A 144179-nucleotide genomic window follows, 5' to 3' on the forward strand; every position below is an offset into this window, starting at 1 on the left:
AATAATACAGGTGATGGGATTGCTTGAGACACTGACTGCATTTGTGACCATGATATGGTCATGTGAGTGTTGTACGTGCATGTATGACCGTGTGGGCCTGCATGTGTGTATGTGTACGCTCATGTGTCTGTGTTATCAGAAGCAGATGTTAGGCACATAGATTAGGTCTAGCTGGGTGTGTAATCCTTGTGTTACTGAGAACAGCATGGATTTATAATCACCCACACTGCTACCCCTCAATACGCAGAAACTGGGGAATGGTAATCTCTTATACTTTTCCCACTTCTCTGCTCATCTCACGCCTTTCTTACATGATCTTTCCTTTATTCCCCTCCTCCTTTATGTAACATCCATTCATCCTTCTGTCCATCCCTTCCCATCCCTGGTGTGTCCAGCCAGATCTGTAGGAATGTCATTGTGAAAAAAAGCATGTGGGGGTAGAAAGAGATTTTAAGTGGCTTAGCCGGATGGTTCAATAAAAAACCAGCAGAGCTAAAGGGACTAGCAGGTCCTCATCAGTTTCCTCTGATGCATAATAAATAAACACAACAGTCACTTTGTTTACTGCTCTCTCTCTCTCTCTGTCCGTCTGCCTCTCTTTTCGCTCACGCACTCTCGTATTTGCCTTTGGCTTGACCCCCTTGCCTGTCACTAGGACAACCAGCATGCTTGGAATACGTTAAACAAGCGGGATGGTCATCAAAAGAGTGTGCCAGAGAGAGTATGTAAATTATTGGGACATATTGCATAATCCCTCTGAATAGTTTAATTAGCTGTGGAACTGTATGAATAAATTGCTTGTGGTTTTTCCAATCCTTCTGACCGGACAGCAGGACTATTTCTACCTGTGGTGTGCTGTTTGCATTTTTGTTGTTGATCCTGTGTCTACTACACGTACGGCTGGAAGCAGAGGCAATCTTATGTAAGGTTTTGTCCGAAAGGATATATGTCTTGTGGGTAATGACTCTTCTTTTTCTCCCTCCAGTAGACTAGAAGACCCAAAAGGAAGGCAGGATCACCACAAAAAATAATAATGAATGAATGGGTGGATTCAGTGAAAGCTGACATGCCACCTGTACATTTTAGGCTTCCTGCTGTTATCACTTGAGACATCTTTAGCATATTATGCTACCTGATAAAATCTCATTTTCTGTTTTGCCTTGTTGTGACAGGCAGGGGTAACAGGAAATACAGATGCAGGCGTTGTGATCACATTGGGGAGCAAAAAAAGCTGATTATTTTTAGGATGTAAAGTCTGTAATATGAGATTTAGAATGTCTCCTGCAGTTACACATTTCATCAAGTTTTATGTTCATTTTACACAAAACATTAGGATTTATTTTTACTGGGCTGAGGATTCATCTACCTCAGGTTTTGCCTTGTACCTGTTTGAGTCTTTTGTGGTTTATGGTTCCTGCAGGGAGAGAGAATAGAACTGGAACAAGCCAGCAAACATTTGACTATGAGCTATTTCCATCTATTGCACTGACACAAACTGGCATGCACTGAAAGATATATGAAGTGTTTAACTCAAAAAAGGTATCCACTGTTCAAAAGATGTACCACTTACTCTGATAAAAATGATTGCAGCAGCTTCTTGCTTTCTTAAAATGTACACTTTGCAAATAGTCATTTAAAAGGAAGTAATGGTCGTTAAATGTGTATAAATCATTTTAAGGTAAATTTTTCTCTCCAAAAGCTAAGATATTCAGGCATGCATGTTACCAATGAATCCTGACAGTGCATGCATACACAATACCTATGTATAATATGTTTTTGAGTGGGAGATTGGTTATTATTGTGTCAAACAACTCTGCTTTCACCCCACTGCTCAAAGAAACACAGTATTTTGGGAGCAGGCATGTTGAGCAGCGTGCCGAGACAAACGTTATGCATCTGACAAACACATGCACACACGTACAGTACATCTTCGCCCCTTAAAGGTGCAGTAAGTGATGCTACGCAAAGATTGTTGATATTTGAACTCAACAGCGAAAAAAATACCCCCCCTTCAGAATCTCCGCCCCCTAGATTCATTCATTGCCATAGCGACCAGTGAAACACTTCTGCTAGTATCTCTGCTGACAAAACGAAATATGGCAGAATCAATGTTAGCACACAATAGCAGCAAACTGCTACTGTTGTAAAGCCAACAAGTTAGGAGCAGCCATCACAAACAATAGCAAACAGTGTTTTGAATAGTGTTTTGTGGCTCTAGCGCACCTTTCTGTTTGTTTTACTTTTACAGGGCCTGAATGTTATGAGCAGGGCCTGGGTGTAGGAACACCGGAGCTAGGTGACCGTGAGGAGATATTCGCTGAATTTAAACCTTTTTTTAATGGATTAACATTGCTTACTATACCTTTAATTGGCCAAGATGTGTTGTGTGTGTGACAGGGAAAATGAACCACAAACATGATCAGGGGAATGTCTGGTTGCCATAGGAATGTATTTGGCCAGACAGTCAGCCTGGTGGGGTTTATATAAGGAGGGTTGGATGAAAACAAAGACAAAGTTTGTTTCTCAACTCCACAGGGGCATAGAAGGAAAATGACCATAAAACCACAACGGTTCCTCTGTGTGTTTCCTTGTTAGTTACACACAGTGAGTGCGGAGTGTACGCTGACAATACCCTCCCTTAAACCTTTGTCACCTATCAAGTATTTATGACTTTTGAGGATGTAGATAAAGCAATTAAGAAATGTCACCTTACTCACAGGTAGCATTACTTGTAAAATTCAGAAATTAAAGTTGCTTTAATTTGGATGATGTGCAGAGGTGCATATTCTATTAATCAAATATAATGATTGTGTTGAGAGACAGCAAAGGTGTTGTCTGATTACAGACAGGTGCTTTTATGGATGCATAGTCTACATCATTTGATCATAGCACTGGGTCAGTATAGAAATGAAACTCACAGGAACGAGTGCCAGACAATAAGCCACATGCATCTATTCAAGTCAACAACAAAAAAACACTTCCCGAGGTAAACAAAAGCACATAATGAGAAGATTACGCTGAAATCGGCTCAACTGTTGACATGTACAACCAAAACAATCTTAGCCGTGATCATAACACCCATGTCATATAATTTCAAATGATTTAAAAATAAAATGTATTGTTTGACTTATCATACAGTTTATGAATTTAACATTCCAGAAGACATGTTTATGCCTTCATGTCTTCACAGCACATCGATGACTTTAAGCTCCGCTAAATGAATCTACCAGATTGTAGTTGAGAAGGAAAGAAAAAAAACATATAAGAGACGTGACAAGACTGACTTGATAGGATTACAAATGTTATGGGGATTATTCATCTCATGTAGTCTGAGATATAGCTCACCTGCTCCAGCACGCCAGGTACATATTCACCCCTGAGACAGATGTCGTTTTCTTTCCAATTAAGTTTGAATCTGCTTGATTGGAGAATATTGTTTAAGTCCTTGAACATCCACACTGGTACATGAACATTGTGCTTCAGCACATCGGCCCCCGACATTACTGAAAATCCAGCACACTTGAAAGGTACTTTGCGAGATGACTCAATGGACGGTAATAAAGTATTAAAAAGGCTTTTCACTTGTTAGCACTTGCAGCATTGAGATTTTAAGGTTCAAATTTTCAGACTTTGGAAGTGGCTTGTTCTGTGTTGCTTTTGTACATTCTCACAGTATTCCTGTGGGTTTCCTTACAGTGCTCAGGTTTCCTTCCGCAGTCCACAGATATGAAGGCCAGATGAACTAGATACTGTAAAGTGCCCACAAGTGTGAATGTTTTATCTTGTGTTTGTCTGACCTGTCCCGGATGTTGCCCAATGCAAGCGGAGATACGCTTCAGCAACCCACTTACAGAGTAATCATGAACAGGAATGGATAATGAGGATGAATGGATGGGTAGACACCATAATGTCAGACATGAATACATTAGATGACACTAGGCCTGATTATGACCATGTTAAAACCTGTCAATTGGTATTTGTTACTATTGGTGTTGGTTGTTACAGTACTTCCAAAGAGTCAATCTGTATAGTTGCTTTCAGTATTAACATTCTCTACAGTTATTCTGAAAAATAACATTCTTGCAATAACAAATCAATCCATTTACTCTTATTGGCAAGCAGACATTTTTTACTTGCACAAAAGCAGTTCAAAACTTAACATACATTTTAATAGTATTTTCTGTTAGAATTCTTAGGATTCCATTTGACAGTGTGCCCTTGAATTTTTAAGTGCAGTATTTCTTCACAATGTTACATCATCATTAAGAGCACATTCTGTCTGATGTGGATGATTTGCATTTACACCTGGTAATATCTACTCTGTCCTTCAAGAGTCCAAAACAGTTTGCTATGCATATTGTTTGCTGTTTACATCCTTGCGCAAGATGTAATGTTTTTCCTCTCCATCACAAAGAGCGTTTTGTCAACAAAAAAAATTCTCCTTTTCAAATCAAACACAAGGAGCCATTTTTATCAGAATATATATCTTAAGTGTGAGGTGAAGGCAGGTTAGTGCAGCTGTGTCTGTGACATTTAGTCTGGCTGATTTACACTCCACAACTGTCCTGAACTGTAGTTGTGAATACATTAGTCTAGCATAGCCAGAACATACTCCAGCGGTGGAGCATGGTCTGGCTACACCGCTCATCATTCTGGGATAGGGGGGAAAAATACTCTGGCTGGTTTGCATTTAAACTTTAAACTAATTACAGTTGTCTTGGTGACGCTAAGCTCCAGATGCAGCAACGCGGCCCTTGCAAAATAGATGGCCGAAATAGCAGAAGGGGAGGAGTGTTTACCATGTGTAGATGTCTTGGGTACTTTACGGATGCATTTCCACATAATTCTCTAACCCTTTCAGCACATAAATCCTGAAAATTCGTATAACATGTTAATACTGGGTGTTAAGTGGGATTATTTTCTATCTGCTGCTTAAAGTTCAGCTTTGGTAATATATACAGTAAAAGGTACATAATGTACATCAGAATCTGTGTGCATAAATTAATCTGTATATTTCCACACACTGTCTTTCATAACTGCATAGCAGGTATTGTGAGTTAAACTGATAGGTCAAAACTATTGTTGAGCTGCATGAGTAAAACTGTAGCATTACCTAAAGTGCTGTATTTAATCATAGCAATATATGCCCCTGAGGCTATATCTGGGATGTGAGCGAATAGTTATCTTCAAAACCACCCCGAGCACTTGCCAATAAAATTAAGAAATGCATTAAGCATTACATGGATGAGCTAACAAAATGATTGTGTGTGTGTATCTGTACGTGTACCATTCAACAGAACAAAGGATAAAATAAACAATATCATATGTACATACAGTGGTATCATCTAAAAACAGACAGACTACTTCCTTTCATATTTTGATGTTGATAAATGGTGTGCTCCAGTGGTTTTATAAATAATAAATCTAACAGCATTGATTCACAGCCAATCTCAGCTAACTCTCATGCAGCACAGGTGAAGGTGTCTAGAGAACACATATATTTCCTCTTATTCCTCCAGCTTATAAATGAGCCAGGGGATTAGTGGTGGATAAGTGTTTGCTTACAGCAGGACGATAATATGGGATAATAAAAGTATATATGGTAATATTCTCCTTTAATTATTTTTAGGTGTTGGCCCAACATTGTAATCATATTAATGTCAAGTGTTATCAGAGAAGGTCACTGCCTCTCTTTAATTTATAAAGGAATATTAAATTGATTGTCTTGTGTGCTCATTTAAGTTCATTCCAGTCTGTTGAGGGTTCAGATTGGGTAGAGGCTCTGTTTGTTCGTGTAGCTCTCCTGGCTCTAAGGGACACCAGGTTCAGTAGTCTCTCTAGTTCATCCCCAGAACCTGCCAGACTGCTAGAGCCAAGCCCTCTGCGATCCTCCTGTGATCCCCTCCACTCCCCTGTCTGTAAGTCCCATGCCCTGAGGGGGGGTAAAAGTTGAGCCGGGTGCAGGTTGATGCCTGCGGGGCTTTCCGGGTATCCTTCGTAGGCTAGTCGGGTTGGGGGAAGAGTGTCATAAAGGCTCTCTGTGTCTTCATTTTGCTCTGGGTCATGGCGGAACTCTCGGTATTCCTCATAAACAGGCGAGGAGCTGTCTTCACTGCTGCCATGGCCATGCAACTGCTGCTGGTCTCTGTGGTCCTGGCTCACCCCCATGTCTCTGCTCCTGTTGCCTGTGTCCTTACCTTCCCCTTCACGCATTCTCTTTTCTCCTCTGTCCAGGATACGTTTCCTCTCCCACTCACCCGATTGATTCCTCTCCCACTGGAAGGTCCTCCTCCCGATCTCCGGTCCCCGCTCTCGGCTTCTGGCACCGCCGTAGCCCATCGCTTTGGAGTCCAGCTGGAGAGACCGTGTGCTGCCTCCTCGTCTGATGTTTTGCTGGGTGTCACTGAGGTCAGAATGGGATCCCACCTGTGGTGGACGCAGACGTGATGGTGACAACCAGCTCGAAGTCTGACTGGAAGACTCCAAGCGGTATGCTGAAAAAGAAAAGGATGAATACAGAAAGATTTTTTTGTAAATAGTTTGGAATAATAATTGCAGTAAGAAATAGTATGTTTTTAATGGAACAACAAGTAGAGAGATGACTTACTTAAGAGAGTTAAGAAAAGGATTTTAGTTAACATACTGTGTTAGGAGCCTTAGGCTTTATTCCCTGGACAAAGTAGCGCTGCCAAATCACTGGAAATATGTAGTTCTCTTTTGAATGTGTGTGGTACGTTACAAACAGCCTTAAGCAAGTAAGCAAGGATCAGATTATCTATCTAATAGGATCAGCCGGCAAAAGGTACCACATCAATAAATCACTTAACTTCTAAAAAACAGTATCATTACAATCTTATCTACAGGAGGTAAGTGAGGTAACACCAGTGAATATGCTTTCAGTTACTGGAGGGATTGGCCGCAATTACTCAAATCACTGGAAATTCCATCTCTGCCCTTATAAAGCCAAATAGCTAATTCTAGGTGTAAAAAGAAAACACAAGGTGCCAAAATCTGGAATTGACTGCCTCCTAATAAACAAACTCCTTTAACTAAAAGAAAAACAAATGCCAACGCTCCTAACATTAATTAATAGCTTAGGCATACACTCTGGCTTGTTGTGTTCCTCCTTTTTAGCTTTTCCTTTGCTCTCATCTACTCCCTTGATCTCTTTTTATTTTCATAGAAATGTGTTGCTTGTTATGTGCGTGAGAGTGTGTGTGTGCATGTGTGAGTGTGCGCTGCATGTTTGAGAGGAAGTATGTGTTTGTTTGTGTCTCTGATGCAGCGGGAGGCTCATGAACAGCTCTGTTTCTTGTTGTGTCACTATGGAGCTTACTGCCTGTTCTGTGGGACTGCGTATTTGTATATGTTGTGTAATTGCTCCACTTCTTATTGAGAATTTATTAATGTGCAAATTAAACCAGTCAACAACATTCTTTTTTTTTTTTTTTTTTTTCTACAGGGTTCATATTGTTAAATGAACTGACACAGAACTTCCCACTAATCTACTACTTTCGAGAAATAGGTTGCATAAATCCTGATTAATGAGCTGTGAGTGAAAAAATAGTGAAACAAAATAACAGAGGAGCCACGGGAGTCATCCTCTGTGTGGGATGGAGAGTAAGTGGTGCCAGCTCCTGGTATATAATGCATGACAGGCGTGGACAGAGATATTTGGGAGTTCTGCATGTCATGCTGCTAGAAAATCCCTATTTCTGGTAAATAGTTTGGAATAATAATTGCAGTGAGAAATAGTAGTAATAGTTTTTAATGGAAGTAGAGAGACAACTTACATAAGAGAGTTAAGAAAAGGATTTTAGTTAACATACTGTGTTAGGAGCATGAGGCTTTATTCCCTGGATTCCCTATCTCTGTTTGAAATATGTTCATAAGAAAGGTTAAAGGGGGAAAACAACTTTTTTTTCTTACAATCCACAATGTACTCTTTGATGAACTCTACACAAATCTCATTTTTGCTCTGCAGGTGGCGATTTGCTGTCAGTGAAGCGAAAAAACTAAAGAAATATCTATTGGGACAAGAAGCCTTTGATGATGAAACTGAATGCAGAAAGACACGGTGAATTATGACACGGAAGAAAACACAACTGGATAATGAAAGACGAAGGCTGGCAGAGATCCATTTAGCATATCGTAGATACATTTAAACAGACAGATACACATGCCGACAAAATGCATAACAAGTAATATGCACATACATAAACATGCACACTGTTTAGTTTATTAGTTTATTTGTCAGGGACTATGCACAGTTCAAGCCCTGTACCAGAGTTATCTATACAGCTAATTTACATCTGTGGTCCCTGTAATTGCTAATTGCACACACAAACACATGTTATCTCATGCAAGTGGGATTAATGATATGTCAAATGGACAATAACAGACATGAATTCTGTTCACCTTATTATAAATCAGATTTTATTTTCTCTTAATATAGTGGTATTTTTTATGAAGTTGTTTCTGCAGTTTGCCTTGTATGGTCACTTTTCTTGACATGAGCGCAAAGAACTGAATCCAGTATAAAATCCATTTACCCAAGCTAAATAATCTCAAATCCATTATCAAACCCACAAGACATAAATAAACAATTCAATTGTGATCTTTATCGGCTTTTGTTGGTTAAAAAAGTAGAAACAATCCAGTTTTCGGTGGAAGCCATAATGTAATTACCAATATTGTTAATCAATCACAACCGGTAGTTACAATCTGTAGCTGACACGAGCAGCATAAATTGAAATGTTAATTATGTATATCTGACACATTGAAACAAGAGGTGTAGCCAATTTACTTCAGTAAAAATCTTCCACACACGTCTTAATCTGAATAAAGGTCCTGATTCTAAACTATTAAGCTAGCAAGGTCCTAATATTTATATGATATTTATAAATGTTGTATGGAAGATGGGAAAAGACTGATGTTTTGCTACCTGTTAAACCATTCACAATCATGTTTGAAATTGGGAAGTGTAAAGACCCTAACTGATCCTGGATTTATTGAAGTCAATGCTGATATTAATATTTAATATCTGACAATATCCATTGTCTAACATAAAAACCAAAACATAAACAGACATTCTTGAAAAGGATCCATTAATATTTGGTTATTTAACCAAAAGGAAACAGGGAACCTTATAAAGTCTGGGTAGCAGAAATTTTGCATAAACAGAAATGGGACTGTATTGGCTCTGATTAAAAAAAAAAAAAAAAAAAAAAAAAAAAAAAAAAAAAAAAAAAAAAAAAAAAAAGTATTCAGAGTAAATAAATAAATAACAAAAGGTTGGGGTTTGGGATCACAGCTTGGGAAATAAAGCCAAAGGGACAGAAGATTATTAAGGTTTTTTTTCATTTGCTTTGCATCTCACTCACCAGGGCTGTTCCGCTGCTGTTGTTTGTCCAAGTTTGACACTACAAAGGAAGAGAGAAATCTAAAGTCAGAGAAAGACTGAGACAAACAACACAGAAACCAAAGGGGGAAAATTGAAACACACAGAGATCCAGTGTCAGAAACTGAGACAGATATTGGAAATCTAAGCAGCATGTTTTATTCTGAATAGAAAGGACAACAACAGAGGCTTGGCTGAATTCAGTACATTATATCTTAGAGCTACACCACTGAACAAACACTTTGGCATCAGAAGATAGACACAAACGAGATAGAGGAGTTAACAGAAGATATACTTTCATACCTTCACTTTCAATATTATCAACAGCATCATTGACTAGACGTATGACTGTCACTATGGAGGCTAGGCAGAATACAGAAAGAGAGAAGAAGAACAACAAGAAGAACAGAAACAATGTCAGTGCACTTGTGAATAGGGTAAGGTTTCATGTGCTGGGTGTGACTGAGCTGAAATGGAGGATGTGCATGAGCAGGTGTGTGCATGTATTGGGAACAGAGGAGACTTGTTTGTCTTGCCAACACGTTTGTATGCATGTGGTGTGTGTGTGTGTGTCCTATATAGGGATGCACCAAATCCAGGATTCTGGTTCGGATTCGGACAAATATTGGGCTTTTTGATGGGGTTCGGTTTCTGCCGAATCTTAGAATTTGTTTCCACCAAACCGAACCCTAGGCTTGCACTAAGTGCGCTATGCTGGTCGACGTAATGACGCCGCTGTTGATTACGGGAAGGAATTTACGTAGGTGGACCGTTGCAGCAGCCTGGGAGAGGCACTGTCTGGTTAACACAAGTTTTTAGTTGTGACTGTCCTTCTATCCCGTACCTGAAGTTGCTGCATTTTGGCTGCTGTCTGTAGATTCCTTCATGCGCAGCTCGCATTCTTTCGGATGTTTCATACGCAGGTGTTTTGGCAGCGGCAATGTTGTGTGTTGTTGGGGTCCACGGGACAGGTCGGCATTACGGTGTTGGGGCGTGCGGCTCGGCTTGGGTTGCCTTCTTTTGGCTGGGGGTGCTGCCGGGCGGCGCCTTTTCTGCTCGCGAGGTCCATTTTTACTTTCTCACAGACTGCTGCAACGGTCCACCTACGTAAATTCCTTCCCGTAATCAACAGCGGCGTCATTGTTGTTGTTTATCTTATCTTGTTAGCTAACGTTAGCTTTCTAATTTCACCCACCCAACATGCCTTCATCATACACTGGTTAGCGAAAATTTGCCAAACAAAATCATAGCGATAGCGATGTGCTTTCCTACGATGTGAAAAGAGCGTGTGAATTAAACATTAAGTTGTTAGATTTAACTATTTTAGAGGCTGTGGACGTTGTTTACTTCATTAATGTGTTTACTGCGTTAATGGACTGAGGATGGGAGTAGGATTCGGTATTCGGTATTCGGTTTCGGATTCGGATTCGGCAGAATCTTAACCAGTGGATTCGGTATTTGGCCGAACCCCAAAAAATCTGGATTTGGTGCATCCCTAGTCCTATAAGAGGGTGGGAGTGACATGAGGTAGTAGCAGCAACTGTAGTAGTAAAAGACAGGAAACAGAGCAATCACATGGGTTCCTTATCTGAAAAACACACACCCACACCCATGCACACACATGATCAGAGGGTGTTCGGTTTCCTAACTTTAAACCAAGGAAAGATCAATGCTATTGATTTAACTTGGAAAAAGACACTATAGAATTGAAGACTCAATGGAGACCTGTGCATTAACTGTAAATGCATTTGCACATATGGATTTGGTTGCAATAAGGTACCTTGCATGAAACATTTCCACCGGTCTATTTTCAGCTTGCTTTTCATTGTCAGATTCAGTGAGTTGTATCTACAGCTGTGGTTGGACTTTGTTTGAATGTGCTTCAAAAATGTGAATCAATGTCTACTTGAAGACTGACTTTTTCTTTCTTTTGAATAACTTTTAGAGGCCTTACAGTATGTGGATTGATATAGTGTGTTGGGTTGTATAGCATTAAGAGTCTTACCATTATCATCAAAGGACTCAGACGTGTAGGAACTGAGGGAGTGTTCATCAGAGGTGGAGTCTGAGAGACATGTCACCTCATTAACCTGCTCTGGCATGTCTAATGTACAAACACACAAAAAAACACAGGTACGTATTTATTTCCAAACCCCTTTCAGAAGCATTTACTTAATAACCAATAACCCCAAAAAATATAACATATATTAATTCAACATTTTAAGTATATCTTAATACAATACTAAAATGCCTATATGTACATTGTAAAGAGTTATTGAATGTTGTAATCATTCCTTCAGTCCATCCTGGCCGTGAAGAGATCCCTTCCTGGCGTGACTCTACTATGCAGTCTTAGTTAGCCAAATCAGGTGGCTAGGCACTTGATTTGGAATGTACTTTTGCACAAAGCGAGAACTGTGGATTTTCCCATCTCTTACACTGAAGGGATAACTTACAGTTTTTTTTTTAAACTTTCCCACAACTAGCAAAACCTTACACTCAAGGAGCAAAACACTGGCCTAGATTAGCACAACTGTAAGAACATTGTCAGCTTCACACTTTTTGCAAAACATCACACAGTGATTTGCAAAACCCTAAACACACTTGTATGCATTTGGCACAGAAATTTATCATGATGTCATTTCCAAGCCTTTCAAATGAACACACCCATGAACCAATTGGTTAAACACAGCCACCAGATACGCAAACACATGATTGCTTAATTGTAGACACACCAATTAGGTTTAAGCACCATATAAAATGCAGCAGGTAAGTTCACTTTATTTGTTCATTTTATATTTTCACATTTTCTCTGTTTAGTTCATTTTGAGTACTCTAATCACTGAGAAGTAGAATTGCTAAAAGTGTTTTAGGTTACCAACAGCAGTGTGTAACTGGTTCAAACATAATTAAGTCAAATTTCATATGGTAACAAAATATGTTTTTTTATAAATTAGTGTATAGTTTTTGCAAGAGTGTTTCATTTTGCAAAGGGTCTGAGGTGTTCTGCTAACTGGGTGTGTGGTTGTGCTAATTGTGTGTAGTGTTTTGAAAGAGTTTTTAAAATTGTGCTTAAGCAATTGAAAAAAACTGTAACAGCCAGGATGAATAGGATACATGATTACAACAACTCTTTCAATGTACATATGGACATTTGAGTATTGTATTAGTATATACTATAGAATATCTACACCAATCCTTCAGAATCACACACAACAAACTAATGCCACCTAAAGAAATTTAAGTTGCAATATACTCAAAAAATGTATTCAAGCATGTGCTCAAAGGCTGCCTAACAGCATTTTCAACAAATTCCAGTACACCCACTGTGTCTCCAGGTCTGCTCCTTTACAGTTTTTTCCAACTGCTTACACACATTTTCAAAAATATGTCTCCTTTTTTCCAAAACTCATGTAATGTTACAGTAAAACAGAAAATATTGATTGGGCAAAACATTAAGTTTGTAGGAATAGCACAGTGTTGTATACAGTAGCACGAAACAAGAAAACAAAAGTACAAACATATGTAAACCAAAGGTATCATTTTTACAATAAAGAATGTGTGCGTGTGTGTGTGTGTTTTTGTGCGTGCTTGTGTGTCGGGGCAGGAGGGGGGGAATTGTATGCACTTTGTGCAAAACAAAGTCTGATTGATTTGTAATGCTGAAATAGTCATTAGATAGTTGCATGCAGTATGGACGTCACTGTAAAGCTACTCAAGATGGGCTTCTCTTATGGTCAATCCGTGGTTGATCACATGATGAATAAGTGTGGCCCTGATCTCATCAGAGATGGCTCTCCTTCTTTCTCTCCTTCCCTCCTCCTCCTCCTCCTCCTTGTTGTTGTCCCCTGTCTCTCCCTCCTACTCCCCTTGCTCTCTGTCTATTGTTGGCATCCATTGTTCAAAACAGGTAAGCTGACCTTTGACCTATGTATAGGCCTATACTAAAGCAGTGATTGGTTAGTGTTAAGTTATGACATAATGTGTTTGCAAATGTGAGGAGTGTGTGTGCGCCCTGGTAAATAAGTGAAGCATTTTGATTGGTTGTGTTTAGAAAAGGAAAGAAAGTCACTTTTTTGTGATTTTTGTGTCTTAGGTAGAGAATTGTGTGTAGTGTTTTGAAAGAAGTGTTTTATGCAATTGAAAACTGAGTGAAAGGCTGAGAAATAACTTATGGTTTTGGAGATTTGCTGTGTAGTTTTGCACGTTGAGTGAGAGGTTTCAAAAATCGTGTGACATGAAAAGATTTTGTGTGTAAGCAGTTGGAAAAATCTGTAATGCCGTCTGCACCAGATGGAGATGTCATTGAGGACCACAGTGTTACTTGTTCTAGTGTATTTCGGCATATCAGATGTGAAACACAAACTTCTCTAAACAGCAGGGACATTGGAAAAGTACAATCACATTTAAAATCTTTAAAAAGTTGGTCTGGCGAGCCTACTGACATGGCAGTAATCAAAGCTACAGTTACATTTTTCACAAACCTTACATTTTGAATGTGCAAACAAGTCAGATTCAATTTCATTTGCAGAAAGCTGCCAGCCTCAGGGTCTCCAGTTACCCTTAACCTGCATGACTTTAGAGGCAACATTTCAAATAAATAGATGCTTACAAGTCAGCGTGATTCCTGACATAGATTTCCAAAAACAATGCCAGAGGGGCAGAGCAGGTGCCACAATGGCTTCAGATAAAGGCATGTTGCTGCATGTTGTCTGTTAAGCCAAGAGACAGGTGCAAAGTTCTACCAGGTGCTCTAAGCAGCAATAAAACGCCTGGTTTCACATAGTGTTCAAATTGGGAAAGAAATACAGAAGACCGTAAATCGCTGGTATGGGCTTTAAAAAAAAATCTTTTTTGGAATAAAAGTAACTTAAATAGGTTGTATGTTGGACAGTGGAACAAAAGAGAAAACAGTTTGCAGACGTTTCACTGCCTCCTCTGCTGAATCTCAATACACTTAAAGTACTGACCTTGATTGGCATTGAATGCTTGGGATTCTTAGTCTTCATCAAATATTTCCTCATCTTAATCATAACTTTGGTAATTAAAGACTATATGTGAGTTATTGTACAGCTGCTTGTATTAAGATGCATTGAGACATTTGGCATATTTTGTTAAATGTAAAAAAAAAAAAAAGCCTTGCAGAAAAACATGTTTTTCTTCTGTAAACTAATAAAAAGGTACTGAAACAAACCATCCTTTTGTTATCAGTCCTAAAACTCAGGCATCACATCTAAAAAATTTAAAACCACAGCTGTTTGCATATTCTGTGCAGATATTCACCCGGGTGAACATGCATGATCTAGAACTGGTGTTGTTTCCAGCTCTTTCGTAAACAACTTTTTCTGTTCTTTGATTTATGATGTACTTTGGTAGCATGTATTGTTTTACAGTTTTTTAATTAATTGTTTACACACTAAAATTAAAACTTTCCCACAATTAGCAGAACCTTACACTCAAGGAGCAAAACACTAGCCTAGATCTGCACAACTGTAAGCACATTGTCATCTTCACACTTTTTGCAAAACATCACACCGAGTGATTTGCAAAACACAAAACACACTTATGTATGCATTTGACACAGACATTTATCATGATGTCATTTCCTTGCAATTTCAAAGCAAAGGCTTTCAAATGAACACACCCATGAACCAATTGGTTAAACACAGCCACCAGGTACGCAAACACATGACTGCTTAATTGTAGACACACCAATCAGGTTTAAGCACCATATAAAATGCAGCAGGTAAGTTCACCTGCCCTCAACCAAAATGGAAGGAGTCAGAAGAAGAAGACTGAGAGTGAGAGGGGGAATCCACAGAGGAGGAGAAGGAGGTAGAGGAAGAGGCCCAGACAGAGGTGGAGGCCGAGGTGGAGGTAGAGGAAGAGGGAGAGGGAGAGGAAGACCTGAAGCTGGAGAATATGCTCAAAGAAGAAGAGGACCAAATTTATCAAATGAAAGTTGCGCAACACTAGTGGGAGGCTGGACTAAGAGTTTAGCCAAATCTTAGTAGATATACAGTAGCATCGGTCATGAGGACATTTCGACAAGGAAACAGGTAAAAGAAAATCTGTCTACAGTTACAGTAATCAGCTGCTCATTGTATGCACCATATCAGCACTTTTGATACCCCTCCCTGTGACATTTTAGGATTGAGGGTCAAGAACGACAAGGAGGAAGGGGGGCCCATATTCACGCGAGGGTTTACGATCTTCGGCCCCAGGCTCAGGTACCCCTCATTCAGGCCATGGAGGACGCCTGTAACCAAGTCGACGCCGCAGCTGTGCAAGGATGGATTCAACATTCAAGACGGTTGTCTTGCCAATGAGGATGTTTGCCTGTGATGTTGATGAAATTCTCTGGCCAGATCCAGCTAGGCGAAGAGATAATGTCTAGTATTTTAGTGTTATGCACACTACTGTAGTAGCATGAAAACTGTTGTTGATTCTCCATGTTGACATGTTGACTGATTTGGGTATATGGAGAGAAATAAATTATATTTTCCTCAGTCTGCAACATTGGTCTTGTGTAGTGTTTGGTGAACTTAGTGTAAATTTGCACTTTCTCTGTGTAGTTCATTTACAGTACTCTAATCACTGAAAAGTAGAATTGCTAAAAGTGTTTTAGGTTAGCAACAGCAGTGTGTAACTGGTTCAAACATAATTAAGTCAAATGAAACGTGTGTGTTTCATATGGTAACAAAATATGTTTTTTTTAAATTAGTGTATAGTTTTTGCAAGTGTTTCATTTTGCAAAGGTGTGCTGAGGTGGTGTGCTAATTGGGTGTGTGGTTGTGCTAATTGTGTGTAGTGTTTTGAAAAAGATGGTCCCTGTTTTCAAAATTGTGCTTAAGCAATTGAAAAAAACTATATGAAGTTTGTGATTCGTGGCTTGCTTCTCATAACACAGCCTTTCTTTGTCCCCCTTGTCTGTCACATCTTCGTAAAATGTCTGGACAGTCTGCAAGCAAGCAAGCAGTCAGTTCTTGGCCCATCTTATGACCGAAACTCTGTCCATGAGGGCCAGGATGTCTGGATATCAACTTTAGCTTTCTTAGCCCAAGCTAGGTGGTCATGGTCCAATTCACATGGAAGAAGTAAAATCCTCCTGTGGGAATGTGAGCAGTAAGGTAGTACCATCAATCAAACTAAATAAGAAAGGCAGCGCCACAACCACTGGTCTAATTCGGTATGCAGCTGAGGGGACACTCTTCAGAATACAGAACCACCTTTTGAATACAGGACATGTCTCACTTCAACCAATGCAATTTGGTTTTAGAAAGCATTACTCAACTGAGACTGCCAATTGTAATCTCATAGAACAAATTAAGTCAAACCGCTCTCACTCCCAACTCGTCAAATAGTGACGCTTGGTCAGTGGCTCTCAATGTGAGATACCAACGCACAAGGCACCCCTTACCACCTGTATGGGACATACCTATGGATGTATTATAGTAACGCATCGGGCACAGCCCCCAAGGAACAGCGCTTAGCCACTCGCGATATTGAATGAAAAAGATTTTCCCCATAGGCCACCATTGTAAAAGAGACGCCAGTAAAAGAAATATTCAAAGTGAACTTTTTATAATTCTTTCTTTCTTTTCCATTCATTTTTTTCCTCATCATTTGATATTGTGCCATTGACTACCCTGCATTGTGCCAATCTTGGCAGCCTTGCTTATGGTTACAGACCCGACCATTGCTCTAATCCTACCACTAACACTCAGCCAAACCATGTACTCATCCTGGCCTAAAACTTTTTAAATCCCATGAACTTTTCCAATTGTAAAAGGCATCAGGAGTCATTTTCTGGCATTCACCCTGTAATTCATCTGATGCTTTGAAAAGGTAAAACTTCACTTCAGCACTGTTAAGTTAATTTGAATAAACTCTTATTGTGATATTAACCAATGAATAGGCTCCTTTCACCTTTTGATTATTTTTTCAAATCTTTCCATTCAGACCAGTTTACATTAGTTTTAATTGGAAATACTTATTGCCACTAATACAAAGCCAAACATAGGTCTAATCCTTACCTTTAACAAGTCTGAACTCTTTCAGCAAACAAAACAGCTTCACAAATTGCTTTCTGTAATTTGTCCTGTAAGTGATACAGTAATAGTTGTAGCATTTGAACTGGAAAATCTCAAATAAAGGGGGTTTACTCCATCTGCATTATAAGAGGAACTGGTGTTATGATATGTCTGTGAGGCCTTAGTTGTCAAAGTCATTCAATCATGAACCTTTAATTAAAACTAAAAAAGTGTTGCAAAACATGAATATCAATATGCTTATTCTGAGACATGCTTTTTTGAGAGCACAATTACCAAAAGCTGAGCAATATGGGATCTTTATTTGTCAGTTATTCCATTATTCATGAAATTTTATGGCAGTGGCTGTGGGTCAGAGGTAGAGAGTGTTGGCCCTCAACTACAAGATTAGTGGTTCGATCCCAGCCTCCTCTGGCCACATGTCAAAGTGTCCTTGAACAAGACACTGTACCCCAAGTTGCTCTCCGAACAATATGTGGCTGTCCACTGCTTCTAATGCTTAGGATGGGTTAAATGCAGAGATTGAATTTGAACTGTACTAATGCATAATAAAGTTTCTGCATCTTTATTCATGATCAGCAGATAGTGACAGAAAAACTACCAATATGATTTCCTTACATGAACTAGCTACAAAACAGAAACGCCAACAATGTAGCTCTGCTAAAACTTACACGTTTTCCTTATATAAACTTGTTTGTGGTTGTGGTGGTGCAAATAAATAAACTGTTTCCAATTGATTAATTAAACTGGCAGTTAACGCTGGAGTTATCAACCCAATAATGAAAATATTAGTTCGCTATAAGCATTTCAATTAACGGACTGTGATGTAACTGTGACCCCTAATGGCACATGCTTTTCTTTTAATATACATACACTCAACAGGGGAGAAAAACAATACAATAACCAATTTCCATTTCCCCAGGAAGGAATCAATAATTAACAGGCAGGAAGTTCCCACCACAGACTATATTATTCAAACAACAGGTTGGACAGAGAATCGAAATGTGTGACGTCTACCTCAGCGCAGAGATGCAATGTGGTGGAACAAACTATGAACTGTGCTCTTGCTGTTGACAGCGTTGCCAGCTGAATATCAGACTGAAATTATCTGACAGCTACTTGTCACTGCTCACCCTCAGTTGTTGTCCTCTTAGTTGACAAAGGTACACTTGAAACAAGTTGACTTTCTTTGAGTGGCAGTGTTCCAACTACTTTGATTAACCTTTTTGAGAAAAAGTAGGACATGAACATAGGACATCAGTTCTGGCTGATTACCCTGACCATTCAAACAGAAGTGCACAGTGGATCTAAGAGAGGTAACCTGATACAAGAGGACACTATTGCCAATTTCAGCAGTAAAACAGAAAAGTAAGTCATATTATCATAAATAAAAATATTACTTTTCACCACTCTTACTTACTCTGGGCCATGGTCTTTGATATGTGTGATCAAAAGGGCATAGATCACTGTGAAATAATCTCTCTCAGTATGGGTGTAACATAATGAATTCATGCCCTGTGTACTTGGCGCCTTTTTGATCAGAGGTCAGAAACTGTGTGTGTGCATGTGCATGCACAAGGTTTGCAATCTTACCCTGTAAACTGTTATCTCTCTGTGTTCTCTCGAACTCAAAAGCTCTCTGGCCCCATTCCTCCTCTCTCTCATTTCTCACTCTCTCCAGCCCTTCCTCCCTCGTTTCCTCTCCCTCCCAGGACACTTTGTGGGCTGGACTGTGCTCTGAACGGCAAGCCGATGCAGAAGGGAGATTGGGTGCCACGCTGCACACTGCGATGCCCCTCCTATTGGCCACACCACGGACATTAGACATCTCTGAGAGGAAGCTGCTCAACTGTAGAGACGGAAGAAAACAGCAATGCACAAAAAGGGATAAGTCTAGTAACATTTTGTATTGTCAATACATCTATTGAAAAGTCAATCCTACATACATCATTCTTCTCCCTTAAATTTTCACAAACCTGGGTTCAATTCCCACTGCAATACATCAGCCAATGTGTCCCTGTGCAAGACACTTAACCCCTAGTTGCTCCAGCGGCGTACGACCTCTGACATATATAGCGACTGTATGTCGCTTTTTGGATAAAAAGCATCAGCTAAATGACATGTAATGTAATGCATACGTTTTTATTTGTAGAAGAATGAGACCGAACCAGTGAAAAATGGTGCAGTCTATGCATTGTTTTCTGCCAAGGTTGGGTCCTTGTAGCAGATGCCTTTTTTTATACTACCACTAAGGGGCACAAAGGTTAAGCATTTTCAAATTATTGTCATGGTGACTTAAAACAAAAACTATTTTTCCCCCAATCTTGTAAGGTTACTATTTATAGCAAACCGTACCTTCTAATTTACTATATTTGTTTTCCATTATTACTTAAATGTCATTGTCCTGTATTGCCGTCTATATCAAAACTCTTTCATCACTCTTACTTCCTGCCATGGAAGCATAGTTCAACTCAGTGAACCCTTTCTCAGGCACACCATGATTATTTGTCCCATGGCTGTTAGAATAATAATAAGGGTAATAGAGGTACTACCAGTAACATTATGAGTCTCAAACAATAAAAAGAATACAACTGAATTAAAGAAGCACAACATCATCAAAACAAGGAGCTGTGTGTATTTCCACTGACTGTGGCACAGAGTTGTTTCCCCTCTACTCCTCTGGATGGAAACAAACTGTTGTTGGTTTTGTGGTTCTATTCTGCGTGAATTCGTGAGATCTCGTGGGTCCTCGTGACTTCAGCTGTCAGTCATGGCCGCAGCCGTTCCGCAACAAATCCGGACCTGGTGGGTATTGACGGACGGCAGAGCACGGAGCCGTTCCGCAGCCGGTGGAAATTAGGAGTCAGGTCATTTTATGATACAGAAATAATTAGAACTAGAACCGCAAGCAGTTATGACGGGGTCCAAGCCTCCTGGAGCAAGTCACCCCCAATGCAAGTCACCCCCGATGACCCCGGGAGTGCGTGAAAGCGGAACCCAAAGCCTGACGGCAACAGTAAATATCAATCGAGAGGTGTGAGCCGCAAGGTCTACAGTCAGTGTTGGTCATCTTACTTTAAAAAAGTAATTAGTTACAGTTACAAATTACTTCTCCCAAAAAGTAATTGAGTTAGTAACTCATTTACCACATTGCAAAAGTAATTAGTTACTCAGCAAAGTAACTGTGACGTTATTTTTTATGTTCTATAACGCTATTACGTTCTATAACATCTTTAACGTCAAAGATGTTTATATTAACTGATTGAAGAATGAAAACACTATATACAGTATTTTAGAACATTTTGTATTTATTTGAATGCAATAGATTGCAGCCTGCCATATGATATACATAGAAATAAAAACGTATAAAAAATAAATATTGAAAAATCGAGCGTTGCTTGTTTTAACAAGCAACACTAGCTGCATTTGGGCTTGGGATTGGGTTAGCAGCAGCAACAAGCGTCGTGTTAGCATGTGTTGATTTGAGGTGCTTCATAAGATTCGAGTTGCTTGAGGCAGACGTCTTTTTTCCTGGGCATAGCGTGCATGTTACATAAAAATTCATGCCTTTAATTTCAATGAGCGAGAAGTAGTGCCGGTACTTCCAGTTCAAGAACGCTACCTTTGAATTTCCCTGGCTCGTCACCATTGTTTAGTGCTAGTCATAGCGTGCAGTGAGACAGCGTGAGCAGGGCATCCGCCCACCCAGCCAATCATCATCGCATTTGCAACGGTGTCATCATCCCGACACCTGTTCTCTCCAGGCAGCTGGTTTTCAGCAGAAATGGGCGTGGCCTATATCATCAGATTCAGCCTAATTCAAGGAACACTGTGATGTAAAGATTTCTAATGTGCAATGTGAGAGTTAAAGGCAATAAACCATTATAGCACCACCTAGTGGTCCACATGTGTAATTTTTGGTAGGTGAAATCCACGACCCATTGTACATCTACCCTGTAAATTTAAAGTTGTTCACATTAGTGTAAGTGGTGAATCTAAACGTGGGTCCCATAAGCCATGCCCACTTTGCCCAATCAGTACCCCACTGTAGGGGTAGCCTCAGTAGTGGCCCTCCAAATTTCGTAAAAATTGGATGAGCCGTTCATGAGATATAATCTTTTTGTACTTGTAGCGCCCCCTAGTGGCCAATTTAAAAAAAATGTGTGGGGCACCTCCAGAGGGTCATGACAAAGAAGAATCTAAAGTTTTGCGTTGATGGCGTTTATTTTGGCCAAGATATTGCAAAGTTAGTGTTTTCATAGTTAGATATATATATACACATATATACACATATACATATATATATATATATATATATATATATATATATATATATATATATATATATATATATATATATATATATATATATAATATGTGCAATTTTTATCGTATAAAAATTATTTTGATTTTGATAATATATATATATAGACATAATATGTGCAATTTTTATCGTATAAAAATTATTTTGATAATATTTTGTCATGTTGGTCTGGAGATGCTACGTGCTAAGTTTTGTGCACATCGGTCACACGGTCTAGGAAGAGATCGAAAAAGTAGGTTTTTGATAAATCGAGATTTTCATGCATAGAAGTCAAGGCGGAAATGGGCGTGGCATAGATCAGGCGATTCAGCTGGATCCAGGGAACGCGTGAATATATGGTTTTTGAATGTCTGGTGTACAGTGTGGGAGTTATAGGGCCAAACATGTTTTTTTTCCACTATAGCGCCACCTTGTGGTGGAAGTGGGTCAATTTTTGCGCCTGAGGTCCTTGCGGAGTTTTGGACCAGTCCTGAAAATAGTACCCCCTCTCCCCTCCCACACCATGTACAGGCTGTAGCGGGAGTTTTAGGTGGAGAAGAAAAATGGAAAATAATGATGATGGAAAATAATCCTTAGAAAAACAATAGGGTTCCACAGCCCTGCTGTGTGAACAGTGTGGCTTTGCTACCGCGGTTCCTACAGCCCACAGGCTTGGATCCCTAATTACTAATAAACGCCTATGCACGCTTTTACATACCTGACTGCCCTCACTGGAAGTGGTCTTGTCACCATCTACACTCCTCATGCCCTGGTTGCTGAGTCCTCCTGGTAGAAGGGAGTGGGTAGTCGGACGCACCATGACCTGGGTAGGGCCCCCAGTGCTGCCTCCCACTTCATCATAGGGGCTCGTGGTCCCTGGTGATCCGGACACACGCACAGCTTTAAACTCAATCCCTTCTGCCCCCATGCCAGTCTTGTGCAGCATGTAGCTGGTTTCTGTGGAAATAGCCGACACACCCATCACAGCCTGAGTCCCTGGGCCCGGGTCTGAGTCTTTCCTAAATTTGATTTTCTTCCTGAAGGCGATGAAAAGTATGAGGAGGATAATGATGACAAAGGCAAGGACCCCAATGCCAATAATCTCTCCTGGGCCAACGTAAGACAGGGGCTCCGCCTGGGTAGCAAAGAGAAATAAAAACATGGATGGAACTGTAATGTATCACTGTCTGTTGGAATCAAAGCAACTGTAATTTAGGGGATTTTCATGTTTAGAATTCACTTCCATGTAGATAAAGAACAATCAAATATTTCCAACTTGCTGAGAAAACCTGCTGGCATGATTAAAACCTTTCTAAAAAGAAAATGTGTCAAGGTAAAAATCTGGCTTTTTCCCTTCAGTCTGTAAAGTTAGTGCTGATTTTTTAAATGATCGTGACAGCTATATGATAACTGTAGTTAATATGCATGTTTGATGGTAGAGTGCACAGATACAGTGCAGTTGACCTTCCTTCTTAGGAAGGAGATTGATGTTAACACATCACGTGCTGAAAAGATTACCAGTCTTAGAAATGTTTAATAACCAAAATCCTTAATGACATTTTGTTGGTGTAAAATTAAGATTTTGTATCATGTGATGTTGGATCAAATTTAATTTAACTCACTACTGCAAAGGATTACATGCGTCACATTTCTGGTCTTGTATTTTGGAGGAAATGATTAATTCCACAGATTTGTGTTTTAATAGGATATGTGATTCGTAAGCTTCAGGAACAAATGCTTTATTGCCAGCAGTAGATATCTTTAAATGTCCTTAAAAAACAACAAACAAAGCCAACGAATCAATCGTTGTGAAAGCAGCCTAATAGGTTTTGTCGACTGTGGTTACTTCTCTGTTAATTACAGTCTTTTAGGGAATAATGAGCACCTTCTCCCAATGTGTAACATTATTGGGCTTACAGTCTCAATATAAGGTATTTTCTGCATGAGAGCGTGACAACTTCAAATGGAAACTGTGAAATCCCCATTACCACACTTCCAGGCATCTACTGCGGAGACAAACATACCAAGCTGGTGAACAAACAAAGTCTGCTGCACACTAACATTCTCAACTGCTTCACTGAATATGCCAATAAGAAGCAAGCTAAATGCGCAATTATACTAAAGTATATTCTATAAGATTTACTCCTACATAAATTCAGTGTTGCTCATATTATACCTGTGTGTCGTCCCCTGGATCACCAGGTGTCTGATCATCACAAAACTGACCCTCGTACCCTTCTGAACAGTTACAGTAGAACGACCCAAACGTGTTGACACACTCTCCTTTCTCTCCGCACTCATCCTGGTCACACTCATTGATATCCTCATCACATCTGCAGAGACACAGGCATATAAATAGGTAGTTGTGAAGATATTTTGTATTAAAGTGAAAGAGAAGAATTAAAGATGATAGTGTGACAGTGAATTAAAAAGAGAGAAAGAAAGTACTTTGGAGATCATCTCAAGGGATTATGTTCACAGATTCCCTATTATCATTCAAGCTCTTAGATAGATAAAGACGTAAATTACAAATGAAAATTAGACGTAATTTTACTCCACACTTTCTTACTGATGTGACAAAAATAGAAAAATATGAATTTTTCTTTTCAATTACCTTTTCTTGATGAGATTTTCAAAACACATACAGAGTTGGTCTCATATAAGAATAAAACACATTTCTGAGTTTTGCAGGAAGCTTCCTTGTATGACTACTGAAGTTTTGCTTTAAATGATAATAGTCATTACGTTTACTTAACAAGGCCTGGATATATTGGCCAGTGATATCCACTCATTATTACTGTATAGTAAACCCTAACAATTTATTATACTTTATTTTATAGTTAATTGTTGATGCAAATATTTCAGTGGGCTACTATCATTCAGTAATCTGCAGAAAAAAACTATTTCATAGCCCGTTACACTCAACAGCTGTTTGCTTGTGGCCGAATACAGTATTTGCTTCAGCTATGGTTTCAATCGCCACCGTCGCACCAAATGCTTGCTCTTGGGGGGGGAATTGTTGGGTCTTTCTAAATTATAGAGTGTGGTCTAGACCTACTCTATCTGTAAAGTGTTGTGATTTGACACTATAAATAAAATAAAATTGAATTGAATTGAATCAGTGTTAATCTGATAACAATCTGCTGCCTGAAGAAAACATCTTAATTGTTATCTTCCTTATTATTCAGCTAAATTTAATTTAACTTAATCAAAAGCATTTTTACATCTTTGTCAAAATCATAAAAAGCAGAACCATTTTCTCCATTGAGGGGAAACTGCTCTCTGGTGGTGGCTCCGTTGAACAACCATATGAACAGAAAGGTTATTTCAAAGGCAATGACTGAGCTGTAATTACGAAGGCAGTTAGAGAATGATTATAGGCTTTTCTACTAAAATTATACTGAATTAAATCAGAAACACTAATTTATCTCACACAATAACAACTAAAACAACACAGTGGGTAAAGGGTTGCTAATGTGGGCTAATGCGTGTGTGTGAGTCCCTCAAATATTATTTCATGTTTGAATGTATATGAGAGAAGAGATGTAGATGTTAATGTGACTAAATTATTACTAACCTTACTGTCATTGAGGACATACTGTGTAAACAGGGCACACAACACATCAACACTGTTTTCACAATCAGTAATTAAGGCTTAAAAGTGTGTGAGTGTGATTGCAGGCTAGCTATCTTACATAAGTCCCCTGAGTCCTCTAGGACAGCCACAGAGGAATGCACTGCCTACAGGCTTACAGTCCCCACCGTTCTGGCATGGGTTTGGCATGCAGGATGTCAATTCAATTTCACAGCGCCCCCCAGTGAAGCCAGCACTGCAACTGCACAAGAAGCCTGTTGGAGAGAAATTCAAAATGTGTCAAATAATAATGTGTATAATCATATATATTAACCATAATATCAGATTTTGTTAATACCATGTCATTTTTGTAAGTAACTGACTGAATATTTAGCTTAAAAAAAAAAAACATTTATATTACAAGTTGATGGTCACTACTTCACAAACAAACCATCAAATTAAAATTTAGCAAAAATTAAAATGCTGAAATTGGCACTCAAGCCATACAAAGTACGTGAATCTGTTTCATATGGCAACAGTTATTAATGTCATTTATTTATACAACAAGACAACTAACACCCACACACATTCACATTGTCAACTACACAGACCTCCAGAGGGCAGGCTGCTGCAGATGGCTCCGTTGAGGCAGGGCTGACTGATGCATGGATCTGGATAAAGCACGCAGCCCAACTTCACCTCGCTCAGCCCTGCTATCTCAGCATAACGGCTCCTCTTATTCTGTAGTGGCAGCTCGTTACCGTTCAGCATTAGTGAGCCGAGACATCCCTGGAAGCCATCCTGGGCTCTTGGCGGGGCCCAGGCTTCACGGTCCTCGAGCCCTGGCCATCCCTGGCTTCTCCCTGGCCCCGGGCTTGGCCTCTCACCCTGCCCACTCGGTGGCCTCACTTGGGCCCCAAAGAAAAAGGACGAATCTGGGGCCAGAGGCCAAAGGCGAACAGGGGCTCGGGCTGCTCGCCGGCGCTCCACATAGCTATCATCCAATGACAGGAGGGTGTAGTTCCAAGTCAGCTCCAAGGCAACGGCATGCCAAAGGCCATCGTTTATTGGTCTGCCAGAGATACCCATAATGCCAAGGGTGTTGTCACAGTCCAACTGGAACCAGAGTCGACCCCCTTCAATCTATGGCAGGAAAGGTAACATAAATACAGCACACCCTTTGCTGGGCACATATGGCATTGAGAAACAATGTAGCATTAGCATGTTAATGTCTTTACCTTGAGCATGGTGCAGGGATTAACACGCGTGAACATAATGACTCCTCTTCTCTGAAGCGTTCGGATCCTCAAGCTGAGCCTCATTTCTCCACTCTGGCCACTCTCTGTCACTCTGTACTTAATATAGCTGTTTCCAGAGAAACTCAGAGAGGTTTGGCCTACACATACACAAAACATAGAGATACAGGACTAAAATTAGAGGGGAAAGGCTTCAATTTAGCATAATCAAATCCTTGCAACGTGGCAATCTACTTGTCTACATGGATCAGATACACAGGTCCAAACGTCAAGCATAAGGAAGGATCAAATCATACCTGCACACTCGTCTAGTCTCTCAGGCTGACACTGACACACAGACGGTGCTGTAGGACCAGAACGTACACACTGCATGTCTGCTGGACAGGACTGACCTTCACAAAGCTCCAAAGGAGTGGGGCATGTCCCTCCTGTTTGAAAATTGGCAAATACAGAAATATTGGAAAAATATACATTCAGGATGTTAGAATATTAAAAAAATACTTTAACATATGTAAGTTAAGATAAGATAAGATAGACTTTATTAATCTAACACTGGGGAAATTCATGTGCTACAGCAGCTCAAAAGAAAACATTTACACACATCAGAATAACACAAATACACATTAAGTAGACATAGGAGAAGAAATATACTGTATCTTTGTATGCATAGCATCTGACCAATACCAGTAATGGACTTTGACAAGCAGCTGTGACAGTTACAGAGGACACTAACAAAGTGAGCTGGGCTTAGTTAGATTTCAAGAGTGCAGTGCTCACCAGGGCAGGTGCAGGTCTCTGTTGGGCTGAACCTTGGTGATACCAAGCTGACCCTCTCTGTGCTGTAAGTGACAGGCGAGTCCCCCTCCATCTCCAGTGTCTTTTCACACACCCTGTTCCCACAATCCAGCTCCCCAGAACAAGCGCTGCTCACCACCACTGCCCCAGCCAAGACACCTCGAATCTTGCCCCGCACTGCTGCTTCCTCCAGCTTTGCAGACAACTCCTGCTTGGAGTAGATCCCACCCATCCGCCCACTTCCAGATGTCTCTGGCATCTCTATGGCCAGAAGCAAGTCCACGTCAGATGTCCCCATCACTCGCTGTACACTGATGATGTGGAGGGGATCCTGTTGTCCTGGTGACCATTTCCAACCGGCTAGTCCCCGCAACATTAGTTTGATTTGGCTTAGGTAGCGACCAAGCAAGTCCTCCGGGGACATGGAGGTAAAACGTAAGGTCAGGGCACTACTCAGCAGCACATCTGTCACCTGTTCGACCTGGATTGACACATCGGCTATCACAGCGAAACGTCCGTCACTCACTGTGGCATTCACCTGGTATCTGAGAGAGAACAAGGACATGTGTTTTGTTTTGACAAAAATAAGTTTTTTTTACATATGAACCAGGTTTTAGCCTAGAGAGTGAGTTGTGTGTTTGTGTGGTGTGTACCTGCCAGGTTCCAGGCCTGGCAGAGCCACAATGCTGCCATCCTGTCTGTTTATAATAAACATGCTCTTGGGCTGAGGCTTCTGGGTAAATGACAGCACGTCGTTGGGGTCACGGTCGGTTGCATAGATCTGACCAATCAGACCGCCCTGGAAGGTATCTGTTACCATGACAATGAAGATTTCCAGGGGGGAGACGGCGGGCTTATACTGACTGTTCCCGATGACTCTCATAAATATCCAGGAGGACGAGGTCAGACTTGGCTTACCGGAGTCACTTGCCTAAGAGACCAAAACAAAGTTACAGTAAGATATTAAATAACTCAGATGAAAAGACACAGAGGTAAAGTTCTGCTGAAATATTATGGACTGCTTTAAACTAATTATTGCTAGTTGCATTTGGGTACAATGTCTTACTGGGGAAGATGGTTATAAGAAGGTCATATGGTAAGATTGTGTTTACACTCAAAACAATAAATATGGGTAGCCATGTATCTGGAACTGAAACAAAAACCTATTGTCAATATTAAAGCACAGCCACTCCTACCCCCACCCCCACCACCACACCATGCTAACACAGTGTATTTATTAGTCAACTTTTCCTGCATAAATAGTGTTTAAATAAAAACACCCGTTGCTAACCTGGATTTCAAGTGTGAACTCTCTGGGGGCTTCAGGGCCAAACACACGGTTGGACTTTAGAGTTCCAGTCTGATCCAGGGAAAAGAAATTCCCCTCATTTCCTGACACTATGCGAAACTCAAAGGGAGGGCCATTTCTCGCGGAGTCTTTATCGCTGATTGACAGCTTTAGCAGGGTGGTGCCAGCCGCTTGGTTTAGCTGGAAGTATGGAGAGAGAGACAGGAGATGAGGTGACCCAAGCACAAAAACACATTAATATAAGCAAACACACACAGACTGTTACCTGTATGACGGCGGTGGAGTTGGGAGGAGTGAAGACGGGAGGGTTGTCGTTAACGTCGGATATGTCGATGTTAAGGGTAACAGTGGAGGACATGGCAGGAGAGCCACTGTCGAACGCCTGTACTGACAGAGAGTACCGGGATACCTAGATGGTGCAGGAGGGGATGAGAGTGCCATAGCATCTGTATGTATCAGGCAATATGACAGCACTGTTGTGCTTGCATAATATGAGACTTCATTTGGTGTTGACCTTGAATGGACTTGGTATTTCCTGTGCTCATAAACCAGAAAATTACAATTGATTGTTTATGAGATATTGTACTTAAAGATGCATCCTCACTAGTTCTCTGTCGAGCCGCTTATTGACTTTGAGCAGTCCTGTTACAGGGTCAATCCAGAAGTGGTTGCTACGGTCGCCTTTCAGGATGGAGTAGGTGATTCGCCCATTCACCTGGCTGTCCAAGTCTTCTGCCAACACCTAGAAAACCCCACACATACACACATGGAGTGAAGCTAAGCTAAGTTAATGAAAAAAAAACATAAATGTTTAGAAAGACCAATATAAAGTGGAGAACAAATTAAATGTTACCCTTGTAATTGTCTGCCCAACAGACGCATCCTCGCTGACCAGAACATTGTAGATATCCTGACTAAAGGCTGGAGCGTTGTCGTTGACATCCATGAGTTCAATGGTTACCATGGTAGCTGTGCTGAGAGGAGGGTTCCCGCTGTCCCAGGCCTCAACGGTGAGATAGTAGTCCTTACACACCTCAAAGTCCAAATCATCAGCCACAGAAATAGAGCCTAAAACATACACATAGTACAGCATATAGGATTCCATATAAGACATTTTTCTGCTGAGTTTTAGTTCTGAAACATTCTGAAAGTAACCAGGACATTCAAGGACCTCTGCTCACCCAGGTATCTGTCTATGGTGAACTTTCTTAACTCGTTGCCCGACCGGATGTTGTAGGTGATTTCTGCATTCGGTCCAATGTCAATGCTCGACGCCAACACTCGCAGCACCTCGGTTCCCACGGCTACATCCTCAGGGATAGTAACAGCGTAGTCCCTCCTCTGGAAGACTGGAGCATTGTCATTCACATCCAGCACCAAAATGGTCAAATCAACCTGAGGGAGACATCAACTCATTTCTCTGCATTGCTCCCGGGCCTCAGAGTTCAGTTTCAGCACCACAGACATGGACATAAATTGGAGCAAATATAGTAAAGGCTCTACATGATAAGGGACTGAGGCAAAATTCAACTGAAGTCTGTGTCCACCAAAGCCCCAAAGAGAATTTCTTGGCCGCTATATAAATGTTAGATAAATGCTGTTTTTGCTCTACTGATTTGTTTGTTTTTTGGAGCAAAGTTAAAAAATGTTCTTTTGTGTGGGATGGGGTTTGGTCAGGCCCTGCAGGTTACTTATTTACCAAAAAAGTCAGGGAGATGCCATTTATGGTCATACACAGGCTCCAAATCACACCGGTGAAACGCAATACCGCAATACTCATTGCTCTCGAAATTTTGTAATAAATGTAAGATTTTTGAAGGTACATATTTCCACTGTATATTTGAATGCCCCTTTATTAATGACTTCTGGGTCAAAATATATAAGGAAATTTATGTTATATTAAAAACAAAACTAGCTCTAACTCCCGCCAGCTGTATTCTGGGGTTAGATCCTTAAGCACTGGGTCTCGGCTCCTCCTAACTAAAGCTGCTGCAGGTGCTTCTCTTTAATGCAAGGAGATGCATTCTTCTTCTGTGGATCTCGGACTCTGTTCTCACGATTTCACAATGTACTCGGAGCGTGTTCGAACTTCTCCCATTAGACGCTATTAGCTTCTGACTCAGAGACATGCCTTTTCGCTTTTTCGAAATCTGGCACCCCTTCTTGGACTATATTGGGGAGGATGGTGCACGGACTCTTCGGAGTGGTTTCTATGGTCTAGCATGGTCCGAGATCTCAAAGTAAATTTCCAGATAACACACAATGGCTTCAGTAACCCATTTGACCGATTATGTTGAGTATGCCTCATGTGTTTTTGTTGTTTTTGTTTAGTTTTTTGTTGTTGTCTCAGTTGTTTTTAAGGGGTTGCGGGTGGGCTAAAAGGAGGGCTTTACTCTTTACTCCGTGGCTGTCTTACTTTATGTTGTATGTGCCCCTTGGAAGTTCAATAAAGATATTTAAAAAACAAAACAAAGCTAGGATGTTACAGAAACAAACTGTTAACCTCATTATTAGCTTATTATGGAGTGTATTCCTCTGAATATCAATACATTTAGAATGTTTCTTCAACAAACAGAAAGAACAAAACTAAAACTAAAAACATCTTCAAAGATTTGAGAAGTTCATGGTGGCTGAAGGTCGGTAAAAATGATATCATTAGTTTAGTTTCTAGTAAATACCCTAAGAGGTAGTTTTCAATGTTTCAGTATAATAATGCTTTAATGTAATTTAATAACCCTAACCCTACTTTTTTCTTCTTCTTTTTTTACTTCTAATTATTCAAATATGTTGCTCGCCCTGTTAATATATGGTATAGTTTTGTTTTGGTTTTGTGTAATTTCTGTTGTTTGTTTTTGGCCCGTGTCTTTAAAATGATGTCTGTGTTGTGGTTCCTGTAAATCAGAGACACATCATATAATTCACGCTAACCTGTCAGATCATATTTCATCATAACGTGTGTGCAAGAACAGGCACACCAACTTTTTTTTTTTTTTTTACTTAGTTAGAAACTAAAAAAGTTAGAAATACCTATGATGGTATTATAATGTGTTGCTCTATTCAATAGAAACAGCCTAGAAATAGGTAGAATGGGTGGATGGAAAAGTGCACAGATGGATACCGGGACCAGCTGCTTTCCAACTACCTTCATCAATCTCTTTATCAGACCTTCACCATATTAGTCCTACTGGTCTTTCCTGGCATACACACCAGCAGTATATGGTACCGAGTCATATTATAGAAGAGACAAACTCAATTTTAGTTCCACTTACTGCAAGTGGGATGCCACAGTGTTGCTACTTTTAATCTTATTATACTACATACTACATACTACAGCTCCTGGTATCACGACTACTACCTACTACTATTATACTCTTACTACTATACTACCCCTGCTATTGCTGCTATTACAGCTAAGTACTGCCACTTGTATTAGCAGTGGTAATGATACCTGCTACAATATAGTCAAAAATGGACACATCTGACCTCACTTTTGCCTGGAATTTATTTTCAGTTATGGCTTGTTCGGGCTGCCCTCAAAGGACCTAAGAGAAGTAAAGCCTATGTGTGAGAGAGCGAACACTGTTTCACTTCTTTTCCTCCTCTTTTCTGCACTGCCTCTGTGTCTGCAACTGTCACCTTCCCCGTCTTTCCCATCCTACCTAATGCATAATTTTATGACGCTGTATCTTGATTAAATCTAGAAGGTTCTTTATCTGATGTCTTCAATAAACAGTTTTTATTTATTTGCTTTTTTTTATTCATGTGTATGGACAGAAATACAGATTGCACATCACTAGATGGATGAATCCATGGCTGGCTAATGCACCACTTAATATGTAGGGTATCAATTCTAATTGCATTATTGTGGTAAATGGTTTCACAACAAAATCATATCTATTTGTGTTTTTAGAAATTGGTGTAAATCATCTTAATTGCCATGCTTATATCAGCTAAAATATAAATGTTAGAGACTGTTGTGAATTTCAATTTTCTTTTTCAGCAAGAAATTTTTTCACAATAAATGCCATTTTTGAGGGGGGTTGTGAATATCTTTTGGAATAATACTCCCTGTAGTTAGGTTTAGTGGATACTGGATAACATGGCAAAAACACTGAGATTGGATGTGTCAGATGGATCACCAACCTGTGAGGACAGCGCCCCCTGTTGTCCATCTTGGTCAGTGGCCTGGATTCGGACACGATAAGAGTCACGGCTCTCTCTGTCCAGAGATTTCTCCAAAATTACCATTCCAGATATCGGGTCAATGGAAAATAATCCGTTGACTGAATCCACCAGAGAATAGACTACCGTACGGTTAAAACCTGGAGACAATAGAAGACAAATTCATGCACAACCAAGAATTATTATCCATGTCAAAATGTTCTTCTTCCTGTTCTTGGTGTTCTGTTCTTTGTTTTATTATTCATTTTGTACATTGTGTGATAATGTGTTTCTCATAATTAGGAATGTTTCTTATGGACAAGTCAGCTGTGTGAATGCTCAGTGACATATTGGCTTGAACTTGCATTTAGTTTAAGTTAGGAAACTTTCTATGCTCATTATCATCCTCGCTTGACATGTTACACATCCAGCTTATAACATCATATTAGCTTACCTTCATCAGGATCACTGGCTTGCAGCCGGGTAAGCAAAGCCTTGGGGGCAGCATTCTCATACACATTAGCCAGGTAATGGCTAGAGGAGAAAGAGGGGGCATTGTCATTCACATCCAACACTTTAAGAGAAATGTCAGAGCGGCAGAAAAGCCCTCCTCCATCAGTTGCCTGGGCAATGAGTTTGTAGCTGGGCGTCATTTCTCGGTCCATGACTGTGGCCGTACGCAGCTCTCCTTAGGACACAAATGTAGAGGGGTATAAAGCTGTAGAAAGGACGTATAATCTGTGATGTATATATAATTTTGATCATACAAAAACCTAAATGAAAATAAAAATTGAATGTACCAGTGTTTGCATCCATGTAGAAATCTTCAACCCCGATGCCAAACAGTGAATATTGGATCTCAGCGCTGGAGCCTGAGTCAGCATCTGTTGCGCCCACTGTCAGAATGCCCTTGTTAGTTGGAATGTCCTCAGGAAAAGAGGCACTATACACCGCCTGGCATAACACACACACACACACACACACACACACACACACACACACACACACACACACACACACACACACACACACACACACACACACACACACACACACACACACACACACACACACACACACACACACATATATACAAGCACAAAGTGAAACTACACTGTCTGAAAAACAACAACAACAACATCTGTCCAACACATCAAAAAACACATTAAACTGTTGGGCGCTGCATCCATTATCCCTGGTATTTAGAACAAGCACAACAACGTTAAGTGCCCTTTTCTAACCCTGCCTTCACTCCTGCCATTGACTGCCTCTAGAAATGAACTTTGTGACCTCACTGCAGTATATCCCACCCTGCTGCTTTTGCTCGGTAATTAAAGGTTACCCTGTGATTAGTCTATATCCTTCGCGTTCCACTTCCGGGATCCGCTGGATGCATGTATTTTCCGTTTCCTTCGGCTACCGCCCATGACGATTCTTATTGGTTTAAAGAAATACCATTAAACCAGAGCACGTTTTCCTCCCATCCCCGAATGCTGTGTGGAGTAGCCAGACTCTTCTTCAACGCACTTTGGAGGGTCTGGCAAAGCGAGACTATCCTGTGATTGACTTAATCATATTAAGAGTAATTGGAAAGAAATAATTTGTTGATTAACTGATTAGTCGATTGACAGAAAAGTAATCTGCAACTATTATGATAATCAATCAAGAAAAAAAATAACAGATTAATTGATGATGAAAATAATCAATCATTTTTAGTTGCATCCCTAAAACTATTCAAATAATGGTTATCAAACAATTACCACTGCAATTGCTGATAACAATGCCTAAAATTAGCAAAAGTGACATGGTTAGTCCTAGAACTATTGAAACTACTACAGTATAGCTACTACTACTACAACTATGATTACCACTATGACTATGATCAATCATGCCTAACACTGTGGCTAGTAGCAGAAGTGGTAGTAGTACATGTACTTTTACTGCCATTACTGCTAGTATCACTTCTACAACTGACTGCTACGACTAAGAACAGGGAGACAGGGAGGAATGATTTCAAAGAGAATAAGTAAACTTTTAGAGGGAAAAGGAACATTTCTCAACTAATTATGTGAAATAGCAAAATACCATAAATGAAAAGGGATATTTCCAGAAGACTGCACAGCCCAATTATCTTCCCTTTTTACAGTGACTTTCCTATTTTAGAATAGAACAGTGATTGGCAGCACATTAACACTCTTTTTTGGATGAGTCTTAAAGTTGCAAGGTAGAAATTACCACAATGAGCTAAAGTTGATTGTTCTTTATCACTGATTCATGTCATTTGTCAATTTATTTCACTAATATTTACTATACATTGACTGTATTATCATGATGTATTGAAAAGGGATGTTTTATTTCTATTTTTAGACAAAACACTAATGTGGCTAGTCTACCATGAATCCCTAAAAAGCAAAATAATACTTCACCATCCTACAATCCACAGTCTGTTCTATGTTTGTTGGTTTGCTTTGCATATTGTTATTTCCCCCATCTCCTCCCCCATCTCCTCTCATTTGTCTGTATCCCTGACCTGGTTGCAGATGGGACTGTTGTCGTTGGCATCCATGACAGTAACTTCCACTGTAGTGCGAGCAACATATAGGCCATCGCTGGCAGTGATGTTGAGCAGATACCAGTCCTGCTGCTCACGGTCCAGCAGACCACTCACGTAAACCTTCCACTCTCCCTGCACAAGAGCCAGACCGAACACGCCCCGCGGGTTTCCACCTGGAGATTATACAAATAAGGATTAAAATGCTGACACCTCACAGCAAAGAAAGAGGTGAAAATGCATTCTAACAGACTTGTGAACAAACTGGAAATCTCATTTATTCACAAGATGCATCAGCTCCACACACACACACACACACACACACACACACACACACACACACACATTTGGCATATTCAATAAACATCTATCATTACCAGGCTGGTGGTGTAGCAGCTATGGCCTAATTTGACGCTTCCATTAGGCCAATCAGTATTTTTAAATGCCAGAGCATGAGGCCAAACTATATCATCCTTGGTTATTATCAGACACGTTATGTGAATGGAAAACATTAAGCTTAGTGTCAAGGTGAGATTTTTACTGGAGAGTCCTTAAAATGTGTTTTATTATTATAAAAAAGGAGTGACATAAAGTAATGTTTGAGTCTTAAAAGACAACTTCTTATATTGGAAACTAACTTTACACACTTTGCAAGAATCATTCAAGCAGAAGTTCGTAGGCTGGTTGGCTCTATTCTAAAATAAATAATATAAATTGTACTTTGTAACTCAGCATTTTTCTTTCACCTATATTGAGAAATAAAAATGCAAACATACAGGGTTTCTCTGCCTTGCTTGAAATGTTATGCTGTGTAATGCATACCTTGTAATATTAAAATACAAAGAAAATACAAAAAAAATAAAAGGTTAGTTGTTTGCAATATTAAAGTTGAAATACATTTTAAATTGGACCTTTAATAATATCAATCCCATTAGGCCGAAGAATAATTGTCATACTGTACAACACAAACTCATTTCACTGAATGAGGTACAATTACTGCAGCAGAATGTGTTGAACTACATAATGTTTGTATTCTCCTTAATTTCCTTACCAGTTATGTAAAAGTTGACGAGACGGTTCTGATCTGTGCCATCTTGATCTTTGGTTTTTAGAGCAGCTACCACCTCACCGAGGGGATCACTCTCCTTTACTGCACCCCTGTACAGCTCCCTCTCAAACCGCGGCGGGTTGTCGTTAACGTCTGACACAGTGATGGTTACCACTGTGGTGGAGGAGAGAGACTGTAACTCCCCCAGATCAGAGGCCACTACTTCAAAGCTGTAGCTGGAGCAGGCCTCATGGTCCATCTGACCCACTGTGGTGATCCAGCCTGTTTTACTGTCAATAGCAAAGGCAGAACCCGTAGTGATGGGGCTGCTGAAAGAGCGAGGGTCTTTTGTCAAGTCCAAGTTGTAGTTGAGCAGAGGTCCAAGGCTGTAGGTTACCTGCAATTTAAAAAAAAAGATCCATGCAGTAGTTTTTTTAAAGCATCTGCAACACTCAGAACTGAAGAGCAAAACACAAAAACAACGAAATACTTAGTGTCAAACTTGGCGCTCACACACCTGTCCATTTGAGCCAAAGTCTGGATCAAGTGCACGCACTTGGATCACTCTTGTCCCTATTGGCATCCCCTCCATCACTGTGGCTACATAGGTGTTAGTCTCAAACACTGGCTTGTTGTCATTCACATCTAGGACCTGAAAAATGACACATTAGCCCAACAAAGTCTGAATTATATTTTATATTGAAAAATAATGCAACAGAAATTTAATCATTCTCAGAATTTTTTGAATGAATTTTGAATTTAAATTGCATTAATTTTCTTTGTTACATTATGTTTGTATAATTTCCAAACTGTACTTCAAATTTTGAATTATCTTCAACAAAGAAGTCCATCTATTCGTTGAAATTGTTAGCATTTACACTTTACTTTGAGATTGTACTTGCTCTTGTGTTTTGAAAAAAATTAAATACATTTAGTTTTTGACTAACTGCAATACCTGTTTTGACACACATTATTTTCTGGCTTTTTTGAGAACTTTGGTACACTCTTTGGTAGTTTCATTGCATGTTACTTTATTGCACTCAGAGGCCGAAACAAATCAGATTCAATTCAATTCAAATAAATATGAAAAAAAAATGGAAAACAAAAGACTAACAGGCTCTATGTTGAACTGTATCACCAACCTTAACCTCCAGGTCCACAGTGGAGACAGATTCGATCAGGTCTCTTCTTGTTGTAGCCGCAACCTTAAAGCGGAAGATGCTGATGTGTTCATAGTCTAGCGGCTTGATCAGACGGATCAGACCTGTTTCCCTCTCCACCAGGAATGTCCCTCCCTGGTTGCTGTCTAGCGTCTCTCCTCCGACTGTTGTGAAGAACCCCGTCTGTCCGGGGACCATGTACACAGACCCCAGGGCTGTTCCTACTGCTGTGTCCTCTGGGATAGTGAAGGAGTACTGAGGCTGACTGAAGGAGGGAACAAATGCATCTGGTGGGACAACATGGATGAAGGCCGACACTAGCGAGTGTTTGGCCGGATAACCGCCGTCCGTGGCTTTGACAAAGAAGGAAAGCACAGTCCCCTGGAGGTGGTTGACAGTGCTTTTAGTCATCATCCAACCGCTGTCTGGCTCAACCTAGGTACCAGCAAAATCACAATGCTATGTAAATCAACTCCTGAAACAATAATTCCAGTATTAGAGCTTTCTTTATTTGCTCTTAGGATTTTATTTGATGAATTGTATTTGTCAATTTTATTTCTACAAATCAGAGCATAGTAAACAATGTTATTTGAGCTTAATCTTGGTATCTAATATGTTTATGCTACTACTTTTTTCATTCATTCATATTATATTAGCCTTTTATAGTACAGCTTTTTGTGTCATTTACATTCATAGTTGTTATTTGCTCGTGGTTTACAATTGTGTCTCCCTTTAGAACAGCCTAACTTGAATGTGGCATCAGTCTTAATGTAACATAATTTTGATTTGATGAGTAAAAATGTATAATTACAGTTACAGATGGCTGTTAATCCAATGAAATGGGGGGCTGGTGTCAGTTGAGAACATCTCTTAAATTGTGAGTTTTAACATGGTTTACGCTCATTAAATACATTTGTTTGAGGTTTCTTGAGGGAACTGAGCAGATGTGTGCAACTCTATTAAAACTAAGCATACTGTACAGCTATAAAGTGCAAATATGTTTTTTTATAAAGTACAGCAGTATAAAGTATAAAATTAAAGAGCAAATATACTGACCTCCAGCACATCAACCAGTGAAAGGCGTGCCTCGCTGTAAAGGGAGTAGGTGACCCTCCCATTAGACCCAGCATCAGAGTCAGTGGCTTGGATCTGTGTCACTAGGGAACCTTTGGCAACATTTGCTTTAATGCTCATACGGTATTCCACAGCTCTGAACCGGGGGGCGTTGTCATTCTCATCAGAAAGAACCACTCGAACTGTGCAAAACGATGCACGGCCTGGGAAAAAAATAAAAATAAAAAATAAATGTCTGTATATGGTGTTATTAAATGTATGTAGTTTTAATACAGACATAATTTGCCTTATTATACTGTTTCATTCACTGTAAATCTGTTCTGAATGATACAATTGAATGCATCTGTAATGTGAATATGCTTAAATATTCATTAATTCTCAGTGTGGGATCATATTATACAAAATCTATGATCTTACAGGTGGCACCTACAGTGCATTTACCAACAACAGTGACCACTCATGCATTAATGTTAGCTAAATGCTTGGCCTGCGAGATGTAGAGGTAAGACTTTTTTGTCTTATATTGTCTGATTTGAAGATTTTGTCAGTCTGGTCAGTGTCGAAATAATACAGTACCTCCACCATCCAGTGCCATAATGGTCAGCACCATGTCCTTGTTAAGAGGATTTTCTCTATCTAATTTCTGAGCAGTGGATATGAATCCATCTGCATCAATGGTGAACTGAGTTTTCCCCAGGTCATTGATGAAGGAGTAGCTGATCTGGCCAAACAGCCCGGAGTCCTCATCTGTAGCACGAACCTTCAGGTCCATAAAGAGATGCAGAAAATAATGTCAGATTGGCCATTGCAAGGTTCTACAACATCATCCATGAAGGATGTTTCCTATTAAAATGATGATGGACATATTACTAAGGCAAACTTACTTGAATGACCTTTGACCCTGGAGGGGCATTTTCTTGGACTTCAGCCAGGTAGAACCTCTGGCTGAACACTGGGCTGTACCGGTTAGCTCCCAGGACACGTACAATCACCTGAGGGTCACCATCACCATCATCATCATCATCATCATCATCCTCATCCTCATCCTCATCATCCTCATCCTCATCCTCATGTCTGCTGACATCTTGCTAATGCCATGACATTAATCATCACTGGCTGATTTGTCAAACACAATCACATCAACATGGCATGCACACCAGCAGTAAGAGCATCAAGCTTGTGATCAAATGGTGATTGACGGAGCTGCAAACACTCACAAACTGCAAAAACTACTGTGGAGGTACGCAGTGTTTACATCATGTCAGAAGAACATGAAAAATCAAAAGAATTGGGTGACATGTTATCATTTCAACATTTCATGTAGACTATCAGAGATATGGGATATCAAAGCCTACTTGTAATTACCACTGCGAGAGATGTGGAAAAAAAAATTCCCAGTTGGCAGCTCATCTTCACAGTAAATCTGATATGACAGAAACACACATTAACCTCCAACTGCAGAGCTGCTCAGCAGCCAGGGGTAGAAAACAGCAGTCGTACTGGACAGCTTTAAATGTTTGCAATAGATTTGAAGCGAGGGGTTGCCCTCAGCTTTCTGCGCATGAACACTGCAAAGGTTAAAAAAGAGCAAATTGGTTGATAGAACGGAATTGTAAGTTGTCTCACCTGAGCATTGTTGGTGAAGACTCCATCTGACACAGACACATTGAGTTGATACGAGAGTTTCATGCCTTGTCTCCTCTTGTTAGACAGACTGAGCACCCCTGTATCTGGCTCCATCATAAAAGTCATTTTCTCATTCCCAGACAGAATACTGTATCTGAAAGCAAATTAAAAAAACCAAGCACAATGGTGTTTACGTTGTACAACATTATTTTGCTCAGAAGATGCTGGCAACACAATGTACCTACTTTTGTTGCTTGTGATTGTGAAAAAAAGTGGAGTGAAAATAACTCTGACCGAAACACAAAAACAAGATTGCCTATAAGAAATGTGCTTTTCTAAACATAATGAACTGAACAACTTGATAAAACATCTTTTACCTCAGCCTCTGAGCATCACAGATGTCAGCATCCGACGCCTGGACACAAGTCACAAAGTGCCCTGGGGGAGCCAGCTCGCTGACAAAGGCCTCATACAGTGCTTGGCTGAAATTAGGTGGGTTGTCGTTTGTGTCAGTAACAATCACAGTGACACTAACATCACTGCTGAGGGCAGGGTCTCCACTGTCCATCGCTCTGACAATGAAGTTGTAGCGTTGGATGAGCTCATAGTCGAGCAGGCGTGCCATGAATATCAATCCGCTGTTACTGTCAATGTGGAAGAAGTCGGTGCTGTTGTAAATGTCAGATAGGATCTGGTAACTCACCACGGCGTTCTTCTCCGAATCTTGGTCCTGGGCAAACACCTACAGGTAGAGTAACATTAAACTTTGCACTGCCTTATGCATTATTCAAGATATGGTCTGATTTGTTTACCCTGGCATACTCTATAGCTACTGTAGCATGTACACTGAGGCCAAATGAAAAAAGTAAATAAAGTTGTGGGTTTCACTGTGATACTGCATCTAAAACCACATCAAAACAGTTTTGAGCATAAGCCAATATCATTTTGTACAAGTGCGTTGAAAACTAAAGCACATTCATACTGTACGCTCAACCATTGTCAGGTTAGAAAAAACATGATTGAGTGAAAAGAATTTCAATTGTGTGATATTCATGTTGAGGTAGAAGATGCAAAACACTTGTACTCTTGGTTTGATCAACTGTTTTGAATTGCAGTAACAACATAAAATTGCTTTCATAAATAATTTTTACTCCCTTTACTGCAAACAAAAAGCTCATGTAGGTACAAAAAATTGTATATTTTGAGTTCAAGGCAAAGACATAATCAGTGCTATTGAGTGATGATAAGCCAGAGGCACACAATATGCATTTACAATGCATGACCTATGTAGTGAACAATATTGGGACACCTCTCAGCAAGCCCAAGTGTACTTTAAGGCATGATAAACATTCATGTGATCAAATATTCTTAGACTGCCCTCCTGATTCTTGATGAATTCAATAATATAGTCAAATAAGGTCATGAAAGCTATTTTGAGGACTTAAAACCTTAAAACATTGTTACAGAAACCAATTATTTCAATAATGTTGATGTCTTAGAATTGTCTTGTGCAAACAACAGCGCTGGTCTATTATCCACTAAAGGTCAAGAGCTTCCACTGGGAAATTTCTAGGGAAATATCACACTATCCTCTCATGAATAAATGATTTGGCATCTAGTATTCATCCACAGTACTGCTGAAATGAGTCTTAAATGTAAACAAGTATTGAGTAAGAACACACACTGGACTTACTCAATAAACAAAGACACACACCTGTAGCACGGTCGTTCCGATCATGGAGTTCTCTGCAAGCACAGAGGAGTATGAGGTGTTCTGAAACAGTGGCGGGTTATCATTCACATCCTGGACGACAATGTCTACATCGACCTCAGACTTTGCCCCAGTCAGTATATCTGTAGCCTTCACCGTTAACCGGTAGTATTGCGTGGTCTCGTAGTCTAACTGGTAAATCACACTGATGATTCCTGTGTCAAAGCCAATGTCAAACTGGAGGGAAGGGTCTCCATCAGTGAGGGTGAAGATGACACTCTGGCCTTCAGGACTGGTGGCATTGATACACAAGACAGAGGTGGAGACGGCCACATCTTCTCTGACGGTGACACCATAGAAAGGCTTGTCAAACACCGGCATGGCTTTATTTACTACAGTAACAGGCAACTCCACCTCACTAGACAGAGAGGGGGCGCCACCGTCAGTGGCCACAAGGACCACCTTGTACTCTGCGTTGGATAAGTCTGCCTCAAAGGCCCTCTTTAAGGTCAGCTCTCCTGTCACAGGGTTCACCTGCATGGAATATATAAATACTTATAACATAGGGAGTACATACAAATGTACAAAACCATAGATTTTCAAATAAATAGCCCCCCCATATATAAGTAAGAAAACTTTTTAAGAGCAAAAAATTGTCAAATCACCTGAATGTTTCTGTGCTGCTCCTTAAGGCTGTAGGTCACTTCCCCATTCAGACCGTAGTCTTTGTCGATAGCTGAGACCCTGAAAATAGCAGATCCTGGCTCTGCTTCCACCTGCACTGCAGCGTAGTAGGGGAGATTCACAAACTCTGGAGCATTGTCGTTCACATCCTCCACCTACAGAATGAAAGGTTATCTTAAGAAAATCCAATGGAGTCAGTGTAAAGAAAGTTAAAAAAGAGACACCCACCTGAACTTGTACAGTCACCCTGGCCACCCTCAGTATCTCGTCTTCCCTGCTGACCTCCACCACCAGCTCGTAACTCTCCTTCTCCTCTCGGTCAAAAGGCACACCAGTGGTGAGCACCACCCCGCAGGTCGGCCGGATTGTGAAGCGTCCACTGGGGTTCAGCAGAGTGTACTTCAGCGGTTCATTGAGGCGGTGGCCGACTGTGTTGACAACAGTCACTATAGTGACATTCGGTTTGTTCTCTGGGATAGAGGCGGAGTAGACCGGGGAGGTGAAGAGAAGGCCACTGTCAAGAGCTTCTCGGACAAGCACTGTGACCGTCGCCATGCTGGAGAAACGGCCATCCCATACCTTAAAAACAAAAAAATACTGAAGGGTAAGAGAGCCTTGTTGGGCCCTCAGCGCTGAGTGGGAAAGCATTCTCACATTAGGCCAATGGAGAGAATGTAATGATGTGGTTTTAATGTGTATTCAATAAGACATGCATTGTCCTTTTTCTTTCTCAGCAAAAGTAACAAAACAACCCTGGGGCATGGAGAACTAGAGATCACCCATCTGTCTGGGCAGAAGACCCTGCATCAACTAGCTGAAGTATTCTACATCAGGATACTGAATTACTACAGAATGGGCATTTCTGCAGCTGCCCCTGTGCTTTGACCTCCCTGTGGAAATCATTATATATGTAAGCCAGTCGATAGCCAACTGCATGCTGTTTATCTAAGCTAGTGACAGGATACATAACATTTTTACTATTGTTTCATGTCCACTGAACACTTGTGGCCAATCACTTACCTTCACATTAAAGCGGTAACGGTCTTTACTGAGGTTCTGATTGATGACAGTCACAACTCCGGTGTAGCGCTCCACAGAGAAGTACTCCACATTGCTGTCAACCAGAGAGTAAACCAGCTGAGGGGTGATGGATTTGCCAGGGTTCAGGGTGAGGTCAGAAGTCATATCGGGGTCAAAAGCCTCAACCCTGAGGACCTCGACTCCCATGTAGGTTGGCAGGAGGAGTACTGTCTCGTAGGTGTCCTGTGACAACTTTGGAGGGGAATCATTGATGTTGATCACCTAAAACACCATATACACAGTGAAAATAATGTCCACAAATGAAATACAGGGATTAAGTGAGTTAAGAATTGTTTATGAGGCAGTGACAGTTGATTTACTTACCCTTATAACTACCTCTGCAGGGCTGTCAGCACTCCGAGGAGGCTGACCACTGTCTCTAACATTAACCCGGAAAAGGAACTCGGGGAAGGTCTCATAGTCCAGACTGGCAATTGTTCTACAATTTAAAATTACAGCAATTTATAAGCAGGTGACTTGTATCCTCAATAGTGCTGAACCTGGTGGGGTTTCTACATGTCACCTACCGAATCGATCCAGTCCCAGAGTCCACGCTGAAAAACATACGAGCGGTATCGTCTATAATCTGGAACAGCAACAGGGCGTTGTGATTGCGGTCCTTATCAGTCGCCTGAATGACCAAAGGGTTACCATCCTCTCCCACGACCACACTGTTGACTGGAGCAGCCTCACTGATTGCGCCCACATACCTGTTGAGGTGAAAAGAGGACACTGCTGTAAAAGAGGAAAGCTATACAATCCAATCACTCCAGACAATGATGTTGTCAAGACTCAACACGGCTCAGCAAACAGCAGAGGAGCATGTCAATGCAAAAGCTCTTATCTTTTGACAAACACTGATACCTGATTTGTTGGAAGACTGGTGGGCTATCATTGACGTCCCCCACCTGGACAATGACAGTGGTGCTGGCCTCCACTCCTGCCATGCTCAGTGCATGCACCACTAGAAAGTAGGATGTTGTTTGCTGCCAAAACAAAGAAATGCAATAACTAAAAATGGCATTATAACACTCCATGTGCACTCCTTCTAAAACGATGATGTCAACACTGATAATTGGCTGATAAATGCATACATCTTCTAGTTCAAACATAGGCATTAACAAACCTCAAAGTCAAGTAGTCTGCGTGTGATGATTACACCAGTATGATGGTTGATAAAGAAGCAGTGCTCATCGTTGCCCCTGGTTATATCATAAATGAGTGCTGAGCGGCTGAGGGCACTAACGGTTGTGACATGTGTTCCAATAGTACTGTTCTCCATTATCTGTAAATACAAACACATTGGTGATAACAATTTAAGCACTTTGGTGAGTTATGTGCACAATTTAAGATTTACCATCCATCCCTCCCTACCATCTTCCAGCCTTTCTCTTAATTCCATCTATCTCTCCCTTCCTACACCTCCCCCCCATGCACCCATCCTTTTAGTCAGCCATTTCTCTCTTTACCTCAGCCTGGTACTCATTCTGAGAGAATTTGGGTTGGGAGAAGTCGGAAAGTATCAAGGAGATGCGAGCTGAAGCTGTGGCCAATAATGGAGGAAATCCACTGTCTGCGACACGCACAGTGAGGGTGTAAAAGCCCACAGAGGTGAGGTCCAGGTCCCTGGCAATGAAAATAAGGCCTGTGGCATTATCAATGCCAAACACACCACCGGTGTTCCCTGAAAGTAGCAGAAAGGTTACAGACAGCATTACTAGTAAATACTAAAAATAGAATTTTAATCCCAATTTGTTCTACTAAAACAAAGCATTACAAATCCAATCACAGTTTAAACCACTGTTCAAAATAGAAGAAAAGACAGACATAACAATCAGATAGCATCACACCTGCTTCTATAGTATAAGTGAGTTGCCCGTTAATCCCATTGTCTTTATCTAAGGCTGTAACTTGTAGTACAGAAGTGTCTACAGGAGATGACTCATAGGCCACAGCATCATATACGGTGCTGGTGAAGTAGGGGATGTTATCATTGGAGTCCTCCACCGCCACCAGGATACGAGCCAGGTCACGATTAAATGGAAACTCCTGATCCTTGACCTAGAGTGAAATGAGAGATGAATATGTATAGCGTTGTATGAGGTGATTAAAGAACAAAATCAACTAAAATCAAGTAAGTCAGGCACAGATGCATAGAGGAGCATCATTTGGAAGACAGAACAGGTACACACATACAATAACACACACACACACACACACACACACACACACACACACACACAGCATGGCAACAGCTGACCAAGCACACACAGAAACACATTCATCTATTTCTTCCATATGTCTCTTCTTACCATAATAGTGAGGATGTGTTGTGTTCTGGCCTCGTAGTCCAATCTGTCTGCAATGTAGACAACCCCCGTACCGGGATTGACCCTGAACAGTCTCATACTGACTGGGTCTACACTGCCATAGATGGAGAAGCTCAAACGGGCTCGCTCGTCCATGTCCGACGCTCTAACTCGCAGTAGCTCCATGTCAACTGGTATGTCCTCTGAGACACTGACATCATAGGCTGGTTGTGAGAAGACTGGAGGGTTGTCGTTGCTGTCTTGTATTCGGATGAAAACCTGAGAGACAGAGAGACAGACGGAGAGTTTAAAAAGTCACAGAGGTAGATACAGATTGAGGATATTATCCTTAAAAATGAAAGCCCTGGTGTAGATTTAGTGACTGAACATGTTTGATACAGTTATAGAGTATTTGTTACATCTTGAATTGTTCATTTGCAAGGTGGAGATAGAGTACCAGGAGTATTTACACTAAATCTCTGTACTCAAGGCAATTATAGTTGTGGTATTTTGTTCAAGCCGGACCAGGTGTTTTCAAAGAGGGACCTTTATTTGCACAGGCTAATCCCATTAATCCACTGATATCAAGGATTTTCCTTACAAGGCAGACCTAGTAGGCCAGCCAAGACAGCAGGTGCATAGGAAATCCCAAACAGAGCAACAAAAAGCACATTTCACAGTCAGCGAGAGATAATTTCTGGTAGTGCAAGCGTAGGAAGGAGGAAAGCTGAGAGTAAACAGCTCCCCAAGGAAGAGGTGACAATAATTTAATTTGATGTGGTTCTGAAGTGTGTAAGAGACAGTGCCAGTGCATAACAAATCACAAGTGTGCGTACCTGTGCTGTGGCAAAGTTGGTCCCATCTGTCACCTGTATAGTCATGTTGTACACCGATTGCACCTCTGCATCCAGGGGCTTGGCCACAACTAGAGTTCCCACCCCCACTTGAAGGTCAAACTGCATGTCAAAGCTTCCTGGAATCACGCACAAACACACACACGCACAGCTCACACAAAGTTTCAGTCATTTATTATTCACGTTGCGTGCTAAACTCAGGTGCTCTAAGTTATTACTGTGTAATTGTTTTGGCCAGGTGCCTGCATCTGGAGCTGGAGGGTCTGTGAAATAAAATGAACTGAAACGCAATGCAATGTAACACTGAACCACTTCGTAGCCAGAGAGCTGTTAACAGCCACACAAACATCTCTCTTATCACTCCAAAACACAACCCATCTCAGGGATCAAAAAACTGCAGCCGGGTCTTTTCCACAGGCGGTGAGTGTACAGTTTAGAGGCTTAATGTTTGATTAGAGCCAGAGAGAGGATTGATACGTGTTAGGTATTCAGTACCATCCTTCGTCTCACTCCGGCTTCTCTCCCGAGATATCTGGGGGCTTGAGCTCTCCTCAGCATATGAATACTGATTGGGCATTTTTCACAGAACAACTGATGCGTGTTGAGTCGTAGCAAACCACAGGGATTCGCTTTTTTTCCAGGTTGAGAAGTTGGTCAATATTACACTACGATTTCACAGCATTAAGAAAAACAGAAATCACAGTCTGTAGTGTCTAAATAAAGAGAAGTATCTTGTTTCATTCCTGTATGTTAGAGGTGCTTCTAGGGGGGTCTTCAGAGTTAGTTGTAGTATTTTTGGTAGCGTCTTTTACAAACAGACAGCTGAACAGGTAGTTATACTGTATATATATATATATGTACACTATGTCTGCAAAATAAATTGTACAGGTAGTAGTCAATACATTAGGACTTAGTTTTGAAACATGTATGGACATAACTCACCTAGTTTTCCTCTTGAATAAAAGTATAATATATTAATAAATACAATATTAATATAATATCAGCCTTAATTGCTGTCAGCATATAAGCCATAACTAATTTTTTTTGAGTGGGTCCCTGTATTGTTTGTATGACATATTCCACCAACACAAGAGCCCATTTAAATGCTATAACACACATGAACATCACACGTCACACTATACAGACATACTGAAATTAATCTCTGGGAGAAGTGAGAGAATGTTTGCAATAATATCAGTGAAACAGAGTAGAATACTTTTTCCCCCCTATTGTAACAAAATTTGTTGGGTTTGTCTGTAACAGCAGAAATAACACCAGGGGGACTCATTTTGAAGGGCCTTAACATCACAACATACTCTGGTATTATTTACAATAGATTTCCATTTTGTGAAGTCTCTCTGAGGTAGCAACACTACAATTAGACCCCATTCCCATTTACTCTCCAAAGTAGCAGCATAGCAGCTGAACTAATGAACTCGTCCTGCCTGGGCAAACATAACAAACTAGTGCTGTTTGTGTGGAGTACTTTTTTTTCTCAAAATCAGATCAGGCTATACAGTCTTTGGCTAAACAAGGTCCTAGTACTGTTTGCTGTATTTCTGAATTTCTCCAGACCTGGGGCATTTGACGAAGTTGTGTTGCAAAATTAAGTTTGACCATACCTGTGTCAAGTGAGCAGTTTCTTCCACATGCATTCTGAGGAATGTAGAACGTTTCTCTGGCGAGCCTTCCGCCTTAACGGTAAGAGAGAGAGAAAGAAAGAAAGAAAGAAAGAAAGAAAGAAAGAACAGATTATGAATATTTAGGGAGTCAAGGATATTCTTGTGATCAAAGGTCTGCATCATCCACAGTATACACAGCACTCTGCAAAGCCAACTGCTATTAAGTAATGTGAGTGGACTTTTTTATCAGAATACTTCAGCACAGTATGGCAATTGTGATTAATTCAGGGATGATATTCAAGTCCAGCTCTTGAAGTTTGAGTGAAAAGATAATCACCATGCTTTTACTTTTTGAAAAGAAAAAAAAGTAAAATATTAATGAGCCTTTCCTGCACAATTACTCTGATATCAACAGTAAGAGGGGAACAGGAAAAAAAACATCAATTTTCTGTATCTTTGATGAGTGTGAATAAAAACAGAATAATAAACTAATCAACTAATTATCAAATAATTTACATATTAACATCCTAGTAACAGAACTGGGTCTCTACAGATATTTTTTTATTTTTTATTTTGTGTTCAGTAGCAATAAAAATCTTTCAAAATCCTTATCATGATACTCCGCCATGCAGATGGATATTCAATTTAAAACCCTTTAATCATCCCTCAAGGGGCAATTAGAGGTAAACTGACCAGTGTTCATAAACCGGATGGCTTCTGGAATAAAACCACATTTCCTTTATTAATATATAAATTATAATCAATTTAAATATGACAAATGTCAAGAATCATTGAGTTCGTTGTTGATAGTGTGGCCTGGCTGTAAACCCTGAACGAATGTATTTGAATTAACTTGACAGCACAAGAACATTTTGAATATTGATTATTTTCTGGTCTGTTAGTTTATCATCGCACATTCATTTGCTTACCGATGATATTGAACCAGACAGGTGTGCTCGACTGGCTGACAGCGACTACTCCCACCGGCTGAGATACAGCAGCTGTCTCCGAAATAGAGAAATTGTAGTACCTCTGGGTGAATAGTAGGGGTACAGGTGAGGGGACAGGTTTGCGAATCCACTCTACATGGAGTTTGACAGTAGACCATAATGGGGGATCACCGCTGTCCTCCGCTTTTATCTAAGAGAGGGAACAATATTGAGAAAAGCAGATATCCAGCTGACACATGCAGGAGCCAATGAATCATGCATTTGGGAAACATTTAAGCAAAATGCTGAAACAATGATAAACCAGACGGAAAAACAGAAGATTTCAAAGGCTAAATAAATAAGTGGATTCTCTGTAAGATGATAAGTACAGTATGTTAGTATGTATGTATTCAGAGCAAGCAAACATCGAGAATGTATTAGAATTCTGGTCAAGGATTGTCAAAACTATATGAATGGGCTCTATACTCATCTTCAGACACGGCACTTACATTTACTTACACCGACCTCAGCGACAACCTCCCATCCATAAATAATATTTTTGCTAACCTCAAAATTGATTTCAGCAATTACAGTTTAATGGGATGGCTGTCCCATGCCTGACTTCAAATAGCTTGCTCTGCTTTTCACACATTAAATTGGAAAAGCATAAGGAACCCAGTATATATGACGTAATTGTAAAATATGGCGTTATAAGTGGTGCTCATTTAAGACCTGAGCCTGTGAGCCAAATACATTATTTAAACTAATATTTGCTTAGAGAGCAATGTTACCCTGAGAATAGAGAAACAAGATTGAAAGAGAGAAAATGGGTGTGTTTGTTGTCACACTCATGTCACACATGAGCTCTTTTTCACTTAAAAACTGAGCACAGGCTCAAAGGGTACATGGGCGTGACCGACTAATCAGTGAACCAGGCACATGAGAAGAATACGTTGTCTGCAGCATATAAAAATGGGTAGAGTAGGATGAATACATAGCATGATCATTTGTTACACAAATAAAGCCACAAAAATGGCAATTTGTGCTTGTGTTTAAGGGGTGCCATTTCATGCCAGAGTATCATAAACTCTGTGCCAACTGATGTACATAAACACAACTTCAGCTGTGCCACTCCACCCACCTTGGCACTTTTGAGCTCATTGCCCATTGAAATACCAAAAACCAACAAGCTCAAATTACTGGGATTTTGCCCAATGAAAAATTAACCATGTGACTGTGTTTGCCTCTGCCAACTTTGCAACTGCATGAAAGCAGAGCCCTATAAACTAATGGAACCCCAACTGGCTATGAATTTAGTTGTAACAAGACAGGAATTGACAAAGCAGCACTCCCAAAGTGCATGTGTGGAGCACTGTGCCTGGAAGAGGCAACAGTCTTATATCTAGTAAGACAATCTGTAGTCTGTAATTCAAACTCTAGATTTATTGTCATGTCTGCCATGTTGCTAATGAGTGCTGCTTTTTACTAGCCTAATTTAGACTAAACAGTACTTAAATAAGAACTCAATTATAAAAACAAAACTATATACTATACATAACTACTGGTATATGAAACTCACAGTGGGCACCCAGATAGCTCAGTTGGTAGAGCGGGCGGCCATGTGTAGAGGTTTACACCTCGATGCAGCGGACCCAGATTCAATTCCAACCTGCAGCCCTTTGCTGCATGTCATTCCCCCTCTCTCTCCCCTTTCACTTCTTCAGCTGTCCTATCATTAAATGCCTAAAATGCCCAAAAAAAGAAACTCACAGTGAGGATATCATAGCTTCCCGCTGTCACCATCTTCTTTGATGACACCATGGCAGTCCTGGGGTCAATACTGAACTTTTCATCCTCATTACCATCAACAATGCTGTAGGAAATGTTTCCATTGGCTCCAAGGTCACGGTCATAAGCGAAGACACGGTAAACCTGTTCGCCACGTTTGTTGCGGTCTCGTTCGGTCAAGCTGATGCGGTAGGTGACCTCCGGAAAGGTGGGTGGGTTGTCGTTCTCATCCTCGATGTGAACTATGACCCACACAGTAGACTGGCGGGTGGTCACTGGGCCGTCTACAACTGTTACCTGAGGAAAACATATAAGTGTACGAGCATGCATACAAAAAGAAAAACACATATCAGGTCGTCATAGAGATGCATCATTATCTCTTGAACATGTTTTGTCATACAGTATGCGTGGGATTTGCATACATTAATTAACATTCAAAATCTTTGCTCCCACTGTGTGGCTGTCACTGTGGAGTGCAGGACCACGTGTGGCTGACCTCATGGGAAATCTCTTTGTATTATTGATCCCCTCGAGGCAGAGGCACAGGTCTGATAACTGATCAATTGGATCAGATTAGGGTGAACACCACTGCTGCCAGCTTGACTGCTCACTAGACTATTAATTACAAACAGGCAGCAAAGACTGGCAGGCGGAGCAGTGGGTGGCATGCATGGACTGGCATTCCTATTGAAATCTCAGGACAGGACAGGACAGGATGATGTAACAACAAAGACTTCTCTGCCCCCAATTTTAAACTCCTTTGTGATTGCTCAAGTATATGATGCTGTTAGATGCCAGCGTCCTTCTACAACTTTTGCTGTTTTCATTTTGTAGTGTTTTGTCATAAGCGGGGTTGTTATTACATTCTAGAGCTGAACAAAGTGGCTCAAAGACTTATTGAGTCTAGACAAGTCAATTGGCAATACAGAAACAAAACACCAAGCGGCAATACTGTGGGTCAACTGTGGGTTATTTAATTCCATTTTGCAGAAGGGCAAAGTGCTTGTAGATTCAACAGCATTTAATAAGTTGCAAGAAAAGTCTGGGGAAGTAGAAGTTTGTTGGTGTCTCTGAGGTTGAGAATCTCTGATTATCAGGTTCATCTGCATGCAGAGCAGTAGGAGCAACAGAAATGGTAATCACGGAGCTATCTGTATGCCCAGTTTCTGCGCTTATCAAATGCTGGGCAGAGCAACTCCTCTCCTCCCTATCCCCATCCTGAGTAGAGAAGATAACCAATGATGAATGATTATATTTAGAAATTCCTAAACCCGGGGCCCAAAACTACAGCCATTCATCACATGTTATGGAGCCTTGAGGGACTGCCAGGGTTGTCCTCCACCCAGTCTCTGTTAATAGTGGGCTGTGGCAGGTGGCAGGGCCAGATACATAATAATACTATAAACCAATCCACACTGTTCAGGTTAGTCTGTACCTCTAAGAAGTGCTCTGCCTGTTGTTCTCTGTCCAGTTTCCTTGCAGTTGTTGTGATCAGCCCTAAAAGTCATAAAAGAGCAACTTTAGATTACACAAACACAGATGGATGATAAAGATACGAGATTAGAGTTGGTGCCTCTTCATAAAAAGCTCATCATTTGTCTTCACAAGTTTACAATCACATTAAAATTTTTAAAGCCAAAATAATTTCCAATTAGAACATCTTCCACTTAAAAATGATGCATGTGTACACTCAAATACACACAGGAAAACTATAGCCTGCAGCCAAGGCAGGGATAACGGCATTTGGCGCATTTTCATTTGGCACTGTATAGCTGAGGGCCATTCAGTTGGCCAACATGCCACCAGTACAGAGGGAAACGAGTGAGGTTATTGATAATTGCTTTGATCGAACTAGATTATTCCGATGATGGTTAGATGGTTTGACAAACGCTAGCTGGCTGCATTGCAGATCACGGACAATGACAGCTCCATTTTTACCTCTGACATTTTTTTTCTCCACACACACGCACACACACACACACACACACACACACACACACACACACACACACACACACACACACACACACACACACACACACACACACACACACACACACACACACACACACACACACACACACACACACACACACACACACACACACACACACACACACACACACACACACATCGAAAGTTCCCCAGACATTATTTGGGCTAGCAGGGAAACAGAGATTAAAAATTCAGGCATTAATCCACAAGAAGATTCAGCCATATTATATGACAGTTTTACAATATTGTAAGCTGACTTTTGGTTTCAAAAATAAATACATTGTGTGCCCTTCCTTGTATGCTATTCCACATCTCATGAGAGCTTCCAAACACAGAAAAGTGGGCGCATTTGTTACAACCTGGATCTATTTTATCCTAACCCACAAATACAAATACACAGAAAAAAAAGCATTGATAAAAGCTAAAATACTATCATTCTGGTTTGTTTTGTTTTTTTTACAAAATAAAAGATACATCTGTCTTTTGCAGCATTCTTATTTTCATTTAGTGTTTGCACAAGGATGAATGAAGGAAGAGCAGCACATGCAAATAAAGACATCCAGACACACACATCGGTACATGCACAAATATCCACATACATACATATATATTCAGTGTGGATTTTTATGTGGAATGATTACATTGAATGTGCTTGAATGGTGACAATATGTTTGTTTCAGTGTAATGAAGCATTGCAGTGAAGTAGGATTATTTTGGATGCATAAAATACCCATGCAGTCAATGCATAGACTAAAACCATGGTGTGCACATCGCACACACTCACAAACTCTCGGTCTTGCACACATGCACAGTGTCACCTTGAGCTTGCTATGCAGGCTAACTTCAATTAAGCAAATTAGGAGTAAATCTAGAGCAGCGGTCACAAGCTGTAGGAGAGAAACTGGAGGGGGGGGCTTGTTCAGCAGAACACAGCGCGAGTAACAACTATGATAAAATTCAATGAGCTACAGCGTGTGGCACATCTGCAGATATAATATATAAAATATATATTAAATAATTTTGAAATCCCCACCCACACACAATATTTATGTAATGTCCAGTCGGTTTTAAATCTCAAGTCTCCTCCCTTATTCCTATAAAATATTGTCCGAAGCAAATAAAGTATTGTTCACAAAACAATGCTGTCAGTAACATCAATTTATAGCCTACTTTTTAGCCATATACGGGGAATAACTGTCATACATTTTCTAACTGGAGCAACAATAAAAATATGAGATTTCAAAACTCATACTTTTCTTTATTGTTGATCATGAATATTGACTCAAACATGCATTTGTTAATATCCTGGTACAACAAAACCAATACAATCCAATAGAGGATTGCACAAAAGGTCACACAGCCACCATGAATCCATGACGGCACTCACAAACATGCATGCTTTTAAAAGAAGCACTCTTTCTAACACCCTGTGTCAACGCTTATTTGTTCTGTTTTCATCCCCAAAGGAGGTAGGCTTCACGCACACAGACAGCACTGGAAGCTGTAACAGCACACAGCTCATTCATAGTTTGGCTTCAATACATTTTGGGAATTGTTGCAGTACCTCAACCCCATCAAATTGACACTTTCAGAGTAAACTTGAAAAATGTATTACTTTGAACCACCCCAAACCTAGTTTTGAAAAACAATTTGAAACTTCAAGGTTTTTTTTTACAGCACTTCATGAAAACAAATCAATCAGCTGGGTTTTGTTTATTCATCTATCCAATGAAATCACTCTGGTACATGGAACGTTTTTGACTGGATAAACAGTGAGCAGTGATTCATATTGAATGCATCTCTAACTAATGCATGTCTCATTACTGGGACTGTCATGCACATTATTGTGAAAATTATGGCAATTATGTTTTCAAATGACTGATTGTGCCTCTCCAAAACTGCAGAATATAGTATATCCACCCAAGCAAAAATCTATCCATAATTGTCATAGGTTAATTATTGGGCTTCAATAAGATGGTGGAAGTCAACCAGAAGTGTGGCCTCTGAGAGAAAAGACTGCATGAAACATTAAAAACCAACTGCTCAGTATGGCAGGGAACGTTCATTTATCACAATGTAAACAAGATAGTCATCGATATGAGTTCCCTTGCATGAAATTAATGAGTAACAGATAACAAAATACTGTGGGTCTTTGACAGAGGCAGACAGCAGGGCTCAGATGGCTAAAAACTCTCCCCTGTGACACACAAACATAGCGCAGATACAACCACACATATACACACATATCTCATACACACAAATTATCTTTATACAACTGTTAGGTGTATGTTGTGGCTCACACAAAGACAGGACCACATGCGGATGCACACCCTCATGCGAGTTTCATAATGCATGAGGTGGCATCATCGTCATCGACTCATTGTAATAGAGCTGCCCTCTCTAACACACTGCTGTAACCAATTAATCAGTTGATTGATTTGCCCCACACACCCTATCACTCTCTCTCTCTCACACACACACACACACACACACACAAATCATACACAGCAGTTGGATGTGTAAATAGTACTTGTAATCGGCTGAAAAACAAAATCAACTCAATCACATCTGGTGGATGCAGCAACACAGGGACAGTAACTCCTCATTACAGCTAAGAGATATATGACCTGGATCATATATTACTCTCAAGGATTCTAAAGAGTAAGTGTTGGCTACAGTTTACATATTGATGAATGTGTGAGGACCAGTGTGTCTCTATTGGGATCGATAACTAGCCTTTTCACCCTGGATGAGTACAGTCCGCTTCCCTACATATTGTCAATATTATACATCCATGATGCTGTAATGTACAAAAGCATATTCATAGAGGAAGAGAAATGGAAATACCCACTTTGATTTACAGAGCAAACTTGCAACAGCACACCATTAGGGAATTCCTCTTACGGTAAGCTTGATGACTGACATGCTGCAAGTTACATAGAGGCTATGCGTTTTTGATTACTAAATTGACATTTCTTTGAATCAGAATACAGGTCTCTGTAACAGCTGCCTTTTGTTATTTACTGAAACAATCCTAACTTAATCTAGGGCAGAGACCGCAAAGACTTAGTTTTTACTTGAGATTTGAATAAAACATATCACCTCTCCAATAATTATTTAATGGAAGCTTCAAGTAAATCTTGTACTGAGACTGCATGGGGACCTCCCTAGACTTCAAATTTGGCAGCCCAAACTGAAACATGTATGAATTTATTTGCTTTAATAATGTTTGTTATCCATACAGATATAATTTTAATAAATCAGAATTACTGAAAAATTAAAGATTTCTTAAATATTTTTATAGTACACAAAGACTGTAAAAGGTATGGGATCAGCACAGGCCCTGAAAGGGTTTCTGTCTTTTACACAGGGTCTTAAAGATTCAGTTCATTCAGTTTTTAAATTATGTTCAGGCGTTATGTTGTGGGATGATAATCAGCTCGCAGGCTGCAGTTGTAACTCATTTTTTGTGAGCCTGTTGAAATGCATGAGCAATTCAAGAGTGTAAATGTCTAAAAAATGATTTTGCAAACACATCAAATTCACAGATGCGTAGAAAAGATATGAGGTTCCAAAAACATTTTGAGAACGTTTAAAAAATGTAAAGGGTAACTCCACCAATAAGTGCACTTCAAAGTCTGCTTATAGGTCTTGGAGAGTACTTCTGTATGTGAAATGTTTCAAACTGTCCATCTTAAGTCGGACAATGTTTAAGCAGGGTAACGCTTAATTGGTGGAGTACTTAAAAATACACTCACAGTTTCTGATCCCATCTTTACAGCCCAATCCAACTCGACAAAAATAGAACTACTCATTATTACGTAAATCAGAAGGCAGATTTTACCAACCAATTAGACAACTTGCAAAAAACAGACAGGTATTTCTACATGTGCACATTAAAGTTAAATTGGTCAGGACAGGAACAGCGTGCAAAATGTAACTTCCTGCACAAAAGTGTTTTAAACACTCACAGACTTTAATTTCTCATGCAGGCTCAAAAGAGGTAATATACAACCGCAGGCTGTCTGAGCATTATTTCACAAGCTCAGACTTTTTAATACCCTGTCTTGATCCTATGGCAGAGGGCTTATGATGAACCCATATGATGCCCATGATTCATTTTAAATCCAATATAATACTCCTGAAAACTTAGCAAACTTCAGCTTTGGTTTTCCCTTCCACTTTTTATAACTAAGCGTGTTTTTAATTAATGTTATTATATCTCACACAATGCATAGAAATATGCAGTTTGGCCCTCTTTCAGACAACAAAAGTAATGGGAAAAAAAAATTGCTTTGATTAATGTAAACTTCTTTGTGACTAGAATATATTAACCCACACACTAGCTTAATAAAAACACTACACTTATTTCCTCAAGTACATTGCAAACAGCTTTCAACCCTTAAGAAGACTGCAAGCAATATTCAGTTCAAGAGTGTAGTGAAGAATGTCTGGGCTCATTAGTGTCCTAGATGTTTGACTGTGTGGGCACAAAAATCCTTTTAATTTGTTGTGTGGGAACCAAAACCTTTTATAAGATGAGTGTGGAGTAGGAGGTGCATGATGAAATCAAATGTCAGTCATTTCAGAGGCATGTAAACATATAAACACAAAAGAGTGTTGTAATTATTTGTTGTTTATAAGGATATATTACTAATGATGCCGTCTACCACATTATACCATCTACCACATTATACTGTCAATTATATTAACAAGATATGTTATTCATTCAAAAGAGTCTCACCTGTTTTGGTGTTGATGGAGAAGAAATTCTGCGGGTTGCCAGCAGTGATGCGGTAACTCAGACGACTGGGAGTTGCAGTGAGGTCAGGGTCCTGCGCCTGGATACGGATGACTGACACATCCTTTGGAGAGTTCTCTATGACGACTGGATGGTAGATAGGATCCGAGGTGAGGGGAGCATTGTCATTGACATCTTCTACCTGAGAGAGAAAGAGGGCAGAGGAAAAAGAAGAGGAAGAGAGAGAGACAAACTGTCTTTTTTATCTGAGTTGGATCTCAATTGACCATAGATGTGTTGATAAAACATAACCTTTGAAATCAGCATGTATGGTAATACTGCGTTTGGTATCTTTGTTAATCAACAGCTCATGAAATGCAGCATGGACTTGGTCTGGGTTGATCCGTTATCAATCACAAAATGGAAATGTATTTACCAGAAAAAAATGTCATGGATGTCACACTTTAAATGCACTGCAAATTAATTTCACTTCTTACAGCATAGATCTAGAATATTTATGGCAAACAGAGCGTTGATTGAGTGTATGCTGCAAGGCACAGAGAGTCAAGATGGTTCAGCTGGTGAATGAGGAGCACCTTCACCTGATTAATCTGCCTATCTTTGTCTGTGATGAATAGGCTGGGAGTAAAACACCCGGTCATACAACACCTGAATATCCCGATGCCGGAAAAGGCAGTTTGTGTTTTTTTATACACTGCTGAACTCTTCCCGAAAGAGTGAGCAGTGTTGGAGCAGTGATGTGTGTATTTGAGTGTTTAGACAGTGGATTACTTAGTGCCAAATAAAATAGAAGCTGAAGCAGAGAATTCCCTCCGGTGTGTATCTCTTGGTCACAGATGGAGACTTGCTATACTTATCCCCTGCACTGAGCACTATTAGCATTTTAGGGAGAAGCACATGGATTGTTGTTTAGCTTCATACTGTTACTTTGGAGGCAACCCTCCAGTAAAGTAAATATGCAGTAAAAGCGTCAAAACTAGCCTGCAGTTACATGTTTATAGGCTGTAAGACATTGTCAATACAGATACAGACAAAGAAAGCACCCTTTAAAACAATGTAATAATTTCGGGGTAGGAAGATGTCAGAAGTTATATGTTGTATTAGTGCTTAATGTATAACCTAATATAATAAATATAAAGCAGAGAGGACATAAAACTGAACCATTTGGGTCAAACATATGGATGAATGAATGTGGCATTAAGCATGGAATACTCCACCCAAACTATATTTTTAAATATCATACAATTCCCCACTGTAGACTTTAAAATGCATGCGTTATGAGTGTGATGACTGAGAAGCTGGTGTGATGGTCAATAATAATTCAATGTAGATTAACTGTTTTTATTTGACCAAATTCCCAGCTTGCAATTTGCAGTTACAAAAAATAAATATAAGGTCCCCCTGATGAGTTTTTAATTAAAAACAGCACCAAAGTGAAGTAGTAGTTTGGTCTTGTTTATGCTTATCTCTCAGTGAAAAAACCCTCTGTATAAAGCCTATTATGCATGCATGGTACAATGTGAATATATGCAGCAGAATGTGGGTACCTGAATGAAGACTTCAATAGAGGCTGACAGGGGTGTAACACCTTTGTCTGTGGCATAGACTGTAAGCCAGTAAGAGTCTTTGGTCTCACAATCCAGGATACCAGCAGTGTAAATCACCCCTGTTGAAGCAGAGAAAGATTAATGCAGTTGTTACTTGGGCTTGAGAATACATATCAATTAGGTGTGTGTGTGTGTGTGTGTGTGTGTGTGTGTGTGTGTGTGTGTGTGTGTGTGTGTGTGTGTGTGTGTGTGTGTGTGTGTGTGTGTGTGTGTGTGTGTGTGTGTGTGTGTGTGTGTGTGTGTGTGTGAAGGGACAGTGTGGGTGTCATCCACAGAATACATCCCTCTCATGCGGAAAGTCTTTGAGTAAAAACTTTCCGTAGGCAAAGACACACATTTTAGAGAAAATGTTGTGTCCTAGTTTCAGTGACATTCACAGGCATTAGCGGCGCCGCTGTAGTCACCTTCAATGTTTCAGCTTCTCTACAGCTAATCACAGCTGACCAAACTGCTCCCAGCTGCAATTTGCGTAGTGCTAAACGTACCCTGAACTGCCCTACACCAATAAACACACACACACACAGACACTCAGACACTCACGCACATTGACTGCCGTGTGTTTAGTGGCCCTAAGGAAGACGAGTAGCTGACAGCTTTGGTGACCTCTTGAGGGACAAAGAGAACACTCAAAATGGATGACACATGGGTGCCTCTTTTTTTGTAAAATCAGTCATGCAGGACTGTCCATGTAAACACATACTCACACTCTAGGTTTTAGGGTTCACTCGTGCCATTTTTATACATTGCCGAGAGCACTGAAGCACAATGGTGTCACACACAGTTTATTTAAAGGTCCCATGACATGAAAATTTCACTTTATGAGGTTTTTTAACATTAATATGCGTTCCCCCAGCCTGCCTATGGTCCCCCAGTGGCTAGAAATGGCAATTTGTGTAAACCGAGCCCTGGGTATCCTGCTCTGCCTTTGAGAAAATGAAAGCTCAGATGGGCCGATCTGGAATCTTGCTCCTTATGAGGTCATAAGGAGCAAGGTTACCTCCCCTTTCTCTGCTTTGCCCACCCAGAGAATTTGGCCTGCCCATTAGAAAGAGAGACATCGTGGCTTTCAAACGAGCAAAGTGGCAGTTGGTCAAGGCCACATCCCCAACATCCACCTTGCCCCCCCTCTCTCCTCCTCAATAGCTACAGACACAGAAATGGTACATCCTAAGGAAAGCTCATTGTGGGACTGGCTTTAGTGGCTGTAATTCTGCTCCAAGGCTAAATTCCGGGAAATAGACTTCAGATACAGTATTAGGGGACCACTAAGGTCTATATAAAAGCATCCAAAGAGCACCATGTTATGGGACCTTTAAACAAGGAAACCTAAAGTTTGAATCATAAACAAAACATTTATCTAATTGCATCATTTATATCGAGAGGATATAACACAAGTCAGCTAAGATTAAATACACTGAACTCTTCATAAGGGCAAAGCAAGCAGTTGATTCATTTCTGCTCAGTGCACACAAACTTTTAAAAGTCAGCATGAGTCTGTTACTTCCACTAACTTAAAGAAACTCAGTAAGAGCTAAGATGTGCATTGATGCTTGCAGAGTCTTTGCATGTGTCTGGGCTTCAGTTCACAAGCAATTATCCCCAACAAGATGCTAGGCAGAGCTGAGACAGTGAGAGAGTGTGTATTTAATTTGGCTCATTTATGCTTGCTTGTTTACTACACTGCATTTTCACTTCTTATATTTCAAGACTGGATGATGGTGTTGATGATGTGAGTTTATGCGTCTTGCATGCAAATACTTAGAATGTGTTAGTAACACCATTACAATTAGGATTAGGATTAGCGGTAGTAGGAGTAGTTTTTGGTGTTGGTTTGGATGGCTTAAATTCATATTATTAAACATACACTGCCTTAGTTTTCAATGTAGCCACACTGTTGCAATGGCAACACATTTGTTGCATTACAGATGGACAAAGTAGTGAGGAAAGTAAACATAAGTGTCTGGGTATCTTTACTCTGCTCCACCTAAAAAGTGAGAGCATCAAGATAGATAAATAGACAACATATTTCCCGAGCCATGTAGTGCAAAGAGAAGACCTTCCTTTAATTTGACCAATATAAATGGTCTAGGGACACAGAGAGAGAGCCCAGACGGTTCAGCCCAGACTCCACACCCCTGGGATTAAACATGGTCAGTGGTATTCTTGCTTGATTCTGTTACTAACCTCGGTCAGCCTGTTAAAAGATTTTTTACAGGGTATCATCTAAACGATCATAAAAGTATGTTGTTCAGAGAACTTAAGCAAAGCACTATGTCAGTGATCCTTTCTGAATAGATTATTAAAATATAACAATGTTATTCTTACTCTCATTCTCATACATTAGATGTCTGTTGTTTTTTAACTTGGCCTTCCCACTCAGCCACAAACCTAGTCATAAAAGCATACAAATCAGACACTAGAGGTGTGACTGTGTGGCCTTTTTTGTCTTGTTGCAGCATCCTCAGCCGCATGGCAACCGTGTTACCTTATCACCAGAAGGTTTGGGCATACAGTATGTCAGATTATGACTAAGTAGCTGCCCCCAGAGCATGCACAATGCATAGTAAAAGTGTTTGCTGAAACCCATCTTTGTGCTGTCGTCCTTGACCATGTCCTTTTCAAACTGCATCTCATCTCTGTCAGATAACTCGACAGAGAGGGGCAAGGAAAACAGAGCTGGCTGTTTCAAAAGCTCTTTGAACTTGAAGACCGACAGGCACTATTCATTGAATTCAATATAAATCTGACATGACAGCGTCCATTCTCACCATAAATAACACACTTCAAAGAGTGAAAATAAAATTGAAGGGTCATGGCATATTTTCTAATCTAGAAGTTCCCAGTACACTTAGGTTTACATCCACCTGTCATGTCTATTCAACTTGTCCATTCTTGAGAAGCCGTTTCTGGGGTCCCACTATCTAATTAATGCCCCTGTATCAAATAATCAATCCCAAGATTGATAAGAAAATACTGTGTGTAATTCTCTGCATCTTGAGGCACAACTGAATTTTGATGACAACTTTTGATGTCTTATTTTCTGTGGCGGAAAATAAGACATCAAAAGTACAGCCTGACATTTTTTTCAAATGCAGGATAGATTACTTTTTAAAAGTGTGTTTGCTTGTAACTTATTAATGCTTTATCCTGACTGTGACAAATCCTGGCACTTGCATACCCACTAATAGAGGAGCAGTGGCTTCTGACAGCTGCCCAGTAAGAAATTGAAAAGCTTGCTTTCCCCCCAGCCAATGACAAGAATACCAAAAGCATCAAGTATCAAAGTACAGGAGTGCTAAGGATTTATGCCAGAGAATATCCTGTTTCTTTTCTGATAGCCCCTGTACATTCAACCCATATAAGAGTGAGACATATTCATCATTTAAAACTCAAAGGTGGGAAATTCATTAAGAGTAAAAAAGTATGACAGACAACAGGGGTGTCAGGGGCTACACAAGATACATCATAGAGACAATTTACAAACTACAGGAAGTGAGAATGAACAAATTAAGACAGGCTTGGACAAAATGGATTTCTCACACAATATCTAATTCTCTCTGTCCCTTTTGCTCATTCTCACTGTCTGCCTCACTCTATCTTCACATACATAGATGTGGCACTAAGAGCCATAGATTGACAAGCAGTCAGAGCTGAGCCACTCAACATGGCAGCTAAATGCAATGTGGGCATGACGCGCCTGACAACACTGACTTCTAGACGCTACAAGATAAAATGAAACACTGATGAGGGAAAACCTGGCATGCGCTTACGGTCTCTTCTCATCTCATACCAAAAGGGTCACTTTCTTATGATAAAATAACAGACGCCACAATTTAAAAAACAAATTTCCAGAAAGAACCTTTTATTTAAAGGCCTGGGAGGAAGAAAGCAGTATTTTCTTCTGACACTTTTTTATGTACTTCATACTCCCCTGCATCCTCTTCCTTCCTCTCTTCGCTTCACTTCCTCTGCCTTCTCCCTGCACTTTCTGCTCTAACAAGCACTCTGATTTCCCCTGGAAAACCTGCACTCAATAAACTTTCTCTAGCTGTGATGCGCCTTACTGAGGATTTAAAACTAAAGTAAACTAAGTACTATTACAGAAGACTGTCTGTGTACTGTAACACTGTTTTGTCATGAGTACAGTGTGTACACTATACATATGCAATTATGTATAGAGAGAGATAGAGTGAGGGCAGGAGACATTCTCTCCATTTGTCCATCTGTTTCTCTTGCCTTCTCTCTCAACTACAGTCAATTCTAATTAGCCTAGTTAAAGGTCAATAGCCTCCAGTGTAAGTCATGTACAGTAGGGACCAGTGCGACAAGAGGTGAAGAAAGACGCCAGAAGAGGAAAGCTGTCATCTGTTCCCTAAAAATAAGAGCTAAAATAAACTAAACTACTACTTATTTCTTTAGCCAGTCACTGGTTACTACACTGCCAAAAACTAGCAACCATTGACTTTACTAGTAGTTAAAAATGGTTCTGTATTTTACACAGCGTTTTAAACAGATACAGAAGCTCATTCAGTAAAGAGATGAAGGATGTCTCATATTTCTACTGAATGACTCAGAAGGTCTTTTGTTCTAGCAGTGGTCAGATTTTTTTATGAACACTTTTAGATGTGGTCTTTAGATGTAGCCCCTTTGTTTAGCAATTAATCGTGTCTCAAATCTCTCTTTATGATGTTATTTGTTTGTTGTGTACACCGAATGTAATGTCTATATTGTTTGTTGTTTGCTGTTTTTGATTTGGGTCAGTTTGTTGGTTTGTTTGTCTGTCAGCAGGATTATGGAAAAAACTACTGGCCAGGTTTTTATGAAAGTTGGTGAAAGGGTGTAGCATGGGCCTAGGAAGTCCCCATTAAACTTTGGAGTGGATCCTGAATCACGGTGTGGATACACAAATTATATTGGCCATGGCAGAGATCTGCCCTCTCTGAGTGCCCTTTTAGTTGTCTAGGAGTTGATTTGGTGGCAAATGCGTTTCTCTATTGGAGATTGATGAAGCTTCTTATCTAATCTTGCTGTACTACTATTATATAGTACAGCAAGATTAGATAAGAAGCTTTATCAACTAGTGCTCTAATTGTTTGCTAAAAAACTAATTTTGGTTCACATACTAATTTTACAATTTTCCCAAGTCATAATTTTTAAAATATTAACTAGCCAGTAACTGGCTAGTTAATATATGATCTGTCACTAAGAAGTTTCAATTCCCCAACTAATAGTTCAATTGCCATGGTTAATAGGATTGTACTATGACCTGTTCCTACTGTATGACTTGTTATAATTCTCCTGCTACTTGATTGTCAAATATAACGACTATCAATGTTGACTGTAAGAAACTAGGATTCACTAGGAAAAATCAAAATGTGGGTGGTATCAAATGCAATTAAAAAAACAGTGGTTACCGGACTGTTCATTATTTTAAAGCATACTCTCTAGTAACTCATTCATAAAAATAGGTGAAACTCAATTAGATATTTGGTAACTGATAACTTCTTAAGTATTATAAACATTACTGTTTAAATCATAACTAGTGTATTACATTGCTGTAAAGTGGCTTATCTAAATACATTTCAGTAGAAAGTGACTTCCACTTCAAGCTTTCACAATTCTCACAATTGGCATGCTTATTTGCAATACAGGACCTGTCAGTGGTAAGACATGGCATCACTACTCACTATAGAGTACCCTGGAGAATGAGAGATTTCCGGAGCTTGGTGTTTAAGTGTTTCAGCACCATGGAGAGAGACAGAGAGAGAGTTTAGGTTTAAAGGTTTCAACAGCATGGATAGAGAAACAAAGACTGCAACAAGCTTTGTTGAGAAAGCAAGAGTTCTCACTTACACCTACTTTTGTTCCCATGGAAATATCAAAAATGAGTCCTGTTTCTCAAATAGAAATATAGCAAACATTAAGATCTTATCTAGCTGTTCATGTTAATGTATTGCACAAACACCTTTTAAATTTGGTTAAATTCATCTCTGTTGAGGTGACTTGCATGGTCCGCACATTTGTTAGCAGTGTCCATTGGGCTTTTTTAAGACTTCAATAAAATATATTGTAAGACCTACCTTTGCAATCCTTAATCAAAGTTTTTCTAATAAGGTTCAGAATTAAGAGAGACATTTACTTAATGTCTCAATGTCCATATATATATATATATATATATATATATATGAGAGAGTGAGAGAGGGAGAGAGAGAGAGAGAGAGAGAGAGAGAGAGTGAGAGAGTTGGCCTTTCATTCTGTACATGCGCCAATATGAACTAATATGAACTGTCCTCTTTTCAAACTGGGTATTTGATTCATTTTATCCCTGGGTGAGTGAGTCACGGCCTCCTTTTTGGATCAACATGTTTTCAGCTGTGCTTTGACACTGTGGGACAGTTGAAGACGCTTTTTTTGGGTCAGGCCAACTTAAGTAAGTCACAGAGATTCCACTACTCTTGAAAAAGATGGTGGAGCTGTGCAGGACATTCTTGATCCATCCTATCCACACAGCACTGGATCAGTTGTACTGAGCAGCCTGAGGCGAAGCCAGTGTAGCTGCCATGCTGCCCTCATTACAGTAATGATCTCCCAGTACACAGCTTCCACGTGAGGCCCCGTCAACACACTCAATCGGACTGTACCTCACACACTCTCTCCCTCAAATACAAATGCACAATGCTATCAGGGGTCATGCTTTCTGTGTATTACCTGCAATGCAAAGCCACAATGTGACAAAGGGAAACATTAAATAGTTGAGCAACAACTACACACGTGAAAGTCCTCGGCAATAGCACAGAAATAGTAAATTTTCTTATAATATGCAATGATTTGCAACACGTTTGGATTTTGATATTCCATGCACGGCACTACAAGTTATTGGATTTCCACTTTACATAAGTAGGCATCAAAATTGATCATGTGCCGCACCTGTGTCTTCGTCAATGGTGAAAGTGCCTAGTCCGCTGCCTCCTCTGACAGAGTACCTCAACACACCATCTCGCCCCTTGTCGTTGTCCTTAGCGCTGACTGTCAGGACGCTTGTGCCTGCACGAGAGTTCTCCTTCACTGAGCCTCTCACAACAAAGTCAGGGAAGTAAGGTGCATACAAATTCTCATTGACATCCACCACCTGAAGAAATGTAAAGAGTCAAGAGATGTGTAGTATCAAACAGTTTGAATGTACAATATAACATTAGACCAATATACCAATATTGCCTTTAAAAGGTCCCATGGCATAGAAATTTCACTTTATGAGTTTTTTTAACATTAATGTGAGTTCCCCCAGCCTGCCTATGGTCCCCCAGTGGCTAGAAATGGCGATAGGTGTAAACCAAGCCCTGGGTATCCTGCTCTGCCTTTGAGAAAATGAAAGCTCAGATGGGCCAATCTGGAATCTCCTCCTTATGACATCATAAGGAGAAAGGTTACCTCCCCTTTCTCTGCTTTGCCTGCCCAGAGAATTTGGCCTGCCCATGAGAAAGAGAGAGACATCATGGCTTGAAAACAAGCGAAGCATGGCAGTCGGTCAAGGCCACACCCCCACACTCAACCTCCTCCTCAATAGCATTTAAAGCTACAGATACAGAAATGTCACATACTAAGGAAAGCTCATTGTGGGACTGGCTCTAGTGGCTGTAATTCTGCACCAAGGCTGAATTTCGGGAAAGAGACTTCAGATACAGTATTAGGGGACCACTAAGGCCTATATGAAAGCATCCAAAAAGCAGCATGTCATAGGACCTTTAATTAAATTATGGCTAGCAGATATTCATGACTTTCTGACAAGCAATCATTTTGGTAAATTAATTATTTACTTTGCTGGTGTACCCAAATGTTCCCTTCAACGGAATTAAATTGAATTGTGGGTCATTCTGCAACTTCTCCTTAAGCATACATTCTATATCATTATTGTGGGTTGGTTGGGATGAGGAGTTTTAGTGCACCATGATTTAAATGCTGTTATACAGGTATTTCTAGAGGAGAAATTAGGGGAGCATTAAAGAATAAGTGTAAATATGGGGATGTTGTATCAACAATTTAAAGCTTGAAATAAACCAACAGAACTATAAATGTCAGTGTTCAATTGATTAAACTGATTTTGATTTAGAATTTGTTCTGATACAAATGTGATTGTATGTGTTTATTACGCACCTCCACCTCCACAAATGTCATACTGCTGAGGCTAGGTACTCCTCTGTCCTCAGCAAGTAATGTCAGGTTGAAAAACGATTGTTTCTCAAAGTCCAGCTCCTTCCTAATCCTCAACACTCCGCTTCCAGCATTGATCTGCACAAAGCATTACAATCCCATACATCATAAAATGTCAATAAAAAGAGGATCAGAATATGCAACAGCATAGGCAACACAAATAGTGACATCACCTACCTCAAAAGTGCCGTTGAAGTCATTAATTAAGGAGTATCGGATCTGTCCACCGGGGCCCATGTCTGGGTCCTGAGCCTGCACCCAGGTAATCACGGCTCCTGGTGGGAGGTCCTCCAGCACACGAACACTATAGCTGCTAGGAATGAAAGCTGGGGCACAATCATTGACATCCTCCACTATTATAATAAGAGTAGTCACTGACGACCTTCGATTGCCTCTTTCAGCCTTGTCTCTCACTTCAATCTTCAAAGTGAACATTGGGATGGTTTCTCTGTCCAAGTGGCTAGAAACGAAAACACTTCCAGTTTCGCTGTCAATACCAAACTGAGGGACACTGGTCAGCATTATATAGGAGAGCTGTCCATTTTGACCCATGTCTCTGTCAAATGCAGTCATGGTAATAACTTCAATACCAATGGCTGAGTTTTCTGCAACAAGAGCAGAGAAGCTGTCCTGATAAAACTGGGGGTCATTGTCATTTGTGTCCTCAATGATCACAGTCAGTAGTCTCCAGTTGGACAACTGAGGAAAGCCCTGATCGTAGATGGTGATATTAAGGAAGTAACGATCCAATCGCTCCCTGTCAAGTGGCTGCAACACAGTTATCAACCCATTCTCCATGTTGATGTTGAAGCAGTTTTCTTTGTTACCATCAGATATGGAGAAGACTACACGGCCATTGAAGCCTGTGTCGCCATCTCGTGCTCTCACCTGAAATACACTGGCACCAGCAGCAAGGTCTTCTCTCACTAGAATACTTGTAGGTAAGGCCTCAAACTGTGGAGCCTGTTTGTTTATAGAGAAATTATCTGTATTTCTCTCAACTTGTCTCGGTCTAGCCATAGCAGATGCTTTTGATACCATTTTTTCAGCCAACAGCTGGGCTACCCTGGTCTCCTTGCAGTTGAACCCCCTTGGTGGCAGCCTACCCCTCACCACAGATACATTCACAAATGTAGGATCAGATAACAACTCACCATCTGTTGCAACTATTTTCAGGTTGAATATCCCACTTTTTAAATTAGCCATTCCTAACGATCTTCTTAATGACAAAGCCCCAGAGTCTGGATTTAAATTGAAATAGTCTAACTCATTCCCAGACAGTATCTTGTACCTCACCATTCCTAGCTCATCCATGTCCACAGCTGACAAGGTGACAATAGTCTGGCTGACAGGGAAATCACGGCTTATCATCCCCCTGCAAGAAACCATCTCAAAAAGAGGCTGGTTGTCATTGATATTTATCAGACGAATAGTGACATTAACTTCACTCTCCCTTCTGTATGGTGAACCCCAATCGGAGGCCCGCACTGCAAAAGTATAGATATCATCTGATGACTCAAAGTCTAGATCTCTTGTGATCCTCACCTCCCCTGTGTCCTGGTCTATTGTAAACGGAAGTGACTGTTCGCCACTTATTGTGTGGGTTACATACCCATTCTCATCTTTATCAGCATCCACAGCGGACACTACAAGAGCCACAGTGCCTACAGGTAAGCTCTCATTGATTGCAATATCATAGAATGGCCTGTTGAACACTGGATAGTTGTCATTAGCATCCTCTATGATGATTTGGACCCTTGCTTGCTGCTGACTGATAATATCAACTACCTCCATCTCCATGAAATCCTGTGATATCCTTGTCAGCTGCCTTGTGGTCATAATAACTCCAGTCAAAGGATTTATATCAAAGTACATTAGATCTGAGGGGCTGCTGAAGCTGTAATTGACACTCAGAGGAGCTGGGGAGATTTTCACCACCTCTACAATAGTGCCTGGGGGAGCTATTTCACTCAGCTTCACTACATAAATATCTTTCTGGAAATTGGCCAACACTGGGTCTGGCTTTCTAACCAACAACTGAACAACTTGAGTATTAGAAAACTTAGGAGGTATACCCCTGTCTTTAGCTTGAAAGGTTAAGTTGCAGCCATAGGGGAATGTATCCCAGTCGAACAATTCTGATGTTTTAACCCTATACTCATTCCCGACAGGTGATCGATCAATCACAAATTGTTCAATGGGGTCACCCTCAATGATGGACACCCACTCTATATCCCCAGCTATTCCCTCGTCTTTGTCCTCCACAGTCATTATCGCATAGACTGGGTCCTTGTCTGCCCATGATGGAACGACAGCAACTGCATTGAGAACAGGAGCAAATTCATTAACCCGCTCCACAGTAAGAACCAGCCTAGCAGTGCTGCTAATACCATTGTTCCCATAGAGTTTCATCCCTCTGTCAACCACCTGCACCTCTAGCTCAAATTGGTCTTGTTTGTCCATTCTGGGCTGACCTGTTAGGGTAATGACACCGCTGGTCGGATGAACAGCAAAAAGTTCAATTCTGTTCTTGAAGAAGTAGTAGAACTCCCCATTGGAGCCCACATCAGCATCTGTGGCTGTTACACGTCCTACACTGGCACCCAGAGGGGCACTCTCAGAAACAACAAACGAATAGGAGGTAGGGGAGAAGAGAGGTCGGAGATCATTGGTATCCAAAACCTTGATATAAATGGTGGCTAAGGACTCTAGGCCTCCATGGGCAGATGCCTTAACTGTCAATGTGTAATTGTCCTGTACTTCCCGATTTAATGTGGCACCACTGCCTCCATTAGTGCGTATACGAAGAAAACAAAAATCTCCCATTACAAACTCCTCAGCCTGGAAGATTCCTTCACTGTCTCCAGACACAATGGAATATTTTATGTTCAAAGAACGAGGTGGCCCAAGAACGATGCCCATTTTTACCTCACTTCTGGTATAAGTTCTTGCCGCAGAGTTCTCGAAGATGGAAGCATTATAGGCAGGCTGGGTGAAGAGCAGCAGGCCTTGACCTGCCCTAGGTTCTGTCAGGAATTGGGCATTGGTTGAGGGCAAACAGAGGAGGAGGTAGAAGCAAATAGAATGGAAAAGAAGAGAGAAGCTGGGTAGAGAAGGCATATTTCCCCACCGATTAGGCTTCATCACTATTCCATCCGTCACCCTATATTTGGAAAGAATAACAGATCTGGATTCAGTTGGAGAGTTGATAAAGACATGCACTCTGCATGCTAAAAAATGTATAGAGAACTGTGTGACAAAAGTTACAAAGACATTTCTGGGGTACTGCTTATCACTACAGGGATATGATAGCATATTCAATGTTGCGCTCAACAGTTTGCATTAAAACACTGAATATTGCACCAGAAACTTTCCGGCGGAAAGGCTCAGAAGCAGAGACTGACATATCTTTAAACAAACCACATCAAAGCAAAGCTCACTTAAAAAGACTCAGTGAAGAACATCATGTCACCAAATAAAACAACAGGGATCAGGAACAATCACTGGCATTATAATACAGAGTGCATAAAATACACAGTAGTTTGTTATTTTTCAGCCTGTAGGCCTACTTTTACTAAAGCAAGATTTTTAATGTAGGACTTTTACTTTTCTACACTGTGGTATTGCTACGTTTACTTAATAAAAAATCTGAGTAGGCTACTTCTTCCACCACTGGTTATCATCAGGTTAACTCCAATGCACAGCCAAAGTTTGAACTCATTAGTAGCCTAACTGCTAGAAAAAGGGAATGGAATATGAGGTGGCCTAATTAAAAAAAAGAATTCTGGCTACTCTTTTTCTTTTCATTACAACTGCTTTTAAGTAGGTCTACTGTATGAGACACCGTAGCCTACTAAATATAGTAACGCCAAATAGCATTTTATTGATCACAAATACAACTTGAACAGAAACTACACTTGTTTGTAAACTGATGAAATATTAAATTTGCTCGCTTATACTGTGTGTATGGAAAGTGTTTAGATCAGTAGCAGCACCAAATTGACTGTCGTGAATAGGCTGTCAGAATCCAACGACTCAAATTAACATTCCCCAGAGGGAGACTGTCCCGGCAGGTATCGGGGTGCATTTATCGTCTCCCATGTTGATGCAGATGCAATAGAGCTGTTGTCGACATACTTCACTCACACATCGCAGCGTGTCTTACCTTCACACGAAACAGCTGTCATCCGTGAAAGTAAATCCTTTCCCATCTCTCCGACAGTCATTAAAAAAGAAAGGCGAAACAGTCGCGCAAAAGTCGGTGTTGATGCGCGAAATCCAAAATTCATGTGCACATATCCCGACAGGCAGTTGTCTACTAGGCTGCAGCCATCCTCGTAAAACTAAAAGCTATTGCCCCAGTTCCATGCACCTGACTAATAGCCCTGATTACAGTGGGCTAGTTCGGCTTTATCTGCAATAGTTAACGCAAACACTGAAGTTAAGCAGTTAGGTGTGTTAGCTGGCTAAGGATAAGGTCCGAGATAAATGTGGTATGAAGAACATGTGGCTTAACGCAAGTTGGAAAGCAACCAGCATCAGTTGTCGCTGAGTGGGACCACGGTGCGCTCACAGGATGGAAGTGGCGGGTTGGGCAAGCTCCGATCTTTACCGAGTGTAGTCGGCAACATCCGGAAATGTAATGTGCAGCAGTCTCAGGCAACAACCTTATATACTGTCTATGGCAACAGCTACGGCTCTCACACATATGCTAGATCGGATCCGCTAGACGTGTCGATGTAGGATTAGGATTGGTTAGAGTAAGAATACCAGGGTAAGACAATCAGAGGCAGAATAAGGCGGGCCAAGAGGCAAGTCCTGTGACGTCGATACGTCTAGCGGATCTGATCTAGCATCTACCATCTCACTAACACACACACACACACACACAATCGAGCTCCTAAGTGGTTAGTTACAATTCTGGCCACCAGTTAAACTTGTTCCACTCGCCATCATGTCCGTTTTGTGTTATAATAAGGGATGTGGACAGCGATTTGATCCAGAAAATAACCCAGACGGTGAGTAACGTTATAGCTAGCTAGTATTTTAACTATTGCTGTGCCCCCTAACGTTACCAGTCTGTTAGCAAGCTAACCTCTGATCATCTGGAAATTTCTATAGCGAGCAGGCCTGCTTGGCCCATGTAGCTAGCTAACGTTAACTTGATATTACTGTAGCTGACTGGAGCCAACACAGTAAAAACTTATTTCATCAACACTGCTGTATCTTATAACTCAAGAACCTAATAACACGTGGGCCTGCTGTGAATCGTCAAGATGTTAGCATGTTAAGCTCCACGTTAGCCGGTTAAGTTAGAGACTGCAGAACATTGTACCGGGGACAGGACACAGTACGTCGGCTTGAAGTTTCAGAAACACGCCATTCAACGTTTTTACTACATGGAGACTCTCTACAGCACTTTTTTTTAATTAATGTTATCCCATAACCATGTCACCACAACTGCGAAAACGGCGAAATCACTTTTTCAACAACTCGATAGACAGACCGGGGTTAAACAGAGTTACCGGTCAACAGTGAGGTTCAGCTTTTCAAGGAAGTAACGTTATCTCTCTGTATGGAAATATCCATCACATTGCTTCTTTTCCAACAGCCTTTGAAGCTGTCTGCTACTTTGATATGGGTTGTCAAGCAACTTTAAGTTCCACGTGAAATAAATGCTAACACAAAAAAGACTGCAAAACTGTAATACTAAAATGCAGAAAACGGTGAGATAGGTAGGATGTACACTACCGGTCAAAAGTTTGGGGTAACTTCGAAATTTCCATTCCACTCCATTACAGACAGAATACCAGCTGAGATCAGTTGCATTGTTTTTTTTTTAATCAGGGCAGCAGTTTTCCGATTACATTATGTCCTTACATAATTGCAGAAGGGTTCTCGACTGTTGTAGAAAGAAGTGGCTGATCTTTAATGCAATATCTACATTGCCCATTATCAGCAACCATTCATCCAGTGTCCCAAAGGCACATTCTGTTTACTAATCTGATATATCCTGGTTAAAAAAAACAATGCAACTGATCTCAGATGGTATTCTGTCTATAATGGAGTGGAATGGAAATTTATAAGTGACCCCAAACTTTTGACCGGTAGTGTAGATATGCTAAAATAATCACCACAGCTTTCCAAACAGTGTTGTACGTAATTAGGAAATGTAAACCTACTCATGTAGGTAGAGTAGGTGTGTTATTGCAGACCTCATATTTATTTATTTATTTATATATATATATATATATATATATATATATATATATATATATATATATATATATATATATATATATATATATATATATATATATATATATATATATATATATATATATATATGTGTATGTGTATATATATATATACACATACATACATACATACATACATACATACATACAACACACACACACACATAAGATAGTCATTTTCCTTAGTACAGTACCAAGCAGGTTTATGCCTGAGGAAAGTCAAAGTATATTTTGAACCCACGCAGTCTGCTGCCATATCAATTTATGAAAGTGGGAGCAGTATCCCCAATAACCAGGGGCCTCATTTAGAAATCAGGACATTTGACACATATAGTTGTGATGTGTCTACAGTGCTTATTCATAATTGAAACCGTGGCCAAATCCATGTAACACAAGATTCCTCAGGAGACAGGCATTTTGAATGCCACTCATCATGAGCGAAACTAATTATTCCCATCTCATTGCCTTTTGTCATGTTTGAGGCCATGGTTGAGTTGGTGTTAACAGATTTGGCACTATATCATGCTAGACTATATAATCTCTGTTTTTATGTGAGAAACTATTAATTCCTTACATTGAGCTGACATAATTAACTTGTGCAGTACCCCAACAATACCACGAGATAACTCACTTATATGGTTGTGTAGGGAGAAGATCATTTCAGTGATAATTTACTTCTTGATCTTGAGTTTCCTTACTTAAGAGAAGGTTTGCTCATATAACAATTATTTAGTTGAAGCCACTGATCTAAATGTAATTGATATTTCCAGGTGGTATTGTCTTCAGCTCTCATGACAAAACCTCAATGAGTCCCTTATTTACTTTTATTAGAAATGTCCTCTGTCTTCAAATAATAGGCTACATTAAGTATCTGGTGATGATACACAATGATACAATTCCTATGTCAATAGATGCTTCTTTCCATAAAAATTAGTATTATCGTTATCTTTAGAGGTATCTAAGAGGTGTATCTAATCCTATAGTATAGAAGAGGCACAGCTCTGTCTGTAAGGAACATGCTTGATTTATGGCGTTGCCCAGCCACATTTTTTAATTGATTCCACAGTGATTTGTCTTTTAGGGCAGTTCCAAACAGAGAACATTAAAAAAAATCATGCTGTACTTTTCTGATAAGGCAAATATTTGTCAAAAGTTCTGATTGTATCTTAATATGTCATGAATCCACATACGTTTCAAATTGTATTCATATAAATTGGTCTTGTGTGGTTGTCTTGTATCGGTTTCAGATATTTTTTTTTGGACTGGTTTGGCTTGTATGTTGCTGATATTTAGCCTCAGTTTGAATAACTTCTTCTCTACAAAAAATGTTTTTGAATAAATAATTCCAATGCATTTCATAATGCCCAAGTAAATACCTTCTTTATGTATTTTGTGTGTTGCACTTTACAAGGAAAAATGCTAAACGTATTTATGTTTTATGTAAGAGGTAGTGGGAATTGTAGTTTATTTTTTATGCAGCCTTTAAAACCAGGAATAGACACTTATGCAATATTACAATATCTAAAATATCTAGTCTCATATTACAATATTGATATAATATCGATATATTGCCCAGTCCTAAGAGAGAGAATAAATACATTTTTATTTTGTATTTCATCCCACAATCTACACACAGTTTTCTGAAGGCAGCATCAGACATTGCTGACCCAAGTCTTTTGAGATGTGTACCACACACAAAAGGAGGATCAAATGCAGACAAGACATCACTGATGTTGTAGTGCTTCACCAAGAAAGGGTTGGTCCCCGTCAAACCGTTGAAAATGACGATTTATTTGTAGTTGTTGATTCCCAAAATGCCTTGCCATATTCAGAAACACATTTTCTACAACTCTACTTACTTATTATTCACTAAAAGATATGAGATTTATGCCACATTGAGCCATTTATTGTGTAACTTGAAAACTGAAGGTTTTGTGTCTTTAATGAAACTACAATTCATTAAAAGTAGGCCAGAAAAGCCTATAAATCAGGTTGCATGCTTTTCAATGCTGTTGTGGGTAACCATGTTTCATACACACACACACACATATATATATATATATATATATATATATATATATATATATATATATATATATATATATATATATATATATATATATATATATATAAATTATCTCTAAATTAATCAAAGTTGTGGTTCTTCTTTACAGATGGTTGCACCTATCATCCAGGAGTCCCAGTATTCCACGATGCATTGAAGGTAAAATGCCTGAAAATGCACAGCTAGCTTGTGTCTTGTTATCTGGTCAAAGTTAATGTCTGTCTGACTTTCTCCAGGGATGGTCCTGCTGCAAGAGAAGAACCACCGACTTCTCAGACTTCCTCAGCATTGTTGTAAGTTTTAGTTTCTGTTTTAATCCATACTTTTAATCCTCAGTGGTCATGTTTCCATTGTCTATTGTTGTCATAGGAATTGACTACCACCTTTGCTATGGCCATATTGGCCTGGGCACTCGTTTGTGAGTCCAACCCAATGACTTTCTCCTCCACAGGGCTGTACAAAAGGTCCCCACAACAAGGAGAAGCCCCCTGAGCCGGTGAAACCAGATGTGACATCATCAGTAGAAAAGAAAGACGCAGATGACCAAAAGCCAAAGTTTAACGAGTACATCATCTCTGCACCAAAGCCTCAGGAGGCGATAAGCAGACCGAGGTTGTACAGTTGGCTTTATACATACATTTAATCAATATCCTAGGAATACCCTAAGCTCTTATTATGTGTGCAACAAAGCCCCTTTTAAGTAAAGCAAACGTGTTTTTGGAGGTACAAAGATTTTACCAAATCGCATTTAAAGGGAAAAAACAGGCCAAGAAGGCAAGGCAATTTTATTTATAGAGCACATTTCAGCAACAGTGCAATTCCAAGTGCTTTACATAAAACATTAAAAGCAGTTAGAAATGAAAACAAAATTAAAAACACATAGAATATAGGAATAAAAGTCACAGTGCAGTACAATGAATGAAAAAAAGGCAACGTCAAAAAGGTAGGTCTTCAGCCTTGATTTAAAAGAACTGAGAGTTGTTGCGGACCTGCATGAACACACTTTTCCTCCATTCAGTACATTAACGGGGCTTTCAGTGTAAAACTATGTATGTATCCTTATTATCCCACATATTACATTCTGCTTCTATTAATTCTGGTTTAGTATCAAATGCATAAAAGGGCAGGTACAGTTACACTATCAGAGGTATTAAATCAGCCTGAATACTGAAGATCCACAGGATAGTCTGAGGAGTTTACCCTGGATGCCTCCTTACGGAGTTCAAAAGAACGTGGCCAAGCGACGATTACAAAGCGATTACTAATGAATAGTAACTATTTTCAAGTAGTGTGTTGGTCTTAGGCTGGCTTCGTACCAAATACCTCATTTTGAAGTGATAATGTATTCCTTACGTAAAGTAAAAACTACAATACCCTTCCAAATAATTTTATATTAACAAGTTAATTTAGTTTTTTTTAAGACCTTTTGTCCCTTCCTTTGTTAATGTTTCATGCCTAATAGATTTGTTACCGTTACAGTGCTGATGAGCCGATGGTGAGGTTGCAGCATAACGTCTCTACTTCACTGAAGCAGGCTCTGGAGAGACTGAAGCTTTCTGAAAATGTGGCAGAGAAGAAAGGTGGGAACATAACTTCATCTTCCCCTTCTTTCTCCTTTTAACTCTTCTGTGTTTCTGTTTGTTGTCCTCTTTATCATAGACTACATCCATTACCGTCCACCTCTTGTTACAGTAGACAGGAAGGTCATATTGACGGGAAGTTAATGGATGGCCTCTGGGAATTTGCTCCACCTGTCATTCACATCATGGCGTTTGAGTTAAAGCTGGCAGGGACAGGACAACACATCATAACTGTGGATGCCTTTTTTAGATTCTGTTCAAAGCATCTAAGTCAATTATTTGTCTCTTTGTGTCTCTCTGTTTTTCTAGAGGATGAAAATGATGAGATCAAGATTGGAACATCCTGTAAAAATGGAGGATGTACTAAAGTAAGTGAATGTGTTACGGGGAAGACATTCTGTCATAAATTCTCATGGTGATGAAATGAGAAAATAAAATCCCTCTTTATCCATACCTCTGGCAACAACAGCTTAAATGTTTACATTTATTTTGCTTTAAATTCATGCTGAACTTGTGGATTCTGCCAAATAAGTTCCCACTAAGCCAAATTCAATTAACATATTTGAACATATCTATGACAGATGTCACTAAATAAAAACATAAACAAATCATGAAGATAATGCCCCAAAACAGCTCACTGCTTTGGGTAAGGGGAAATCCATACAGTTCCTTTTCTTCCTCCTCGATGTTTGCTCTGAGATGGCTGCAAAGCAACATTTTTTGCTCAAGTTAATCTAGCCTGTTAGAGCAGAAACCCCAAGATTAGAACATAAATTGTAAGGAAGATTTGCATTGACAGGTTTTTGTAGAATTACATAATTGTACTTTAACTGATATGATGGAAAGCCATGAGATATGCTCTCAACGGCTGCCTGCTTTTATTTGATTATTCAGTTGGGGTCCTGGTAGAGTCTAAATTGGTACGTTTTAACATTTAACAAGATATTAGTCATTAAGACCTATTTGTATTTTTGATGGCAAAAAAGATCCGGTTTAGTCTTTTAACTACTTTTTTTTTTTTTTTTTTTTTTTCTTCTTCAAAGAGTTTTGATGGACCTGCAAGCGATTCGGATGTGTGCTTATACCACTCTGGATTTCCTATCTTCCATGAAGGGTAAGTACTGAAAAACTTAACTTTCCATCAATGTGTTTCACTGTATTGTCATGAAATGGTAGATATTGTCAAGGAAACACCAAAAGAAGCGTTAAGAGCAACACTGATATATTCCTGTCCGTCTTCCTGTTTGTCTTGTTCATTGGTTCACTTGAGTGACAAGTTATTGACTGCTAAAAATCCAGCGGGTGTATGTCTTTCCTGCATCTCCAGGATGAAATACTGGAGCTGCTGTAAGAAGAAAACCTCCGACTTTAACACCTTCCTTTCTCAAGAGGGCTGTACCAAGGGAACACATGTATGGAGGAAAAAAGATGCGGTAGGTGTGCTCGTTTGACAGCGAGTGATCATTTATGTGTGCTAGTCCGTGTGAGAAAGCCTCAGCTGTGACTCCATCTAGTGGTGTCTGGTAAACACTTGCACAGTGGAGAAAATGCTTTGTGCTAGAGACTGAATGGCTGCGTTTTCAATTTGTGTGTTAAAATAATCAAATTTTAACACAAGTTTATTTGAAATCTCCACGCAGGGTAAGAAAGTGGTTCCATGTCGGTTTGACTGGCACCAGACAGGGACGCAGGTCATCATCTCTATCTACGCCAAGAACGCCGTCCCAGAGCTAAGCTATGTGGATGCAAACAGCACCACGGTGAGGGATGCCATTCGTCTGTCAGATGATTTCTGTCCATATCTAACTGCTTAGTTTTTGTGATTGTGTCCTTCTCTACCTAATTATTTTTTTTCTTTTCTCTTTCAGCTCGACATCCATGTTATATTTGAGGGAGAGAAGGAATTTGTGCAGAAAATCAGCTTGTGGGGAGTAAGTGCAGCATCACTTTTAACCTGATGGAAATGGTCTTGTACATACACACACAACTAAAAAAAAAAAAAAAAAACCGCTGGCTAAACTATTTAAAAATGGCGTGTTTTTTCAGGACACCCCCGTCTGTCGCTAGAAATTATGACGCAGTGATTAGTGACAATTCTCTCGGACCAGTCAGTAGTGTGCAGGTTTTCACGTCACCTTTTGGTATTGCCTCAGCTCGCTTGGAACCCTGACGGAGGCAATACTAAAAAAAGTACCTGTTAGCAGGTACCAGGGACTATTTTTGGTAATGGAAAACCAAAAAAGGCGAGTAGAGGCAAGTCGAGCTGTTACCATGTAATGGAAAAACGCCATAATACTACTTTTTTTGTACCGCATTCCAGATACCACAATATAACATACTTTCTTGGACAATATTATACGGTGTTTTATTATTTAATATGCTACTTATCTACACTAGGGGTCTTTGCTGTCAGGATTAAACATGTCAGTAATTGGACTTTGAAAATAAATTTCCAGCTATAAATAAACACTAGTTAAAACATGACTTGATCTGTGATCACCTTATACCAAAGGAGCTAAGCCATCTTTGTCACACACTCTCCTTTCCTTGTAGGTGATAGATGTGAGTAAAAGCATAGTGAACATGATGGCCGCCAAGATCGAGGTCGCCACGAAGAAGTCCGAGCCCATGACATGGGCTCGTCTGGACCTTCCTCCCCCGCCCCCGCCCAAGGAGGAGGAGAAGGAGAAGGAAAAAGAGGAGACTGATAGCGAGGATGAAGATGAATGATGATGAATTGAAAATACAAACGGTGTGTATTTTTAGCTGAATCCAAGGCCACACAGTCCATTCCTTACCTCTTTTTGTCTCTTTTGCTGCCATGGAACTTTGGCCTCTACTCTTCAACATTTACAGTGTTTCCTTTTTCATTCTTAGTTCTTATACATACAAACATACTTGCCTTTGCCCGTTTTTCTTGACTTTTGATCATTTTGTTGGTCATTATATATGTTGGAATGCTCAAGAATCTTCAAGTACTTTTTTTACAACCGTTTTTCGTTCAAGTACTGAATGATAACGGGAACACTGACTTTTAGCAGATTTTTAATCAAGTTAGACTATGACACACTTTTTAGTTGCACTGAAATCCCCTGGAAAATAACACCACACAATGGGATAGGAGTCAGGTGTGACCATATTTAATCTCAGACCAATAAAGCATTTCATGTGAACTGCTCATATCAAGTCTTCATAATGGACCACATTTGTGACCATCCTCTATTTCCACATTTTGTTAAAATAGTCATTCCAGCCTTTAGTTTTATAAATTGTTGCATTTTGTCCACAATTATCACATCAGACTGAATGCTGTCTTCATAGATAAATTCCCATGTATGTGTGGCAATGAAGCTGCTCTATGTAGTTTGAGTAGGAAATTTGGATCTCTAAGATGTCCACACTTGTTTAATGGAGTTTATTCTAAATAAATTGTGTTATAAGAAATACAACAGTTCCTTGGGACTCGTACACTTAGAAATTAAGATGTACTCCGACTACTCCACCTTTTCCAGTTAAAATACTAGATTTGCTCCAAATTGTGTAAATGTTGTGCAAGTTCTGCTTCTACATGATCAATGCTGTAATTGTCTCCTCATTTCTTGTCAAAGCAACCTTAGTTTTAATATTGAGAATGTACTGTAATATCAGAGAATGCCGATTGAATACAAAGTATGTTTCAGCTAAGTACTGTATGGTAAAAACGCTATGCTTGACAGCATGTCTCAGGCTTAGAATGTATGAATTATATTTTGTCGAATGACACCATTACCTAAGGGTACAATGATTAGGTAACCAATTCATCTTACCAAAAATAGACTTTTGTGGTAAACTTTTAAAGGTGTGGTGTGAATATTTCTGACCTTCAGTATATGCAGGCCAAGTTTGTTAAAGTGGTATTAATGCCAGACTCTTCTAACAGTTGTCTGAAACACTTCTCTTGAATTCAATTGTGAGTATGTGACCTTTTCAAGTGAAGATTTTGATCCACCTGCAACTTTGGGAATTGCAGTGGCTTTTACAAATTCAAAGTTTTTCAAAACTATTACATAACTTTAAGGTTAGAATATTGAATTATGTCCCGATCCTGTGGAGATGTCTCAGACCTTGACATCTATGCAGCTATTATCACCTTTGTTTCTCTTTCCAGAAGCATGTCTAACACCACAAACATGGATCAATTTAAATGTTAATTAAAGTGCTGTTTCAGTCAACACTTACACACAAAGATAATAAAAGAAAGTGCCCCAAGGCTTTTGTACATTTATCTGAAGAGTTTGTGTTTCTTGTTGTGAATGGCAATGGATGCATGTAGGATATAATGTCTTAATAAATGCCTGCGTACATGTTTGATGCAAAAATACTGCAGAACCTTATTTTTAAGATAATAACCTAAAACCATTTTAACCCTAGAGAATAAATGCAAAAAGTCATAATGGAACACTTGCATGACAGAAACCATAAATGTTGCACAGATGGTCTCTGAAAAGAGCTAGAATTTAGGCCTACAAGTTGTGGGTGGAACATTTAACATGCCTCTTAGCCCATAAATACAAAATACATACAATTTCCTACATGCTCAGTTTTGTAATGTTTTATTACAATTTAAATACATTGCCAATACCAAAGGTTATAGACCCATTACAATAAGCCAACAATTTATGAATTACTGTACTTTAATATTAAAATTCATAGATGCATGCATCACTGCACAGGCCTGGCTGTGCCTTCAGGTAGTTGTTTGGTAGTTGGGATGATTGGTTTCCTCTGTGTCACTGCTCAAGATAAGTGGCTGTCTTTCTGGGAGATAGAATGCATTTTTCCATTTGCTCATGTGCAGCCCTCCATATTGCCGTTTTGCAGTTAGGATGGCTGCAGCTATGGTCAATGCTACAATTCCTCCACAGAGCCCTGCAAGCAGCAGCCAGGGCCACACATCCTGCAATTCCTCCAGGTAAGGACGCATGGATTCTGCTAGTCTCTGGCCTGGAAAAAAAATAGAAGTAGTCACAGGAAAGTTGGCAAATGTTTGAGTTTACTCAAGTAAAAAAAGGAGAGTAAGTAACCTAAATCTGAGTGGGCTAAATGATCATCCCTTTACAGAAAGGATACCCTTTGGAGATATGAATAAACCTTGGTTTAAGACTTGAAATAGATTAAACAAGTAGATATCTGAAAATGCAGGATAAGAATGAAAACGGACATCAACACTTATTTCCTCAAATGCAAATTAATGTGAAAAATAGAAAAGCCCCATTAGAACTTACTAGCATTTAGCAGATATGTATATTCATATCCCAGGTCCTTGCTGGAGATGAAGAATTCTCTGTTTCTGTAGAGGGGCAGGAAGGGCACCATGTGGTACTCGCTGTTGTGCCCAATAGGAGCATCAGATTCTGGATATTGTGATGGAGATGGTTCATGCCTCCTGAGCCACTGCTCATAAATGCTTTCATAGAGAATGAAAACAATGTTAAGTGCAAGTGTGTAAATCTATAAAATGTGTTCCTGTGTGTGTGTGTGTGTTTGTCTCACCTGTCGACAAAAGCGTGGTGGAGAAGGAATATGGGGTCATTTGCTGAGCCCTGCACTGAGGACATGGATCCGTTCATGAACACATGGAGAGCAGCATGCATGCCCATACGAGCACTGTTTCCTAACCCAGTCTGAGGATCCCCAAATCCTGCAAAAATAAGTTTAGCATTGGCAAAGGCGACAGCACCATTTGTTGTTAGGGAAACAAAAGATTTTGGTTGTAAACTGATAAATTGTCAGTTATAATGGCATTTTTTTTTTATCTTTCATTGACAATATGAAAAAAAAGGTCAAAAATGGATACAGTATTACATTTGGCACAACAACAGCTTCTTACAATAAATAAGATGGTATAATGCAGTATTTAAACCAACCTTGTGTGTGCGTGCGTGCCTGCGTGCGTGCGTGCGTGCGTGCGTGTATCTATCTGACCTTCCAGAGTGTTCCTGAAGCTCATGTTGGCACCACGGTCCATGGCTCCGGTGTCATAGTTGGTCAGACTGAGAGTGAACTCCACATCTGCTGAAGTTGGCAATCGTTCAACCAGATTACGGTTGTGGTTTCCAGGGTTACGACGCAATGGGCCTTCTTCCACAGCATCACATAGCACACCCCTGTCATTGTAGTCCTGTGCTTGGGAGCACAGTACCTGTTGATGGAGACAAACAAAAACATATTGCAATACAGAGAATGAGGCACCAGCACAAATCCCAGCAATAAAGTGAATGCCAAGCATTTAGCAGTTGTTGCAAATTATATATTGTTACTTGAAGTTGGTTACAGCGTTTGGAAATAACAACTGCAATGCTATTACGTTTACTGTGTTATTAGCCTACTGTCAAGGTAAATCTCACCCAAGCCGGACAACACTGACTGTAAAAGCATGTTTGCAATTCTCTTGATCAAAACAAACCAAAACTGGTGTTTTTACTTAATTAGTTGTAGTATTAAGAGTTTAAACGTCTGGGTGTAATGTATGTAATATAGCAGTAGTAGATGTATTAAAAAGGTAAACATGTCCTTGTAATTTGTATCTATTTATTAATTTAAAATTAGGCAAGTGTGTGAGAGACCACTTATTAATTAATTTCAATTTCCCTGCATTTTAATGATCTTTTAAGTAATAATGTCTAACATTTGGCAACAATTCAGAACGAACTCTTAGGCTACTTCAACATGTTATCTGAAAAGTGAACCACCCATACATAACTTACACTTTTGAACTCTTGAGCTCCTGAGCTCATCACTTTATGTAAATATGTAATATTGTATCCCTATATTTTAACTTTACACACATTTATTATTGTTTATTTTCATTTTATAGGCCTACATATTTATTGAGCATTGTTGGAGGGAGCTTAAGATAATATATGACAAATAACTTTAATCTTGATATTATTACTGTAGGTCATCAGAAAAGAAAAGAGAGGGAAACCGAAGGGATGACCAGAATAACTCTGGCAAACCCCCAGGAGAGAAGCCGGAGGAGTTACTTGAGTGTGTGTTTACCTTCCAAGAAGAGAAGACCGAGCCTGGGCTGAGGAGACTGGGATCCTGGGAGCTCCGGTCCCCCATCAGTTCGTCCGTGCACACGTCACACGCCTGGGCGTCCCTCCAGTCCCAGTACGGGATGGTGAAGTCCATGTCTCCGGTCAGCTTCCTGATCTCATGCTCCCAGTGCAGCAGGTATAAGCGGTGCCACGGCAGAAACGCAGGCGCCCAGTGGGCAAAGTCCACATTGGTCCACACATTCCCCGGCCCGCCTAGCAGCGCGTTCCGAGACACATAATAATGCATCCACACAAACACATCATACAAAGACACATCAGCGAACATCGGATTGGAGCCGTTTTCCATTTCCTGGTAGGTCCCGGTAGCCACAACATAGTCCCTGCTGATCGTCTGCTTGGCCAAGTTCAGGTAAGACATGAGTCTGATCCTCTCTGCCCGGGACAGGTGAAATATGTTCCTCCTGAGAGACTCTCTCCTGTCATTGCAGTTTACCCCAAAGTAGCCAAACTTACAGTCCGCGCAGCTGAAACCCATGAAGTTCCCTGCGCACTGGCAAGTCCGGTTGTAAAAAACCAAGGGCCACTTCTCCCTGTCGTCCAACCCGGAGAAGGGGTACTGCGGCCCGTCGGGCTGGTCCGGCACCTCCACATCCTGGCAGAAGCCCCGACCAGAGATGGCTCCGCAGGGAGAACCGTCCCCTTCCCAGGACGGGCAGCATTCCTTTCTGCGTAAGGCTTCCCGGGTGGCACAGAGACGGGGGAATTGTTGATAGGAGGGTACAAAACAAAACATGAAACTAATGATTGTAAGTGCCAACATTACATCAAGGTTTTACTTTGCAGACGGAAAGGAGTCAGTGGATAAGGTCCAAGTGATTATTTCAAAGGGATTCTTGAAGTTTTCTCCGGGCACCCCCTCCTTGTTGAGCCAGTCACATGACAGTCTTAACCTCAGGGTGAAGCTTACCTCATTCATGAGGGGGGCACACATCCAAAGATTGCAGCCAATTCTCTCTTCTTCCAGAGAAAAAAAAGTTCAGTGAACCATTTATATAATGGGATTTGTAGTAGTAATTGGGGGCGAACAAAAGTTAAAGGGGATGTATATATTGTATGTAATGTAGATTATTCAAAACATTAGCCTAATATAGCCTAATATAGCAGAAAACAAATATTTGCCATGTAAATATATATTGGAGTAATGGCGTCCTGAGCAGAGAATTAAGTCACATTCCTAGTGTAGCCTAATCCGAATTTCTGTGTTATTTGTTTTGATAGACAGTTTTAGTGCACGTGGCCGTAAAAAAAAAAAACGGGAACGGTCTGTTCGGAGTAGCCCACAGGTCTTTTTAATGTCAACTTAGGCCTATACAATATCATAATAATAGCACAACAAAATGTCATACAGTCATAAAGGCATATGATCAGGCCTATATCTAAAAGAGCTGAGGGCCACACTATAGCACACATTAGTTACAATGATTGTATAGTGATTTTCTGCTGGAACACAGTCTGCTTTCTAGTCGAGTTATGAGCATAAAACAGGCGTAGCTCATGATCTCTCTCACACACACACACACACACACACACACACACACACACACACACACACCAGCAATGCCTCAAATAAAGTTATTCCTGGCATTATGGGATTATAACCATGATGGACCACAGAGTGAGAGAGACGATAAGGAGAGAAATAAAATAAACATATCTAAAATTCGATATGAATAAATGAATGTGTTACTGTAGAGTATATGAAGACAGTATAGGCCTATATGTATTTATTTATTTTTTGTCTCCTTATAATATATATAGTCAAAATCAACAGTGGTTATCCACAAAGTAACCATTAACCTTCAAATGGCCAACATATTTACACACTGTATGGATGTGTAAAGTAATCAATAACATGTTTCTGTCAGAATTCAAAGATTTCTTTAAATGCTTGAATCTGTATCTGAAAAATGTTGTTTGAATTGCACATTTGAAAAAACGCTCATCTTATGGTGTTTTGCAAAGTGTTGCCAAAGACTTCCTTTAATCAAATCATATTTGTGGAAATTGTCTTTTTTGACTGTCATATGACCCCACAATATTTTTGCTCATTTCCTACAGTGTAAACTAATCCAGGGACTTAAAACAAAGGATTCACTGAGAACAAGCTCATGGGAAAAGCAAGACAAAAGCAGTTCATTTCTTAAGGCAGCTGAAAAATGCTTTCTCAGAAGAAAACTTTGATGACTTGAGATTGATTGAGATTTCTCTGTACTGCTGTCTCACATGGTTTCTCTACACCTGAGGCCAACCGTTCCCCAGCCCGCCTAACAGCGCATTCCGGGACACAGACATCCACGCAAACACATCATAGGAAGACACATCAGGGAATATCATGTCTAATACTCTCAGCCTGGGATAAGTGAAATATGTTCATCCTGTGCCCCTTCTCTTTTGTTGAGTTAGTCACATGCCACCTAACCTCAGGGTAAAGCTTACTTTATGAGGGGAGCAATTAATGCACACATCCCAGATTGTAGTCTATGACACATCCAAAGACTGCAGCCATATTCCATCCAGAGGAAAATAAGGAATTACACGAAAATTCAGTTAAGAATTTTTATTAGGGGATTTGTAATAGGCTTTGGGGGCTAATCAGAGTTAAATGTCCACTTACCACTTATATTATATAATGATAGCCACCACCACAAACAAAAATCCTGTAAAGTCACATAGAAACATGTGAAGGCTTATATCTGATGAGAAGAATGCTACAGCAGATATTAGAATGATTTAGTGATTTTCTGCTGGAAACGGCTCACAACACACACACACACACACACATTTAGTGTCATTTAGTGAGGACATTAGTCTTCAAATAAAGTACATTTATTATGGGATGAAAATCACCATGACAATACTGGGACCACAGAGTAAGAGATAGAGGATGAGGAGAGAAATAAAATACACATAAATGATATATTAATAAATGAATGTGTTGGTGTACAGTAGGCCTATATGTGTATAAAGACAGTATATAAGCCTATATGTTTTTTATTTTATTTTTTTGTCTTCCCTTCTAGTGAATGTGTGGTCATATGACCCCACAATACTGTTAGTCTTTACCTACAGTGTAAACTAATGCAGGGACTTATAAAAAATAAAAAAAATGAAAATAAAGGATTCACTGGGAACAAGCTCATGGGAAAAGCATGACAAAAGCAAGACATTGCCTAAGGCAAACATATTTGCATTTGTACAATGCTCTCTCAGAAGACAACTTTGATGACTTTTGAGATGTTTCAGTACTGATGTCTCACATGAGTCACACCTGAGGCCATAACTGCTGCTCACCCTGACCTTTTAATCTGTAGACTAATGATCATTCTCTTTGCATGTGATATTTAATGTAGGGCAAGAACGTCCATGACATCAAACAAGTCCCCACCAGAGGGCGCCATGCGACTACTTCCAATACATTCTCTCTCTACAAATGGCATCTTCACCAGGGCTACTTTCTCTTTCTATGTCTCCCCAAGCAACTAAAAAAACAGAATTTTGCAGGCAGAAATTCATTCATTTAGCTCCTGGTAATGAATCCCCATGTAGAAACATCCTCACTCACACATTTGACCTCCATTTGATTAGACTTTACCAAACATCCTCTGAAAAGATTGTTGTTGTTGGATATCCGTCACACATCCTAGTCTGCAAAACGTTCACATCCTTCATTCTCGCTGTGCTAATTATCTGTGACTTTAAATGTTGTTATTTAGTTGGGAGCCTGCTAAAAGCCTCAGTGATCCCTGCATCTTACATCAGAATCCAATGGATTCATTGTGTAGGTGTTCACATGTCGGATGGAACTTCTAAGATGTAAATATGTAACTGAGACTTGCTCTTTCATCATAGATGGATTAATTGTACCCAGATTGCACACATCAACATGTTTGCTCTTGTTCCTAAATGTGTAGCCTTTCTAAGTAAAAACTGTATGTTCCACTTACTGTAATAAACTGAACTGAACCACTTGATGTACCCACTGCTTTTGGGTACATCACCGGTCTTGGCAGATAGCCACCCACAAAAAGCCAGGTTCTGTCCGAGGTTCCTACCTGTAGTAAAGTAAGTTTTGTTGGGTCTCTGTACATTATAGAGTGTGGTCTAGAAGTACTCTATCTGTAAAGTGTCCTGAGATAATGTATGTTATCATTGGACACTTTAAATAAAATTCATCAATTGAATTTCCTAACCTGGTCATACACATACTAAACTCAAAAGTTAGTGGTATCAAATCAAGATACTGTGTATTTAATTCATTGTTGTCACCATGCTGAAGCTAGATGTCGATTGTGTGCTTTGTTATGTTCAGATTATGTTTATTTCTTTCAACTACAGATGAAGCCAAACATCACAAAATAACATGTTATATTTTAAATTTGTTATAGTTTGAGAGACTACTGTGTGTCTCACCTATTCATAATTCACCTCTTTATCAAATCTCTCCTGTGCAACTTTCTTGGATGTTTTCGATGCTGAAATGACTTTGAATGACTCAGAAAGTAGGTCTCCTGAAAATCTGGAAAGAAACACATTGAAGTGGGAGATAATTACACTTTATATTATACAAGACAGACATTTAATTATGTTTGGAGTCATTCTGACCTAAGGCAAGAAAGGGAAAGAGTTGCAGTTGAAGTGCATACTTTCTCCGTTCTGTCCTGGACACTATCATTTACCATCCAGCTCAGATGAACCCCTGCCATGTCTTTTTGAACACAGAGGCTGTAATGGCAAATTGAATGAAAAGCCATGAAGCATCAAGGAGCTGTGCATGAAGTCAAACTGACCTCAAGCACAGCACAAAACAAAACCCTTCATACCAAATAAAAACATGGGATTATATGGCCACTGTTTTTATCAATGGTATTTCAATCAGGAGAGAATTAATTTAAAGAGTGAAATAAATGTATTGACATTGGTGCAAAAATAACCCCATCGTGACGACATGAACGTTTTAGGGGTAGAGATGTCATGAATAGACAATGGTGGTGGTGCAGGGATGAAGGGAACTGCCTATCTAAATGGATGTGATGTTGAGTGGGGCTTTTGATGATGGGAGGAACCCATGGGCAGCAGCAGCGAGGACAACGGTTTAAAAGTTTGATAGCAATGCTACGATAGGCTCACGGAGATCTTGTTAAAATCTGGTTGATTTAACTGAAATAGTGAACGCCCATAGTCTCAGAGACACACACAGAGAGAGAGAGAGAGAGAGAGAGAGAGAGAGAGGAAGAGAGAGGATGAACGAAAAGCATCTCGTTTTGATGTCGGATTAATGAATAATCGGTCATTTCGAGTCGGTTACACAATCACATTAAAAGGGTGAAAAAGACGACAGGCTGGGCTCGGCAGGGCAGAAAGAGAAACCCGCATCACCAATTCACTGTTAGCCAATCGCAACAGATCGTCGCGCTCCATAATAAACACCACACCACCACTTTAACCATTAGCCTATCGTTAAGGATGTCAATCGTTACCGTTCATCCCTTATTTGTTTTTCTTATATTTGTGCACTTCTTTCTTTTTTTATGTTAACAATGCGTCTGTGTTCCTCGCCTTCCATAGCTTTCCACAGTGCTCATTCTAGTCACTGTTGATGCTCCATGCTCTGCACTGTTTTGGAGTAGGAGGAGGTGGAGAAGGAGTGGGGGCCGCCGTGTGCGTCAGTAAGTCAAACATGTTCCAATAACGGACTATAATATCTGCTGCTATTTGCAGTTTTCTGTAGCTAGGCGCCAGACTGAGCTTGAGCAGAAACCTGCAGCGCTCTTCTGTGATGGAAACGATCTCAAAAGGAATGGCATCTGCAAGGCTGCTGGCAGGAAACAGGTAGGCTGAAGTTGTCTGCATATTTTAGCTATGAGGTGCGCACAATAATGAAGTTATACTTAAGAGAGAATTGAGTTTTACATAGGTTGTTAATTCTTCTTTGGACCACCAGCCTAGATGTCTTTTTTTTAGGTTGCATGATGCCCTGCCAACATCCTTTCAGCACCATGGACAGCAACTTTATGTCATTTTAGGGAGGGAGTAAGAAGAGCAAGTTTTAAATAAGCTGTGATTTGTGAATAAATAACCAAACCTACTTTTTTTTCCCCACATGGTCACTGTACTTAAAATACATGTGCTGACTGACTGAGTAAGTCTTATACTAAAATGTCTTAAGGTATTGTAAAAATGTGCTTACATACTGAGCTCCTTTATTTCCAATCCCTTTCATTTTCTTCAGGAATCTAACCCTTACCCCAGGCACTACAAGCACCATGCCAAAGACAGCACATTCATCAGAACGTCAGCTCTAAGAGGACAGAGGATGGCAAGAGGTGTAAGGAGGAACACAGAGATGGGAAATAGATTAGAGCTATATGTGAGGCTGCTGGCAGTGAGTGCATTACTGGGAGCTGATCTGAGCTGGCTGGGCCTGAAAGATCAGGTTGGGGTCAATGCCCAGAACACTGAGAGAAGGGTATTGACACATATCCCTGGTGACATCATCATAGGAGCGCTGTTCTCTGTCCACCACCAGCCACCTGCAGACAAGGTACACGCTGTGTGTTTATGTGTGTTCTTATTTTTTTCCACATGTTACAAACATTAGTAATCTCAGATGTGTTACACTTTGCTCAGGTCCATGAGCGAAAGTGTGGTGCGGTGCGTGAGCAGTATGGGATCCAGAGAGTGGAGGCCATGATGCACACTCTGGATCGAATCAACGCAGACCCCACTATCCTCCCGAATATCACCCTGGGCTGCGAGATCAGGTCAGAAACTATTCACAAAAGTTTGATGATGTTGTTGTTAGTGACCTTTACTAATGGATTATGAGTGGACCATGTGTAGACACAATGTAGAATTTTGATATAAAAGAATGGCTGACTAATCCGTTAGTCTGAGAGAGAGAGACCAGAAAAACAACAAAGTATAGCAATCCAATTTAAACATATAATATATTACACTCAGGGTGGGATAAAACCCAGAGGTTTGGCATGACACTGTTGTTTGGTTAAGATGCCATATATATGGACTTCACATAAGCAGTAATCAAATCAGCTAGCAGACTCACGGACGACCAGAGCAACTGTCTGAATTCTGCTGAGATGTTAGGCATCGCCTTAACTGCTACTGGAAAATCATCAAAATTAAGCAAAATTGTTTGGATTCTACTTTTTACAACATGTAATGTTAAGAACAATGCACTCAGGCAAGGTCTGTAATACTAATTGCAGTGTACTTTTATTACATTTTCAATCATTCACCGGAGGCAAATGTTTTACTGGTCTCTAAAAACAAAAAACAAAACAACTGTAATTGCTGACACTATGTTTTTCTTTTGTTTTATAATATAGTGAGCAAAGCAAAATTGCACTAAAGTTAATGTTCCTTTTTTGGGTCTAATATTCTATCTTTGTCTAAGGACAAGGATTTTCATGTACCATACTGTAAGTCTTAACCTTGAAAGAGCAGGCTGGATAGAATGCCTTAAAAATCAAAGGTTCAGATTTGTTTTTAAAGTTTAGCTACTAAAGTACTCAAATACCATATGTTGAAGAAGTTTGTTTGCCACAATCATGCATCCTTTCCATAAGGTTGGTGGTGTGATCCATTCTAACCGCAAGTACACTGTAAGAAATGAGGGACAAAATCCACAGCACAAGAATAATTTTAAAGCTTAGATGAAACCAATATGAGGCTGATGCTGCTGGTGTTGTTTCCCAGCAACAAACCTACAAATCAGGCAGTATCCCTCCGCCAGAGCTCAGCAAAGAAACACTGTACAGAAGAACAAAAAAAATCTTTGCATCCTGCTTGCCTAAACAACATTATGAACTCAGTCTTTCTACACCAGGGACTCATGCTGGCACTCTGCGGTGGCGCTGGAGCAGAGCATTGAGTTTATTCGGGACACACTAGTGTCCAACGAAGAGGAGGAGAGCCAGGGCAGGTGTACTGCAGAAGCAGGGAGCCTGTTGCTGCAGTCGAAGAAGCCCATTGTGGGACTGATTGGACCAGGATCTAGCTCTGTGGCCATCCAGGTGCAAAATCTCCTTCAACTCTTCAACATCCCACAAATAGCTTACTCAGCCACTAGCATGGATCTCAGTGACAAGGTAAGACCAATTAACAAAAACAATGACATTAAAGTTTGAGAACACTTCAAACCTTCACATTGAATTACAAGGTAGCAAAAATATATTCACCAAATGTTTTTCATTCTTACTGGTTTGGGGTTTGAAGAGACTTTATGTCTGCTTTTTAAGAGATGCATTGTATTCCAGTGTAGACTTTACAAAGTAACCTGGTTTTCAACTATATTATCCTCTGACGATAATGCAGACATGACAATAACAAAAGCTGAAATTTCATTGCCATATTTCAAGGATGATTTTCATATAATAAAACTAGTGGAAAGCTGGGGATTGGAGGCCAGGTAGAATACATTTAAGAATTTAAAATACTACATTTGTATGCTGTCAAGTATACTGCCATGAACATTTAAATTCCTTCCGACAGAGCTTGTATAAATATTTCATGAGGGTGGTTCCATCAGATATGCAACAGGCCAAAGCCATGGTGGACATTGTCAAGAAATACAACTGGAGCTACGTGTCTGCAATACACACAGAGGGTAAGACTTCCTAAATTGTGTCATTCTGTTTCTCCTTTCATCTCTCTCTTTAATCAATATTTACACATGGATTAAGCAACATTCATGACACTTACACTGAGTTGCCAGATTATCAGTTGCAAATAGTCCTATACCAGGTGACGCTGATACTAATCTTAAATATAATATTTCTTTTTTTTACATTGGGTCTGAAATGGAGAAACACATGCATCTGCATTATTGTGGGCAGTGCCAGACTCAGTTCTTAGTTTCAGAAGTTTTTCTGTTTTCCATCTGAAGGGGCAGAGATGAAGCATCACACTTTTACTTTGTGACATTCTGACCTGACATCAAAATACAGTAGAGGAAGCTCTGCCAAATCTCATATATCATTTTGAGTGTGAATAGCCTCCCTCAGCAAGTACACTGGAGTCTTTACACAGATACACATACAAACACAAACACAAACATACCATACGTCAAGTCACTCTCCCGTAAAACCTCTGATTTTAGTCGTTACTGTTCAGTGGAGGCCATTATATGTATCCATGGCATGAATATGAAACTCATATGAAATTAGCTCTGATTATTTATTCTCTGTAATCCTGTTCATAATTAGCAAAGCTTCCCAGGAAACATCTGCCATGGGCTTTGAACTCTCTGGGTATCATGTGCTCTGTCCACTTATTTCAGGGATGCTTTTAGCAGTTGCCCATTCTCGGATATGAATTGTATCTTTTATTATCCTATCTATATGTTAGCTTTTGATTCAGTGAGAAGGAAAGGTAGGAGACTTAAATCAAATCACTCCTAATTTTTGAAAGCAATTAACGTTTACTGTAGCCCCAGAGGTTATGCTTGTGGTTATCAAAAACTGTAATGTTCAGCTTACTTTACATTTTGCCTATAACTGTGACAACAAATACGTTATTATTTACAGTGTTGGCTGCACAGAAAGGTGGAAAAAAATATCAAAGAAGAAAATAAAATAATGGTGAAAATACAGTTTAAAAAATGTTCCCACTCAAGGAGGCATGCCACATATGGGGGTAAAACCCACACATAGTAATAAGAAGGATGCCTCAAACAGTGTCCTGCCCATAGTGAGAGTACACTTGCTAAGCAACAGAAAGTAGGTGACCTCATTTCCAGCAAAAACAGGGAAATGTAACCCCTGACAGTTGCCATAATGGGGCCAATTTACTAGATTCTGAAGTGTTGTACACCAGTGTATTTGATTGTGTACACCCTGTGTGCGCCTGTGTGCGTGAATCACAAGATCACACAAAAGCATTGATGCTGGAGTAAAAGTGTGGGGAGCACAAAAAAACAAAAATATTGCATAAATGTTTGCAGAGCAATGTGAAATAAGTATACTGGAATAGCAGATGATACATTTTAAATTCTAATGCAAAAAAAAACCTAAAAAGCAACTGCCTAAACTGCTTTCTTAAGAATGCTGTTGGTTTAAATTGATAACAAACATTTTGTTAATGTAAATGCAATGTAGTGCTTTTCTAGTCTTAACGACTACTCAAAGTGCTTTTACAAGTAGGAACCATTCACACACTGGTGGCCGAGGCTGCCATACAAGGTGCCACCTGCTCACACACCAATTTGGGGTTCGGTGTCTTACCCAAGGGCACTGCAGAGCCGGGGACCGAATCACGACATCCCAATTGGTAGACGACCGCTCTGCCACCTGAGCCACTGTGTGCGCAGTATTGTCTGTGTATATGAACACCATTTGATTCATGTATTGCTCTCCGTAGGTAATTATGGTGAGAGTGGAATGGAAGCATTTAAAGACATGGCAGCAAAGGAGGGGATCTGTATCGCCCACTCTGATAAGATATATAGCAATGCAGGCGAACAGAGCTTTGATAAGCTATTGCAGAAGCTACGAGCTCACCTGCCCAAAGCCAGGGTTGTGGCCTGCTTCTGCGAGGGCATGACAGTCCGAGGCATACTGATGGCTATGAGACGACAGGGCCTCGTGGGAGAGTTTCTGCTGGTTGGAAGGTGAGTGGTGGATTGTGGTATGTAGAATTCATGACTGCATTTCTTACCCATTAGCTTTTTGTTGTTGCTTGTGTAAGAGACTAAAAGAATTGACTAAAATATTTGTGCTTCAGGTTTTTTAGTCTTCATTTCCAATCCAGACTGTCTTCAGATGTCCAGCATTGGGGCCATCTTTGTCCTCTCATCATCATCATCCTTATTATCATCTTCATCGCATCCATCAACTTCATGGTATATGGTAAAGGTATTTTTAATGACCTTTTTTGTATTTACATGGCAGAGACACTGTGCCACAAACGTTTATGAGACGAGGAAGTTGGAATTTGTTGTTTATCTTCAAATTCTATGTACTTGATACTATTTTTACATTTGGTCTGTATTGCTGCACTTGTTGCTGTCATCGAGAAAGGCTAATCCAGCCTGCTTTTCTTTTTTTTCAAATAAGAATTATTAATGCAGATGTTTTATTTGAGCAGCATGGTGTTGTTTGTATGATTATCCTTCAGATAGAAAACGTAACCACTCAAATGGGGAAGCATATTTATCCTGCACAAATGTGCTGTAACAGAACACAGTAAATTAATCGTGAATCAATATTAAATTGTATAATTTTGCTATTGTCACTGTCACTGTCTAACAGTACAACAACAAAAAAGAGGTGTGGCTGGTAGCCATGTAAAGGCAGCATATCAGGGATTTGTTTTTTAAAAAGGCCACATATTAGACAAATGAATAGCCAAGGCAGTGGTCATTTTCCAGCATTGTAATCCATCCTTAAAAATATATCATTGTGGAAGACACATTAAAATAAAAGAGATTTTCCTTTAAGGAAAATATTACTGTTTCAAATGTTGCTATGTACTGGCTTATTCAGGTTAATTCAGGCAGAGAAAATGTTAAAGGCTGGGCATGCGATGCAGGAGGGACAGTATGCAATTAGGGAAAAAAATAAGCGGAAAAGAGGGGGTTGATTTAGCAGGAGGTTTCACTCTCTCCGAGAATAACATGTTTTATTTTAAGGTTTAGCTCTCTGGCTCACTCTCGTCCCTCGTGTTCTATAAATGCCTTTCCTCATTAGGAGCCACATATGTAGGCTGTCGCTCAAATCTGACAGTAGAAAACATAATATAACCTTGAACTACATATTGCAAAACACCATGCTCTATAATCCATATTAACACACAGGGCTTCCAGTTGTCATCTGCTCATTATTATAGATTATAGTTCATTTGTTAGGACGTTTTTCCTTGCTGTTCTGCTTTGAGGGTAATTGGATTTGAGATGTACTGTTAAGATGGCAGATTGGTGTCTCTTTTGATGTGATCATAATATGAGCATGCACTTTTATCAGTGTATCCTATTAATGGTTATGTCCTTCTTCAACATCATGTTTCTGACCTCACTTTGTTGGCTCCATCACCTTTCATGCTCTTCTTGTTACCTAAAAAAACCCATCCTTTTCATGTCAGCCTGGAGGATTTGTCACCAGGTTGTTGTATGTATGCAGTGCATTCATGCTTAGGTTCCATTTATAGAAAGAAAGGGACTGAAGGAGAAGATCATTATTTTTTGTGTTGCTGTTTTGTTATAAGCACAGATTAAGCTGATTTTTTTTGTATATAAGCCACTGTCAGCCTTCAGCTTGTTTTTTTTATAGAAATCAATGGAGAAATGAAAATTATTGCATATATCACAAGAACATCTTAGAGTTAAGATACTCCAAGAGGATTACTTCTCAAAATGGGGGACATGTGTCTGTTTTTAGCCAACTATTGGATGGATTATACTTTTTTTTCTGGTGCCACCTGTGGTTTTGAGTGAAATATCTCCCCAACTATTGGATAGTTTCAATAGATGGATTCCATTAAATATGGCGTACACATTTAGGCTATGTCCCCATGCAAAATGAATAATTAACTTTGGTAATCCTTTCACTTTTTATCTGTCATCAGGTAAAAATTTTAATTAGTCCAACGCAGTACTTTTATTTATGTTAGAGGTGTACATCAGGAATCACTTTGCTGATTCAAATCATGTTGTTCACTTTTGTTTGAAGATTTATGTAGTTTTTTTTTCACTTTTTTTCTAAGCTAAGCGGTAGCATCATCAAGTGTTCAAAAACCAATGGCATTCCCATCAGCCTCAACTGCATTTTGTGTTTAGCTCTAATTGGCAAATGTTAGCATGCTTACATGCTAAACCAAGATGGTTAACATGTAAACATTAACTGCTAAGCATCAACATGTTAGCATTGTCACTGTGAGTATGTTAGCATGTAGCTCAAATCACCACTGTGCCTAAGAACAGCCACAAAGAGCTGTTAGCATGGCGATACACTCTTCATGTAGTTATACAGTACATTTAGTGCCACTGCCTAGTTTGCAGTACAGTTTACATACAGTATGACAGTCCCTTCACACAAGTGCTTCAACCAACTACTTGGAGTTGCTAGTGCTAGTAAAGACAACAAGATCCCCCACTGGCTTCTCACCAGCAAATAATGCCCTTTGTGCTCATTGGAGCACCTGAGTAAGCCGGAAACACAGCAACCGAGGTTTGCCTAGGTCTTAGAAGAGTGTTTTTGCCTCTGCGTCGTTCAGACAGCTGTTTCACTTTTTCTTTCATGTCTTGTTGAGTTTAATTTTAGAAATGGACACCTTTTTAGCCTCAAGTTCGTACCACTACAGAGTAAAGTGTCCACTCAGAAAAGATCTGGCTGGAGAGTTGACCAGCATTGTTTTAAATAAGAGCATGGTGTGTGTGTGTGTGTGTGTGTGTGTGTGTGTGTGTGTGTGCGCACACACGCGTGCATGCGCGCACACACGCGTGCATGCGCGTGTGTGTATGTGTGCGTGTCTTCAAGCCTGTAGGTGGTGCAGCAACACGCCGCACACAGCATATTGCCCTCCCAGGTCGATGTGTGGGTTTCAGAGCTCTCGTTCAAGAGTGATTCAAACTATCCAGAGTCAAAGCCATCCATGCTTTTCATATCCATTCCTGTCTTTTTTATGCCAGTATACCATTTCTGTGCTCGCTTCTCTAAGGATGTGTTATGAAATGATCTCCTACCTCACCCAGAGAACTAGGCATCATAAAAAACACCCACGCTACTGTTGTGTAACTCCAGCTCAGTTTGCAAAGTTTTTTTTAAAATGACTTCCTTTGCTTTTTTTGTCAGTTAGAAAGAGAAGAGTGAATTTCTTTGTCAGTGAGGTGTGCGTGTTTACATGTATGCACATGTGGAGGTGTAATAAGCCTTTTGTCTTTGTTGATCGTAGACAAGTGTCCAGAGGGAAAGATAATAATAGATGGAGTAGAAACCTTTTTACGCAATTCACTGATGAGCTAGCTTACTGAGCCCAAGCCCACAGTCTTGAATAAATAGTAGATCAGATGTGTCTGCAGACGCTGCAGTCTGATGGTGTTTGTCTGGTGTTTTAATTCACTGAGCATCAGGTATCTTTTGTAATTATAGTCAGAAGGTGTTGCACCAAGCTGCCATTATGTAGAATGAAACAAATAACTAATCCCTTATGTAAAATGTCCAATTGACAAACCAATATATGCTCTGATATTGTCTGTATTAAAAATACATTAACAGATTGGTTCATATGAAGAGCATGTTTCTGCATTGCAGGCCTATAGAGATTGTTGTTCCTTAAGTTATTAAAGTCAAGCAAATCAGTATGCTTTCCATTACAAGTGTGTCTCGATAGACTTCACAGATAATGAGCCCATAGAGATCTTATTTATCAGCAGTCAGACACAAACTTTGCAAACAAAAATATGTGACTTTAGTCTATACAAAACAAAATGGCATGTTGAAAAGAAGTGTCTCTATCCCAGCTAGCCAAGTCCTTCCAGCAACATTAACATTTGATCCTTGGAGATTTATTTCAAGTTATCTTTGCATGTGAACATAATTAAAAAATGTCACTTCACAATTTTTTAACTGTGATATGTCAGCAAATACTTACTCTTTTTTGTATCACCCAGTGGATCTTGTGGTGGTACATCTGAGTCATCATGATAATTATTTTATTTTTATTTTTTTTATTTTACTATAACTCTCTGCAGAGCAGCCATTAGGTTCATTTTGTGAGGCACCAACTGTCTCTTTCAATATGTTCAACAGTGGTACAAAATTTAGTCATAAGCACCAACTACAGCTTTTTTCACCAGCACAGATATAGAATTAACTGCTGTCATGGACTTGGTGTTATTACTCTTTATAAGACCATTAAAAACTACATACGGTAACCTGTTGTACCCTAATCCTGTATTTAGTAAAGTGTTTTTTAATAAGAGCCACTGTAATGTTGGGTGATACTGGTGATACTGGGAAACAAGTTTCATTGGGTGTAATTGTGAACCAGGTTCAAGGCTTAGTATAGATCCCCAGTACATAAGCACAGTGTTGGTAAGGGGGTGGAAGCTGTTCTTCAGCATCAACGCCATAATCCAAATGCCTCCGTCTTCTATGAGGACAGATGGAAATGTAATGGACAAAATAAGTCCTGCCTTTCAATCATTTATTTCTCGAACATTGCATCAGGTTTACTAGCTGTTCCTTACAGCTAACAAACAGTGATATGTTTTCCACAAGTCTTGCTGAAGTGACAGCGCTGTCTAAACAGTCAAATCCTGGTGTGGGTTGCAATTGAGCTACAGTAATACTTAAATGGTACACAATGTGCTGTATATAAATGAATGGTTTCTGTGTAAGAATTAGAAAAGCTATTTTGTAGAAACGTGTAAATGTCCAATATAATTGTTCTATTATTCACATTATATGCCTGTACTATTTATCTCAGCATTTTAATGTAAAATGCTGACTTAATCAATAGCTTTAAAGAAAAAAAAAATCTATAAATGAAAATAAAAAACAATAAAGCAATAAAACAAAAAAGAAGAAAACATATCAAAGTCGTACAGTATCAGGACCAACCATTCAAACTAAATGTGCTGTACCTTCGTTTGTTTCTCTCTCTCTCTTTCTCTCTCTCTCTCTCTCTCTCTCTCTCTCCTGTCCAGTGATGGCTGGGCAGACAGGTCTGACGTTACCGATGGCTACCAGAGGGAGGCAGCTGGTGGAATCACTATAAAGCTAAAGTCGGCGTACGTGACCTGGTTCGACGATTATTACCTGAACCTGAAGCCTGACGCCAACCTGAGAAACCCCTGGTTCCCCGAGTTCTGGCAACATCGCTTCCAATGCAGGTTGAAGGGGCATCCGCAGGAAAGCAGCATGTTCAACCGCACTTGCACCTGTTAGTACAACATGATGCTTCACACACCTCCTTACTGTATTCACATCATAAAAGTTTCACCATCAGTTTAGATTATAGTGATTGGGTTTCTCCTTATGAGCAGGTCTCTGTTCTACACAGGGAGAGAGTCTCTTCGCCATCAGTATGCCCAAGATACCAAGATGGGCTTTGTCATAAATGCCATCTATTCCATGGCTTACGGACTGCACGCCATGCAGCAATCCCTCTGTCCAGGATATAAGGTACGATAATAAACAGTGTGCACATTTGTATGGTTTCACATTGGGCCTGACCGTATTGACAGTGTTTGCTCCTCCCCTGGTGCCAGGGTTTGTGTGAGAACATGCGGCCCATTGATGGCCGCAAGCTGCTGGATTTCCTAATGAGAACCAACTTTACTGGTGTGTCTGGGGAGACCATCTACTTTGACCAGAGTGGAGACTCACCTGGCAGGTAAGGATTATGGTGGGAAAGAAAGGAAGGAAATTAAGAAGTAGAAAGCATTGGTAAATGTATGCATATGCTGTTTTATGCACACAGTATATGTGCCTTAGGTATGAAATCATGAACTTCAAGCGCACAGGCGAGGATGAGTACGCTTACATCTATGTGGGAAGCTGGGATCAGGGTGGCCTTAAGATGAATGATGAGGAAATCTGGAGTAACAACAGTGACATCATCCAGTCAGTCTGCTCTGAGCCCTGTCAGAAGGCACAGATCAAGGTATGCACCTATCCAACACACAGTTTTACATTTTAGATACACATACAGAAATATGTGTTGTAAAATTCATAAGCTATGTCGAATTACTTAAAAACACATTTTTATCAAGTAAAAATACACATGGTAACTGTACCTACTGCTTTATTTGCATGCATGCAGTAGAATATACTGTATATAAACATCTTCAGGCTATAAATGATTTATATTCAAAGTCTACATCATACCTTTGGAATTCAGTTTTGCTAATAATGGCAGCTGTTTCCATTATTATCTCCAAACAACAGACATGGTTTCATACATTCATGTTTGACTATAGACCACAGAACATACAGTATCAACGTTTTACTGAAAAAAAAAACTGTCACACAGCAGCCATGACTTGGGCCCACAGGTTTACAATCTGCAAATGGTCCAATCAGATCCTCGAGTACCCCACGAGGGACACAGAAAAGCGCTTTGTTCAAGCTTTAATCATGTCCCATCTGGGCTTCTGTAACTCCCTGCAGCTCCTCCAAATCATGGAGAACACTGCAGTCTGCCTCCTCTTAATCATCCCAAACGTTTCTAACATTAAACCCTTCCTACACACTCTACACTGACTACCCGTAATGTGGCAGGTTGTAGGGAATTCAAAACTCCAGTCTCATGCATAACATTTCGAGTAGATCTACTTGTTCACACTTCCAGGCCTTACAACCCAGCCCACATTCCTAGCTTTGGCTCTACCAGCTGCTTGGCTCTCTCTGACATGTGCTGACCTTGACAACAGATAGAAGTCATTCAGATTCAGATTCATGACTTTATTGTCCATTAGATTAGCATAACATGGAAATGTGTCTTTGGCACTGGCACATAAGACAACACATACTCCCCATACAACAATACACAACAATTACGCATCTTAAAATCTTGAAGTGACCAAGTGGCAGTAATAAAAGTGGATTGTTCTTTCACTGGCATGAAGGTCCATCCAAACATCCCCCCATCCAAACAACATTCCATGATACATGTAAATAAGTGATGGTGTTGGTTGCAGAATGTCCTAAAAACAGCCTTATTGGTTGGGAGGGGGATTTGGGGAAAGGGTTAAGGTAAGGTGTGTGTGTGTAGGTGGAGGGGATGGGGCAGGCAAGTTCCAAGGGGCCTATTATTGAGAATGGATACAGCTGACGGAATAAAGGATTTCTTGTTTACAGTAATCGTTATTCCCAACCATTGGGACTTTCAGTCGGCAGGCTGATGGCAGCAACTGAAATGCTGAATTGAGAGGATGGGTGAGATTGTAGATCTGGATTGCTTTTTTGTTTGTGGATTGAGAAAATAAGTCCTGGAGTTGGAGTTGTTTGTCAGATCTCCTGACATGGCATGTCTTCAGACTGTGAGAGGAAACTGGAGCACATAGGGGAACCCCTGGCAAACATGCAAGCTCCACACAGAGATTTGAACCCAGAACTTTCTGCAAGTAAAAGCATGAACCACTGACCCACCACGCCTCCACTCTCCTCAGCTTATATTCACACTGAAAAGATAAGACAAAGACAACCTTTTTTAAAATAGCTAGCATAAATGTATTCCATACATCTTTCTTTCTTTTTTTCTTCTTTTGATCCCCTGACAAAGAAATTCTCATTTCCCTGCCCAGTCAGAGTGTAAGATTAGCTACAGGAAAGTGCCATTGGAGCTTTGAGACCTTTCCGCCCCTTTCATACTGGTGTGTGTGTGTGTGTGTGTGTGTGTGTGTGTGTGTGTGTGTGTGTGTCTCCAGGTGATCCGTAAAGGAGAGGTGAGCTGCTGTTGGACTTGCACTCCCTGCAAGGAGAACGAGTTTGTGTTTGATGAGTACACTTGTCGAGCCTGCGACCTTGGCTTCTGGCCCACATATGACCTCACTGGTAAACACACTTTGTTTATGTGTTTACTTTTACTTTACTTTTTATGTGTTTACTAGATGTATTACTTCAAATACAAGATTTCCAAACAGGCCAGAGGAGCCTTGAATCTAGGTCACACACATGGTGCACCCAAAATCCCCTTAGATCTTATGTACTCTACACACACGTACACATGCACACACACACACACACACATGCACATACACACACACACACACACACACACACACACACACACACACACACACACACACACACACACACACACACACTGTTTAAAACCCCTTTCCTGCCCTTTTGTAAACGCCCTTTCTGTTACTCTGTAATCTGAAAACAAACACATGAAGGAAGTTTTTTTTGTGTAATCTCCATAGGCAAACACTTTGTGTGTTATCTTGTCATCGATCCATCTCTTTCTGATCCCTCTTTTCTCCCTTACAGATCCTTTAAGTGTTTCACAAAATTCACTGCATCATAGATACAGTTACTGTAATAGTAATTTATTTTGCTGCATCCACATCAAGATATGAGTTGCTGTAACATGCAAAGACATGGATACACATCCTCTCATTATCTCTTCTCTTTTCTCACACCCCATGATCTCTCTGTATCCTGCAGGTTGTGAACCGATCCCGGTGCAGTATGTGCGTTGGGGGGATCCAGAGCCCATTGCTGCAGTGGTCTTCTCCTGCCTGGGCCTCATGGCTACACTTTTTGTTACTTCTGTCTTCATCAAGTAAGTCTACAGTCTACGGATTTACTAGTCGTGTACATACACAGTAAAAATAAATCCAACTTGGTCAATAGCAATAACATACCCTAATGCAGTACCTATGGTTGGAAAACTAGTTAGTAGTTTTAAGGTAAAACTTGAGCTTGTTGTGTCTGACACTGGTTCTAAATAACCCAACCATAATAGAAAGAACGAACACAAATGTTGGGTCAAATCAACCTATCGGTATTAAATAAATTGCTATATTGACCCAAACTGGGTATGTGTATATGTGTTGCTAAAAATGGTCACGTTGTTAATAACAACAATTAATAAATACATGATATCTCATTAAGATTCAGACAATAAGTAAGGACAAAATGTTTTCTTGTGTGATGCAGAATGTAAATATATTTCAACATGAAAATATAGAAATATAGTTTTATCATTCAAATACAAAAATAACACGTCTTCATTGAAACCAGTGAGCCTTATTGTGTTGAATATATCAATGAGCCAAAAGCGATACCTTTACTGCACCAGCTGTAGTTTATCAGTTTTGTGAGATATAATTTGATCCATTTGTAGATTTTGGGACACTCCTGTGGTCAAGTCATCCAGTCGTGAGCTCTGCTACATCATCCTAGTTGGAATATGTCTTGGCTACCTGTGCACTTTCACCCTTATCGCCAAGCCCCACATAGTCTACTGCTACCTCCAGCGGCTGGGAATCGGCCTGTCCCCCGCCATGAGCTACTCTGCGCTGGTCACCAAGGTAATTTCTTTTCTGTTTTGTTGCCAGGCGTTAGAGGAACAAATATACACAGTTCAAGTAGTACAAGTTAGTGTCATTTTTCACTTTCTGCAAAACTTTGTGGGTTAAAACTACAACATTCCACCATTAGCTTATTTTGATATCAGAATTTTCAGAAACTCCACAACACAGCATAACTATTTCATAAAACTTTTTAAAAAGTTATCTTTACACGCTCCCATTAAAGGTTTGTTTAAATGGCTTTGCGATTTGAAAATTCTCTGTTTTTTCCATTTTTTGACACGTGAAACAGGATGTTGGGCTTGAGATGCACTTGTATAGAAGATTCAATCGTCAATAGAACAAAACTGAAATTAGCTGTTGAAGATCACTAACTTCTTTCATCACACACACACACATGCAGAGGAGTTGTAGGACAAAAGGAGAAACATACAGTATGCAGTCTACCGTATATGTTGGAGCCTTTGGCAGAGAAAGCTGCCGATGATGTTGCAAACTAACACATTTGATCAGACACTACTACTATCATAGTCCAATGTTTTTCTTAGGTTTTTAGCATAAATAGAAGGGCATCTAAGGATAAGGGCAGGAGTAAAGGAGCTACCTCCAGAGATTGGATGATTGCCAGTTGTAAGGGAGGTAAGGTAGAAGTTTGGGATCTGTGTGTGGGCTGAGGTTGTTATTTAAAATCTGAAAAAACTGAGAAGGGGATTATTGTTATAAACCAGCGCAAGCGGTATTATCCACAGTCAATGTAAGTGAAGCCTGCATCACCATTTGATCTATTTTTGATCCAGACCAACCGTATAGCACGGATCCTGGCAGGCAGCAAGAAGAAAATCTGCACCAAGAAGCCGCGCTTTATGTCCGCCTGCGCACAATTGGTCATCGCCTTCCTACTCATACTGTTGCAGCTTGGGATTATTGTGGCACTTTTCATCATAGAGCCACCACAGGTGTGTTTGTGAGTGTGTGTGTGTGTGTGTGTGTGTGTGTGTGTGTGTGTGTGTGTGTGTGTGTGTGTGTGTGTGTGTGTGTGTGTGTGTGTGTGTGTGTGTGTGTGTGTGTGTGTGTGCTGAACAGTGTGGGGGATGATCATTAATTTATACATCTAGCGTGATCTCTCACTTTCTCTCCTCTTAGGTGATCTATGACTACCCCAGTATTAGTGAAGTACATTTGATCTGCAATCTGACCACTCTGGGGGTGGTGGCGCCGCTGGGCTACAATGGCCTGCTTATCCTGAGCTGCACCTTCTACGCCTTCAAGGTACCTCAGCATAAAAGTTGTTAAGTAGTTTAGTTAAGTTAAGTAGTTTATAACACCGCTCCATTGTACTTTCTCTATTAGGTTCATGGTTTTATTTCTTTGCACTCAGGCCTATTCTTATTTTCTTCCCTTTGTATCCTGTCCTTTCTACTTCAACTTACACTGCTTTAAAATTTCTGTTCTTTCTTTTCTCCAACAGACTCGTAATGTTCCGGCAAATTTTAATGAGGCCAAGTATATTGCCTTTACCATGTACACCACCTGTATCATCTGGCTGGCCTTTGTTCCCATTTACTTTGGCTCCAACTACAAGATCATAACCATGTGCTTTAGTGTCAGCCTCAGTGCCACAGTGGCTCTCTGCTGCATGTTTGTCCCAAAGGTAAAAAAGGAAATGCATATTCTCAGAGTTACAGTGAATATATCTTCCTTTTTTTTTTTTTTTTTTCCCAACACCTTTATGCTAATAGTTATTTTCTTGGTCAGGTGTACATCATGCTTGCCAAGCCTGAGAAAAATGTGCGGAGTGCCTTCACAACATCCACAGTGGTGCGCATGCATGTAGGTGATGCCAAGAAAGCTGCCAAGACAGGCAAAACCTCGAGCAGCATGGCCAACTTGTTTCGACGCCGTGGCTCTGCGCAGGACATCAGGTATATGGGGGACCTAAGTGGGTATTAAGCTATGAATAAATGAACTCCTCAGTATCTAAAACAGGCATTTAATTACATTGGATGATCCATTAGATATTACATTTGTACTACAGTAACAGCAATGTTGCCTCCTTTTTTTGCAGATTTTTGTCAGATCAGGTTAATAATCACACTATAAAATACCAGAACAATCATGGTTTGCATTGCAGTCACTCAGCATTTTATTTCATGTAAGGACTTTATTAGTGATGGTTTATGGTAAAAAAGGATAGTCTTGCAAAAAGGGGCTAAGACCACAAAACTGCAGGTGGGTAGGGACATGGCAGACATGGTGGAGATACTACCTGCTTGGCTCAACATTAGGTAGTCTTGCATTGCCAGACCTATCTCCACAGTGCTGTGGAGAAGGTCTGGCTACACAGACACATTCTGGGATAAGAGAAAAAAATGCTATGGGTTGTTTGCATTACTTTAAACAATCACTATAGACCAATAGTCTTTGGTGGCGCTAAGTTCTTGATGCAGCAATGGTGCCTCTGCAAAATGGTCCCCAAAAGAAACTTGTTTTGGTGAACCATTTGCACCCCGCAAAAGAAAATGTCGCATAAAATATTAAATAAAGTCAACTGTTCACACAATATCGTAACGTTAGCTATTGAAATTAGCTGGATACATGATTAAATGTAATTTGCTCTTACCAGTGTTAGGCTACCTCATTTGGGTTAAGTACTCCCAGAGGAGACCCGCTGCCTTTAAGGATTTGTCTTTCTAGGGAAGATAAAAAGAAAATGGAGGGAGATGTAAAATTACACAGACAGCAAAAGATAGAATGGGGGATGGTAGAAATACTGACAACAAGAAGTAGAACATGAACCTCAGCTTATATGGGGAAGTTATCCTGGTATGATGGTATTTTACAGTATGTACATGTACATACATACAAATAATGTCTTGCAGTACTCACATTTATATGCATGTATCTATACAGTATAGAAGATTAGCAGTATTGCACAGTGGATCTGTCATATTCATCACTTTTCAATACATGTAAACAAATCTTATGTCTCTGTCTTTATGTTTTGCAGTTCCAATGGGAAATCGGTGACATGGGCGCAGAATGAGCACAGCTACAGACCAAACATATGGAAGAGGATGTCATTCCATGTCAAGAAAAAGGAAGCAGTCGAGGTGAACCAGACAGCCATCATCAAGCCCTTCTCTAAAGGAGGAGATACACCTGCGGACACTGGTGTCAAAGAGCAGTATGAGGAGCAACAGGTGTCTCAGCCTTTCACCTGCTCCCCCTCTCAGTCACCAAGGGGTTTCCAAGGAGGAGAGGCTGGAGAGGACGGACAAGCGTTACCCACCTACATACCTGAGCACCCAGCTGGGGTTAGAAGAAGAGTTGGGGACAACGGCCAGGGTGTTGGTATGGTGGATGGTGCCGACATTAGCGTCATAGGTGTGGGTGACATCGGCATAGGGGTGATTGGCGGCCAACCTCAGGGCACCACAATCATGGACCAAATCAGCTGTGTGGTTAACCGTTTCACTGCCAACATTAGCGAGCTGAACACCATGATGCTGCCAGGGGGAGTCACCGTTAGCTCCACGTCCACCACTGCTTTGCCAGCAGCTGCAGATGCCTCCCCCGGCCCACCTCAGTACCTCACATCCAGGAGCAGACAGGCCCCCTCCAATGCCACCACATATGCCGAAGTCGCGGTTGTCTCCAATTTCTGCGAGAATCGACCAGCAGGTAAGATTTATGAGCACCTGGCCGGGACTTGCGTGAGTAGCAGGCGAGCCAAGGATATGGAGGAGCTGGTGGCTCTGACACCTCCCTCCCCGTTTAGAGACTCGTCTCTGAGCTCCAGCGGAAGCTCACCCACCTCGATGTCCCCGGCCTCTGAGGCTGAATATGATCAGCTGCTGCTGAGACACTACAGCCAGAGCTCCTCCTCACTCTAAACCTGCTCTCCTTTCACTACACATTTTTCTCCTTGTTTATTGTTTTTTGGGGGTATTTAAAAAAGACAAAGCTTTAGACTGGACCAGACTCTTGGACACCTTTCTACTTGGGGATATTCAGAATTTGTAGTCAGTTTTTAAAATATATTTTCATTTTCAGATTGGATTGAATGCACCCATTACATGCTTCCATTGAGAGGATTGAGAGAAAAGTGGCACGACTGCAAATATTAAATGCTGAAATTAAGCTGAGCATTGTCAGTGCTTCATCGTTTGTTTCCAAGTGAGTAAAACTTGACAAACAAATGTGCATTTTAGACTTTCAAATGCTATACTGACTGACACAGGTTTCTAACTTTTCAAATTCCAAAGAAAATACTAATAAGCTGAGAAAAATGTATGTAAAAAATACATTTTGATTTCATTATGAAAATGGTCATCAATCATAAATAGGGGAAATTCACCAAATGTTTATATTCAGTGTTTCTTTGGATTAAGCCAAAATGGCTTATGCTGAACTTCAAAATGGCATTTGATTTTTTTAGGTAGGTGCAGGTTGTAAAGATAATTGTATTTAATTTGTATATTTTGCATCACATATTATCATAAACACAGAAAGCGTGATTTGTTTTTATTGCTTACTGTATATTATTGCTGTTGACTTTCTGTACATGTGATGTTTTTGTTACTGACTAATTGCCCTAATCTTTAATATTTTGAGACCCAGGTGGATGTTGATTGTATCAGCATGAATGCTGCCCTCTAATAGGTCAGTCCTGGAAAACATAAGCAAGCATTGTATATCCTGACGATATAGGAGAAAGTTTACAGATGCTGCAGTATGTGAATCAGGAAGCATTTTTTTGTGTGTGGAGAGTTCTCTATGACCTTTTCTTTTCTTGAAAAGAAAATATTTACTGAGAATGAAACCCCCTCCCATCCTGAGAGGACATCTCAAGGGAATGTAAGACATTGTCTAAATAGACATAATCGTCAAGTGTCTAATCCACAACGACCTTATGGAATACTTAGATGTCTTCTTTAATTATTTTCTCTTAGCTGAATGTACGATACATTGTCATTTAAAGTGGACCAAAATGATCTTCCACCTCAGGATGTGTCTGAACCAAAATACCTTTTGACTTCAACTCCTACCTGCTGAATGAGCGCTGTCATCTTTTGGCTCAAAATGTTTCCAGTTTGCATGATGTCAAGATTTGTTTGCACTCTTTAAGTTATATTTGTAATAAATTACTTTTTATATATATATATATATATATATATATATTGTACATGTGAAACTAATAAGATGAATAGATACAGTAGCAAATTAATGATACTATCAGTCTGTGAATATTGATTTGTTTTTAAGATTAGCTTAAGGAGGAGAGAAGCAAACTGAAAGTGTGCCAGATTTTGTGCCAAACATCTATTCCAAAACAGTTGTTTCTAGCCTGGCTTTTCACCTACATATGTGCCAATGTCTATCTGCAGTATATGTAAATTACATTATGTTTCTATAAATGGGCTCATGTTTCAGCCATTATTATTATTATTTTTTTTATTATATATGACAATGAATCAATGAATATTCTTTTTGTATCTGCATTTTGGCCTCTATGGGGATGTAGATTGACAGGCTAGCAGATGTAACTGATGATGTTAATGTCAGAGCTAGCTTATGGTTGTTTATCAGTCCTTCAGTCATTATTTTTTATCTGTATGTTTACACAGGCAGGAATGTGTTCAGGTTTTTTGAATTGTGTAGTGTTTTTCTACTGGCTTCGATATTATAGACAATTGCCATATTTGCATGCAGGTTTGTGCCAAATTTGCAGGATTATACTAAGCTTTATTCACTGATATAATCTACAGAAGACGTTTGTCTTGGTCTTATCTCTTCATCTGCCTTTCAAATAGCCAGAATTTACAATTTAGACCTGTGCTGCAATAAACGTTTCCATCCAAAATGCAAAACATTTTCTTACAATTGTTTGTAATTCTTGTTAATGCTCCCTGTTTACATTTTAGGAATGCTTCATTCACATTATATAAATTCTTCATTGCAATTATAGGAATAATACTTTATCTGAATATTTAAAAATGTAAAGTACAACTGTAACTGGAAGAAAATGTCTCAAAGTGACATTTGAACAACGCTTTTGTCTGTGTTTGAAGGAGTCACGTATTGTTTAATGGTAGTAACTAGATCATATGCAGCGGTAGTTATTTTTACACTTCCTTAGTTGATGTTACTTATGAACCTTCTCTAAATAAGAAGATAATTGTGTCAAATCATGGTGCGATAATTAATAAACCTAACAGGAAATAGGGTTTCTGGGGCACTCTTTATTAAATAACGTGATATAATTCCCTATGCCGTAAATTGTAGACCAACATTGTTAAATGAAATTAACTGTTACAAGATGGTGGCCAAAGTTTATAGTTAGAGCATAATAGCTTTCATAACCAGGATATCTCTTACTTCTACAGAACACTTTAATTCACACAATAAAAACCTGTGGCTTTAAGGCCTGGGGCAGATAATACCAGGTATTGGGTCTGATAAAACATGCAGTGTACTGCCTTATTTTTTATAACTTTGCTCTTTTAACAGTAGCATCAACATTGTACAGCATGCCCAAAGTTGTGTTTCCTGAGAAATGACAACCTGCTATATGTTTGAGATGTCTGATCCAGCAGTTGGATGTGTTGCTGTGGGAAACAGGAAGATTCAATAAATATGTTTACATACTTGAAATGCCTTTCAATAATCAGACAAAAATGGGAGCACTCTATCTTACTAGAACTGTGTGCATTCTCTAGCCTGGCTCCGCCCTCCTACGTACTTGTTCAATTTTAATTTTCCTTCAGTATAAATGAAATGTACGACAGCTGGTAGGACCAGGCTACGCATTCTCCTAATAGTTGCAAGACATGAATAACTGTCATTACTGCATTAATTGCAATATGAATGTTTTTTTTTAACTGCGTGTAAACAGGATTTAGCCAGATAATGGAGGCAACCTGTAAGGAGATTACATTTAACATTTTAAAAGGGACTCTTTTTACAATGCCCCAAAAAAAAATCATGACCAGTGCCATTCATTCCTACACACCACTGCAGTGTAAGTTCCTAAAGCTTATATTTGTTTTGGATAACTTAAGCAACTAGGCGATGGTTTAGCAGCACATAAAGGGTTAGGCTACACTATGGCAGAAAATCATATAAATTGGCAGTATTTTACACTCGAAACTCACGAAGCCCTGTGACAGGAACCACGTATGGCGTTATTTTAGTAAACCCTGCGCACTGATCGTCTCCCCAGACCGACGAGGCGAGGTCACAAGTTCCCAAGGAGCACAGCCCCTGAGCACATCACACACTTCCCCACAGGGAGGGCGGTTCCTATACACACACACACGTAGAGGGAGACACACGGGATCAGGGGGTAGAAGCCTCAAACCGCACATACTGAGTCAAAGTTGTTGAAATCTGCTGTGCTCCTGAGCTCCGACAAGTGGAATGACCAATCACTCATCACACTCCAATGGCATGCAGAGCCTCCGGACGGAGCACCTGTACAAGGTTCTGGTTATCGGAGACCTGGGGGTCGGGAAGACTTCCATCATCAGGCGCTACGTCCACCAGACCTACTCCACCAACTACCGGGCCACCATCGGCGTGGACTTCGCCCTAAAGGTGTTGAACTGGGACTCTGAGACTGTCCGGCTCCAACTGTGGGACATTGCAGGTAGGACAGTGAAGTAGTTGAATATGTATTTTGCTGGGTATATAGGCTAGGCTTAGTTATCTGCTGTCACTGTAACAGTTTGGCGGGTGTAATATATTGCACACCATTCATAGTTTAAATGGTAGGCTACGTTCGTGTTAAATATGTGCAAGAACTAAGGAACCCCTTCATATCCTCACTGAAAAACGTCAAATTGTTGTTTAGCAAGGTTGTTTGTCATAGTTCCTGAAAAGTTGATGGTTTGTGGAGATAAGACTTAGGCCTATCTTCAAATTGACAGTGAGGCATGACTGTTGTAAAATTATGAAACATTCACAGCTCAAAGACGCACTGTCACTGTGGAGAGCTATGACAAAGTATTATTTCTCTCTCTCTCTCTCTCTCTCTCTCTCTCTCTCTCTCTCTCTCTCTTTCTCTCTCTCTCTCTCTCTCTCTCTCTCTCTCTCTCTCTCCCTCTCTCTCATACACACACACACACACACTCTTATTCTACCTCATTCAAGACTTTTTGGACAGATCTTTTCTGAGTGGACACGAGGACTCTGTAATGGAAAAACTCTAGGCTGGGAAGGTGTCCAGTTCTAAAATGAAATTATGTTCTGTTACATTCCATTTTTTTCATTTTTAACGCATTTTGATCAAACTTGACTGGACGGGCCAGTGAGTAAAGTGAGCGGGCCAGTGCCGCCCTGGCCCATTACTGACTAAGCGCCTGGATTGGGGGATCCTGTTGCTTTACTACCACGAGCAACTCCAAGTGGTTGGATTAAGCACTTCTCTCTTCTGATACACATGACACCTCCCAAGGCCAAAATGAGTCTGTCTGTCTGTCTGTCCGGGGCAGACAGATTTAAGGTATGACAAGATGTGAAATATGGATTAAACTCTAATTAACATCTTTGTTTCTTATTAAAATCAATTCTTTGTGATGGAAGACCTGACCTGTGGTCATTCAAGCTATGGTGCTGCATCATGTGATTAGGCCCATGTGAGGGAGATTTAAAGGGCAGTCACAGGAGTCATTGGAGCCTAAATAAAAAACAAAACATCATAAATCACTCACACACACACACACACACACACACACACACACACACACACACACACACACACACACACACACCCACCCACAGGCACATGCTTCAAGCAGTCAAATGCAATTATAAATCACATCGGATTTAGTCTCATCTACCTACTTGAAATTCATCCTAGGGAGGAGTAGGAATAGACTAAGTGTCTATGTCTACTATGTGTCAAGTTACATGTGTGACGTGTGTGTCTGTCTGAGACTGCTGCCACAACACTGCACGTGGGGGGTTCCTTGTGAGCGATTTAAGTGGTTGATATTATCTTGCACAAAAGGAGGAAATTCTCAATCCATGGCCTGTCAGATTTTCCATTTCCTCTTACTAATGAGGCAAATAGCAGCATTTTGTCCTTGTCAAAGTATTTTTAGCGATGCCAAAAGTGGACTCTCACACATTAATATTTATTAACCATGTCAACTTTTCTGTTGAGAGGATGCACACACCTACACATTCAGTTTTGGACCGTCAAGTAGTCACATTAGATGGCAGAACACACAACCTGCTTCTTAAGCACCTCATTTCCATTACCTGCACAATACACAAGCATGGATGAATACACATACATGCATACCTGCACACAGACATTTCACATGGTTATATTCTCACCGGTATATTGCATGAATACTGTTATAGTCTGGGTCAGAGATTATTTTCATTACAGGTCGGGCAAAATACAGGTCTAATTTCAGTAGGCCTATTATCAGCGGGAACAAGCAGTTGCATTGACCTTCTGGTTAAGTGCAACGTGACAGTAAGACCACAGGAATGTGCTGTTTCATGGGAATGCAGGCTCTGCTAACTGCAGTCCTAATGCCAGCTGCATTAGCTGTTTTGCTGCAAAAAAATGCAGGAAAACAAGGAGAATCTTTTATTAGACTGATGGCTGGGAACAATAGTGTTGCCACAGTAATGAATAAAGCGCCCTGTGTCTGTGTGTTTGTTCATCACAGGTCAGGAACGTTTTGGAAACATGACCCGAGTGTATTACCGTGAAGCAATGGGAGCCTTCATAGTGTTCGATGTGACAAGGCCCACGACCTTTGAGGCCGTGATCAAGTGGAAAGAGGACCTGGACTCCAAACTAATGCTGACTAATGGACAGAGCATTGCCACTGTGCTGCTGGCTAACAAATGCGACCAAGGCAAGGACCTGACCAACAACGGCATCAAAATGAACCAGTTCTGCAAGGACCATGGCTTTCTCGGGTGGTTTGAAACCTCGGCTAAGGTGAGACCAGAGTGTGGTTAAGGTATTCTTTTCTCTAATTCTCACTTATTAACACATTATATCTTGTTTGTTTAATCTGTACAAAAATGAATGTTAAAACAACAATTTGTGGTTTTATGGGTAAATAAACAGCATGTCTATTTCTTGGCTGGGCACAGTGACTTATACTGCAGATTAGTGAGCTTTAGAAGAGCTGGTTTGCGGATTGTATTCCTTCAGACAGAGCCAGGCTAGCTGTTCCCGCCTGTTTCTGGCCTTTATGCTAAGCTAAGCTAACTGGCCTCTGGCTGTAGCTTCATATTTGACATGAAAGAATCAATCTTCTCATATAACTCAAGAATACAAATGAGCTTATTTCCAAAAATGGTGAAGTACTGCTCTAATCCTCAACATGATAATTCATGGGCCAGAATGTAGGCCTTTGCAGTGAGCGCCTGACACACTCAGTGGAGATCTTCTCCCACTCAGGTCACTTCACTAAGTGAAAAACATCCCCACAGAGCCAACTGGAATTTCATATCCTCATGAAAAGTGGCTCAGCGAGATAGATTTACAAAGCAGGGTCAAAACAAGCTAGAGGATTATTAACTGTTTTTAAAAAGAGTTCTGCTTCCACGCCAAGAAAAGTTATTTAATCAATAGAAATGTCTAGGTATTTTGTGCACCACATATTTCCCCATATTTATGATAAATTGTATGCTCAGAAACAAAGGGATTCTGACTAGAATTTAAAATACCGTTTTGTTTAAACAACTCATTTCTATACACTATGTATTTGTAAGGATTGAGCTCCAATAATCTGTGTGAAACAAAACATAGTTTCTGACTGACATTACAAGTCCTGCATTCAAATGTTTACTTCAAGCGAAGAGTAAAAGAGAGGCATTATCAGCACAATGTACTTAAATTTACTTAAAGGTGCTCTAAGCGATGTTGGGTGATGTCACTTCTTGTTGACGTTTGAAGTATTGTCAAACAAAACGAGGCCAGCCCCCTCCCCCCCCCCATCCTTCTTGTTGTTTATTGGCTGGAACACTGTTTGTTATGTTTAGTGGTGCAGGTTGGCGCAGTTTGTTTTTGTTGCTGTTGTGGAGCCTGGGCTGTCTACAGCAGGGTTTCCCGCAGAAAACAGAGGAAGTCTAACGTTAACCCATAGGCTACCATGACAGCTTTCACCTCGCCGTTATATACGCTGTCTACGTGGAGTTTTGAAAAGTGTAAACACACTTGCAACTGCTTTACCGGCATTGCCGTGACTCACTGTGACTTTAACAAAGTCAACGTTGTTTCGCTCCGTCGGCACCACAGCTCTGTGTGTGTGCGTGTCGGCAGTCGGAGCTCCGCTCTCTGTCAAGATGCAGAGATGTCAGATATGCTCGTGCTTATGCTCACTTGGGTACCAAAATTTGGCACCGTTTGATTTAAAGTGAATCCGTCCTCGGTAGTAGCCTACCGACGTTTTTTGTTCGATACCCAACCCTAGTAATGAGTGGCCCTACCTAAATGTCAAGCCCTGTCACATATTTAAAGATTGTAAAAACTGATTATTTTCAAATTCATGGCACGTTTTTTATTATTATTTTTTAATGCGTTCTGCAGAGAAGGGAGACTGGCGTTGGTCACGGTTTGGAATGAAAGGGAGAAAACAATATCATTAATATACTTTTTTTTTTAATGACGTAGTTAAGGTGGCAGGCGTGTCTTGCTTAGGCGGCCGCCTAAGCTGCAAAGTGCTGCGGGAAACCCTTTACAGAGACCGCATTCAAGGGACAGGCAGCTAGCAGATATGACAAAAAATGTTGTAGCCTAAAAAATGCATGACATTGCTTAAAGCACCTTTAACAACTGTTCAAGGTGGAGCTTTCAACTGTGACATAATACTGGATAGTTTAATGAATAATAATACATTATATTTAAATTGTGATATTTATGAGTAAACCAGTAATATTTCTCTGTCAGGTTTCCTCTGAAGTAGTAGAGTACACAGTAAGTCAGTACTGTACAGTTGAGTTGCATATGTTTTACAGTAACTGCTTTGGGGGCCCTCTGTAAGTTTTTTCAGGGTATAATGAGTTAGAATAGTAACATATTGAATATTTTTCATAACTAAACATCATATTTAATCTATAGCTGTTTGGGGCCCTTTGACCTCGGGGCCCCAGGCAGTTGCCTACCTTGTCTCTCAGTTTTTTGCCGTGAACCAGAGTGGATTTCACAGTTTTTTCTCACCGTTAATAGTCGCAAGTATGTCATGGCAGGTGTATTGCTCAGGACCCAATGAAGCACAGTGTGAGTGTGAAGTTAATGAGATCAATGGTTCTCGAGAAAACTGCAAGCAGCAATTCTACAAGCCAAGCTAGTGGCCCGTTCCAAACAGGCATGTTTAAAACTGGCAATGCACAAGTAGCTATAAATTCTACAAACGTTGTCTTCATTCACACATCCTCTGTTGGCACTAATGTGTTGGAGCAGCATAAGTGCGCTGCCATTCTTGTTGCATCAAGACTCAACATTCTGATAGGTCAAAGGTTATAAGGTGCAGGTTCATCCAGAAATGTCAGAGGTAGGCTATGCACACAAACATACACAGACTTCTTTAGGAGCAGTTAGAAAAAAGTACAGAATTTGGTTGCACTTTATTTTCCGGTACATTAAAAAGACATAATAAGCCGTACTTCTTATCAAATTAGAACATAACTAGAAATAAAGTTGTTTTTCTTAAGCAGAAAACAAACGGTTATACCCTAATTACAGGTCCAACACCTTAATTATCCTGTAATTAGTACATAAATAAGAAATAATAAGCCTTACTTTCTATCAAATTAGACCAAAACAAAACAAGAAATTATGAACACAGTTAGATACTAATAAGAAACCATAAACCTGAATTATGCTGTATTTAGAAATGCATATATTGCCGTATTAAACTCAAAATATTATATATATATATATATATATATATATATATATATATATATATATATATATATATATTTACAGGCTATACAAATACTGTACATGCTTTATCAACGCTCTACTTCCACAGTTAAGACATTAGAACATGTGATGTTACAATTAGACCACATATAGGCTATAGAAGATGCAGGACATAAGCATCTTCAAAGTGGAGCACAGGGAGACCATGCAAAGTATAAACAGAAAAAAGCCTCTGCCAGCCTGTGTTTGAACCCTGTACCTTCTTGCTGTGGTACCACAATGTTAACCAGTGGGCCACCATGCTCGGAGTATAATATTTTGAAAAAAGTGATAAAAAAGTCATGGTATAGTATGTCAAAAAAATGTCCAAAAAAGTCACAGTAAAGTATGAGGAGGAAAACTTAAAAAGTAATTGTATAGTATGTCAAAAGAGTGATAAAAAAATCATAGTATAGTATGTCAAAAAAGTGATAGTAGAGTATATTGCGAAAGGTGATTAAAAAAAAGTCATAGTATAGCATGTTGAAAAAAGTGTTAAAAAAGTCAGTATAGTATGTTGAAAAGTAAAAAAAGAAAAGTTATAGTATAGTTGGTCGAAAAAAATCATTACATTACATGTAATTTTAGCTGACACTTTTATCCAAAGCGACTTTCAATTAAGTGAGAGGAAGAAGAACATGTTGGTTTTTTTAACTGATGGGAGAATCTGGAGCACCCAAAGAAAACCCCATGCAGAAACAGGGAGAACATGCAAATTCCAAACAGAAAAGCCTGTGACCACTTTGGCTTGAACCCTGCACCTTCTTGCTGTGAGACCACATTGCTAACCACTGGGCCACCATGCTTGTAGTATAAAACACTGAAAGAAGTGATATAAGTCAAGGTTAAAGCGATACAAACGTCATAGTATAGTATGTTGAGAAAAGCCATAGTATAGTATGTCAAAAAAGTGATAAAGATGTCATAATATAGTATGTCAAAAAAAGTAATAGTATTGTAAGTGGAAAAAATGTATGAAAAAAAAGTCATAGTATGGTATGTTGAGAAAAGCCATAGGTATAGTATGTCAAAAAAGTGATAAAGATGTCATAATATAGTATGTCAAAAAAAGTAATAGTATTGTAAGTGGAAAAAATGTATAAAAAAAAGTCATTGTATGGTATGTCAGAAAAGTGATAAAAAAGTCATTGTATAGTATGTCGATAAAAGTCATTGCAGAGTATGTTGCTAAATGTGATTTAAAAAAGTCATAGTAAAGTACGTCGAAAAAAGTTATTAAAAGTCATAGTATAGTATGTCGAAAAAAGTCATAGTATAGTATGTCGAAAAAAGTGATAAAAAGTCATAGTATAGCATGTTGAAGAATGTGAAAAAAGTCAGTATAGTATGTTGAAAAAAGTCATAGTATAGTATGTCCAAAAAAGTGATAAAAAGTCATAGTATAGCATGTTAAAGAATGTGAAAAAAGTCAGTATAGCATGTCGAAAAAAGTCATAGTATAGTATGTCGAAAAAAGTGATAAAAAGGTCATAGTATGGTATGTCAATAAAGTGATAAATTAATTGTATAGTATGTCAAAAAAAGTTATTAAAAGTCATAGTATAGCATGTTGAAGAACGTGAAAAAAGTCAGTATAGTATGTTGAAAAAGTAAAAAAAAGTCATAGTATAGTTGGTCAAAAAAGTCATTACATTACATGTAATTTTAGCTGACACTTTTTTTTCAATTAAGTGAGAGGACAAAGAAGATTTTTTTTTTTTTTTTTTTTTTTTTTTACTAATGGGGGAATCCGGAGTACCCAAAGAAAACCCCATGTAGACACAGGGAGAACATGCAAATTCCAAAGAGAAAAGCCCGTGACCACCTGGGTTGGAACCCTGTACCTTTTTGCTGCGAGACCACAATGCTAACCATCAGGCCTCCATGCTCATAGTATAATATGTAGGAAAAAAAAGTGATATAAGTCATGATAAAAGTGACGAAAAAGTCATAATAGTATGTTGAAAAAAGTCAAAGTATGTCTACAAAAGTCATAAAGGAGTCATATTATAGTATGTTGAAAAAGTGACAAAAAAGTCATAGTAAAGTACGTCGAAAAAAGTGATTAAAACTTCATAGTATAGGATGTCTAAAAGTCATTACCTTACATGTAATTTTAGCTGACACTTTTACCCAAAGCAACGTCCAGTTAAGTGAGAGGAAGAGGTATAGTTGGTCGAAAAAAGTCATTACATTACATGTAATTTTAGCTGACACTTTTTTCCAAAGCAACTTCCCATTTTGTGAGAGGAAGAGGAACATTTTTTTTTTTACTGGTGTGGGAAACCAGAGCACCCAGAGAAAAACCCATGCAGACACAGGGAGAACATACAAACTCCAAATAGAGAAGTCTGTAACTACCTTGGTCCAAACACTGTACCTTCTTGCTCTGCAACCACAACACTAACCATTAGGCCACCATGTCCACAGTTTAAAATGTTGAAAAGTGAACTAAGTCATGGTAAAAGTGATGAAAAAGTATAGAGTATAGAATGTAAAAAAAAAGTTAGTATTATATGTCAAAAACAGTGATAAAAAGTAATAGTATAATTTGTCAAAAAAGTCATAGTAGAGTATGTTACTAAAGGTGATGAAAAGTCATAGTTATAGCATGTTGAAAAAAGTGATAAAAAGTAACAGTATAGTATGTCAAAAGTGACAAAAAGTCATTGTATTGTATATCGAAAAAAGTCATAGTATGTTTGAATCAGCATTCACACAGTTAAGAAAATAAAACTGTAGAGATTCTGAAACTGCACAGATTGTTTAAAAAAGATAAACAAAAACTAATTCTAGAGTTATACTTAACATTTTTATCTCTCTTGTAGGACAATCTCAACATCGGTGAAGCTGCAAACTTCCTGGTCAAGCACATCATGGCCACAGAGAATGACATCCTGAAAAGCGTGGTACCAGACACCATCTCACCTCAACTGGACTCCAACAGGCAGATGAGCTGCTCTGGCTGTTTCAAATAATAAAAGGTGGCACCGAGGCAGAACAGACAGTTGGACAAAGAGGGACAGGCACTCCACACAGTCTTCAAAGGAAATCTAAGTACCTACAGTACAGTTCGGCTTCTTTGGTCTGAAACAGAGTTGAGTTGAAGATTTTAGTTTGATGCATGTTTGTGGTTTGTTTGTGTTCTTAGTGCCCAATTACAAAGAACCAGAGCTTGCAAACTAAAACCACATGGACTCAGAAGTTGCACATTTGTTAACAGAGTTAGTGTCAGTAGTGTCATACTGCGAGTTTAAAGTTCTTGGCAGACAAACAAGTATAACTTCAGCCCTTGTCTACGCTCTTTGGCATGATTATTCAAAGTATCAAACAGTCAAACTTTTCATCCCTCAACCTGCTGGACAAAACCGAACAAAGTAAATGCTCGCAAAATGCCTGATGCAACACATCCAAAAGTTGTAAAGTAAGACAGGATGAAAACAGGAGTGTTTTTATCGGTTCTTAACATTTCAAGCAAGTGTGATTGTGTTGCTGTTCTCCCTCTATAAAGCAGTATTAACCATTTTTGGTGGATCCCAGATTGTGTAATTATGTGAATTTTGCACATACATAGTTTTTTTTTAAGTTATTTACAGTATGCTTTAATGAGTGTAATGCTGGTTAATGTATTATGTTATTCTGCTTAAAATCTTTTCTACAACTGACTATTGTGTGAGCCTTATTAAGTCAGGCATGTTGAGTCGCAAAGCATTCATATTTATATCAACAACTTTGTCGGCTGCAAAGAAAAGGAGAGTTAAACACTTTGACACACAAATATCCTGGAGCTTGGCGAGTTTAACTAGTCTTTTATAGCCAGGGGCAGTTTCACTGGAGCAGTTCAGGTTGAAGAGATCAAAGGTTTGTCAGACATGTATGTTTGTTAATGGAAGGGAGTGGTCGTCCTTCTGTCTTAAGTACTGGATGTAAACTGGACATTCTCATGAGTTCACTTGCCAAAGCCTTAACCCTCTGTATCCATGGTAACTACATCATTTTTACCTCATATTTTCTCCTTTCACACTCCACTCCATCCTTCGTTATTGTTTCTTACCTCTCTAAATATGGCTGCTTCCAGTGTATATATATATATATATATATATATATATATAGTAACAGCACATTATATAAACCCGCACAGGCTCAACTATACACCCAGATATGCAATACTTTTGTTGATCTTGCAACAAGTTGACTGTGAAGTTGACCTTGCACCTCTGTATTACTTAGTAGTACAACCGTAAAAGGCAAGGTAGTTGAACCCACTAATGTCAATGTTGTCTTTTTTTCTTACTGAAGCTTACAATAAGACAGAGAAGATTTGTGACCTTATATAAACTAAAGTTTATACATCAACTCCCTGCCTGGGTGCAAAATGTGCCAAACCTGGTAAAAAAAAATGATTTGCTTTATGTGGTCTGTTGCCATTTACACAATTGTACATTAAGTGTTAACTTAAAGTTCTCATATTATGCTCATTTTCAGGTTCATAATTGTATTTAGAGGTTGTACCAGAATAGGTTTATGTGGTTTAATTTTCAGAAAACATCATATTTTGTTGTACTTCACATTGCTGCAGCTCCTCTTTTCACCCTGTGTGTTGAGCTCTGTGTTTAAGCTACAGAGTGAGGCATCTCACTTATGTTCCATATTTGTTAGGAGTCGTACATGCGCAGTACCTAGGTAAGTACTGCTAGTTAGTCTGTGGCAGAGCATGAGGTCGTGTCATGCTAGCAGCTAGGCGCGCATTATAACGTGTGTTACAAAGTGAGCACGTTCGTCACAGAAGTAAAGGCTGGACTACAATAGAGCTGTTTGGAGCAGTTTGTGAACAGTGTTTTCTGTTGGAGATGGTAAGTCCCTTTGGGGTGGACTTTGGGATTTTTAATTTTGTAAACCTATAACTTGCACAAAAAATATATATAACCCAATACAGGAAAGGGGAAAAGCAAAAAAGCATAATATGAGCACTTCAGTGACATATGTGTCTTCCAGCTGCTGTTGCTCAGCAGTGTTTGCACAGTGTTTATAAGCCTGATCACAACAGTGTCATGTGTTATTGTGTGAGTTCTTGGTGGTCATTGACAGCATGCATATTAGGGCCTGATAGGCTTAAACAATACCCTTTTACCCTTTTTAGGATTACAATGTCACAGTGTTAGCTTGGCTCATCATGAGGGTGTGTGACATCATGCATCATGTGATCAGCATCGCGTTACACTATACCATAGATTCTCTATAAAGTTCTAAACCGTCTGACTAGAAAGAACTGCATGCTCACACACTCACACACATTCTGTGTAGGATAATACTTTGTGATGAATAATCAAATGTTTTGTCTCACAAATAAACTGCAGGTATTTTTCTGATTACACTTCTTGTGGGTTGTTCTTGCTCATTATTTATTGTAAAGTATTACAGTAATTAGTATTAGTAATTTCACACATGTCCCTGTTTTGTAGCACATTAATGTGACACCTGGAACAAACCATTTTACAGCCCCATGATCACTGTAAAGCTTTCACTTTAAGAGACAGTGAATGAGCTTCCAAGTGTTTTATTAGTTTATACTGAGAAATGTGTGTGTGTGTGTGTGTGTGTGTGTGTGTGTGTGTGTGTGTGTGTGTGTGTGTGTGTGTGTGTGTGTGTGTGTGTGTGTGTGTGTGTGTGTGTGTGTGTTCAAGCTGATCCAGGACTCTCAGGTTCTCATTAGGATGCCCATGACTGCATGGATTATTCTCTGCCTGGCGGATTAGATTTGGTCATCTGCTTTTGGCTCCCTTAAAAGACATCACCACCAACAACTTATCAACTGATCCAAAACCGCTTTATAACCACTTTGAAAGGATTTTGTCATCTGCATTCATCTTAATTACATAAATAACTCTTGACTTGAATATAGCACATGGTTTAAGAAACAAGCTCACTTGTGGTGTAGTGGGTGTCATTGTTTTAGGATTTTAATTACATTTCAAAAGATGTAATTAAAAACCAAACACTTGAAACAATATTCTCCAAGTTTTGGTCTGTTAACTCTTCCTATGACAACAGCTGGCACAAATCTAACTATTCATTACTTAGATTACGAGCCCAACATATTGTGTTCTCTTTAGTGCTTAGCTCTGCCAGAGAACCACCTACAGAAAAACACCCACATACTCGCTCAGAGAACACAAGAGACAGAGAGAGAGAGACGTGGTGAAGCAGGTAGCAAGAGAAGAAAATGAGATGGGAGAAAAGCAATACTTAAAGCTTGCAGCAACAAAAGGTTACAGCCAGCCCATCAAAGGTGCAGGTAAACAGAAGCAAACACATTAAACAGGTCACATTCGTCTAGCTTTGAAATATTTTCCAGACAGAATTCAAACATATTATAACTAACTCTCTATTAGATCAGAACACATTCAACCAGCTTAATCACATGGCCAACAGAGTCGTTTGACAAGTTACGTAATCCAGCGACAAGAACTCAAGATGATAGACAAGATATGATCTGATCTGATCCAGTGTCTTCACCATCAGAAATTGCTCATGTGGTGCCATCTGTTGTCACATTAGTGACACCGCAGGCCTGTTATTCATTTTAGGGCAATTTAGTTGTAGATGCTGATTGATTGGAAACAACCCACCCTTTTTAATTTCTATTAGTATTCATTTGTTAAGCTCACCTTTATTTTAAAATGATGCTAACTGAACTTGTATGGCCTAACATATTAATGATTCATATAGTTTTCCAAGCTGTCTAATTTCTACAGAAAAACCACAAAGATAAACACTGAACCAGAATGACTTAACCTGCTTTACCTTTGCCCCCATGGGTCTTCCTTCAATTCTCTCTTCATTATAAGTTCATAAATAGCCAGAGAGAATGACCAACAATACTGTGATTTACAGATCTTAGTATAGTTACGTAATCATCTGGGGACTAGTATGTAATGTTTGCTCACATAAAAGAAAATTGAGAGATGAAATAACAGTCTCTGTATAATTAAAATAGCCTCCAGAGAGAGAGTCAGAGGGAGAGAGGAGGAGTGAAGAAAGAGCAAAAAGAAAGCGAAACTTAAAAGTAACAGAGAGGAGACTAAGTGGGAGAGAGTGACTGAGATTCAGGAGGGAGAAACATGTAAGACTAAGTGCAGTATTACATCATTAATATATCTGTCCAGGTTGAAAGATGAGTCCTCTGAAGACCTTATGCACTCAGCTATTCATCGCTCACACTGAACACTGACAGATTTTATTTATGACAAATCTCATTAACCTTACTGATGTTTTTCAATAACACTGCATTGCACTAGCAATCATCTTCACAAGTGGAGGATGATAACAAACATATTTTACTGTTTAATATTGATTGGTTCAGTTTCACTTTTACTTAAAAATGCAGGAATCCATTCAGACATTGTCATGGAAAGTTGTCATTTTGTGGATTAAAAACAAAGGAACACAGTAGTAGAGCAATTTGTGCAGCATATAGGCTACTGTAGTACACATCTACAGTATACAGTATACACTCTCAGTGTACTGACTGTACAGGCACTGCCACTAGAGGGCAATAAGCACCAGTGTTTGGAGTCAGCTTGGTGGGTGAAAAAAACACATTTCATAACACCCTTAAACCCCACTGTCCTCAAAAATACAATGTGGTTACTCAACATTTCCTTATAATAAATGTATAGGCTACCTGATTTGTTTTGTATTTACTGTATTATTTCATATTTTACACAAATGTTCTAAAACCAGGTGCACTGTAATGATTATCATGAGTGAAAAGGAATCCATAAATATATGCACATGTAATACAGTGAAACTTAATCATGAGTGTCAAAGATCTATAAGCAGAGAGAAAATAAGTGAAGGATCATAGGTGAAAGTCAACAGAAAAGCTACAGAAAATGGAGTAATGAATGGCAAAAAACAAATAACAATAATTGTGTGGTTGATAGTACAGGAAACACAAAATACACACATAAACGTGCTAGTCCGGCACCCATCAACAAGTTAATGCTACTTTGTTTACTTGACCATTGACAGTAATTTAGATAAGGGTGTTAAAGATAATTAATTTATGGGTAACACTATATTTCCATGACATATATTAGAAGATTATAAAAGTAATCGTGTGCACATCCCACCTTCTGGCAGGTGCAGGACAAATGAAAAATACTAAAGTGAAAAAAATTTAATGTCCGCAACACTGCTTTAAGCTCCCATATTTAATACAAAGGCAACGTTTCGACCCTGCTGGGTCTTCTGCAGGCCCTGAAGAAGACCCAGCAGGGTCGAAAGGTTGTCTTTGTTTTTCATTTTAATATATTAGAAGAGTCCATTACCTGCCACAGTACAGAACAGAAACATAATGTGTGACAAATAATGGGAATGATTTTCATTACACAGTGTGAGGCAGATTTTCTCCTGAAAGTGTACTTTGTTCATGCATGAAAGCTCTTCCAAGGAGCACTTTCTTTTGACAGCATGTTTTACTTATTTAGGCAAATTTGTGAGGTCTGTTTGGTGAGTCAAAGCAAAGCTCTGAGAGCTGTGTGCAAAGTCGTAGAGCCCTGTCACTGTGGTCAGACAACCACAATGACAGCCTGAAATATGATAGCTAGACATATGACCAGAAGGTAAACATCAAGTCTATTGTTCTGAGTTGTCTGGTTTTGGTGCAAAATGCTGATTTGCGTTGCACTCTGCATAAAGAGGGCAGAACCAACACTGTCTGCAAGAGGTATTTTATGCTGAATTGTCCTTTTAAACAATTAAAGTACATGAGGATGAGGTGTGTTGTCCTGAGGTAATCAATCAGTTAAGCATATTATAAATATAGAGACAATTGGTCCCTTTGATATATGATTTAAGTTTTGATTGTCTCAGTGCTAACATTTTAACATTCTCAACATGCACCCTGGCTGGCTGTGGTGATTTATGAGCAGGTACCTTTCAGCTTTAACCAGAAAGCAAAGACTAATAATTAATTTGCAAAGCGTGAAACATTCGCTACAGAAGGTCATCAGAGACTTATACTTTGTGTAAAAGTAAAATGAATGGTTTTAGACACCTGGAATGCATACCTGACCTCTCAATTGAAGTTTAATGTTTTAAATTGAAAAGGTAGCAGGAATCAATTAAAATGTGTGCTGATTACATTACATTATAAATGGATCACGAGTATGACGCTGCTTTATTATGCAGCCTGTACCCAGTCCATAGTCCGGGGTAATGTCTTCAGATACTGTATGATACAGTGTGGGAACCATTTAATAACTAGTTTGAGATCATGTGCTGCATGTATGTGTGCTGAATGGGTATCTAAAGCGAATTTTCACCATCTCCTGTGACTGAATCCCTTCTGGAGCTGGACGAGGCCTCCTCAGATGCCACATACTTATCAAGGCCCACAAAACAGGCCGAGAGTAAAGCCTGTGGCTGGAGTGTCAACCCAGGCTGTGAAAGGAGTGTGTCTATGTGAGGAAAGAAGGAGGACAGAGGGCAGTCTGCAGAGGTGTATTTGGCTAACACCTGGAGCTGTTCTGGCTGCAGGTTGACTTCGTTGCAGACCCTCTGGCATAATGCAGAGACACTGTGACATGTTTTCAACTTCAGCTGGTTCAGATGGTTCTTCTCCGTCATCAGTTTCTCTCTCTCCATTTTCTGTGACATCCACATGTAGTACACAATGTGATTAGCATGTATATAAGCAAGAAGTGGCTCAATAAAAAAATTACTGATTCAAACAAACAAAACATTTTTTACCAGCTTGTTGATTTCACACTGCAGATTATATATGCAGTCTAGTTTCCTCTTCCGGCAACGCTGGGCCGCGAGGCGGTTTTTGCTGCGACGTCTCATATCGTGGACAAACTCAAGCTGTTCATGCGTAAAGACCTGTTGCTTTAGCAGCTGTTGGAAGTCATTTCTGCTCAGATCCACAATCCAATCTACAGAGAATGGCAACTGCACCTGAGGAAACCCGTACAGGAAATAAAGGTTACGCTAGAGAGTCATGCAAGAGTATCTGCATCATTGGAAGAGCACCCTTAAGGACAAATGGAGCCAAAATCAATGTTTTATATATATATTTCTTTTTAAATGACGTCACGCTGTAGATGACATGGGACTGTGGCTATAGTACACATATACCTGCATTAAGCAGCAGTCTTGTAGAGGTGGGTTTGATTTGCTTGTCTGACTATCATAAGAAATACATCAAATGATAATTGTTAACATGTATCTCTTGAGTCCGAAGAAAATTAAAATAATCGGAGGACATTGTTTAATCAATTGAAATACAACATAAAAATTAAAGTGTTGAGCTTTCTGTTTATGGACAAAAAGCGTGAAGCAAAAGTCAAAATGGATGGAGTTCAGATACTAAGTTATATTTTTACCAAGCTGTTAATTATTAACTCTAAAAACGAGGAGTTAACTTTATTGGGTCATTGCTGCTGCCAGTGTGTGAGAGGAAATGTACACTCACCGATTTATTGGAGCAGTATCAATCATGTAGTGTTTTATCTAGGGTAAATAAAAGCACTGTTTCTCCTCTGAAATGACCTCAATATGTCTGCACACTCACTGCGCTGTTCACACTTTCTGGTGTTCACACTTTACCGTAACACCTACCTGTAGCTTGTGTTGCCTGTTGTCATTGCTAACTCAATGGGCTGAGCTGTCAATTTCAGATGAATTGGACTCTGAACTAATTAGCAATACACAAATACACACACACACACACATCTTCTCTACTTTGTGAATTATTAACTTGGCAATAAAGCGATTCTGCTTTCTGTTATATAAATGCAAGCACTCATTTGCATCTGATATAATATATGTAACACTGGTAACTAAAGCAAACATGAACTTCACAATTAGGTGGCAGCAGACAGATATATCGAAGCACAGAACACAACAAATCTGCAGTGCCTGTGCAGACTTGATTCATAGTTTAACTGCTCACCTGTCTGGCCCTTTCTCTTGTGTAGGTCTCACTGTCTCCTTCTGTTTCTGTCTCTGAGTCTCCATCCTCCCCTGAGTTGAGGGATGACACACCGGACTGAGATGCCCCCTCGCACTCAGACAGCTCTGCTCCTTTCCATAAACATTTGCTTTGATCCATATCCTGGAAAAAGGGACAGCTGGTGCTTGTGGAGCTGAGGTTGTGGAGCTGCAGCCACTTTAAAGATGTGCTCTGTGCACGTCCGTTCCCTGTATCAGAGGAAGTTCCTGCATCAGGGTCCTGGAAGTTCAGCTGAGACAAGCCCATGTCAGACCCCAACCGCTTAGCCAGATGCTCGGCCACCTCCCTTTCCACAGTGCTCCTTTCACTGCCATCATTTACGAACAGGGCTGCTCTCTCCACGCTGCTTGTCTGTACAATCTCATCATCTGCCCTTTTCCTCTCAGCTTCTACTTGTTCCTCTGCTGTTCGATGAATGGATACTGGCGCTAGTAAACAGCAGTCCCTTGTTTTCTTGCCTTCTGTAATGTCTATGATAAACCTCTTGTGCCCCGGTGACTGAGTGATTGCAGGGCCCTCACCAAAGATCTTCAGGTGGCATTGGTGCAATATTAACTCTGATGACCTCTCACTCAGCACGGTGCTTGGCTGTGAGGAGACTGCCTTGACATTGGATCTGTCTGAAGAGCTCATGTCTTCCTCCACAACCATCTCTCTTTCCTTCTTTTTCCATCTTCTCTGCCTTTCATTTGTGTCTTTCTCAATCATATCAACCTCCCCTCTGTCCACACCATTCTCTGTTTTCTTGTCATGTATTTCAGTTTCCCATGGCTCATCAGCCCCTCCTTTGCTCTGCCTGGTGAAATCTGAGAATGAATTTCCAGGGAATGTAATGTCAGTTTCATTCTTGCTGTTCACACTGCTGGAGCAAGGCAAGCAGGAGAGGTTACTGTCATCCCTGATTACTGTTACTGGATTGTTGAGACTTTTCTCTGTGACACAAGTTTCCTTCCCACAAGCCAGCTGGAACTTGCGATACTTAGGACACTGCATAAATTGGTCGTTTGTTCCTTCAACTACAGGTGTAAGAGCACTTGTACTGTTCTGACTTCCCATTTTGCTGTTCACTGATTTGTGACAGCGCCAAGCCGGTTCCTGCTGAGATGGTGAGTCAGCAACAGGTTTTACTTCTTTCTTATCCAAAAATACATTGTTAGAGTCAATGCCACTGTCTTCCTTTGATAATTGCCTCTTGCATTTCTTCTTACAACAGGTCTTTCTCGGAACAGGAGCAGAGCCATTGCTGCTGGAGAAGAACTTAGGGAGGAGAAAATCAAAGCATGCCTCGTCTAGGTCTCTGAAACCAAGAATGGAAGCTGAGTTACGTATTTCTAAGACACAGTCTTTCCCAAAGAGAAGTTTGGATGTGTAGGCAAACTTCAGCAAGGGTTCAAAACCAGCAACTGTCACCTGTGAAAGAGGACAAGAGAGACAAAAATGATCACTTTCTATCCTCTAGTCAGTTCTCAAGGATAGCAATAGGTAATTATATAATATTTTCTGTCAGATAATCAAGCATACAATACTGGCCGGCAAGGGAATATAACTACTCTATTTTAGCGAAATAAAGCCGACTTTAGGACTTTACTGACCCAACAACCAATAAATGAAACTAAAAGTTCCAAAGAAGTTGAATATCAGCAGGTTCTCCTATTACAGAATATTGTTAATGCAAATGAAATTGGTAAAATAAATACAGTACTTGTGGAATAATAAAGAACCAAAAATCTAAATAGATGTGGTAATTGTAAAATAGCCTTATTAGCATGGCTAAGCCAACAGGAAAATTCAAAATACTGACGTTTCCTCTTGAAAATCCAACTGTTTGGACACTTATTGGCCTTATTTACTTATTTTATCTTGTCTTTTTTTTCAACTTCAGGACTATTCCTGAAGCCCCACTTGGAGGAAATAGTTTTGTATTGAAAACCCACTAAGAACCAAAAACATTTTAATATTGATAAGCAAGTAAGAGTGGTAACACATTTAGGGCTATTCTACATTGCCCTTCAAAGGCAAAGTGCAGTAGGAAATGTTGTTTTCAAGGTGACAGGCCATGACAAGATTGTAGACAGCATAAGAAAGAACACAATAAATAAATCTCATGCAGTCAGCCGACCATCACCACTTGTTGAGGAAATAAACCTTTCAGTCATTTTTCTCACTTCACTTTTACACAAGGTTGTTCTTTGCAGCCCTGCTTGTGTGTGTCTACTCTTTAGCTGTACTCCATTGTGAGGTGACATCTCACCTCTGGTGGCAGAGTGATGACTGCCCCATGCTGGGTGAGGGAGGAGATCCTGTGTGTAAAGTACTCGCTACAGGAAGCGAGCACTGAGCGGTGGGCTCTGAAACTCTGACCTTCCACCACCACAGTAACATCACATAACGTGTCCCGGCGACGCTGCTCGTCCAAGCAGCGCAGCACATGGGAGGAATGTACTGTAGATTCAAATGTAAACACAGACGACCGGGGGGCAGATGTGGCCATCAGGGACATCTACATGTACACACAAAAACACACTTATGTACACCATTTCCCCTCTATCAGGATACATACTTAATAAAAAGTAATAATAATCATAATAACAACAAAAACATACCTACCTTACAAAGATGACGTTATATATCCAAGTGTTTTAGATTATTAAAAAAAGTCCCAGCTGCTGAGCACACATTCTAAATGGAATGTTGTCCAACCAGGCTACGATTCCCAGAAAGCCTTATCGCAACTCGGCTACAAACTAAAAACTGAGCTTGACTCAGTCATATGGCCTGTATGTGAGTATGTGAGAGGGAGGGAGAGATAGAGGGAGTGAGAGTGTGTGTTGCAACAACTCTGGGTGTAACAGAGCAAGCGCTGACTCATGTACTCCTGCTGATATAGAATGAGCAAGCAAGTTTTCCCGTCCATACCAATCCCACCCTTAGATCTGTCCGCTAAACTAACAGGCTTTTCCCAGAAAATTCCTTTATAGATTTACCCAGCACACAATTCAGAGATTAAGGTGAGGGTTGGGAATATAAAGCCAGTGTTTACAGTAAACAGGATTCCGTCTATTGTCTGTGTCTTTAGATGCTGTCTGGACTTACTCGACTAATTTTGTAGGCAGTGCATTTTGATAACAAGTTGTGCAAAAACATAGAGTAAAGACAAATGGAACTGGTCACTGGTTGCAAGAAGAGGGAGGCTATTATGTCAATCTAAAGGTTAATATGTGTGTTTGTGTGTGTGAGAGAAATAGTCTGTGTCAGAAAGAGACACAGAGAGAGAGAGAGAGAGAGAGAGAGAGAGAGAGTGAGACAGAGAGAGAAAGAGAGAGAGAGAGAGAGAGAATGCCTTGCTGGCATAGGTATTGTAAGTATCAACACAACTAATATAATTGAATCCTCATATTAATTATTAATTACATTTTTTTAGGCTTTTGAGGTGTCAGCAACTGTTATTGGCCATGTAAATATTAACCAATTATCTGTGATAGAATGACTATAGAGGAGCACAACACTGCAAGAAAAATTGTCTAATAATAAACTTTGCAAGTGAGTTTTCTACAGTATAAAGAAAAAGCACACCTTCAAAGCTGGTGTTTCAGGCAGTAAAGTACAACAGAATGGACTAATCTTCACCACAACACACTGTTGCCAATGTCACATGATTGGAAGGAGGAAGAGGGAAGGCTGCCAGAGTCAAACAGGCCAATCAGGTGACTGTTTCATAATTCCAGAATGAGCTAATCTCCTCATGGAAAAAAGAAAAGAAATCTAGTTCCTTATTCTATGTAAGCACCGCAATATGGTCGTAAAGCACACACCAAACACAACAGCACCGGCTTGGAGAAATGAAACTAAGGAACTGATGCTGGTGATAAAATTAAAATACATTTTATTAATAGACGAGGACGATAAGCAACAATTTATCTTGTTGTATACTTCCCCTTCTACAGGTGTGTGACACGCTACATCAAAAAACATTTACAACTCTTACAGTGTTGTGTCACAGCAGATAATTATTGTGAAATAGATAATCACCCTTCTTCTTTTGCTGTTCCTCACAAATGGATATAATTTCCAGATCCCTGACACTGTGTTAAACACTTGTCTCATTTCCTTTTTTTTTTTATCATAACAGGAACTTGACGAGCAGCTGTCGGGGAAGGGAGGGGGAGCACTCCTCAAACTACAAAATTTGGACCACATCATACTCCCATTGGCTCCCTCCACAGACCTCAGGTAAAAGATCTGAGTCTCCACAGGACCTGAGACAGATATCAGAATATCTGGTCACATTCACAGCAGCTGACATTGTATAAATATATACTGTGAGGTAATTCAATGGCAACCAGGAAAGTTCTGCAAGATCACATAATAACAAAACCCAGAAAAGTGGCTTTGTGTCATAGCTTGGTAGAATCACTACAACAGCTTCAAACTGATGACCACAGTACGTCTGTGATTCAAATGACTCAGACATGAATAAACACGACGTCTTTCTGTGTAATTAGCTGATTCACTGACTGTAGTTGTGTAGAATGAGTACTAGCTGAGCCTTTATTTCTGCTTGGTTTCCCGGTCTGGCGACAGCTGGATGTTTGGAGGCCTCAGATTCTGTAGAGGTCAGAGGTCACGAGGAGTCCTGCGTCGTTTGATTGGTCACACAGAGCCTCTCTAACTGCTGAGCGCGCTCGTTGTGGACAGTCATCAAGGTCCGGTTCTCCTCCGTTAGATGCCGAAACTCTTCCTCTAGACGGGCGATCTCTATGGCAACCTCCTCATCCTCCACCAGCTCTGCCAGCAACTTACGCCTAAGTAGATGAGTGAGATAAAGAATTAAGCAGCAGATGCATATTTTTACTCTAATTTTATCACATACAAATGCATAAAACAGTAAAGTATTTCTCCAAATTCTACAATGAATTGAGTGTTGGGTCATTTTTGTTTTTTATCTCTTCCTGCTTAATCTTCAGTTGTGAAAAGATGGACACTGTCCAAGCACACACGGAGGCAGGGAAACAGCCATAACAGGTTCCCAGTTCAGAGATATGCAGACATTCATACCTTTCAATTTAGGTTCTCCAGCTCTCTGGAGAAACCAAAGATACCAAAAATAAACATGGCAACAATGCAAACTTACAGGAAGTGCTAAAAAAAACATTGATCCTGCTTGCTGTTGGGCAACAAAGCTAAGCGCTCTGAAATAGGTGAATAAGACATTTGGTGTGCAATATGGTGTGCTGATGTTTGGTATAAACCTTTATTACGAACATATTGGCTAATGAAAAGCAGCAACAGTGTAGAGGCGTATGTGCAGCAGAATTTCACCAAAGTTAAAAAATCTCTGTGAAGAAGACAAAGTTGTTTGCAATGTAGTGTTATATGTAAGAGGCTATGTTCTTGTCTGACAAAAGTTTCTCCACTCAAATGTTTGGTGTCCTGTAAGTCCATGTGGGCTGAACACTTGTACAGTATGCATATGACGCAATGAATAACATAAACATATAAACATAAACATCCCCCCTCCATCCCAACTATGTTTCCCAATGAAGCCATTCGAGTTGAATGACTGCAGTAGCTCTGGTTTAAGCAGGATGACCTGACTTTGCCTGGCAAACACTCTGGCTTTTACACTCTGAGAAGAAATCAGCCTTTGGACTTTGAAAGGCAGTGTAAGCACAGAAGCGCGTATGTATGTGTACGTGTGTCCCATGGACTCACGTCTGAGAGTGTGTGAATGTCAGTGTTGTATGACACCTGCTAAGTGCCAAGTCACATAAAAGCAGCATCAACAAGGAAGAACAGAATTCTCTCTTCTACAATACAGGCTGTCTGTAGAACTTTAATGACATAATTATTACAGAAAATGACTACTGTTTTTTTTTTTTTAATGGAGGTTGCAATATAAAATGATTTAAAGGACTAACCCTTAATTTCTTTGTGTTAAATTCACACACATTTCATGGGTATGAACTCTTTAAATCTTGCTTCTAGTGTTTGTTTGAATTAACTTTTAGTAAAAATACATCAAGCTTTTATTTATTGAGAAATTGAACTTGTTGAGTCCAAAATCAGATTTTCTCAATAATTCAGCGGCTGATTACAATGGCCTATTCATTTTAAAATCATCTTTTCCAAATACCTATGAAACCATGTTCAGACAATTAATTTCCTCATAAACCAGATCTACTTTTAAGAAGCAGTAATACAAATAGACATAACTGCTTAGTGGAAACTTTGATATTATCTAATCTTATCTTGTGTATCTACTAATAAACAATCTGTTTTGACACATTTCCCTAAGACTTGTAATTCCATCTGAGTTGGTAAGCATATATATTTTATTTTTTTACTTTATGACACACACAAAACAGAAAGGGAAGGCATGTGGTTCCTTTTGCAATCGCACATGATTTCACTGTTTTTTTGGGTTACATGATTGTGTTCAATAAAGTGCAGCTTTTAAACCACAGAGTTTTCAAATACAAGCAAAACGCAGTATGATTTAGAGTAAAAGATTAGTAATTTGGATACATTACTTTTATGCTGACTTTCTTTTTTCTTTATTAGAAGCAAGTTGAAACCTGCATGTGCATACGTGTCTGGGGGTATGTATGCATGTTTGTGTGACAGAGTGATCCTGAAAAAAAAGAAGAGGTCTTTTTCAGTCCAAAAGAATACATCCGGATATATGGAGGATATAGATAGAAATTGTACAAAACACTTTTATTTCTTAGTCAATGAAAAGTAATATACTACCACATTTGTTTGTTTTGTCTTTTCTGTGCACCAAAATTTGTAAAGATCTGAAAAAAATGGAATGTAAAACAACATTTCATACACCACTGGTTTAAAAGATATATAACCATATTAAATTAATTATAACTACATTAGGCCTAAAATCAATGTCTGAGTCAATGTTTTTTGAAGGTGGTTTTCTAAAACTCATTTATTCCACTTTGGCCAACTTTGAGAAAATCAACATCTTTGTTGACCCTATTCTGGTGGAATAAAATTCTGTTCATCTGGCATTGCCTGACAGATTGCACTGAAAAACTGGATAGTTGTAAGATTTAAAATCCACCATACAGATGAATGCTACTTGTTTAATACTGATAAAAAGCAGATTGGGTGAATTTTGGAAAATCCCTCTGCAGTGTGTTAAAGTGTTGTTCCTGTTGTCGTCACCTGAAACTCTCCTACCTTACTGTGTGTAATCATATGGGAAGTACAAACTTTCATTGTATCATGCATGTCTGTTAATGGTAAATTAACAGACATGCATGTTAATGATTGAGCAATAGCAGAAAATATGAAAATATCCACTCTTCCACAGAAATATATTCACTGTTCTAATTAATGAAGTAATAGTATCAGTGATACCTTATATGGTATGTTTAGTATCGTCGTAAAAGCAACATTTGTTGCATTGCCTTCACTTCTGTCTAGTTGTGTCTTACTTTACTTTACAGTTTTTTTCGATTGCTGAACGACAGTGGGCACAACTGGAGTCACATGTGCAAAACGCTAACTACAGTCTGCACAGCAGCAGTTCATGTGGACCAAACTCTAGTTCGTTTTTCATTGCTTGAACACAGTTTTCAAAACTTTACTCACTTATCCCATGACTTTAACCACAACGTGCACAACACTGTAGATTTACAGCACTTTGTTCAAATGCTAACACACTGCTGTCAAAACTGTAAACCACGCATTCAAAACAGAATAGATTTCAGTCTGGTGCCTATCAAACACTGCTGATTGGAATTTTAGCTGAAAGCCTAAGCAGGTGTCTTGTTTTAGACTAGTTAGTGAACATATATGGTATTTATATAGAGAAAGCTCAGAAAGCCTTTTTTTTGTATACAAACACCAAATAAGAATGAAACAATTATACACTGTACCATTTGAGAGAAACAGGTAAAAGAGCAAAGATACCAATATGTCCAGGTAAGATGTCTGAGGTTATATACACAGCTATAAAAAAAAGTGAAAAACACTATCTTTACAATAGTAAAACTGTGTTCTTACTGTTTTTCAGAAAGTAATGGCGGTGAAAGCAATAGAAACACCAGATTCATTAGTATTTAGAGATGATGCAGACATCCAATGTGATGAAGAAAACTTGTCACATGATGCTGGAGCGAGGCAGGATTAGTCACACTATTCTTTGGTACTGTTACGTATGTACCTTTTAGTTTTTTTCCCCCAGTAATTCCATAAATTACTAGAGACAAAATACTTTATTGAAGAAAACTGCTGATTTTCATTCCTTCTTTTTTACCTTATGTACAAATTGGTATGCTATACAATCTATATTTTTTAAACTATTGAGTAGTGTCAAGTCACTCAAATTGTTCAAACTCTAAAGATGAAAAAGTTTGTAATTTGTGTATTGGTGTTTGATGCTAGTATTTTTACTCTCAGTGTGTTCTGAGTGAGTGTGTGTGTTATCTCAGTGAGGCTTGTGCATAGTGTTTGTCTGCACTGAGCCTGTTTTGCAGGTGATGTGAACTGTTTAGCTCAGGTGACTGTTCGTAGTGCAAACTGTAGTTTGAGTTTTGCACATGTGACCCCAGTTGTGCCCACTGTCGTTTAGCAATCGGAAAAAACTGTAAGTGTAAATTTGACTTTGTGTGTGTATGTGTTAGTGGATGGTTAGCAGCAGCGTGAAAAGAGAGAACCAAGAGTTTGTATCAGCCTGACTCATCATGTTCTTATCTAAACTCAAGGCTATACTCATTCCATCAGAGTCTGCATGCCTGTTCTCTATTTAGGAGCTGCCAAGTGGTGTAGGTTGTGTGTGTGTGCGTGTCTGTGTGTGTGTGTGTGTGTGTGTGTGTAGGTGTGGTGGTGAGGGCCTTGAAAATCCTACTGCTAAGACTACCCACAGCTGCTGAGGGCACAGGGGACAGTGTGCACTGTGTGTATGTGTGTGTGTGTGTGTGTGTGTGTGTGTGTGTTATTATAGACGCCTGTTTATGTGCAGCAAGCAAACACAGTACATATGTGCATTAAAGCATACAGCAGGTCTCACTCAATTACACCTGGCAAGGGTTGCAGTTAGTGTAATATCCACCCTAGCAAAGGTGCTACTTTTCTCAAATACAGTATGATGCCCAATCTAACCCAGAAACCCATTGTACAATGTAACCTTCACATCCCTGTATACAACACCCTTGCTGGATTTTGTTTCTGATCCAAAAGTAATTACAGAAGTGGCCTTGTAAAGAAAATACATCTGAAATTAAAGTCATACATTACCAGCTGTTTGTTGACATCTTAATGAAAATGGTCTCAGTAGATTACATGCTGCTGAATAAAAGCTATTAACAGGTGCCATCTGGTGGACATTTTGATCCAAAAAAGTGTTTAAGGGTTGTGTTTTAGTAGGAAATTTAATTTCTAAATTTAGATTTACTGTATGTTCCAAACATTTATACACAGCCTATATTACAATACATTATTATTATAATTATTATAACTCAATCTTGTTTGTTCTCCCTGAATCAATGGTACTTTACAGTGGATATTTAAACGTTTCAATATGCCAAGAAGACTACAGGCAAAGCCACCAGTATATACAGTAAGACTAGATGTGTTTTCTTCTGATCCAAGCAGTGACACCGGACGTGATTTAAGGCACAACCTTCTGATCAGACGTGCTACCATTGCACCAAAAGAGCTCCCGTTGAGTTTTAAAAAAAAAGAAGGCATTTACAGGGACTCACTTGCGGTCCTCAAGCACAGCGATCTCATGTTTGACCTGGTGGAACTCTCTCGCCATCCTGCAGTGCTCCTTGTACACCTGAACACTTTCTCTCAGAGACACACAGGGGGACACTGGCTGCAAGAGGTCAGAGAGAGATATGTGACGTCAGAGAGATGTATTAGTTTATGACTAAGCAAAACAAAAAAAATTGAATATATATAATAATATAATAAATATAATATATCATATAATAAAATAATGCTAAAAATACAATCTATTATAATATATATATAAATATTAAACAGATTATATCACACAAGCAACACTATGTACAAACCCGGAACAGCACATTCTAACTTGAAAGCTTTAAAAATGCTTCAAAGCAAATTCCCTTTTTGCTGGCATTGTTTATTATTAAACCTTATGCTAAATGGCTGCTAAAAGGCTAATTCCTATTAGTTTGGTGACCCTCTAAGCTTTCCCACATTGCCCCAGTAGCACTGCTGTTACATGCTTTGAAAGAATGAATATCCAATAAATTCATTACTGGTGAAACATGAGATTGCTGTGCTTGAGGACAACAAGTGAAAGCTGAACTGACTTGTCTTTATATAACTTGTATGAAACCTATAAATGCTTTATTTCACAGAGGGAGACTGTATGACGCTATGGTAACATGTCTGACACCAGATCTGAATATTCCGTGTTTAAATCGTGTCAACGTCACAAAAACAAAAAACATTTACCATTCTATAAATTGAATATGAATATATATAGATATATAATATGCTAATTTTATTTATATAAGAAAAAAAATGGGAACGAAAAAGAAATCTCTATCAGCCTGTAGTATAGCGTATGACAGCTATCATTGGCCTGCAACTACTGTTCTCATTTGATACTCTAACATGTATGTGACCCTGGCACTGGCACTCGTTGAAGGATAATTCAATGACAACACTAATAGCAGATTGAGCGCACAGTGTGAAGACATTGATCTACAGGGTTGATAAACTAAACCCAAGCTTCTCCCGATGTACAGACTTGAATGCTTCTAACCTAAACAGAACAGAGCTTTAGAGGAACATTGCACTACTTTGTTTTAGTAGGTTGACAATGATTTCTCTGGCCTGGCCTTCAGTTGTGAATTAGTTAGACGGTAAGTAGAGAGAGCAATAATGACATCAATAGTAATATTAACAAAGCAAAAATGTTCAAAGTCAAAATACAGTATATATAAAAGAAGGAATTTGTTGACATTGCATTGTTTGACAATCCATTAGAAAAATGTAGCATTAAGCCACAAAACAGAGCCAGACGTGAAATGCAAAATGTTAATAGCATTATAGTGCAGAGTTTTCCTTTAAAAGGCACATAATGCTATTTTTCTTCAGCATTGTGGATTTAAAATCATTGCCATCTCTTCTATACTCTGCTTCTCCACTCTTTTGCTGCTCTGCCAACAATACAAAAGTGTGTGTTCAATGCAATGTGATGCTACAGTATGTACTAGTATAGTAGTACTGTATACCTGTAGTCGCTGTTCAAGATCCGGGAAAGTCTGAGGGACGTCCTCCACATCTTTTGCATCTATTTAAAAATAACACATTATTCAGACATGAACAATCAGTATAATGATTGACATATACTGACATATCAAAACAGAATATAGTATATTGGTTAATGATACATGATTTAACATACTATTTTGATGATTATGCATTACTACAAATTGCATATGCTTTACTGCTGACCATTTTCCCAACCATACTGTATGTATCCTGCAGTGGTGTGAGTATTCTAATCTATAACAATACATCTGATGCATCAGATGATCATTATTGTTTTGTATAAAAGCTTAACATTACTAGTAACTACTTTACAGATAAATGCAGCGAAGTATAAAGTAGCAAAATACAAAAATACTTCAGTAAAGTAAGTACCTCAAAACTTTACTTAAGTACAGTACTTGAGGAAAAGTACTTATTGTACTTTCCACCACACATTCTCTGATTGATTTCCTTCCTTCCATCTAAGTACTCTGTGATGAGATGATTATTAATAATGAATATTATTATTATTTTAAATGTAGATTCTGTAGAAAATGACTAAGGTTTCTCTTTAGCATTAAAAAATAAAAAATAAAATCTTTATTATGATAGATAATCTCCAAGCTTCAATTGTCTGATGAAAAGTCAACTCAGCTTTTATTTTATTAACTTTGCTGAATGTTCTTGATGTACAGCCAAGTGACTTGTCCTACAGGCAGTTGCGTTAATGCCTTTCTCCACCTCATAAAATGGACCAAAATGAAACACAATAGGGGCCTCTTATAAAGTATGACACCACAACATAGCAACACAGTGCTACACTTATAAATGAGCCATGTCCTCTTACTGTACAGCAGTAATGAGTTGTCACACTGAAAGACATGCAGGTTAGAACACAAACAGACAAACACAGTAGACAGAAAGAATAGACAGGCCACATGTATGGCCAGAGACGGATCCAGACAGACAGACAGGCAGACAGACAGACAGACAGACAGAAACCGACAGGTTGTCTACACCAGCCTCTGCCTCGCCAGTAATGTCCCCCTGGAGTTGTGGAACACATGTGGAGAATCCTGTGATGATGCAACCTTCTAAAAGCAGAAGTATCAGTGTGCCAGCCTGCAGCCATGGGGCCAATTATGATGTGGAATAAATACAGTTCTCATGCTTAGGATTGACACAGTGTGGGGTTATAACTATGTCTGGTATTAAGTCATGAAAGCCCTAGAGCATGATCCCTAGATGGAGCACAGGTCTTAGTCCCCCTGCTGAGAAACACAAGTTCAAAAAGGCAACAACATGATCGTCTAGGGAATGTCCCAAATTTGATTTAGGAGGGTAGGGTCAGATTGTGCCTGGAAGCTACATCTAAAACTAAAACAAGGCATGTAAGCATACAAATAAAGCAGGCCCTGTGCAGTTACTTTGATCCTTAAGATTTATCAAAAAATGAACCAGTGCACAATTAGACAAAAACAAAACTCACTGGAAAGTGAGGTGAAACTTAACTCCATGCAAATAGATGGTTGAGGCTGAAAGAAAAAGCAAGCTAGAAACAAAAGAACAGCAATATGAATGATTAAGAAAATGAAAAGGCAATTTAGTAAGAGGACATGTTGCCATTGTGCGAATGACAAGCAGAATGTCATGGAGTTCAATGAATCATTGCTCAGAGTGGGATTTGAGTGTCGTTCCTGCTACAGCCCTTCATCTCACTTCCTAAGAGAAAGACAAGGGGGATCAGAGATGGGTGGAGTAGGACTGGAAGTGTTAACTGCTTATAAATATAGGCCAGTGTTCTAAAAGCTGAACAGTGAATCAGGCAGCGAGACACTGTTAGTATTAGAGGGGAAACCTGACTCTGCCATTGCATAGGTGCAGCTGCTGTCCCAGTGCCTGGCCCCACTGCAGTAAAACATCCTGATAGACAGTACCTTGCACCATAGGTAGGGTAGACCTTTGACCTTTGATTGAAGATTAAAGAACTATACAATGCTGGTCACTGTAAAAGGTTTTGCAATCGCTTGTATGGGTGCATATAGGCATATAGTACATGTGCGTTTTGCAAGCGCACAGCTGCGCACATGCACATGTGGTTGGGTTTTAAATGCTGTGATCCTACTGAAGTAGAGGGAGCATGTCTTAGAAGAATGAGCACAGTTAAAGTGATAGGATGTAAGGGGGGGTTGCTGGTCTGTTTTGGAGGGAGGAATGTCGTGCATGTGTTCCACACATACTGGAAATGCAGTGAGAGTAGAGCTCCATGCAATATCAGGTGTTAAATGATCAAATGAGTAATAGGTGTAACTTAAAATAATTTGTTACCATCATGTTTTTAAATGCTGTGACACAGGTGCGTGTGGGGTGGGCATTTGTGTGTGAGGTGAGCGCATGGTGTGTGTGGATGACTGCAGTATGTGTGTGTGTGTGTGTGTGTGTGTGTGTGTGTGTGTGTGTGTGTGTGTGTGTGTGTGTGTGTGTGTGTGTGCGCGCGCGCGCACTTTGTAAGTGCGTGTGTGTGTTTACCTGATGTGTCGTCAAGGCTGAAGGCGATTCTAACTTCAGATTTATCAGGAGACACTCTTCTGGTTGAGGTGATCATTTATCCCTTCATGAGGCCACAGGCACAAAACAGAGCTGTTAGCACAATCAAAGGGGTCTCATGAAAGAAGAGTAATGATATAATAATAATTGTATCTGTATGTGGTATCCAATCAGACATGGAAAGCTAAGTAAACCATTTTTTTTAATTTCAACCTAGTACATTATTGTGATGTTAACCAGACTAAACTAAATACTGAACTCAGCAGGTGTTGTGTTCCAGTTGGAATGAAAGCATGCTTTGATAAAGCATGTGATTAATCCAAACCTAGGAAAGTATGGTGGACCTTATGAACACACCCACCCACCCACACACACACATACACATACACACACACACACACACACACACACACACACACACACACACCAATTTCATCATGTATTTAGAGTTGCAGTAGGATTACTGTAAATAATTAGGGATCTTTGACAGACTGGCTCTTAGGTCTGGGTTTTGCATGCCCCTCTCCAATGTAGGTGTACAGGCTTTTTATATCAGGGCATTTGCCTACTTTAACCCCGGTAAAGCCTCTGTCTCACACATAACATACCTCAATAACCTTCTACACCAGCAAATAAGCACTTTTTTTAATTTATGTCTTTCTCAGTTGTTAGAAAATTATTAAAAGGTCAAATTTTGAAGAATCAAAGCATCCGTACTGATAGTGTCAAAAGATGACAGTATTAGGTGGAATAGCCTAATAATGCACATATTGTAAGCTATAAAATCTATAATGATGAAGTTTATTACAGCCTACATATGGGCTATCTAGCTGAAAATGACCCATCTGGGCCAACAGGGCATTGTTACCTGAAGCAGCACGAGCCCGACGAAGGAAATTCCGTATAATAAAGTTTAAAATCAGGTAGCAGTGTACGTCCTCAATATTGATTGTTGCCTGTTCCCCGTCGGACCACCGCTGAGGTCTCTTCAGAAAAAGCACAAATCGTCTCTCAGCCGTTGCATGGCACAATTATCGATCCAAAAGTTGACCTCCACTTCCCTCTTGAGACTCCAACTATATTGTTTTGTATTCAAAAGTTTTCCAACATAGTCAAGGCGTCCACTACAATGGTGCCAGTCATATGGTCTCCAGCAGATCAAGTTTGCGTGGGTATGGACATGTTATCCACAGACTGCAGCCACGCGGCGAAGAGCAACACAACAGGGCGCAGGCAGTGGAGGAATGCCGTCCGCTGTCCCCCTGTGGCGGCCCGGGCCCAATTAAATGTCTCAGATGACATGACTTTAGCCCGCAAAAATGCCCATAGCTGCAGCACTGTTTTGAGTGACACGGTCATGCCGCTGGGATGGTCTTTGGCTTTGCAATAGCTGGGCAATGAGACAGTTGCTCAGAATGAACATCTCATGCTATTATAGCTCTGGTGAAAGAAATGGAGCATCCCAGTCTGTTTATCTTTTGGGGGGTCGTTTTGGCAATTATGTGCAAGAACACCTTAACGAACGTGATATACTTATACCTAAGGGGAGTTTCTTGCA

General features: G+C 39.7%; 7 protein-coding genes across 9 annotated transcripts; 3 read left to right on the top strand and 4 right to left on the bottom strand.

Moving 5' to 3' along the window:
• Window positions 1–4191: 4191 nt before the first annotated feature.
• Window positions 4192–72357, bottom strand: fat3b (FAT atypical cadherin 3b). The gene is made up of 52 exons (XM_028594710.1): window positions 72023–72357; window positions 68035–71020; window positions 67801–67935; window positions 66577–66778; window positions 59590–59708; window positions 58025–58223; window positions 52721–52782; window positions 51268–51582; window positions 49498–49708; window positions 46929–47065; window positions 46096–46371; window positions 45634–45844; window positions 45253–45467; window positions 44910–45068; window positions 44648–44769; window positions 44311–44493; window positions 44108–44222; window positions 43724–44005; window positions 42932–43282; window positions 42685–42858; window positions 42023–42553; window positions 40686–41050; window positions 40309–40462; window positions 39567–39674; window positions 39259–39442; window positions 38665–38885; window positions 37591–38043; window positions 36966–37100; window positions 36452–36845; window positions 35380–35576; window positions 33650–33803; window positions 33304–33537; window positions 32832–33010; window positions 29870–30083; window positions 29542–29756; window positions 29293–29430; window positions 28954–29097; window positions 28671–28868; window positions 28033–28310; window positions 27362–27924; window positions 26881–27012; window positions 26567–26724; window positions 26216–26471; window positions 25940–26170; window positions 25450–25603; window positions 23931–24087; window positions 22473–22889; window positions 19045–19300; window positions 11406–11504; window positions 9704–9763; window positions 9384–9422; window positions 4192–6494 (listed from the first exon to the last, which is right to left on the bottom strand). Exons 2-52 carry the CDS (start codon window positions 70999–71001, stop codon window positions 5734–5736), a joined length of 14214 nt encoding a protein of 4737 aa, XP_028450511.1. The 5' UTR covers window positions 71002–71020; window positions 72023–72357; the 3' UTR covers window positions 4192–5733.
• Window positions 72358–72637: 280 nt separating this feature from the next.
• chordc1b (cysteine and histidine-rich domain (CHORD) containing 1b) lies at window positions 72638–82023 on the top strand. Its single transcript, XM_028595075.1, has 11 exons — window positions 72638–72875; window positions 76289–76338; window positions 76416–76472; window positions 76631–76791; window positions 77659–77759; window positions 78069–78127; window positions 78803–78873; window positions 79087–79192; window positions 79400–79519; window positions 79628–79690; window positions 80313–82023. Exons 1-11 carry the CDS (start codon window positions 72812–72814, stop codon window positions 80487–80489), a joined length of 1029 nt encoding a protein of 342 aa, XP_028450876.1. The 5' UTR covers window positions 72638–72811; the 3' UTR covers window positions 80490–82023.
• Window positions 82024–82335: 312 nt separating this feature from the next.
• Window positions 82336–85716, bottom strand: LOC114566690 (tyrosinase). Its single transcript, XM_028595364.1, has 5 exons — window positions 84801–85716; window positions 83724–83940; window positions 83292–83439; window positions 83024–83205; window positions 82336–82742 (listed from the first exon to the last, which is right to left on the bottom strand). Exons 1-5 carry the CDS (start codon window positions 85620–85622, stop codon window positions 82486–82488), a joined length of 1626 nt encoding a protein of 541 aa, XP_028451165.1. The 5' UTR covers window positions 85623–85716; the 3' UTR covers window positions 82336–82485.
• Window positions 85717–91175: 5459 nt separating this feature from the next.
• Window positions 91176–108797, top strand: grm5a (glutamate receptor, metabotropic 5a). Its single transcript, XM_028595939.1, has 18 exons — window positions 91176–91403; window positions 91490–91623; window positions 92709–92970; window positions 93374–93488; window positions 95240–95489; window positions 100524–100759; window positions 100880–101001; window positions 101088–101212; window positions 101314–101482; window positions 103248–103374; window positions 103993–104110; window positions 104675–104861; window positions 105659–105817; window positions 106005–106130; window positions 106330–106512; window positions 106617–106783; window positions 107869–108187; window positions 108290–108797. The coding sequence occupies exons 1-18, from the start codon at window positions 91176–91178 to the stop codon at window positions 108752–108754; spliced, it is 3492 nt and encodes a 1163-aa protein (XP_028451740.1). The 3' UTR covers window positions 108755–108797.
• Window positions 108798–111995: 3198 nt separating this feature from the next.
• rab38b (RAB38b, member of RAS oncogene family) lies at window positions 111996–121124 on the top strand. The gene is made up of 3 exons (XM_028594996.1): window positions 111996–112509; window positions 114548–114825; window positions 120630–121124. Exons 1-3 carry the CDS (start codon window positions 112281–112283, stop codon window positions 120777–120779), a joined length of 657 nt encoding a protein of 218 aa, XP_028450797.1. The 5' UTR covers window positions 111996–112280; the 3' UTR covers window positions 120780–121124.
• A 2621-nt stretch (window positions 121125–123745) lies between these two features.
• Window positions 123746–131752, bottom strand: bach1b (BTB and CNC homology 1, basic leucine zipper transcription factor 1 b). The gene is made up of 5 exons (XM_028596458.1): window positions 131429–131752; window positions 131073–131321; window positions 128762–130231; window positions 127558–127764; window positions 123746–127455 (listed from the first exon to the last, which is right to left on the bottom strand). Exons 2-5 carry the CDS (start codon window positions 131319–131321, stop codon window positions 127114–127116), a joined length of 2268 nt encoding a protein of 755 aa, XP_028452259.1. The 5' UTR covers window positions 131429–131752; the 3' UTR covers window positions 123746–127113.
• A 940-nt stretch (window positions 131753–132692) lies between these two features.
• map3k7cl (map3k7 C-terminal like) lies at window positions 132693–144003 on the bottom strand. Of its 3 annotated transcripts, XR_003694124.1 has the most exons (6): window positions 143490–143998; window positions 142604–142685; window positions 140056–140114; window positions 138544–138659; window positions 133337–133623; window positions 132693–133077 (listed from the first exon to the last, which is right to left on the bottom strand). XR_003694124.1 is itself a non-coding variant. In XM_028596051.1 (5 exons), exons 2-5 carry the CDS (start codon window positions 142677–142679, stop codon window positions 133443–133445), a joined length of 432 nt encoding a protein of 143 aa, XP_028451852.1. In that variant the 5' UTR covers window positions 142680–142714; window positions 143490–144003; the 3' UTR covers window positions 132693–133442. The 3 variants fall into 3 exon arrangements, 2 of the variants coding, with proteins under 2 accessions (XP_028451852.1, XP_028451851.1); XM_028596051.1 differs by having other exon boundaries at window positions 132693–133623; window positions 142604–142714; window positions 143490–144003; XM_028596050.1 differs by having other exon boundaries at window positions 132693–133623.
• Between the last annotated feature and the right edge of the window lie 176 nt (window positions 144004–144179).

Source organism: Perca flavescens, chromosome 13 (assembly GCF_004354835.1).
Source record: "Perca flavescens isolate YP-PL-M2 chromosome 13, PFLA_1.0, whole genome shotgun sequence".
NCBI lineage: Eukaryota > Metazoa > Chordata > Actinopteri > Perciformes > Percidae > Perca > Perca flavescens.

Excerpts from the sequence above, each read along its gene's own strand:
- fat3b (XM_028594710.1), bottom strand. The coding sequence starts at position 71,001 with ATGAAGCCTAATCGGTGGGGAAATATGCCTTCTCTACCCAGCTTCTCT. Across the intron at positions 28,869-28,953 it reads ACTCCACCGCCGTCATACAG|CTAAACCAAGCGGCTGGCAC; the intron begins GTAACAGTCTGT and ends CCATACTTCCAG. Across the intron at positions 28,311-28,670 it reads AGTTCACACTTGAAATCCAG|GCAAGTGACTCCGGTAAGCC; the intron begins GTTAGCAACGGG and ends TTGGTCTCTTAG.
- chordc1b (XM_028595075.1), top strand. The coding sequence starts at position 72,812 with ATGTCCGTTTTGTGTTATAATAAGGGATGTGGACAGCGATTTGATCCA. Across the intron at positions 77,760-78,068 it reads AAATGTGGCAGAGAAGAAAG|AGGATGAAAATGATGAGATC; the intron begins GTGGGAACATAA and ends CTGTTTTTCTAG. Across the intron at positions 78,128-78,802 it reads AAAATGGAGGATGTACTAAA|AGTTTTGATGGACCTGCAAG; the intron begins GTAAGTGAATGT and ends TCTTCTTCAAAG.
- LOC114566690 (XM_028595364.1), bottom strand. The coding sequence starts at position 85,622 with ATGTTGGCACTTACAATCATTAGTTTCATGTTTTGTTTTGTACCCTCC. Across the intron at positions 83,440-83,723 it reads CTTCAGGAACACTCTGGAAG|GATTTGGGGATCCTCAGACT; the intron begins GTCAGATAGATA and ends TTATTTTTGCAG. Across the intron at positions 82,743-83,023 it reads TACATATCTGCTAAATGCTA|GCCAGAGACTAGCAGAATCC; the intron begins GTAAGTTCTAAT and ends TTTTTTTTCCAG.
- grm5a (XM_028595939.1), top strand. The coding sequence starts at position 91,176 with ATGGCAAGAGGTGTAAGGAGGAACACAGAGATGGGAAATAGATTAGAG. Across the intron at positions 95,490-100,523 it reads GAGTTTCTGCTGGTTGGAAG|TGATGGCTGGGCAGACAGGT; the intron begins GTGAGTGGTGGA and ends TCTCCTGTCCAG. Across the intron at positions 101,213-101,313 it reads AGTGGAGACTCACCTGGCAG|GTATGAAATCATGAACTTCA; the intron begins GTAAGGATTATG and ends TATGTGCCTTAG.
- rab38b (XM_028594996.1), top strand. The coding sequence starts at position 112,281 with ATGACCAATCACTCATCACACTCCAATGGCATGCAGAGCCTCCGGACG. Across the intron at positions 112,510-114,547 it reads CCAACTGTGGGACATTGCAG|GTCAGGAACGTTTTGGAAAC; the intron begins GTAGGACAGTGA and ends TGTTCATCACAG. Across the intron at positions 114,826-120,629 it reads GGTTTGAAACCTCGGCTAAG|GACAATCTCAACATCGGTGA; the intron begins GTGAGACCAGAG and ends TCTCTCTTGTAG.
- bach1b (XM_028596458.1), bottom strand. The coding sequence starts at position 131,321 with ATGTCCCTGATGGCCACATCTGCCCCCCGGTCGTCTGTGTTTACATTT. Across the intron at positions 130,232-131,072 it reads TCATCACTCTGCCACCAGAG|GTGACAGTTGCTGGTTTTGA; the intron begins GTGAGATGTCAC and ends CCTCTTTCACAG. Across the intron at positions 127,765-128,761 it reads CAAGAGAAAGGGCCAGACAG|GTGCAGTTGCCATTCTCTGT; the intron begins GTGAGCAGTTAA and ends GGGTTTCCTCAG.
- map3k7cl (XM_028596051.1), bottom strand. The coding sequence starts at position 142,679 with ATGATCACCTCAACCAGAAGAGTGTCTCCTGATAAATCTGAAGTTAGA. Across the intron at positions 140,115-142,603 it reads CAGCCTTGACGACACATCAG|ATGCAAAAGATGTGGAGGAC; the intron begins GTAAACACACAC and ends ATTTTTAAATAG. Across the intron at positions 138,660-140,055 it reads ATCTTGAACAGCGACTACAG|CCAGTGTCCCCCTGTGTGTC; the intron begins GTATACAGTACT and ends GACCTCTTGCAG.